This window comes from Borostomias antarcticus, assembly GCF_949987555.1.
Source record: "Borostomias antarcticus genome assembly, chromosome: 11".
Lineage (NCBI taxonomy): Eukaryota > Metazoa > Chordata > Actinopteri > Stomiiformes > Stomiidae > Borostomias > Borostomias antarcticus.
Window position 1 is genome coordinate 11,119,811 of NC_140244.1, and position 144,179 is coordinate 11,263,989.

Below are 144,179 nucleotides of genomic sequence, written 5' to 3' on the forward strand. Positions count from 1 at the left end.
TATGAAACATCTGAAGATGTAAGATTTTTTTTTCGTCTAATGGTTGTCTAGATTTAACATCGTCTAGGGGTTGAAGGACCTTTGGGGTTGATCTTTCCTGGACAGGGCCTATATATCCACCGATCATCTGAGCCCCTCCAGCAGCGCCTCCTCAGAGAGAAACGGGTTTGTGGTCGTCGTGGGCTTGACTCTCACCTTGATGATGAGGAGCAGCTCGTCGCGGTCTATGCAGCCACTGCCGTCCACGTCGTACAGTTTGAAGTACCAGCGCAGCTTCTGCTTCACGTCCCCCTTCAAAACCAGGCTGAGCGCCGCCACATACTCCATGAAGTCGATGTAGCCGTCCTGCAGAGCACATGCACACACACACACACACACACACACATACACACGCGCACACACACACACACACACACACACACACACACACACACACACACACACGGTGAGTGTGTGAATGTGTGCACACACACAGTACTAACGTAGCAGCATTTTCACAGTATTTAACAATGACAGCACCTTCAAACTGTGGCGCTGAGGCCGAAGCGGAGGCTGTGCCGTGCGGCTGCCCGCCCCCCCAGCACGGCTGAGAGACACGCTCCGTTACTGTACAGGAGACCACATACTGCTGTGAACTGTCTCAAGTTGGAGTCTGTTTGGAGGTCTCTCCACATAGAACCCAAATATGAAAAACATGCAGTAGAACAGATGCTCTTCAGTCTGGTCCCTGACCAGCACCTGGACTGAGCACTTGGACTTGGTCCCCGGGCGCCATGAATGATGGCTGCCCACTGCTCCTGGCTGCCCCTGTAGGAGGACAGCTTGGATGGGAGAATTGCAGAGAACAAATTTAATTGGCGACCGATTCAGCACGCGTGTGTATGTGTGTGTGTGTGTTCTCTGTCGCCTCGCATTGCCTGTGTGTAACTGTATGACAATAATAAACTACAATGACAATAATAAACTTTTTTTTAATTTTTTACTAAGGACATATTTCATGTCTCAAAACGATAGGAATAAGAGAGCAACCTCTTGTCCAATGTGAACGACATGGACACTGTCGTCCCCCCTCTATCACCCCCAGTCAGCTCATTCATCCTCTGTTGTTCCCTCTCTCCTCCAGACCTGACCGGTCAGCGCTCCTGACCCAGAGGTCTCCTCAGGCCTACAAGGGGAGGATCATCAGTCATCCATGATGACCCATCTTCAGGACACCCATCAATAGAAGGATTACCATAGAACAGATATTCTCTATGTATAGAGATTAACATCAGATATTCTCTATGTATAGAGATTAAGATAGAGCAGATATTCTCTATGTATAGAGATTAAGATAGAGCAAATATTCTCTATGTATAGAGATTAAGATAGAGCAGATATTCTCTATGTATAGAGATTAAGATAAGAAGATATTCTCTATGTATAGAGATTAAGATAGAGCAGATATTCTCTATGGATAAAGCTGACGGGACACAGTGCCCGAGGCGTGAGGCCATGGACTACCCAGACTAAGTCATGTCGCCTGGTCATTTTTCCTTTCAAGGTGTTTTTCCATGTTAATCTGTAGGGCAACCTGCCTGTGGCCCAGGTTCCTGCTTCAGTCGGGTGTTCCTCTCCCTGATGGCACCTGATATTTTTACACCTGCAGGTGAAGTCATCAGGTTTCTAGGCCAGTTTGGTAACAGATGTGGATGCTGTAAAGCCCTCCAACAACGGCTAATCAACATGGACGATGCTTTTTTGATGTTGAATATTAGATTAGATTTTAATCTTCATTTTCAATCACAAAGCACTATGGTGTGTTTGTGTAACTGAGTGAAACGTGGAGTAGCTGGTGAAACTCAGAGGACCTCAAAGGAGCGCTGACAGTTCCTCCAAGATGGACGTCCCTATTGGCGTAACTGTCAGTGCTTCCGCCTACCAAGCGGGAGACCCGGGTCTAATCCCACCCTGGGCGTACTGAAACATGGGTTACATCTGGGTATTTTGCTTGTAAAGCAAGCCAACCTTTCAGGCCTATTCGGTCATAAGAACGTCATCTCACAGACACAAACCATAAATGCAAATTTATAACTATTGAAATATAACGTAATATACTGAACACTGCCTTGATGCGGAGCTTTATCTCGAAGATATTATAGGGATTCCCCACCTATCTCATCCGAGTTGATGGTTTTAAGTTAATCCAATTACAGTTGCAACCACTTCTGTCGCTAAGCGGGATGACCCCGGTCCCTGGAGCGTAGCCCACCTGCGCGTCTGAGTGACGCTGGGCGCTTATGTCAGGCTTAAATGGCAGATGCGCAAAGACACAGAGCTTCAAAATCGTTGTGCCAAATGCTGTGGATCTGAGCATGAAATGTTCATAACATTGACAGACAGACATAACTAATACACAATAAAGGTATGAAAGTATGAAAATGAAATGATTAGCCTGTAATTATGAGATCATTTGGACTATACACCTTTAATACTGATTTTCATAATAACAATACTAATAAATAATGCTCCTGTAAATAATACTAATAGTAATAAATAAAAAATACGTTCAAATAGAAGTCTCTAAACGTGTTTACACACACACACACACACACACACACACACACACACACACACACACACACACACACAAGATAAAAATATGGTTCGCTTACGTCATTCATGTCAAACGTGGCAAACATAGTCTGAACGTAGGCATCTGAAGCTCCCGATAGGTTTTTCAAGCCGAAGAACTTCTTGAATTCGTAATATGTGAGAAGTCCAGATGGGCACTCCGTCATAAATTTCCTGTACCACTGGTGACTTTCGCACGCGGTCAGCTCCTCGACAGAAACGTTGCTATTCCCCATATTCGTCTACTCCGTCCCAAAAACTAATCTATCAAAAAAAAAAAAATCACAATAATACGTTGTTGACAAAACAAATGCCACACTGCACAACCTCACCGTGTGAACGGACGTGGACGTGCGTTCATTGTGCTCCAACGAAGATGAATGAGAGGAGCGCACACTAATGAACGCCAATCAGAAGTCAATGAGCCGATGACGTTCGTTAATCCACTTAGTCACACATGGATTTTTATTTTAGGAACCTTTAGTTCAAATGAGGATCAAGGTAGGCTACAGTGGACGTAGCACGTAGATGGACTAGAGGTGGAAGGAGATGCGAGGTTGATGTTAAAGTTGTTTGAAAATTGAAGTTGGCCTATTGACTGATTCATTTGTTAACAAACATTAAATCTAAGGTCTTCAGACACTGCCTAACGAGACTCAATCTGTGGGCCTAGCTAAACATCACCATGATCAGAGGCTCAATGTTGGAAAAAACACCATTGTTATAACTATTCAATAAAATAGTTTCTTGTCTTTGAAATTGAGAGTTTAACATGTTTTTTGAATGATTTTTCACGGTTCCCACCCACATCCATTGTATGACCAAATGGTGGTAGAGCAATTACCAGACTTTCTCAAAAGTGCTAGTTTTGTCAACTTTTTGATCTGAACCATTGTATATGATCATAAGTAACCTTAAAACAGGGCTAAACATGATTTTTCCCTTTACTACTCCTTTAACCCTAAATGGCCTCTGCGTTTATGGGAACTATAGCCTTTACCAGTTCATAAGATCTTGTTGGGTTATAGCGTCACTGTTATTTATTGAGAGACAGCGGCTGGCCGGAGCCTATAGCAGCTCCTCCACATGACCGGGTTGCTGGCGGGGATGCCGATATGGCGGCGCTTGTGGTCGGTCTCCCAGGAGAAGCGATAGCTGCAGGTGGGCTTCACCAGCGTGTAGAAGGGCGCCAGGGAGTTGGAGCCCACCTTCAGCCGGGGCAGCAGCTCGGTAGAGGGGGAGGGGGCGCCGCCAGCTGCGGGTCCGCTGTTGGCGGTGGGGTTCCCGGGGCGGGCGATGGGGGGCAGCGGGGCCCTCCCATGCTGGAGACGCCGCCAGGAGAACAACAGGAGCTCCACCTGCTTGTCCACCACTCTGTTTCTGCTGGCGTTGACTGGAACCAGGGTCCTCAGCGGGTTGTTCAGCACCTAGAGAACCAGACGCCCAGCTCAGACAGACAGGCCTCGCTTGGACTAGTGCTGTCGTGAGCTGGACATATACTGCTCTGTGTGGTCTGTCCCTGGTATTATTTTCAATACATTTTGCACCAGTTACATGCATTGCACCAGTTACATGCATGTACGGCAAGGGTATTCTGATACATATAATAATAGTTTTATATTATAATGAAATATTCAACAATACCTGACCCAGTCAACCACAATAAAAATGTGTTGCTGAAGATAGCCTCTATATTTTTAGAATTTAAATCAGCTTGTCGATGTGTTGCCAGGTCACAGCTCAGAGAACACCACAACACATGGTTTTGTTCAAAGTTGCGGTTCGGTGATTTCTAAATGGCATTTCTCCTGCTGTGCGTGTTCCTCATAAATGACCTGGCCCTAAGCCCCTCACGCTGACCCTACAGCTTACCCTGGTTTCCCTGTAAGTAGGGCAGCTGTTGTGTTTACCTGAGACCCTCTTAAGGCTCCTCTATCTGCTCTGAGCTCCATGGCGGAGGGAGGCTGGGCTGCAGGGTGACTGGACCTGAGCAGAGACAGTGGTGGTCAAGGGCTCAACTCCCCTCTCTCTCTGAGTCTGCTCCCTGGTGGTCCTCCTCCCCTCTCTCTCTGAGTCTGCTCCCTGGTGGTCCTCCTCCCCTCTCTCTCTGAGTCTGCTCCCTGGTGGTCCTCCTCCCCTCTCTCTCTGAGTCTGCTCCCTGGTGGTCCTCCTCCCCTCTCTCTCTGAGTCTGCTCCCTTATGGTCCTCCTCCCCTCTCTCTCTGAGTCTGCTCCCTGGTGGTCCTCCTGGGTAGTGAGCCTTCCCAGGCGCTGCTACAGGCTTTTGTTGTCGGATGTTGGTTCTGTGACATCACAAGGTGGTGGTAACATGGTGGCATCATGACCCAGGACCCTTGGCACAGATCTTCCTCTGTGCCTTTGATGATTGGTTGTCCTGTGACATCATAATGCAGTGTGGTGATATTACATCATAGTGTAACTCCAAGCCATAGCAGAGATCTGACTCCATGCTATGAATGTCATCATCAAGAATTGGATTTAAAGTATTTTTGAGTAGGCCCAAGATGACTGTGCCTTGGTCAGGATCAGTATGATTTGTAACCATCAGTTGTGCTGCTGTCAAACACTGATAGAGATCTGTAGTGTTTTAGGAACTACATTAACAGGTTCTGTAGCGTCACAACATCAAGCCCAAACTGAGATTTTATCCATCACAACTATTGAACTTCACCAAGAAACACATAATTCAAAAATATTGGAATAATATACTGCACTTATTGTAGCCTACTTGTAAGTCACTTTCGAAAAAAGCACCTGCTAAATGACTAATCTAATGTAGAGTCATGTAATGGGCTATCACAGTCCAGGTGAGAGCGATATCATAAAAGCCACCAATCACCCATGTTTCAGTTTTGTTTTGTTGATTTATTTCTCAAGATGTCATCTACTGTTCTAAAGAAGTATGTTCAGAAAGACTGAAGAAGCTTTTGACACACATTACTGCAGCTGATCCAGTTTCATAACTTCCTGTTTAGAGGATAGTTAGCAGAGTTTACAGAGGCGTTACCTGGGAAAACCCAGCTATGTGGAGCACATTCTCAATATGTCCCCAAGTTACTGTAGTCTGACGTGGCGACTTGCAGCTGTGAGATATGTAGAGAATGCACTAGCTGAGGGCATACTGTACTATTAAACACGGTATGCCGTCACTGAAGGACTTACAGTACAGAACCGGATGGACCAGTCCACAGCCTTGACTCCCAGACAACCATGAAATGTTCCAGCAGCCCGTCTCAGACTCACCCCTAACGATGCTGTCCCACATGACGCAGTTCATCCAAGTGACACGGATCTGACAATATTTCTGTTACTTGTATTTGAAATATTTGACAGGGCTGAAAAAATTCAAATGTAATTTATAACAAGATACAGTACTTTAGAGTGTTGTAATTTTGTATTCAAACATATACAAAATACTTTCTCCATGATTCATAACAATAGATGTTTCTAAATCCACTATGAAGGTTTTAGAGGTGGATTTAACAGTATGTTCATGTTTTTAACTAGCGTATTGCCATATAGCCAAATCACCAAGTCACATGTGTAAACTGTATTACTGTTGCATCTCTGTGTTTCTGTTATATATGGTATATTTCCATCTGTAACTCTGTGTTTGGATTGCATTGCTGCCTATCTTGGCCAGGTCTCTCTTGAAAAAGAGATTTTTAATCTCAATGGGACTTTTCCTGGTTAAATAAAGGCAAAAATAAATAAATAATAATAATCATGTAAATACATCTTTAAATTAAGATCAATATTAGACATTCACACACAGTGATCTTGTACGTACGATATGGTACGGTACGGTACAGTATGGTATGGTATGGTATGGTATGGTAGACTACTCACAGTATTTCCATTATCAATTCATCTTCTGTGGTGTTCAGACTGTCCATCAAGGTAAACATTGTATATGAACTGCAATAACTATATAAAATGTATCATACTTTTTAGAATGTACATGTTGAACACCATAGATAAAGGCTAACCCTGGACACAAACTCTTTGAACCACTCCCCTCCAGCAGAAGGCTGCGGTCCATCAGGACAGTACTGTACTTCAGACAGTACTTTAACTCACGGTACAGAAACAGTTTCTTCTCGACTGTAGCTGGCCTCATCAACAAGGCCCGGAGCCCTCACTGACACTGTCTATTTTGTACCTTACTGTAGATTGCACCATATACTGTAGTATTGTATTTACCACTTGTAATTTACTGTTTCTTATCTTATCTTATCTTATCTTATAGTTTAGACTTGATTGTCCCCAAGGGGGGAATTGTTTTCCACAGCACTGGACAAACATTACATACAACCGCACACAGTGATACCATACAATAACAACACCATACAATGACAACACCATACAATGACAACACCATACAGTACAATAACAACACGATACAATAACAACACCATACAATGACAACACCATACAATGACAACACCATACAGTACAATAACAACACGATACAATAACAACACCATACAATGACAACACCATACAATAACAACACAATAACAACACCATACAATGACAACACCATACAATAACAACACAATAACAACACCATACAATGACAACACCATACATGACAACACCATACAATGACAACACCATACAATAACAACACAATAACAACACCATACAATGACAACACCATACAATAACAACACAATAACAACACCATACAATAAGAACACCATACAATGACAACACCATACAATAACACCATACGATAACAACACCATACAATAACAACACCATACAATAACAACACCATACAATAACAACACCATACAATAACAACACCATACAATGACAACACCATACAATGACAACACCATAAAATAACCACACCATACAATGACAACACAATACAATGACAACACCACAGTGATCCTGTACGTACGATATGGTAGACTACTCACAGTATTTCAATTATCAATTAATCTTCTGTGGTGTTCAGACTGTCCATCAATGTAAACATTGTATATGAACTGCAATAAGATAGCAAATGTCCGGTTTCACTCCCTCCCTCCCTCCCTCCGTCAGGTTGTTGACCTGCAGTTCTATGTTGCTTCCACAAGAGGCAGTGTTTTTTTGTGCATGGCTATAAGCCAGCGCACCTAGAATAGCGTTTGTCCGGTTATCACTCCCTCCCTCCGGTCAATGTTGACCTGCATTTCTCTGTTGGCTCCACAAGAGGCAGTAGTCCTAGCACACCAAAATAAAGAAGGACACCAAAATCAACCTGCCAATCTCCACTACACAAGTAGAGTAGCGGTGAAAGCATTGGACTCCCACCCAGAAGACGGGGGTTCAAGACCTGGTAGGGATGACTTTATGGGACTATACCCCAAACCTCCACATGTTCATCCTTTCACTCCAACCTTTACCCCTTGCCTTATATGTCAGATCCTGTCGCAACCCTTATTCTAACCCCAATCCACACTAGGGACTGGAAGAAGGACACCAAAACCAACTTGCCAATCTCCGCTGCACAAGTAGAGTAGTGGTGAGAGCATTGGACTCCCACCCGGGAGACGGGGGTTCAAGGGTGGGGGTGGGGATGACTTTATTGGACTATACCCCAAACCTCCACACGTTCATCCTTTCACTCCAATCTTTTTATCCCTTACCTTTGTGCAGAAACAGAAGTTGAACCAATTTCAGCAAAATAGCTAACGTTACAGAAATCATCAGTGTAACTGCTTTAGCCACTGACCGCTACCATTAATGTCAGAGCAGAGTGGTTATCAGTGATCGTCCAGAGCAGAGTGGTTATCAGTGATCGTCCAGAGCAGAGTGGTTATCAGTGATCGGTCAGAGCAGAGTGGTTATCAGTGATCGGTCAGAGCAGAGTGGTTATCAGTGATCGTCCAGAGCAGAGTGGTTATCAGTGATCGGTCAGAGCAGAGTGGTTATCAGTGATCGGTCAGAGCAGAGTGGTTATCAGTGATCGGTCAGTAGCATAAAAAATAAGTAAAAAGAAAGCTCTAGGTTGGAGCTGTCGTTAAGTAAAATAACTATTGGTGAGTATGGAATTGGTTTAGATAGTATAGTAGACAACAATCCACAAATCCTCTTCCAAAAAACTGCCACCTCTGGGCATTCCCATACCATATGAAAAAAGGTGCCTAAAGAGTACTGGTTACATAAACTGCAATTAGGTGACGGTAAGACTTTCATTTTGTGTAGCATGCGAGGGGTGTAGTATGTTCGATGAATAAAGTTGAAGTGGATTACTTGATGATTAGGATTCCTAGAGGAAAGCGATAGATGAAGCCAAATCAGTTGCCAATTTAGATTGTTACCATTGGTTTACAGTTCCCCCTTCCATACTCTATCAAGGGAGAGAGGTTTAGAAGCCTTCGCTAAGATTCCATACATGACAGAAACTAGGCCACTAGGTTGTTTCTTATCTTATCTTATAGTTTAGACTTGATTGTCCCCAAGGCGGAAATTATTTTCCACAGCACTGTTGGACAAACATTACGTACAACAGCACACAATAACACCATACAATAACAACACCATACAATGACAACACCATACAGTGACAACACCATATAATGACAATACATACATTGACAACACCATACAATAACAACACCATACAATGACAATACATACAATGACAACACCATACTCCACAATAATAACACCATACAATGACAGCACCATACAATAATAAAACCATACAATGACAACACCCTACAATGACAGGTACTGTACACACTCAGGCCTGTTCTGTGGCCTGTTGTTTAGGGCAGCAATGGCTGCAGGGATCAGGCTTCTCCCAAAGCGAGTCCTTCAGCGCCTCAGTGTTCTGCCCCTGTGCCCAGAGGGCTGTAGGGTGAGGTGGTAATGTGTGGGTGTGTTATGTCCTGTTCTATGCAGTTGAGATGCGTTCCATAACTTTTTTTTATCCACCTCAGCGAGTTTGGGTGTGGGGAGGCCAATTATCCTGGCAGCGGTGTTGGTGATGCGTGTGAGCCCGGTTGGTAACAGCATGTGTAGAAGGCAGGTGGAGCAGTACAGTAGGATAGGCTGGATAATGCTCTGGTACTATAGTGGGAGATGGGGGGCAAGAGTCCATTGAGCCTGCAGATGACTGACAGTCTTTGCTGGCTCCTTTTTTTGGGTGTCATTTGTGTGCTGGTCAAAGCTGAGTCTGTTGTCCACTGTTACTCCAGGGTATTTGAACCTGTGAACCACTTCAGCTGTTTGGTGATTGATGAGAATGGGTGCTGAGATGAGGGGGACCAGTTATTATTTCCTTTGTCTTGCTGACACTGAGGTGAAGATAGTTATCCTCACGCCACTGGGAGAGGTGTGCAACCGTGTTGTGATCGTCCAGAGCAGAGTGGTTATCAGTGATCGTCCAGAGCAGAGTGGTTATCAGTGATCGGTCAGAGCAGAGTGGTTATCAGTGATCGGTCAGAGCAGAGTGGTTATCAGTGATCGTCCAGAGCAGAGTGGTTATCAGTGATCGTCCAGAGCAGAGTGGTTATCAGTGATCGTCCAGAGCAGAGTGGTTATCAGTGATCGGTCAGAGCAGAGTGGTTATCAGTGAGTAGGATGTGCACCATCATTCTCCCCAAAAAGTTTCCTTGAACTTAATTTGTTGTTATGCACCAACAGACCTAAGCAAATGTGAAAACTTTCTGATTTTGATTCTGATGAAAAACAATCGATTTTCGGCTGAAGAAGTGATTAAGCCAGTTAGCAAGACATATTGTATTGTTAGGGCCCGAGCACTGGCGGTGCGAGGCCCTATTGAAACTCGAAGGATTATTAGGGCCCGAGCACTGGCGGTGCGAGGCCCTATTGAAACTCGAATGATTATTATTAGGGCCCGAGCACTGGCGGTGCGAGGCCCTATTGAAACTCGAAGGATTATTATTCTCCTTCTCCTTCTTCTCCTCCTTCTTCTCCCCAAACAAATGCCTTTTTGGCGGCCTAAACATCGATGAAAACGGATGAAACTTTGCAGATACATCAGTCCCGGTGAAAATCGGATATTTCATTGGTGACGGAAATGGGTGTGGCATAACGGCTCAAGAGCGCCCCCTGGAAAGTTTAAAATGACGAGCCCCACCTTTAAGTTTGATGTAGGCAAACGAAATTCGGTGGGCATATGTATTTCATCGAGCCACACTAAAATGTCTCTTGGAGCTGTACCCAACATGCAACAGGAAGTCCGCCATTTTGCTCTTAATGTGCCATTTTGTCCTTGTTTTGACCATTTCCATGCCTCGTACTTCGACGAACTCCTCCTACAGATTTCATCTGATCAACTTCATATCGGGTCAGCTTCATCTTAAGACCTTTGTGATCAAAAGTTATCAAAAAAATTGAGTTTTCACCAAACACCCTTGCCGTGGCGCCCCGCCAAAGTTTGACATTTCGCCATAAAACACGAAGTCCTCATAACTCCTCCATACATTATCTAATTTGTCCGATATATCTCACCCTTCATGACGGTTCTGTCCTGAACACATCTATGTGTCAGTATTGCATCATACTTATAGCGCCACCTATTGGTGAAACAGGAAGTCCTCATAACTCCTCCATACATTATCTAACTTGTCCGATATATCTCACGCTTCATGACGGTTCTGTCCTGAACACATCTATGTGTCAGTATTGCATCATACTTATAGCGCCACCTATTGGTGAAACAGGAAATCCCCATAACTCCTACATACATTATCCAATTCGTCCGATATATCTCACGCTTCATGAAGGTTCTGTCCTGAACACATCTATGTGTCAGTATTGCATCATACTTATAGCGCCACCTATTGGTGAAACAGGAAGTCCTCATAACTCCTCCATACATTATCCAATTTGTCCGATATATCTCACGCTTCATGACGGTTCTGTCCTGAACACATCTTTGTGTCAGTATTGCATCATACTTATTGCGCCACCTATTGGTGAAACAGGAAGTCTTCATAACTCCTACATACATTATCCAATTTGTCCGATATATCTCACGCTTCATGACGGTTCTGTCCTGAACACATCTATGTGTCAGTATTGCGTCATACTTATAGCGCCACCTATTGGTGAAACAGGAAGTCCTCATAACTCCTGCATACATTATCCAATTTGTCCGATATATCTCACGCTTCATGACGGTTCTGTCCTGAACACATCTATGTGTCAGTATTGCGTCATACTTATAGCGCCACCTATTGGTGAAACAGGAAGTCCTCATAATTCCTCCATACATTATCCAATTTGTCCGATATATCTCACGCTTCATGACGGTTCTGTCCTGAACACATCTTTGTGTCAGTATTGCATCATACTTATAGCGCCACCTATTGGTGAAACAGGAAGTCCTCATAACTCCTCCATACATTATCCAATTTGTCCGATTTATCTCACGCTTCATGACGGTTCTGTCCTGAACACATCTATGTGTCAGTATTGCATCATACTTATAGCGCCACCTATTGGTGAAACAGGAAGTCCTCATAACTCCTACATACATTATCCAATTTGTCCGATATATCTCACGCTTCATGACGGTTCTGTCCTGAACACATCTTTGTGTCAGTATTGCATCATACCTATAGCGCCACCTATTGGTGAAACAGGAAGTCCTCATAACTCCTACATACATTATCCAATTTGTCCGATATATATCTCACGCTTCATGACGGTTCTGTCCTGAACACATCTTTGTGTCAGTATTGCATCATACTTATAGCGCCACCTATTGGTGAAACAGGAAGTCCTCATAACTCCTACATACATTATCCAATTTGTCCGATATATCTCACGCTTCATGACGGTTCTGTCCTGAACACATCTATGTGTCAGTATTGCATCATACTTATAGCACCACCTATTGGTGAAACAGGAAGTCCTCATAACTCCTACATACATTATCCAATTTGTCCGATATATCTCACGCTTCATGACGATTCTGTCCTGAACACATCTTTGTGTCAGTATTGCATCATACCTATAGCGCCACCTATTGGTGAAACAGGAAGTCCTCATAACTCCTGCATACATCATCCGATTTGCACCAAATTGCTGACGCTTCATGAAGGTCGCCTTCTGAACACATCTTTGTGTCAGTATTGCATCATACTTATAGCGCCACCTATTGGTGAAACAGGAAGTCCTCATAACTCCTACATACATTATCCAATTTGTCCGATATATCTCACGCTTCATGACGGTTCTGTCCTGAACACATCTATGTGTCAGTATTGCATCATACTTATAGCGCCACCTATTGGTGAAACAGGAAGTCCTCATAACTCCTACATACATTATCCAATTTGTCCGATATATCTCACGCTTCATGACGGTTCTGTCCTGAACACATCTATGTGTCAGTATTGCATCATACTCATAGCGCCACCTATTGGTGAAACAGGAAGTCCTCAAAACTCCTCCATACATTATCCGATTTGTCCGATATTTCTCACGCTTCATGACGGTTCTGTCCTGAACACATCTATGTGTCAGTATTGCGTCATACTTATAGCGCCACCTATTGGTGAAACAGTACGTCCTCATAACTCCTACATACATTATCCGATTTGCACCAAATTGCTGATGCTTCATGAAGGTCGCATTCTGAACACATCTATGCTTCGGTATTGAGTCACACTTACAGCGCCACCTACTGGTGAAACAGGAAGTACTCATAACTCCTACATATGTTATCCGATTTACACCAAATTGCTCATGCTTGATGAAGGTCGTGTCCTAAACACATCTGTAGGTCAGTATTAAGTCATACTTATAGCGCCGCCTACAGGTCAAGCAGAAAGTCATCATAACTCCTACATACATTATCCGATTTACTCAACATGTCTCACGCTTTATCAAGGTACCGTCCTGAACACATCTATGCTTCGGTATTGAGTCACGCCTAGAGCGCCACCTACTGGTGACAGGAAGTTTCTCTCAGCACAGGACACCGAAATAGCACACCCTTTAACGGCGCCGCACCCCGACACGCGTGGGGTGCGAGGGCCCGCTCACTGCTGCTCGTTTTATTTATTTTTTATACGGTTCTGGCTAGATACAGTATAATTTTACTTCCTGTTCTTCCCTCCTGAATGGTTCAAACTGAAAATGGTTCATATCTCTCACCAGATCTATAAGAGAAGATATATACTTTAATGATATCCCTAGGGGGAAATTTGACGTTTCAGCAGTAGCATAAAAAATAAGTAAAAAGAAAGCTCTAGGTTGGAGCTGTCGTTAAGTAAAATAACTATTGGTGAGTATGGAATTGGTTTAGATAGTATAGTAGACAACAATCCACAAATCCTCTTCCAAAAAACTGCCACCTCTGGGCATTCCCATACCATATGAAAAAAGGTGCCTAAAGAGTACTGGTTACATAAACTGCAATTAGGTGACGGTAAGACTTTCATTTTGTGTAGCATGCGAGGGGTGTAGTATGTTCGATGAATAAAGTTGAAGTGGATTACTTGATGATTAGGATTCCTAGAGGAGAGCGATAGATGAAGCCAAATCAGTTGCCAATTTAGATTGTTACCATTGGATGACAGTTCCCCCTTCCATACTCTATCAAGGGAGAGAGGTTTAGAAGCCTTCGCTAAGATTCCATACATGACAGAAACTAGGCCACTAGGTGTCCTATTCCCTATATAGGGTTCACCATGAAGTGAACTACCTAGGGAACGGAGAAAATGTAGGGTACATGCTAGGGGTGTGCCGGGAGCCCACTATTTGTATTTGACTAATTATTCGGATTCGGAAGTGGGCGGGGCTTAAACCGGAAGTCGGTTCAAAACGGTTTAAACTGAGGGGAAATGTCATTTCTTTAGCCTAATATTAATTGGCATTGCAATTGCTGTGCTTTCAACGCATCAGAATTTCTGTTTATATATATTATTATCATTAATTATGAAGTATAATTCCTCCTCATTATCATCCTGTATGTTTTTATTTTAACAAACTATGAAGTGTCAGAACCCCACCACCACCCTTAACTGGGGGACATTCTACATTTAGTTAGAAACTGAAAAACATTTTTTCTAAATCAAAATATAAGTCCTCATAGCAACTTTGCTAGAACAGCTATAGTAGCTCTTATTTCTCCTGTGTCATAATATCAAATATATTATCTGCAACCATGTGACACAGGCAGCGTGGTGTAGCCTACTAGTAATGGTTTTCACAAACCCAGCAATAAACATGTATTACTATAAATATAATTGAAATGAATTATACAATTAAATGTAGCCTAGGCTAATAAGCCGAGGAAAATATAGGCCTAATTGTAGGCCTATAGCCTACTCAAGTTTCAACAGTGCTTAAACAATGGGTAAGTAGGGTATTGTAGTGAAATTATTCTTATTAATCTTTTTTCTTTTAAAAAAAAATCTGTTTAAATAGTTTATTATTCTTATATCAGAGATGTGGACTTTGATTATAGCCTATCTTAGGCCTACTAGACTACTCTGTTGTGCTGATAACTGAACGGCATGGATAAAACATTTGATCAGTTGTGTTTCAGTTATATATATATATACTTTAAGAATAATTTCATATTTCAAAATAGCCAGATATTATATAGGTTAGTGAGAGGCTGAGCATGCGTAGCTGAAATAGCTTGCTTTAGCTAGATGTACTACACTGAGCTAACAAGCTAGCTACCGGTCCTCCTCTGCTCAAACAAACGCTACAGTTAACATAGGCTACTGCAGCAGGTAGGCTACGACAAGAAAACAAAATCCAATAACTGTCTCAATAAACCAGTTAACTAGGGACAGAAGCCTTCGGTGCTGCTTACGTTCGTTGCCTGCCTGGCTCCTCAGCGCGCTCCAAACTTTCTCTCCCTCTCCGCGTTGTCTAGACAGACAGCAGGTGCGAGACTGCAAGAATGTGCGCGTATCGCTCGCTCATACAGTATTTGACTGTTCTCAACCCTCCCGAATATTTTTTACAATATTCGTACGTATTTACTATTCGGGAAAAAGCTACTATTTGTGCTCATCCGAATACCGTATTCGTATTCGGGCACACCCCTAGTACATGCACTGTTCCCTGGAAATCAAGGTGAATTGTGGGTAATAAATATTGGACTATATAGGGAACAAATATTCCGTGGAGAATTCGGACACAAAAAACAAAATGGCTGACGCCCTATATAGTGCACTATATAGTGAATAGGGAGCGATTCCGAAACACAGCCTCAGAAAACCAGGCCCCCAGGATTCAAAATCTAAAGTGAAGCCCTATTGAACCACGCCATCTTTGAAAAAAACGTGTCACTGATACCTTTGACATGCGCAGTCAAAGGTACTGTATCAATGACGCGTTCTTGTAGTCCACGAACAGATTGCGTTCATGGCTCTCCCTGCTCTGAGTTAGCGATGAAAAGCGGCTTGCTTATTAATCTACTTTCGTCCAATATATCCGTTGGAAAACATATTTTTTTATCCAGGCATCTTAGTTTTAACAGTATAATTGTGACTAAACATGTTTTGTTTGTTAATAGGTGATATTCATTCTGTTTCGAGCTCGGCGGGTTAGCCGCGAACTTCATGCCGTAATGAGAGATCCCGTCTCTGGGTGGACAGCTGTTCAACTCGCCTGGGACCAGGTCCCCTGGAGCTATTTCGCCTGGCTGCCCATCTCGTTGTTGTGAACAGAATGAATACCACCTACTAGCAAACAAAACATATGATCTGAACCATTGTATATGATCATAAGTAACCTTAAAACAGGGCTAAACATGCATTTCCCTTTACTACTCCTTTAAGGTTACTTATGTTCACTTACAATGGTTCAGATCAAACGTTGACAAAACTAGCACTTTTGAGAAAGTCTGATAATTGCTCTACCACCGTTTTGGTCATACAATGGATGTGGGTGGTAGGGCTGGGTATCAGTACTCAATACCTTGTAGTACTGGATCGAAACAAACTGATACCAAGTACTGTAGCATCGAAATGTCTTCAGTCAAACCAATACTTAATTCGATCCTTTTTGTATTGAGATCTAGGAAAAAAAGACGTTGTAATATGGTCCAATCACCACAAGCGTTCTTCAATTTAATGTGATGCGTGATTGGCCCATTACAGCAGACAGCTACAATCCATCTGGTGAAATCGACTGCAACTGCGAGTTGTTGACACAGTTTAGCATGCTGAGGTAATGCCACCAGAACGCTCAAAGGTATGGTTATACTACAGGCCTATGGCGTATGGTCAAAATAAATGCATAAAAACGCAGATTTCCCCCATTACCTAGCTAGCTAGCATTAGCAACCCTACTGTAATGCATTGCTTAGTGCATTGGTTACTTAGTGGTAGTTTTAACTTCTGTAGCAGCAAAATGTGTTTAGGCTAACGTTATTAACTAATGTTATGCTTAATCTTAAGACCCCCTAGGCCTACTACCACCTAAGGCTGCACAATTAATCGTGAATTAATCGAAATCGCGATTATGACCTCTACGATTAACTAATTGCAAAAGGCCACAATTAATGTGATTAATAATTTTGCTTTGAATTTAGTGTGCTAGGACTACACGGACGAATCACAGGCGCTTATGCTGTCTGACCAATCACATGCGTTCCCGCTTGTTGTTGATTTATGATAATTATTTATTTTTATATAGGGAGGACCATGTTCAAAAGCAATAAATTAATTTTGGAGAGTCTACATGTCTCCAATTGTATTTTTTCTAAATGTTAATCGCGGTTATTACTTTGAAATATTAATCGCAATTATTAATCGCAATTACCATTTTGAAGCAAATAATCGCAATTATTATATTTTGTCATAATTGTGCAGCCCTACTACCACCACAACTGCTACTGCTGATGTTGCCACCCCCAGCAGCAGCCTTGACACACCATTCACATTAGCTGCAAGGTCACGGATGACTAAAAAATATGTAGTCACTGACAGTAGTTATATTGTAATAAATGCAGTTTGATACTCTTTTAAACACTTTCAAAATGTATTCTTGTAAAAATTATTTGAATGTGGGAGGATGGATGGCATTTTACACAACTGAATGCTTCCATTCACATGCTGGTTATGGAATGGAAAAAATGCAAAAAAGAAATTCATAGTATCCATTGAAGTATTCAATTGGTATCGATATCAGTTTAAGGGTACTGATATTGGTACTGGTATCGTAATTTTTGAAATGATACCCAGCCCTAGTGGGTGGGCACCTTGAAAAATCTTTAAAAAACATGTTAAACTCTCGATTTCAAAGACAAGAAGCTCACGAGGGGGTAATTGGTGTCCGTTGGTGTTCTGACATTAAATTCGCAGCAAAGTATGAATCCTGTAGGGTTTTATTGATCATCATCATCTTCATCCGCTTATCCAGGGTCGGGTCGCGGAGGCAGCAGCTCCAGCAGGGGGCCCCAGACATCCCTTTCCCTAGCAGCATCAACCAGCTCTGCCTGGGGAATCTTTAGCCGCTCACAGGCCAGTGCGGAGATGTAGTCCCGCCACCTAGTCCTGGGTCTACCCCGCGGCCTCCTCCCAGCCGGACACGCCTGGAACACCTCCCTAGGGAGGCGCCCAGGAGGCATCCTCACTAGATGCCCGAACCACCTCAACTGGCTCCTTTCGACGCAAAGGAGCAGCGGCTCTACTCCGAGTCTCTCCCGGATGACTGAACTTCTCACCCGATCTCTCAGGAAGACCCCAGCCACCCTCCGGAGAAAACTCATTTCGGCCGCTTGTATCCGTGATCTCGTTCTTTCGGTCATGACCCATCCTTCATGACCATAGGTCAGGGTGGGGACGAAGATAGACCGGTAGATCGAGAGCTTTGCCTTTTGGCTCAGCTCTCTTTTCGTCACAACAGTGCGGTAAAGCGACTGCAGAACCGCACCAGCTGCTCCGATTCTCCGGCCAAACTCCCTCTCCATGGTTCCCTCACTCGTGAACAAGACCCCCAGATACTTGAACTCCTTCACTTGGGGTAAGGACTCATTTCCTACTCGGAGCGGACAGGCCACCGGTTTCCTGCTGAGAACCATGGCCTCAGATTTAGAAGTGCTTATTCTCATCCCAGCCGCTTCACACTCAGTTGCGAACCTATCCAGACAGTGCTGGAGGTCGCAGGCAGCTGATGCCATCAGGACCACATCATCTGCAAAAAGCAGTGACGTGATCCCCAGCTCACCGAACTGCAAACCCACCTCCCCCCGGCTACGCCTCGATATCCTGTCCATGAAAATCACAAACAGGATTGGTGACAAAGCGCAGCCCTGGCGGAGGCCAACACCCACCGGAAAGGAAGACGACTTACTGCCGAGGACCCGGACACAGCTCTCGCTCTGGGTGTACAGGGATTGGATGGCCCTAAGTAGGGACCCCCTCACCCCATACTCCCGCATAACCCTCCACAAGACCTCTCGAGGGACCCGGTCGTAAGCCTTCTCCAAGTCCACAAAACACATGTAGACAGGTTGGGCAAACTCCCAAGCCCCCTCCAAGATCCTTGCGAGAGTGAAGAGCTGGTCGGTAGTTCCACGACCAGGACGAAATCCGCATTGTTCCTCTTCGATCTGAGGTTCGACTATCGGCCGGACCCTCCTTTCCAGCACCTTGGAGTAAACTTTCCCTGGGAGGCTGAGTAATGTGATGCCTCTATAATTCGCACACACCCTCTGGTCCCCTTTTTTGAATATTGGGACCACCACCCCAGTCTGCCACTCCTTCGGCACTGACCCAGACTTCCACGCAATGTTACAGAGGCGTGTCAACCAAGACAGCCCCTCTACACCCAGCGCCTTCAGCATTTCTGGACGGATCTCATCAGTCCCTGGGGCTCTGCCACTGTGGAGTTGTTTGACTACCTCAGTGACCTCCTCCAAGGACATTGACGACCCCCCATCATCTTCCGGCTCTGCCTCGATCGTAGAGGGTGGATTAGTCGGGTTCAGGAGTTCCTCAAAGTGCTCCTTCCAACGCTCAACAACCTCCTCAGTTGAGGTCAGCAGTGTCCCCTCCTTGCTGTATACAGCTTGGATGGTCCCCCGCTTTCCCTTCCTGAGGTGTCTGATGGTCTTCCAGAAACACTTTGGTGCCGACCGAAAGTCCTTCTCCATGGTTTCTCCGAACTCCTCCCACACCCGCTGCTTTGCCTTGGTCACGGCCGAAGCCGCAGCCCTCCGGGCCAGTCGATACCCTGCAACTGTTTCTGGGGTCTCCCGGGCTAACATAACCCGGAAGGCCTCCTTCTTCAGTCGGACGGCTTCCCTCACCACCGCTGTCCACCACGGTGTCCGAGGGTTACCGCCCCTTGAGGTACCTATGGCCCTCAGGCCACAGCTCCCAGCCGCAGCTTCAGCAATGGAGGCTTTGAACACCGACCACTCATGCTCGATGTCCCCAACCTCCACAGGGATGCCTGAGAAGCTCCGCCGGAGGTGGCAATTGAAATCTCTCTCTCTCTTCCTCCAGACGTTCCCAGTTCACCCTCACTACACGCTTGGGTTTTCCAGGTCTGTCCAGAAGTTTCCCCCGCCATCGAAACCAGCTCACCACCAGATGGTGATCAGTGGACAGCTCTGCCCCTCTCTTTACCCGAGTGTCCAAAACGCATGGCCTCAGATCAGATGATACGATAACGAAATCGATCATCGACCTTCGGCCTAAGGTGTTCTGATGCCAGGTGTACTTGTGGGCATCCTTGTGTTCGAACATGGTGTTTGTTATGGACAAACCGTGACTAGCACAGAAGTCCAACAACAAAACACCACTCAGGTTCAGATCGTGGTGGCCATGCCTCCCAATCACGCCCCTCCAAGTTTCTCCATCATTGCCTACGTGTGCATTGAAGTCCCCCAGTAGGACACTGGAGTCCCCTGCAGGAGCCCCCAAAAGGACTCCACTCAGGGTCTGCAGGAAGGCTGAGTACTCTGAACTGCTGTTCGGTGCATAAGCACAAACCACAGTCAGAGTCCCCCCCCCCCACAGTCCTAAGGCGCAGGGAGGCGACCCTCTCGTCCACTGGGGTGAACTCCAGCACAGAGGCGCTCAGCTGGGGGCTAGCTAGTATAGCCACACCTGCCTTACGCCTCATACCGTGAGCAACTCCGGAGAAGAACAGGGTCCAACCCCTATCCAGGAGTTTGGTTCCGGCGCCGGTGCTGTGCGTGGAGGTTAGCCCCACCAGGTGTAATTGGTATCGCTCCACCTCCCTCACAAGCTCCGGCTCCTTCCCCCCCAGCGAGGTCACGTTCCATGTCCCCAGAGCCAGCCGTTGCCGCCCGGGTCCGGTCCGTCGGTGCCCCCCGCCTTCACCGCCACCTAGTTGGCAGCGCACCCGACCCCGACAATTCCTCCCGCGGGTGGTGGGTCCACGGGACGATGGAGGAGGAGATGGTGCTTCCACGTTGCTTATTCGGGCTGGGCCCGGCCGGGCTCCGTGGTAAGCCCGGCCACCAGGCGCTCGCATGCGGGCCCTCCGTCTGGGCCTGGCTCCAGACGAGGGCCCCGGGCTTCCTCCGGGCCGGGTCTCTCTTCCTTTTTGGTGTTCTGTCATCAGGGTTTTTTCCTGTAACCCCAGGTAGGGGGGCTAGGGGGTACTACCACTTGCCCAAGGTGGACCCCCAGACTAGTGGAGGGAAGGAGGCGTCTTACTTCTCCATTCTAGTTTTGCAACTAGCCACTGCCGCAGGGTTTTATTGATCATTTTAGGAAATCCATTGACTTGTATTGACGCGACCGTTGGAGATATGTAGATCAATCCGCAGAGGGGATTCAGGAAGCCAAACTACTTACGGTAGCTATTGTTATTGTTTATGTTGCTAGGTTACCTAGTTTGCGGAATTTTACACACGTATGTGCTGCGACTAAATAGTTATATGCTAAATATTTAAAAAAGCCTTTCCAGATGAACTAGAATCTTACTTTATGGCGAATTATATGTCAGAACGCCAACTAACACCTCGGTGAGTTTCTTGTCTTTGAAATTGAGAGTTTAACATGTTTTTTGAATGATTTTTCAAGGTGCCCACCCACATCCATTGCATGACCAAAACGGTGGCAATTATCAGACTTTCTCAAAAGTGCTAGTTTTGTCAATGTTTTGATCTGAACCATTGTATATGATCATAATTAACCTTAAAACAGGGCTAAACATGCATTTTCCCTTTACTACTCCTTTAAGAGAAACAAGCCAGCCCCATCCAAAGCCAGGCTGGACCTGGCCTGGTATTTTGATACATTTATTTTAGGGGTATTTTGTAACACATTTTGATGTATCTTTGTCCATCTCTGAACGTATCTGTCTGCCTGCCTGCCTGTCTGCCCATTTCTGAGATACAGGGTACCTCTATAAAGCAGCCATAAGCAAATAGCATTTTCTATTATTTACAGTCTGTTTGTGTTTCAATGAGCCAAATGCCCTACAGTATATATTTTTTGAGTTTTTAAATGGAGTCCTATTAAAACAGTGATGTCAGCTGCTACCTGCCCCATGCCAATCCCTTCAAGTCAGGGCGGTTAGTGTGGGTCAAGTCACTGACCCTGTCTTGACCTGCGCTTTAGTCATGTGTGTGTTATATGTGCACGTACAGTCGACCCACGGAGTGAGAGGATTCGTAATCCGCTTAGTCCATCCTCTCATCTCATTTTTGCATTAGCCTGCTTACAGTAGGTCACATGTCGCCTCCTTACGTTATGCCATTGAGGCAGATACACAAACAAGTGTCACTATACAGACATCGATCTCCCTCCTACTGAACCAACGACAGGAGACGAATAATAAACATTAAAACAAGAATACCACGTTACACCCCCTCTCTCACACACTCATTGATCTTCTCGGCCATGACCATGTTTGCAGATCAAATTAGGCTTTAGGGTCAGTTGGAGCAGACCTGATCACCATACAAACGCATCGCTCAGGCAGGTCACTAAAGCAGGCCTTTAACAGGCCCACAGGAGCTGGACAGCGGATGTGAAAGTTACTTCAACACTGTGACTCAGGAGGAGGAATGACAGGACGGTTCAAGACTCATGTGATTAATGTTGGAATGTCGCGGTCATACTATACAATACAATGGGTATGAAGGAGTGTGCGTTTCTTGGCAGGCGTGTTTGGAAGTGAATGTGCTTCTCTGCTTCACCTGTCGGCGCACAAAAGAGGGAGGCACAGTAAAAAAGGAGTAGGCGGGGGCAGGTGCCATTTTCTCTTCCTCGAAGTTTACACCAATTCAGTGACAATCTGCGATAGCTAAGGGCTGTACAGGTAGCTCACCTGTTGCGTGTGGCAGAAGCCGAATGAGGTTGATATTTATTTAACCCTATCCCTGGCTAGTGAGAAATGTCAGATTAACAACATGTGTTAACTCAACTAGCCTATATTCTTCTGGAGTTTAACCCCTGTAGGACATAAACATGAAAAAGGGATCGTTGAATTTCTTGGGTCGAAAGAACCAATCTCTCTTCGACACCAAAATAAAAATCAACCAGCAGGAGATCGGTGAGTGTTACCGTTTTACAGTCAGATTAAATTAATGTTCTTTCTTTCCAAATTTCCAGTTTTTCTCGCGACCGACCTTTGCACTTGAAGATACTGTAGAGGCAACTGAAGCTATTTAAGCAAAATGAGGGTAGGCCTAAATAGCCTTGTAATCCCTTGCAATTCAATTTAAGGCAAGAGATGGCATGTATAAATAGTACTAGGTCTATATATACGCACTAGTGTGTATAATTGTAACAATAAGCATGTAGGCTAATCCACCTATGATAATGATGATGGTTCGCCTGCTACGTGCTAACAGGCTATAGACGGCTCTGCCAAATTGCCTGCGGTAAATGACAGATTATAAATACAGAAGGACCTCTGTCTTTGACTCTGACAGTGTGTGACATTAATATAAGGTTATAGGAAAGTTGTTGGAATGACAAGATTTATGATGATTTTCCATGTCATGTTATTACAATGGCATTATTCTATGACATTATTAGAGTATTTGTCGCCTCCTTTATTTGATCATGTCTGCAGGTCTAGTCCTGTTGTCCCCTTGTTTCAGCTTCAGAGGAGACAGATGTTTTATAAACAATATAGGTCACAAACACATATTTTGCATAAAGGTCACTCAACTTGGCTTTTGATGAGTCCAGACAAGAAGGAGGATGTGTTAACAAGATGATGGCATTTGTGTATTCAAATCAGCCAGCTGTGCTCAGTAGGGAAATGTCTTTGTGAAATAACCCCAGATTTGTCACCAGTGCATGGTTGTATAATACATTATAGTTGATTTAATACATGTTGCTGAATAAGTTTAAACCCGTTTAAAGTACATTTTTACTGGCAACAAACAACATTTATCCAAAGTTGCTGTTGTTGGCACCTTGGGGTCCTCTGTAGAATTCCTGGAGGTCTTTGAGCTTGACAGCATAAAGCACATAACCCAATACCCAAGCCCTACAGACTAACTATATCAACGTTTCACTCAGTATAACCCAAGCCCTACAGACTAACCATATACATTTTTCACTCAGTCAAGTCAGGTAAACAGTACACAATAGAAACAGACAATACCTGATTGAAAAGCAATACATACATTTAACAGTTTAAAATCAAAAATATTTTAAATATATTAAGTAAAACTACCAGATAAAAGCTAGATTTTAAAAGTATGTCTTAAAATCTCCACAGTTTCAGCCATTCTTAAGTTCTCCAAGTATTCCAGAGGCTAGGGGCATAAAAACAGAAAGCTGCCTCTCCACGTCTCTTGGTCCTGGGTTTGAGAGGACCTCAGGGTGTGCATTTTAAGTTCTCACATTCGTCGGTTATGTGACAGTCACTCGATATTGTTGTTGACTGACCAGGCTGAAGGGCAAAGGAAACTTAGTTCTTTACAAACACTGGCCTAGCAGGTTGAGTTCACTCCTACTCTATTCCATGTTTTCCCTGAAAGCATTTTAGCTTACTGTATGTGCACTGTGTACTGTACTGTACGTCTATAAGCTGGTGATTCAGCCTACAGGACAGTTACAGTTAGGCCTGAAAAGAGTAGTTTGTGGTAGTATTAGTCAGTAGTAGTGAAACGGGCTTCATCTGTCATCATGTCTGTGTTTGGCAGTGTCATTGCTATAACAACCCACCAATAGGAAGTCACGTCTAGAATGACACGTTGATAGTTACGACAAACTGCAAACCCTCTGACAGGTCTGACAGGCCACTGACCCACTGCTCACATTTCACCAAGAGGCTTGAGAGAGGATATTCTATCTGGCTGCAGTAAAACAAAAATGAAGTGAGAAGGGACAGTTGGATCACCATAATTGCCAGATGCTACATGCTGTCAGTCACACTGACACGTTTCACAGACGAGATGGAAACACCACACAGAACTAGCCTACCGCACAATTACCTTAAACACAGTTGGTGGAACATAAGCTCTAGACTGATGAGAATGAACTCTTTAGCAGCCAACAGTCCTTTTTGCTAGCGACAAAAGAATACCATGTGAGAGAGAGAGAGTAAGCACACACTGTTTAGAGTTACATAATAGTCGATGAGGGAGACTGGAAAGCAACGCATGACAACATATCTCTTCACCTCTGACAGCATGTAATAACACAGCTTTGTACTGTCACTAGACTGAAAACTCATTACTGAAATATGCTGATGGACTGTTTGAATGGAGTGGTGGCCTGTTAGTTGTAATTTCATGTTAGGCATTGTATGTTAGACATTTATGTTAGACATTTATGTTAGACATTTATGTTAGACATGTATGCGCGTCGTAGTGTGCTACCTGGACACAAGTCAGGGCCTGATCACCCCCAGCCGGGTCGCACGGGAGAGGGTGTCTGATGATAAGACCTGAAACACCCCATGACCCCGGTTCCATCACTGACCACGTGTCCAGGTTGCACCACAAGGTGTATCAAAAAACCACTTTGAACATATTTGATCCAGGTTGGTCCCAGTGTTAGAGGCTGCGGTGGCGATGCCTTAGGCCTGTACTGCAGACTAACGGGTTGTTGTGTTTATTTGTTTACTTTTCAGATGACAAGCCGCTGGAGCTGATGCTGGATGCGTCTGCCATCCCAGAGTCGGGCACCGCCAAGGTGCGGGCCAGGCCCACCGTCAAGCACTTTGCGGTAAGACCCGGTCCGGTCCGGTCCGCGTGAACAACGCTTGGGAGCATGAACACAATGAGGCTGTGAAAAGTGACGAGAGAAGAGTTTTGTTTTTTTTGTCATTAAAGTTTTTTATTCAAACATATTCAACAGACAGTAATATTATTTTCAGAGAGAAGAGTTTTAGTGAAATGTAAACTTTCCACCTGCAGTTGGAGCAGCGTGCTGATTCTCCCTAACATCATCTTTAGAATGCTCATTTTGAGTTTTTGTTTTTAGGGCTGTATCAAGTACTTACAGGCCATGACATGCTTAGCAGTCTATTAACGTAAAATAACATGATAACATACATAGATCAATAACTCGCACGCTCTTTTCGCTTGCATCACAGCTAGCTAGCTGCCCTGAGCATTCTTTTCCAACCGGCTTTTTAAAGTTCCTGTAAGAAAAGACGTCTTGCCTGAAGAGGGGCGGCGTTCCTGTAATCATTGATCTCTGTGTGACTGCGACACTCATCCATCACTCCCAGCCCATCAGCTTGACAACATCACTTTCTAACCTGCCGAGCACTTGAACGGCCTGTTCATATGCAGAGCAGAAGGGCTGTCCTAACCCTGTCATCACGCGCAGGCTAGACAGACCACCTAACTCATGGGAACCACAACAGTTTTATTGTTTTATTGTTTCAGGGCGGCTGTGGCTCAGGAGGTAGAGTGAGTCGTAGGGTAGGCGGTTCGAATCCCGGCTCCTCCTGTCCACATGTTGGAAGTGTCCTTGGGCAAGACTCTGAACCCCAAATTGCTCCCATTGAGCAGGCTGACACCTTGCATAGCAGCTGCCGCCACTGGTGGGTGAATGAGAGGCCATTGTGAAGCGCTTTGGATAAAAGCACTACAGTATGTTAGTGCAGTCCATTTACCATTTAGCATCTTAGCCAACAACTTCCCCATTGACTCCTTGCTTCCAAGCAGTTTGCTCATGTTGACCCAATGAAATGTTACTGAATGTCCAGGGCTTCCGTGACGTTGTGAAATAATAAATACTTCAGAATGTATTATTAATAAGTCTAAGAACAGGGAGTGTCGTATGTGTCGACTGCTCCTCTGGCATGTGTGACACACCCAGCAGCACAGGGCTGGGAATGCTGTGATTCACAGTCACAGAAAAAGTTAGGACACAAGACAGGAATCAAACTGGATGAGAACATAAGACGGGCCCCACCCTGATGGCCTGTTGTGAAATGTCTCTGCTGTTAATGATCACGGGATGTAGCGGGATGACATCACAGGCAGGTGTTCTGGTTCCGTTCCCTGTTTTTGTGCACGGCTGTAAGCCAGCGCACCATAGATAGCATTTGTCGGGTTGTCACTCCCTCCCTCTTTCCCTCCGTCCCGTTGTTGACCTGCATTTCTATGTTGCCACCATAAGAGGCAGCACACCAAAATAAATACACTATTTCCATTGACATTGTGCACTTTCAAGTTCCTCGGTAGTGTAGTGGATAAAGCGCCCGACTCCCATGCGGAAGATCATGGGTTCGATAACCAGTTGAGCATGAGCCTGTTTGATTCCTAACTTTAGCCACGACCTTTCTTCCTCTCCTCTCTGCCTCCTTTTTTCAGACGGATGGGAGAGATCCCATGGGAACAAAACGTTTATTTTTTATTTTTAAGGAAATGTACAGTCTGTTTTGCAGATGAATTAACTGTGTCGAACTGATTGCAGAAACTGGGTGACCAATTAAGTGACCAATTACAAGTCCTATTGATATACTAGACTTGCTAGACTACGCTTACTGTTATGTTTCTCTGTGTATGCAACTCTGTGTTTTGTTTTCTGCTCCTCCTGTTCTTGGTACCACTCCCAGATTCCTGAGTGGATCCAGTTATAATTAATATAATTCAAAGCATTTTAATAAATATGAGCATTGTGATTTGTCATTTGTGTTTGTCACTGGATGTTATAGAAGTTATGTAAAAATGTGGTTACCTGGTGGTGCTATGTCAGTTATTGAATTCATGTGCAGTAATTGAACATACTGAATGAAATACTCCTGTTTTGAAATGATACAGTATAGGTGTCTCAGTAATTACCCATTATATATGAGGTATACTTTGCATGTATTTACCAGGTAAATGTTTAGAGTAAGTTAATTTAGCATTATAAATTCTTAAGCCTAGGGCCAATGGGCCTAGGATATAGACAATAAACTACCGGTGGAATGGTGGTGGAGCAATAGCGGGAGCATTTCCGATTACTAGCGGACCGCTGTCCCTGACGCTAATCCGCCAGAGGTCCGCTTGCCATTCAATGTGCAAATGGCCAGGAACCCGCCAGAGGTCTGCCAGCTCGTCCATCGGGGACCTGCTGTAGGTCCGCTAGCTTTGTGTTATCTGGGTTTATCCCTTACCTTTGTCCAGAAACAGAAGTTGAACCAGTTGCAGCAAAATAGCTAACGTTACAGGAATCATCAGTGTAACTGCTTTAGCCACTGATGTTATGGAAGCTGCTGCTAGTTGTTGTGAGCTCATGAGCTAACTGGCTATCTCGCTCTTATTGTGCTGGATTAGCATTGGAAGCATTGGAACTGATGTGTCCAGGAGACAAGACGTATCTTAATTTATCAGACATTATTTTATGTCATTTCAATTCACAGCTACAGTATTTCAGTGGCATGACTAGCTTCTGTCCTACCAGTCCTGAACAGAAACAAGCCAGCCACGCACATAAGCCAGTCTGGACCTGGCCTGGTTGAAATAGAGGTTAATTTCGGTTTTAGAGAAAGGGGCGCTCTTGTTTCTGTTTCTCTTCACAGGCCTCAGAGAGGGCTGCCTGGGATTCTGGGTATTGTGTGTACAGTACCTTGTGACTGTTCTATGAAGGAAAAACCAAACAAGTACCTGTACTTGGTGACTTTAACCTTCAGTAACACAAGCAAACAGTATTTGATTAGAGTTTAATGGCGACAGAAAGAGGTATGATTTTCACCTTCATTTGCTCTGGCAGCATTGGGCCCTCAGGAAGTCTACTGAAGGGTTTCTGAAATGGAAAATATGTGATTTGATTACCTGGGATATGTGATTGTTCAGGCTGCCAGCCTAGTGTTGCGTCAACAACTGTGTTGTTTATATAACCAGGCTCAGACTGTGTGTGTGTCTGTGTTTGTGTGTGTGTGTTTGTGTGTGTGTGTGCGAGCGAGAGGCTGTGTGTGTGTGTGTGTGTGTGTGTGTGTGTGTGTGTGCTAGAGGCTGGCTGTGTGTGTGTATGTGTGTGTGTGCTAGACGCTGTGTATGTGTGTATGTGTATATGTGTGTGTGAGAGAGAGATGGCAGGGCTCTTTCTCTGAGGGAGTGGTGCCCGCTTGCTGACGTGAGGAGCGTTGAGCGGTGCTGCCTGCTGGGATCAGACCAGCCTGATGGGCTCTAAATAGGATCAGTCAAGGCTGTAGTTAAGAATTATGCAAAGATGAGCTTTACGTCTCCAGTTCCCAGTCCTGTAGTTCTCATTGAGTCCAGACAATGTTTTGACTAGAAAGGAATTTTGACAAGGAAAAGGCTTTTCCATATGTTGGCCTTCATCTTGTTGTAAATGAACATCACTTGAATTATTTGGGGGCTGTTTTAAGTTCATTAGCAGTTTTTTTGTCAGTGGTGTCATCACACACAACAAACGTGCTAACCTTTTTCAAGGCGCATCACAGGCACAAAACAGGTTTGTTCACTCTAACATATAAGCCGTTGAAGACAGATGACTTGGCTCTCAGCAGGCAGAGTGGAGGCTAGACCTGGTCCAGGGTGATATCCTACGGATAACGCCCTGTTACTCTCAATGTAATTTGCCTATGAAAGCGCTTCATCGGCCCGGTCGTCCGAGTCTACAGACAAAACCGTTTCGTTACTCACCAAAGTAAACACATCGTTGGAAAGATGAAAGCCTTTTCTCCTAAGTCGCTACAGTTTGTAGTCCCCCACCTTTTAAATAAAAGGCAAATTTGTACACTTAAATGTTTTATATCCACAGCGCATCGACTGTCTTCTTCTACCGGCGAATCGGCGCTCTCTGCTTTGTTTAGCCTACTCACTGCTGCTGCCCATGTCGGGGATGATGCATTACATCTTAAAGTCTCTCAACACCATTTAAGATGGCAAATCTGTCTGGATATTCTCTATAGAGATCTGTTTGTGCCAGATCAGAAAACGATCTTGCCAACCAGCGATGGCTGTTGGAATTTGAAATGCAAATAACTACACTGGGCGGGTTTATGTCAGCAAGGAGTGGTTGAAGTTAGCGTGTGACTGACAGTGATGGACAGATGGTTCTTCCAATCACCTGGCAAGTATTTTTGAAAGTGCCTGCCCTTTTCCAAACAGTTTCCAATGGAGAGTTCCCAGACAGTTATGTGAAGCAAACCATTTGGCGTGTCAAGTTAGCAAATCAGAGCTAAGGGTTAAAATGTTCTGAGTCTGTTTTTGTCTTTATTTCCCACAGGCGTCTTCCGACATTGTGCAAGGGTTTGCTGTCCCAACACCCACGGTGCCTCCCCTCCCCTCTCTGAATGGACCAAGGTTCAACGGCGCAGGTGAGGGTCACCTCCCTAACCACCTCAAACATGCATCTTGTGTTTACCATCCATCGCTAAGCTAAGTTCAATAACTCACATGCCTAAGGGCCTGAACGTTTGTGTTGGTTTCAGACAGACAAGTTGACTGATCAAAGATCAGCACAAACAATAAATGTGTGCTTCGAATTAAGGGATTAAAATCCACGCAGGACCGGTAAATGTTTGACCAAAGATATTGCACAATAACACGTAATCCGAGCATCTGTAATCAATAGCAAGAATGTTTGCAGAATGGGAGGGAACACATTTTTTCAAGGTTTCCAAAGACTTTAAAAGTTTCGTTACAAATGTGATTAACCATGACCGAAAGTTAAATAATTATGGACGTTATATCTCATCTTTTGTAACATAATTTTATAGCAATGATTAATGCAGGTGTTTCTGTCTCTCTCCATCTCTCTCTCTCTCTTTTCCTCTATAGTTAATGGAGACCGGTTGTCCAATGGATCAGCTATGTCTGTATCAGACCTAGTGGAGGGGGAGATCCTAATACCTCCTCCCCCCTCCGTGGCGCCCCCGCCCCCCCCCGCCATTCATCCCCCCACCGCCCGACTTCCTGGGGGACCTGGATGTTCCTGACCTGGCGGCCCTTCAGCCTCCCTCCATGGCCCCACCTAAACCTCCCTCCCTGGCTCTCTCTGACCAGGAGGCCCTGGCCTTCCTCAGACCCCCACCAATGGCTCCTCCTAAGCCCCCGTCCACTTCCTCCAGTGCCTCCACGTGTTCTATACCCATCTCTACTCCCCCTCCAGTCTTCGCCCCCGATGTTTCAGAGTGCCCCCAGTTCATCCCACCACACCCCCCCCAGAAGACCCAGAAGACACCCCCTCCGAAGCCCACCAGGCTGTCCTCTATCTCCATCCTGGACGGACCCCCGCTGGGCCCTGCCCCAGCCCCCCTTCCCCAAACCAGCACCCCCTCTAGCTTCAATCCCCAGAACACCGCCAAGCTCTACAGCGTCCCCAAGTCCTCTATCCTGGGTGCCAAGGTGGACCGGGAGAAGAGGCCCCACCAGATCCTATTCCTGGAGGACTCCAGTTCAGGCGACTCGGTCGTCGTTCCTCTCCAAGTCGATGGGAACGCCAAGCCGGCTTTCAGGAACAGCTCTGGCCCCGAGATAGAGAAAGACCTCCAAGACTTACAAAGGAACCTACAGGCTAGCCTTCCCGTCCGACCACCCACGTCCCAGACCAAGGAGGAGACTGTTCTGATAGCAGCACAGCAGGAAGTAAACCGACCTACCCCAACTCCTCCACAAGGTTCCCCCAACCTTCAGAGGGCATCTCCTGTCGCCCCAACGGCTGACCAGATCAAGCTGGAAGAATCTCCAGGTCGAACTCTTAAGTACAGTCCCTTACTTGACCGCAAACTACGCCATCTAAAGGCTGGCGAGGTCACTGTGGCGAGGGAGGGTGTTGCGGCCTCCCCGCTGGCTCTTCTTATGGCGGCTAAGGAGAGAGAGAAGCACAGGTCGTCTCTTTCCTGGGAGAACAGCACTAGGAGTGAGCAGGAGTCCACTGCCAGCATCCTGCCCAGCGAGTCCAGCCCCAACTCCTTCACCGTCATCCCCAGGTCCAGCTCATCCTCCTCTCTGCAGGAGAGACCCAAGGAGAGACCCCAGGAGAGACCGAGGTCTGTGGTTCCCATCGAGCCTGTGGTGAGGCTCCAGACTCCAGAACCTGCCCGGGCCGTGGAGAAGACGCTCCCTGCGATGCCAGTCCTGCAATCCTCCGGGCAGGGTCCGGAGCGAGGCGACTGTGTCCGCGATGAAGAGAACGGGGAGGACCTGTGTATGCCCTTACTCCCTCCCCCTCCGGAATTCGCCAACTTTGACGACGAGGTCGTGGAATCTCCACCCAGCTCGCCTGCACCGGACCCTCCCTCGAAGACGGCCCCGCCTCCCCCAACCCCGCCCCCAGCCGCCTCCCCTGTCCCTCCTGCCTCCCCTGTCCCTCCCGCCAAAACTCCCATACCCCCGCCAACCAAACCCAAGCCCCCCAGCCCTCCCAAGCTCCCACCGCCTGTCATGGACGTCAGACCCAAGCTGCCGGTCCAGACCAGGCCCAGGCCGTCCCCGCCTGCCCCGTCCTCGCTGTCGGCCAGCCAGGCCACCCTGCTCAGCATCCTGCAGAAGAAGATGCTGGAGATGGACGGCAGGATGAGCGTGCCACGGAGGGAGCCTGAGGCCGCCGGCTCCGACGACTGGGGGTCCCCCCTGTCTGACGAGGAGACCGTGGTCCCTGCAATTCCCAGAGCCGCTGCCCCAGCGCTCACCCTCAAGACCAAGAGTTCAGCTCCGCCCACTCAGACACAAGGCCTGGACATGCGAGAACTGGAGAACAAGATCGCAAAAAAAGCTCTTGATTCGTCATCAAAGGTTGCCGCCAGGTAAGACCGGAAAAATCACAGATTTGTTGTCTGGTTGAACTCACCGTTTTGTTTACAGAGTGGTATAATGGCGTTATTAAGATACAAATACACAGGTCTATTACAAATACACAGGTCTATTTCAAATACACAGGTCTATTTCAAATACACAGGTCTATTTCAAATACACAGGTCTATTACAAATACACAGGTCTATTTCAAATACACAGGTCTATTTCAAATACACAGGCCTATTTCAAATACACAGGTCTATTTCAAATACACAGGTCTATTTCAAATACACAGGTCTATTTCAAATACACAGGTGTATTTCAAATTCACAGGTCTATTTCAAATACACAGGTCTATTTCAAGGATATTTAGTTGTCAAGGATATTTCGCTAGTGTGCCAGGATAACTGGGCAATGAATCTAGATTTCAGTCTTGAGCAACATTTGAGCTAGACAACGCTGATTTTTCTTAATGTTTCCTGTTTTTTTTCTTTTGTTTTACAGCGATGGACAACAGTCAAAACCGCCACATGGCATGACTTTTATTGTGCGACCTGGAACCAAACAACCAATCACACTAGTCAGCAAAGGAGAATCTTCATGAAGATTCTACAAACTGATCTCTGCATGCTAATCCTTTGTGGATATACAATATATATGCTATGTGTAGTCACCATAATGAAGTGCAATCGGGAGAAAGCACTATAACCAATGAACCAAATGCACTTTTGAAGAGGATTCACCAAACCACTGGAGAGATTGAGCTATTAAAAGGATTCTGAGCATGTTGCTTAATCTTGGTTCAGCATTGGGTCAAAAATATATGTTGCCTCTTGTCCAAGTGCCAAATTCTACAAAGTGGGTGGTCAATACTTGGGTTGCTGCTTGCAATATCCTTGGCTGGTGCTGCTTTATCAGTGTATAATTACACATTGCCTTGCTTGAACGACAGGTTCTCAGATTCAATGTCACTAACGAGGCATATGTTTGTGGTTTTTATAAAGAGAGGTGTTAGCCTGGCTTTTCTAACCAAGGCTGTCTCCCGAAAGATGAAAGTTTGGTAAGCGTATGCATATAATCAGAAATGTTTTATGAATCTATTGAAGAGTTGCTTTATACAGTATAGAGTAACATAACTATGTAAGCAAGTAGTAAAATGACTCACGACAAATGAGCAGAATGGTTTCTTAATTTTAAAACATTCTATGTTACCTTGAATTGTGTACTCAAGCCAGAAAATGTTTTGTAAGAGAAGCAAACTAAAGGTCAGCGAATCAAACCCTAGTCACATGACTGGAGGGGGAGAATTTGATCCCAACCGGTTTTTACAATCTTTCTCATATTTATTGTTCTTTGCTACAGTATATCAACAATTCACCTACAAAAGTAAATATATATTTGTTTCTTTAATTACAATTATTAATATATTAATATATCCACATGCAAGGTCATAAGACTTAGTAGTAGTACCAGCCTTTTATTGTGTATATTTAGTGCAGCAAGCATTTGTGTACTTGTAATCTGTAATATGACATCAGGTAATAAAAGTCAAATCTTGAGTTGATTTGCACCGACTGTTGTCCAATGTTCCAGTGAAGATGCCAACAACAACCAGTGTAATAATGTGGCCACAGTACAGACGCCATCTTTATTGAAGGATGGAGAAACAGATTACAGGTGAAGTTGCACTCCTCAGACTTTCAGACAACACCAGGTGTGTACACAGAATACAATCGTCAAAGAGAAGTTAAAACCCTCAAATGCATGTGAGAGTTGAAAACACCAAACCAAGCAGAGCAGTGGGAGGGGCAGGGAAAATGCCGAATGGAAGTTAGGACTCAACCAAGTGTCATGTTTACATTCTTTGTCAAAAGACAGACATTTTATAATGTTGCGGTCTCAAGGATTATAAATGTCTGACTTCACACACATCTATGGTGGTTACGTGGCTGGGTATACTAGAGTACACTTATTTAAATCCACTGTGTTATTATATCTGAATCCATGGATAAGCCATAGTACCAATTTATCTGCAGTTGTCTAGTCCTGTCCACCACGTAATCCTGTTACAGTGGGTCCAGCGCCAGTAGTTCATTCACACTTGTGCCAGACCGTTACACCATGTGACCTGGCTGGGGCTCCGGCTGGGCTGTCCTCTGGGGTTACAGGTACGGGGGGTTTCAGAGGCACTGTGCACTCGTCTTTGCATACTTATCAATCTTCAATGTTTTGCCAAATCTTGGTCCCAAAGTGCTACAAACGGTAACTCTTTATTTAGGGACATTTTCATTCAGTCGGTTGTAATTCTGGAGCGTTTGGTAGGGTGCCCCCTCTTTTAGGGTGGTAGGGTGCCCCCTCTTTTAACCACAAACAAAACTAGCAGCACACGCAACAAGTGAAGTGTAGGTCTGTGTGTGTGTAGCAGGGGCGGGGTCTGTGTGTGTGTGTGTGTAGCAGGGGTGGCGTCAGTCAGTTCCGGTGACTTTTCATCTCAAATGGTGACAGCAAAAATAGATTTTAGGACTAGCCTTCGTTGCGAGTCAATTCCCACAGAGCCTTTGAACCGGATGAGCCTGAGAAGGTGCCAGGTGCTCCACACTGTCCAGCAGCTCACGGGACGCTGCTCCACACTGTTCAAAGACATTGTCCTTCTGTCAGTATTGCTGATTTGGCACCGTTGGAAATGTGAATAATAGCTATATTTCAGATATTTCTTCTGTTTTTGTGTGTGTGTGTGCGTGTGTGTGTGTGTGTGTGGGGGGGGGGGTGTTGTAGTGTCCGCTGCATTAAGGCCATAGGATAAATTGAGACCTAGACGGGTGAAAACTGCCCCTCCAAATGAATGGCCAGTAGGGTCCAGGGCACAGAACAGCTAGGGAACAGCTATCATAACAGGAGCCCCCTCACCTCAAAAACAAAAACAACTGGTGAAAATCTCTATTCTTCAAGCGGTTAACTGTCCCCCAGCCCTACCCCTGGCCGGTGGGCCTACGGTTGGGGTGCGGAGGCCCCGTTGGCTGGTGCGACCGCTCCCACAGTGTGGTGGAGAACCTGGTGGTCCCAGCCCACGGTGGTGAGAGAGTCAGAGCCCCCGGGGAGCCAGCATACACCCCGGACAAAGTCCTGGTGTCTCCTGTCCCTGAAGCTGGGAGGAGGAGGGGTGGAGACTGGTGAGTGACTTTGCTGTGTCATCATGTTAGCATGGGCATTATTAAACTTTTTGTTATGGTTTCACAACGTCAAGTCAGTGGTACTTACATTTCTCTGTGCTCAGAATTCATCACGGCCAGAGAGCAGTCGTCGCTGATGGAGGCCAGCATGGGGACACTGAGGGACAAGGAAAGAGGTTGCATTGTTGGTTGAGTCTGACAGAGAAAACATTCATGTGTTGAGGCCAGGAAAAGCATAGGTAGGTAGGTAGGTAGGAATAGGTAGGTAGGTGGGAATAGGTAGGTAGGAAGGTGGGTAGGTAGGTAGGCGGGTAGGTCAAGATGGAGGTTGGTAGGGAGGTAGGTAGGTAGAAGGGTAGGTAAAGAGGGAGGTAGGTAGGTGGGCGGGCGGGTAGGTAGGCGGGTAGGTGGGAAGGAAGGCAGAGATAGTACTGTATAGATCTCAGAGGGTAATTACGGTAAGGTTTGGGGTAATTACAGTAATAGGTTGACTGCATTTTGAGACTGTGTGACTGTAGTTCCAGTTGTGTGTGTGTGTGTGTGTGTGTGTGAGGCGGTGTGTACCTGTGTGAGGAGAAGGCTAGCCCAGAGACTCTGTGGCTGTGTGTGTGTGTGAGGCAGTGTGTACCTATGTGAGAAGGCTAGCCCAGAGACCGTGTGTGTGTGTGTGTGTGTGTGTGTGTGTGTGTGTGTGTGTGGTGTGTACCTGTGTGAGGAGAAGGCGAGCCCTGAGACCCTTCGGCTGTGGAGGCTGTGTGTCTGGCCACGCTCTGTTCCCTGGACGTCTCTCACCGTCACTCTCCCCAGCTCATCGCCTGGAGTCCAACACAGAACAACACTGAACACCATCCCAAGGATAGTACTGAAATCAAATCAGACAACATTGGCAGTGGCCCCACCATGGGAAACGTGGTGCATTCCACCGTAGATCCTTACCGTAGACGATGGTGTTTCTTTGGTGAGGGTGCCAGGTCACCGACGTAGGGCAACAGCTGGGCGACTCCACGTCTGAGGAAAAATCAAATGGGTTCTGGGTTAAAGGGAATCCCAGTTCGGTGTAGGCGTGCTGCGGTGCAGACTGGTCCGCCCGTGCTCACCGATCCTAGAGGCTGGTTTGGAGGGTTTCCTGCGGTCCCACAGCAGCAGGCGGCCATCCTGTCAGGAGCAGAAGGGGGACACGTCGGTGAGGGGCGGTCAAGGGCCTTGACACATCTCATACAGCTTGAAATGCTAATTCCGTGTATATAACATTGTGGTACTCAGTCTTATGTATGTGCTGTGCTTTTAAAGTCATTTCATAACGCTGATTCATGCAATTTATTACAACATTGGTCCATCATGGTTCTCACCTCGCCACAGGAGAGGAACAGGGAGTCTTCTGCTGGGCTACAGGACACACAGATGACTGGCATGGAATGGGCTGGGGGAGGAGCAGAGAGGCTGCACTTTATTAGACAGGCTGTCAGTGCGGCTGATAAACGCCTAAATGTTGCAATTTAAAGTTAATGTATTAATTGTGGTGGTGGTCAAAGGCTCTACACGCCCTCAGATGATCCTAGAGTTACGTTCGGCTGACTCACCGCTGTATGTGCTGACCACCACCTCCTGACTGAGGTCCCAGACTTTGATCCTGTAGACAAGAGCAGAGGAGAGCCACTGAAGAAAACAAGCCAGCTGTAAACAGCAAACAATCAAACAAACAAGCCAGATGTAAACAGCAAACAATGTACCCCACCCATAATGCATGTTCCTTTGTGGTAATGAAGGAGTGGAAACATTGTATTTATATCTTCAGGAATATATGAAATGTTGTTCATTTTATGTGCATAGTATTTAACTCCAGGAGCTTTACATACTCTGTGTGAAAAGTAGAAGGGCCCTTGAGCAGTTTTGAACAAACAAACAAATTAAAGTAGACTACATGGGTTAATCCACAGTAATATCCCTTTTCCACCTGATGAACAATGTCGTATCAATGGTCTGTACATGGCTGAATTAGTGTACTGTACATGAAATCTGTGTGTGTGCGTGCATGCGTGTGTGCGCGTGTTGCTGGGGGTCTTACCTGCAGTCCATGCTGCCGCTGACTGCGTGACTGGCCGTGGCGGTGGAGCTGATGCTGGTGACGATGTGGTCGTGTTCATGTTTGCTGAACCGGTTCACCAGCAGGTGCTCGTCCTCCGCCAAGTCCCACAGCTCCACCGCGCCTGCACCGAGAAGATGTATAAACCCATACTGACCCATACCCTAATCCACACTGCACAATCACAACAATTGGTGAAGACACTAGCCCTTTAACCCAAACAGTGCCTAATTGTGTTGAAGATAGGTGTGTGTATGTGTGTGTGTATGTATGCATGTATGTATGTATGTATGTATGTATGTATGCATGCATGTATGTATTAGGGCTGCACAATTAATCGTGAATTAATCGAAATCGCGATTATGACCTCTGCGATTAACTAATCGCAAAAGACCGCAATTAATATGATTAATATTTTTTCTTTGAATTGAGTGTGGTAGGACTACACGGACGAATCACAGGCGCTTATGCTGTCCGACCAATCACATGCGTTCCCGCTGAGTGCGCTGTGCGCAGAAATTTCACTGAGAAGACAGATAGCAGTAGGTCAAGACAAGTGTCACAAGAGTACCCGCAGCCGTGAGTAGTGAAAAAATGAGCGAAAACGAGGTCAGTGAGTTAGTAGCAAGAAAGGGAACAACGTCCGTGATTTGGGAGCATTTTGGTTATTATATATTAATAGTATATTAAATATGAATCGTAATTATTAATCGCAATTACCATTTTGAAGCAAATAATCTCAATAATTATTTTTTGTCATAATCGTGCAGCCCTAGTATGTATGCATGTATGTATGTATGAATGTATGTATACAGCCTGGATGTATGCATGTATATATGTGTACTCCTAGACATATCTATTTATACAGACTGGATGTATATACTGTACAGTACATGTTTTTATTGTATTCTATACCTCACAAGCTGTACAGGGTTGGATATTATAGTTCCTGTGCTTCCTCTTTTTTTATGCTTCCTCTTTTTCCAACCTTGCTGTAATTCTTTTCCACTGCTGAAACTCCAAATTTCCCCATAGGGGAATCATTAAAGTATCTATCTATATATTTGTCTGACTATCAGTGCAACCCAAGACAATAGGTTACAACTGCACTTAAAAGAGAATACCTCAGTAGATAGAGGTAGACCTTATTATTGATTACCAGAGTCAGACGCAACAAGGACGGCCCTCTCAGACAGCCACTTGGCCTCTGTAACCCCAGCCTCTGTTTGGACGCCAGCCTTGCAGAAACCTTCATTGGGAGACTGCTTTGGGTCACTGTACACCCAAATGGACCCCAGCCAGCATCTGCCGGTGAGACTGGAGGCCCCGAGTAACAGTGTGCCATCTGGGGGAGGAAAAGCAGACAAGTGTCATTTAACTGTATGTAAATCCTAGCTAGCCATTCTTCCGAGCTACATCAGCAGACAGACGGGGGGACGGCGCCTGTGCGCGCCCTGCTGGTGACTTGATTGCAGGCAGCGGTTTGACACCAGTGCAGATTATTATCCATCGACCCTAACAAATCACAAAGCTCTAAACCTGGTCCATGAATTTGCTTATTCATGCGTTTCAAATGTAGTCCTAGACCAGCTATATTGGGGACCAACACAGGTGTTTCAATTTATCTGATTGGCTCTACTTCATAGAATTCTATGCAGTAGAACTAATTCATTCATTTGAAACACCTGTGTTGGTCCCCAACATGGCAGGTCTAGGACTACATTTGAAATCCACGAATTCATATTAGGGCCAAGGTATAGCTAGCTAGCTAGCTAGCTAAGAGTCATGTAACTTACAGACAGCGTTAGCTAGCTACACGTGTATAGAAGCTAGCCCGTTAGCTGTTGCGCTTCTTTACCTGCCCTATAGTGCGCAGAGTCCAAATGTTTCTCCATACACGCAGGTGCATTGGGGGGTATATTCCATCGGTTTTCTTTAATCATGTTGGTATTCACTGTACTTTTCATCCAGACGTTGCCAAGGTCCTCTTGATTCTTCACGGCAGGTAGCACTAGCTAGCTAACGTTAGCTTACTACTTGAGTCTCTGCGATGCGGAATCTTTCTCCTTTCAAAAGGCAAGACAGCTAGCCAGCAAACTGAGCGAAGAAGCACTCTACCACTATATATAGAAGACTTGCAGAGACACGGCGTGGTAAGCGCTAGCCTGCTAATGCTGAACGGGATCAATGAATGGACCGCGGGGAGCAGAGATATCAAACAACGGCATGTGTGAAGCCAAACTTCCGCTTCCAGGTTTCACGCGCTTTGCACCGCTAGTTTGCACTTGTTCTTTTTTGAGCGCACTACCGTTGGTGTCGGTTGGTGTTGCATCTGCCTGTAATCTACTGAATCTGAACTGAAATGTGTCATTACAAATATAAAATGCCTTGATTGTATTCATGAATTCTCAAGAAACTGTAACAGAATCGATCTATGTACTGACTGGATTAAGGAATATTGCATCAAATATACCAACGTTATTTTGGTTATTATTTTCTTTAGTTTTTTTCTTTTGCTTTTGCGTATTTTCTCAAGGCAAATGAGCCTACTGTTATTTATTCCTGTAAGTATTTGATAAAGCAATACAGACAATATGTTTGCGTGATCAATACAGAAGAGCAAAGGGGTTAAGTGGCAAATATGTTTGAACTAAAGCTTATTACAATGCAAAACAGTACAGCGCTGGCCTGCAATTATGATGGTGCAAGTTAGCAGCAATCAGGCTGTGATGTTGCGCAGACATTTTTCAAAATACAAGTCCCCAACAGTCAGCTCTACCTGACACAGACCTTGATTAAATACCACTAAATATCTCAAACATATATATAATAACACATTTTAAAGGTGTAGTGTGCTATTTTGGACATTTAGCCCTATGTTGTCTGTCTACCATGAACAATACCATAATTTCACTGTATTTCTCAGAATGCGCTCCTGTGAAATGTATCGCAATCCAATATTTTTAGGTGTTTGGTATGACTTGCACATAGTCCTCCGTGGGAGCACACATGTTTGGCATGGCTTGGACATAAGCATTCAACATGTAATAATATTCCGATTGCAATACATTTCACATGAGATGATACTGAGACTGTTAAGATTACACCCTGCATTTCCCATCTCAGACAAGCACATTTATCATTTGTCCAATGCATTTACGGGTGCCAAACTGAATTACATTGTAGCTCAATGAGAACCTGCAGAAAAACTCCAGCTAGCTCAATACTGGAACAATCAGTACAATTATGGTCTCTATTTCAGATTCATGGACAGACCACAAATAGGGCTTTATTAAATAAAACTCGCACTTCCTCGTCGCAAATTCGGATATGTTTCTCAGCCCCCAGTTGCCGGCTGACGTCAATATCATATCATCAACATATCATTCGCTATAGCTCGAATGCACACAGGTCGGAGGTAGGTATTTTGCCACTTGCGACTTGCCATCTCCGACCACAAACGAATGCACCTGCATATGAGTGGTCCCACGAAGGTACCACACCACAGCGCGAGACTTTTACTGCGACGTTCTAAACTTAAACCGTTATGGAAGTCACACTGCCCCGAATTGTCGCTAGTTTGACAGTTTTTCTGAGATCAACCAGCTATCTCGAATGGTTCAGTAATATATCATCAAATTAATTTTAAGCGATACAAGGTAAGCACTTGGTCAAGGAAAACAGATACATATTCCCCAAAGGTGGCGTGTAGTTCTTAATATATTTTCAAGGCTGTCTTTGTTCACCCATCAGATTTTTCAGGATGATGCTGGGGCTAACGCTAGCACCGCTAACACTAGCTCGAATTACTACTAGCTACAGTAGCCCTCTAGCTAGTTAGCTAGCTACTTATTATTAGCCTGCTAGTGCTAGCAGCTGTGATGCTGAGCCTGAGGCGATGAAGCGATAGTCAAGCCCACAGCTAGGCTGCGACTCCCCATGTAACTTAGGCCGCACTGGATGCCTTTTCACATTGATTTGAATTGTGATGATGATGATGAATATGAGAATGTTTATTAAAAAATAAGAAATAATAAAATGCATCCAATATTTCAGACTAGTTATTAATATCTCAGTTTGCTAATCATTATAGGTGGTGCCAGGTGCATGGCAGCTCAGCTGTTAGACCAGAACACTACACATCACCAGACATTCACACCTGTCAACCATCAACCTGTACCATGAATCATCACATATAAACACATGTTAGTCTCAAGACCATTGGATTCCCACAGCCCTATAAAATAATGTACTTTAAAAGAATGTCACAGAGAGAGGCCAACTTGTCACTTTTGGCAAATTTCAATGAACGTTCGCCTAATTTTACAGGTGTCTCACTCATGGCCTCTAAAAGGAGACGGACTACGTCCCCCTGCAGTAGTGTTAGTGGGGGGGACTTTGACGATGTCCAGCCTTCATCCTTGGTGACTTCAGTGGGTCGAAAGAGGAGAAGAACATCCAACATTCCTACGGTGGATCCTGTAAGTTCCCTCATGTGTAATTTACTGATTTGCATCCTCACATAATATGTTGTGTGGTATCCTGATCTACTAGGGGGGTTTCCCTACAGATTGCCGTGTGCCATGAGCTGTACAACACGGTCAGGGACTACAAAGATGACCAGGGAAGGATGTTGTGTGAGCTGTTCATACGAGCGCCCAAAAGAAGGTAAAGAATAAAAAATTAAAAAAACGTATATTGTATTTCCTTCCTTAAATGAAAAAAACATGCTTTTTTAAAACTGCAATTATTATTGTAAGTTGCTTTGGATAAAAGCATCTGCTAAATGACTAATGTAATCAAACTAAAACTTACCAATGTCTGTCGTCAGGAACCAACCGGATTACTACCATGTGGTGTCGCAGCCCATCGACATGATGAAGATCCAACAGAAGCTGAAGATGGAAGAATATGACGACGTGGAGCAGCTCACAGCTGACTTCCAGCTCCTCTTCAGCAATGCAAAGGCATATTACAAGGTAAACATAGAAACTATCCAGGTTTAAAGATCTTCTGGTTAGAGTGTACGCCCTGAGATTGGGAGGATGGGGGTTAGATCCTCGGCCGAGTCATACCAAAGACTTTAAAAAATGGCACCTGCTTGGCACTCAGCATCAAGGGTTGGATGGTAAGTCCCTGTGACATACTAGCGCCATGTCCAGGGGGTATACTTATACATCAAGCTGCCTCATGGTAAGGAATCAGGAGATAGACTCCTGCCCTATGGGCCACTAGGCTCCAGAATCATTGGTTCTCAAGGCTGCTTACTTGGACTAAAACAAAGTGGATGCTGTGTTCCCTACCTGCAGCTGGAGTCTCCTGAGTACCGAGCGGCCTGTCAGCTGTGGGACCTCTACCTGCGCACCAAGAACGAGTTTGTCCAGCGAGGAGATTATGATGAAGATGATGAGGATGGTGACGAGGGCAACGATCACCCGGGAGGTTCCAATGAGGATGAGGTGACCACTGTGCCTGTGATAGAGGATGATGTGACCACTGTGCCTGTGATACACACGATAGGACTTTTCAAAAAACTACTGTATAATATGGCGCTCTCCCTTCTAACGTCACTAAATCATTTCAGACGTGCATACTGTAGTTGCATACCTACACACTGGTACACTACATATGCCACTGCACATAGTACATAGGTTTGCACTGCACACACATATCACAATGGCACACGTGTTGTATAGGCTATATAAAAACTTGCACACACATTAACACTGTACACATACTGTATATACACTCATCGCACTCCATTTTGTATATTATATTTTGTATTCGTATTTTGCACTGCTCATTTGCACTGACCTGTCTTCACTCTCCCGTCTTGTCCCTGCACCCTGTCTAATGTCTCCATCAGTGTTATGCACCGAAAACCAAAGCAAATTCCTAACAAAACTTATTGTGATTCTGTAGAAACAGCACAAAACAGCAAAGGAATCCCTTCTGTCTATTCAGCCTGTTGATTAGATGCTCTGTATATGACTGTTCAGTGTAGCGTATGTGTTTGATGTTCAGAATGCGCCCACGTGCCTGAGAGAGGTCCTGGAGCAGCTCCTTGATGCGGTGGTGACCTACACGGAGCCCACGGGACGTCTAATCAGTGAGCTGTTCCAGAAACTGCCCTCCAAAGTGGTACGGTCCATCCCTTTTCCATTTTACACACTGTATGTTTGCAGTTAACATGTTAGAGTTACTTCTAGGTTTTAATGTGTCTCATTTCTTCTCAGCAATACCCAGACTATTACGCCATCATAAAGGATCCAATAGACCTGAAAATCATTGCCCACAGGATTCAGGTATGCTGCTGCATGAAGGGACCAGTATCAACAGAGTATACTGATGAGGAGCCTGACATGGTCAAACTGATGTCATGAAAGCTGACAGGGTGTTTAACTAATTACAGAACTAATCCCTTGTTCCTCAGATGGGCCATTACAGAAGTGTCAGCGCCATGGCAAAAGACATAGATCTCTTGACGAAAAATGCCAAAACCTACAATGAGCCTGGGTCACAGGTTTTCAAGGTAAGCCGTGAGACAGCATTTATGATGGCAGCAGCATCTGACTGAATGGTTGCTGGTTCAAGACTGAGCCAGGCCACTTCACAGTCATTGCCTACCGTTGTGCCCTTGAGCAAGGCACTTAACCCGAACACTAGCTTAAAACATTGTTTTTAGATAAAAGTGTCTGCTAGATTGTAAATAGTAATAATATAGTGAAAGTCATTAGTAATATTTAATTCTGCATGGATGTAGTTAAAGTAATACATTGCAATATTTGGACCTTTACAAACATGTCTCGTGCTAATTCTCCAATTAGATTTACTAAAAGTAAGCTGAATCGTCCAAACAGTCTACTCAGAAAGATAATACATTGACATTTATTACCTTTTAAAACTCGCGCCCCCGGGACGCAGCATTCAGTCGAAGTGCGCATGCGCAACGTTGTGCTTAAACAACACAGTAGTAGCTAACTATTCCGGCATCTATGGATATCATGCGTTTTTTAGCTCAACGATATAATGGCGGGGGTGAGAAAACCGAAGCGGATAATATCACGGAGGAAGCCAGAAAAAGAAAAAGACAATCTGATAACGTTACGACAGTACAACAGTGCACTTACTCGCAGAACCTGTAGGGTCGCAGTTCCGAGAAAACCGGAGAAAGCTCTATGTATTGCTTTAATATGATGTAGCTAATATACCCTTTTTAAATTCAGGATGCCAACAATATCAAGAAGATGTTTACGCAGAGGAGGACAGAGATGGAGCACGCTGAACCTATCAAATCCAGCATTCGCATCAGGTACCCTTTATCAGGAGCATTAACATACAGGACATAGAAAACACAGGTAAAGCATCATGCTTTTTTTTGTAATCACTCTAAAGTGTGCTTGTGTGTGGGCATGTGTGTGTCTGTGTATGTGCGTGTGTTTGTGTGTGTGTGTGTGTGTGTCAGAAACAGACGATCTGCCCAGGGGGATCGCCTGTCTGCTATAACCATGGCTCTCCAGTACGAAAGTGATGAGGATGGCATTCTCTCTGGTAGGTCTCTTTGCTCATTCTTGGTCAATCTGTTTTTACATAGAAAACTAGCCAAAGTTTTCTACAGGTGCTGTTCTTCGTAAAGTACCTTGTAAACCAGACTGCACTCGGGTCAGGTGCCAACTAGCGCCTTAGTGACCGCCCACTTTTGTTTTTGCTTCGCTTCACGAAGTGAATTTCGCTACATTCACTTCACTGAGGTTTCAGAAAATTCTTAAATAAAGAGTTGTAAACCTGGAACCAAGCTGGACCGTATGGGTGTGAAATCCACTGAATGTGTTTGTCGAGTGCATGCTTCTGAGGACAAAACTGCAGTCAAAAACCGACTTTTCCAAAATGTGCGCAAGAAATAATGAAATTGAGAGTGAAATCATGCAATGTAGAGAGGTAGTTGTAGCTGTTCGGGTGGTCGTCGGAAATACTGTATTAATAACTCCTATACACATAACTAAAAAGAAATACTGTATTAATAACTCCTATACACATAACTAAAAAGAAATACTGTATTAATAACTCCTATACACATAATGAAAAAGAAATACTGTATTAATAACTCCTATACACATAATGAAAAAGAAATACTGTATTAATAACTCCTATACACATCATGAAAAAGAAATACTGTATTAATAACTCCTATACACATCATGAAAAAGAAATACTGTATTAATAACTCCTATACACATAATGAAAAAGAAATACTGTATTAATAACTCCTATACACATCATGAAAAAGAAATACTGTATTAATAACTCCTATACACATCATGAAAAAGAAATACTGTATTAATAACTCCTATACACATAATGAAAAAAAAACAGAATTCGTGGATCCGCCCTGTAATTCAGATCTGCTCCAAAATCTAATCAGGTCCAGCCACCTTGGGCGAAATATACAGTATGTACCAAGTATTAACGTAACCAAGTATTAACGGGTCATTTGTTTTCGAGCTATGGTGCAAAAACAACATGCCCATCCAGCCACTTATTCACCCACATACTGTACATACATACGGACACACACACACAGACAGCAGTGAATACTCTACCGCCTCGCGGGCAGTACAAGTAAATAGGGATGATAACAGTAATAGTGTTTCTTTATTCATAATAAATTAATGGTATGTTTGTCTGTCAGAACTGACTCCTGTCTGTCTGTCTGTCTGTCTGTCTGTCTGTCTGTCTGTCTGTCTGTCCCCTGTCTGTCTGTCTGTCAGAACTGACTCTTGTCTGTCTGTCGGTCTATCTGTCAGAACTGACTCCTGTCTGTCTGTCTGTCTGTCTGTCTGTCTGTCTGTCTGTCTGTCTGTCTGTCTGTCTGTCTGTCTGTCAGAACTGACTGTTGTCTGTCTGTCTGTCAGAACTGACTCCTGTCTGATTGTTGTCTCTCTGTCTGTCTCTCTCCGTCCGCCGGTGGCGTCTCTCAGGGTCTGTCCACTACGATGAGGGCGAGTCAGAGGCGGAGAGCCAACACTCCAGCATGGACATGACTAACCCCATCTTCCAGCTGTTTGAGGCCGTGCGGGGGGCCAGGAACAGCCAGGGCCAGCTCATATCCGAGCCCTTCCTCCAGCTGCCCTCCAGGAAGGATTACCCCGACTACTACCAGCAGATCAGCCATCCTATCTGCCTGCTCCATATCAGGTATGGACAGAGACAGGTCAGGTATGATTGCAGACTATTGTTTTTGTAACAAAACAAAGTGATTTCTCTATTTTACTTAAGGTGATTGTGATCTTTGGTATCTGGTATGAAGAAGAAAGATTGTTTTAGAGGTGGCCTTTTGGTCTGTTAGGTCACAGAGTTGAAGTGTCGTTACCGTCACACTACGGTAGAGTAACCGCCTCCACCCCCTCCTGTCCCTTCACTCCCCACAGGAACAAGATGAAGAGCATCGAGTACGAGAGCGTGGAGCACCTGGATGCCGACCTCACGCTGATGTTTGAGAACGCCAAACGCTACAACGTCCCTCACTCCTCCATCTACAAGCGTGCGCTCAAACTGCAGCACATCCAGCAGGTCAGTCAGCTACCGTCTGTTTCAATCAATGCCAAGCTCAGGTTTATGTGAGCAGGGGGAGAAAGCTGATCGATATTGGTGTGTGTGTGTGTGTGTGTGTGTCGGCTTACCTCCTCCTAGCTGAAGAGAAAGGAGCTGTTAAGGAGAGATGATGATGATGGTGACAGCATGCTCTCCTCCTGTATGTCTGACACTGGCAGCACTAAGAGGAAGAGGTACTGTACCGGCACTCTCTCAACGTTTCAGCAACGTCTGTGTGAGTGAAAAACATGGCTTCTGTGAATCAACCTCACATTTTACCCCATGTCACTGGCAGCCACAAGAAGAACAACAAAAAGAACCGCATGAAGACCCTGTACGCGTCGGTGATCGAGGCCCGGGAGATGGGCACCGGCAGGAGGCTGTGTGACCTCTTCATGGTCAAGCCCTCCAAGAAGGACTACCCAAACTACTACAAGATCATCCTGGAGCCCATGGACCTGAGGACCATCGACCACAACATCCGCTCAGACAAGTACCTGACCGAGGACGCCATGGTGGAGGACATGAGGCTCATGTTCCGCAACGCGCGCCACTACAATGAGGAGGGCTCGCAGGTGAGCAGCCAATCAGGTCAGAGGAACAATTATGTGGGCAGTGGATGATACTTGATTGGTTGCCGAGCAGAGAGCCAGTGATTTTATTTTCCTTTGAGTGATTGAGATACGTTTATTCATTTAGCTGATGGTAATGTAATTGTGTGCCGTTCTGGTTGTCTGACAGGTGTACAACGACGCGGACATCCTGGAGAAGATCATGAAGGACAAGCGCAGAGATCTGGGGCCACTGCCGGATGACGACGACGTTGTCTCACCTAAGCTCAAAATAAGTACGCTGCTGTTTGCTTGGTCTCGCAATTCCAGACTTTCGAGATCTCTGCCTCCGAAAGTCTGGACATTCGATATCTCCGTCGAAAACCTTCGCTAGAACAGTGCCGAAAACCGACGCTACCAATCAGAACCACTCCAATAGGGTGAAAGACCCGCCATACCAGAAATTATGTCCTCCAAACAAACTGGAGAGGAGAATCAAAACATTCACTGCCCCATCAGGAAGGGCCGCCCCGCCCTAAAGTCGTTGGATTGGTTCTGCAAAAAAGGCTTTTTCAATCTCTCAAATTATTTCCACCCACTTTAAGTGAAGAAATCTGGACGAATGTCTTCAGTTCACTTGAGCGCAGCGTTTAGAGACCAACTTGTGCGTCTACAGTTTGCTTGAGTTTATCTGATGCAGTAATGTACATAGCCTAGCATAGATACTATTGATTCAAAGTAATCTCAAACCATTTTTTCTCATAGGACTTTTGTAGGGGGGAGGTAAGCCCCAAAACTACTCATCTCACTCCCAGTCAGAAAATGTCTGCTAGCCGCAATGCTAATTTTCCACTCATTTTCCACTCCATTGACTTATGCTAAAAATGTTAGCGATCTAAAAGTCCGCCATTTTTTGCTTTTTGGGGCTTACAGGAAGGGCGGGGGGTCCCGTTGGCAATGATAGGGGAAACACTGCAAACACAAATGCATTATTCTATAACGTCTTGCAGGGAAGAGCAGCCTGACCTTGAAGAAGTCCAAGTACCTGACCCCCCTGCAGCAGAAGCTGAATGAGCTCTACGAGGCCGTGAAGAACTTCACCGACAAGCGCGGCCGCCGCCTCAGCACCATCTTTCTGCGGCTGCCGTCGCGCGCCGAGCTGCCCGACTACTACGTGGCCATAAAGAAGCCCGTGGACATGGAGAAGGTCAAGAGCCACATGCTGGCCAACAAGTACCAGGACGTGGACGCGCTGGTGGAGGACCTGGTCCTGATGTTCAACAACGCCTGCACCTACAACGAGCCTGAGTCACTGATCTACCGCGACGCCCTGGTGCTGCACCGCGTGCTGCTGGAGACGCGGCGCGACCTGGAGGGCGGCGAGGACGCCCACGTGCCCGACGTGGCCCGCCTCATTCAGGAGCTTGTCCGCAGCCTCTTCGTCTCCGTGCTCGGCCACCAGGACGACGAGGGCCGCTGCTACAGCGACTCGCTGGCTGAGATCCCCGCCCTGGACCCCGCCGGCCCCGACAAGCCCGCGCTCAACTTTGAGATCATCAGGGCCAACGTGGACCGGGCGCGCTACAAGAGACTGGATGTCTTCCAGGATCACATGTTCGAGGTTCTGGAGAAGGCCAGACGCATGCACAGGTTGGTGTAGCGCAGTCAGATGCCACGTTGTGTCTGATTTGATCTATTGATTTTATTTGAAAGAAGGTTAAAATTAGGGGTGGGTCCAATTTATCGATTCATCATTCATGACGGTCAAAGTCGATTTTGGTCAAATTAAAACATTTAAAACAAATTAAATTAATTAACAAATTAAAACACGTCCTTTAATAAAAAAAAAAAACTTGAACTGAACTAATGTCGTCCGTTCTCTAGCACTAAATTGATTGGAATAAATTACAGCGTCAAAATCAATGGCTGTGGTCTTTACTTTTTACAATTCAAATAAACACTTCTTTTAAAACGTTGGAATCAAATCTTTCGATGGTTGGTGAAAAAACGATTAATTGTTCATACCACCCACTGATTAATCGACTATGAAAATGTGAGTTGTGCACATTCGTAGTTAAAAAACATAAAGAGCTGTTCCCCAATTGGGCAACAATACATCCATTAAAATCATTCTGACAAGGATTAAAAACACAATAAAGTATAGCGACTTATTTCCATTGAGGTCCTCTTCTGGCAAGCAAGATGTGCAACGCGTACAAAGTTGGGCACAAAACAGCAAAGACATTTGTGCAGGAACCCTGATTGATTTAGTTCTTGGTTGAATACCAACCATGCTATGATAGACCTCATGCATAGACCGACATTAAAACCGTTTAAGTGTCATATGGATATCGGTGAGATAAGATGACCTTAAAGGGACACACCAACTTTTGGGGCAGTTACAGTAGCTTATTTGCAATCGTCCCCAGAGTTAGATAAGAAGATACATACCCTTCTCTTCTCTGTGAATGCAGTAGGAAGCATTGAGACCTGTTAGAGCCGTTAGCCTAGCTAAGCTCAATCACTGGAAGTGGATTCGAAACATTAGCCTAGGCTAACGGCTCTAACGGGTCACAATGCTTCCTACTGCACGCACAGAAAAAAGAATGGTTGTATCTTCTTACTGTATCTAACTCTGGGGAATATGGCCAATTTCCCCCAAAGTTAGCGTGTTCCTTGAATGTCGTCTGTCGTACGCTACAGGACAGACTCTGAGATCTTTGAAGACGCCGTGGAGCTGCAGCAGTTCTTCATCCGCATCCGGGACGAGCTGTGCAAGAATGGCGAGATCCTGCTGTCCCCTGCCCTCAGCTACACCCAGAAGCACCTGCACGGAGACGTGGAGAAGGAGAAGAAGGAGAAGCTGCCCAAGGAGATAGAGGAGGACAAGGTGAAGAGGGAGGAGGAGACAAAAGGTACCGGATCTGAGGAACACAAGGGTTGGGCTGCTACAGTATCTGTTCATAACTGATAGGCAACCCTATAGAAAGGCTAATGAGAAATTCATCATAGTTGTAAAAACCCTATAATGAATAAGAAAATAAACGTGGTCAATCACTTAGCGTTGATGATGATCGAGTCTTGATGGATGAGTCTTGATGAATGAGTCTTGATGGATGAGTCTCGATGGATGAATCTGAACCCCCACAGAGGCTGAGAAGAGTGAGGACTCTGCTGGGGGTGCGTGGCCGTCAGGCCTGCAGCGCACCTACAGCCAGGACTGCAGCTTCAAGGACAGCATGTACCACGTGGCAGACTACGTCTATGTGGAGCCCGCCGAGCCCAACCTGCAGCCGCACATCGTCTGCATAGAGCGCCTGTGGCAGGATGACGCAGGTTAGCTCCAACCTGGCTAGCATAACTACTATCAGCCTTAAAGGACAATGCTCGTTTTTGACAACCTGGACCTTATTTACGACATATTATAAGACGTTTGACTCACCGAGATCACTTTGGTGTAGTTCGGAGGCATGTAGAAGAAATGTAAAATCCAGCGCGAGCCAGTATATCCATGTAATGGCGGTGGTGGGGGCACCGAGAATGCAGTTTCTAAAAATCTATTTTCTATGTAAGCACAACTAGCGATTCATAAAGACAGATTGATGAAAACAACCGTTTTGCGGCAGAAAATAGATTTTTAGAAACTGCATTCTCGGGGCCCCCACCACCGCCATTACATGGATATACTGGCTCGCGCTGGATTTTACATTTCTTCTACATGCCTCCGAACTACACCAAAGTGATCTCGGTGAGTCAAACGTCTTATAATATGTCGTAAATAAGGTCCAGGTTGTCAAAAACGAGCATTGTCCTTTAACCAGCTGGATATTATACTATTAAATGCTGTGTTGGCTAGCTCTAGAACTCTATGAGCCTCAGCTAGCTTGCTATGATGCTATCCATACATGCTACATACAGTTTGTAACTCTATGCGCCTCATGTGACTACTGTACCTATGATGCTGTTGCTAGCCTGGCTCAAGAGCTGTTTGTGCTTTAGCCAAATTGTTATGATGCATTGACGATAATAAATAATTAATGTTGTTGACCATACTGTGTGGTCTTTTGTTTCACAGGTGAGAAATGGTTGTACGGTTGCTGGTTCTACAGGCCAAATGAAACGTTCCATCTTGCTACACGCAAGTTCCTGGAGAAGGAGGTCTTCAAGAGTGACTACTTCAACAAAGTTCCCGTCAACAAGATTCTGGGCAAATGTGTGGTGATGTTTGTGAAGGTGATGATCATAGGTCATTTGCCCTAGGCCTCTTTGAAAGATGCTCTCTCCCCTGGTTGAACCGTGGCCTAATGCTAAATGTTTTGGTGGACTTTCAGGAGTACTTCAAACTCCATCCGGAGGGCTTCAGGGCAGAAGATGTGTACGTGTGCGAGTCCCGCTACTCGGCCAAGGCCAAGGCTTTCAAGAAGATCAAGATGTGGACGATGCCCTTGAGCTCCGTCAGGTTTGTCCCTCGCGACGTGCCGTTGCCTGTCGTCCGAGTGGCCTCAATGTTTGCTCCAAAGCACGAGGACGAGAAGCCTCCAGAGACGTCAGTGGAAGGCAAAACTGCAGACACTATAGTGGACAAGGTAAGCACCCCTTGGAGTTCCTTTGAGGTGACTAGATTAGGGGTGGTGAAAAAATCGATTCATATAAGAATCACAATTCTGTTCTCGACTCGATACATTTATCTTCAGATTTTATCCTGTTTTCAAATAATGTTGTGCTTGGGATGTATTTCAGTGTTTACCATTACGGGACCCCCTGTATTCAATGGGTTACTGTATATAATGGGTTACTGCAGTCAAATAGTGGAAATGTTATTGAAAATTCTATAAAAATCAAATCAGTGATAATCTGTTCTTGTCTCCAAGAATCGCAATCGAATCGTGAGATCACTACCGATTCCCACCCCTATAGCTAGATACTGATGAATTTAACTAAATCGTTGCACTTAAAGCAATACATTGCGATATTTGGACCTTTACAAACATGTCTGATGCTAATTCTCCAATTAGATTTACTAAAAGTAAGCTGAATCGTCCAAACAGTCTACTCAGAAAGATAATACATTGACAATTAATCCCTTTTAAAACTCACGCCCCCGGGACACAGCATTCAGTCGAAGTGCGCATGCGCAACGTTGTGCTTTAACAACACAGTAGTAGCTAACTATTCCGGCGTCTTTGGATATCATGCGTTTTTTAGCTCAATGATATCATGGCGGAGGTGAGAAAACCGAAGCGAAACATCACGGAGGAAGCCAGAAAAAGAAAAAGACAATCCGATAGTTACAACAGTACACCAGTGCACTTACTCGCAGAGCCTGTGGGGGCGCAGTTCCGAGAAAACCAGAGAAAACGCTATGTATTGCTTTAAGGTGCAGCCTGTGTTTAACTGTTTGTGTGTGTGCCTGAAGGACAGGGAGGATGTGCCGATGGAAATGACCAACGGGGAGCCGGGCTGCCAGTACTATGAGCAGCTATGTTACAATGACTCCTGGCTGAAAGTGGGCGACTGTGTCTACATTCGCTCACATGGACTTGTGCGCCACCGAGTGGGCAGGTAGTGTCACTACACGCGTGCCTCTATTATAATGTGTGCAATTGCAGACTGGTGCGTGGACCTCAACAGTTGTTGCTGTTGGACAGGATTGAGAAGATGTGGGTGAAAGATGGGGCAGCCTACTTCTTCGGGCCCATCTTCATCCACCCAGAGGAGACGGAACACGAGCCCACAAAGATGTTTTATAAGAAGGAAGTGTTCCTGAGCAGCTTGGAAGAGGCGTGCCCCATGACCTGTATCATAGGTATTTCATTGGCTGTGGCATGGTGTATCTTCTCTGTTTTTTGATCCAAAGACAATCCCCATGCTCTGTCTGTCAACCCACCTTCCAGGGAAGTGTGCTGTGTCCTCCTTCAAGGAGTACCTGTCCTGCCGTCCGACGGAAGTGCCTGAGGAGGACGTGCTTCTATGCGAGAGCCGCTATATTGAGAGTGAGAAGCAAATGAAGAAATTCAAGGGCCTCAAGCGCTTCTCACTGTCGGGGAAGGTGGTGGAGGATGAGATTTACTACTTCAGGTGAGAGGAAGTGGAACACTCCACCCTTCACATTACTGAGCCAGGTGATTCAGGTCAAAGGTCATCACCAAGGGAAGTCTGAAAACCAACGCTAAACAGTACAGCTGGTTTGAGTGACTGTGGGTCCATGCACACTTCCTTTAGTTTAAACGCCACTTTGGTTACTCAGAAAAGAGAATGATTGAGTCTAGGGATGCAATCAATTAATGGAAAATCGATTAATCGATCGTTAAGGATTTACTCAATAATGGGATTTTACTCGATATAGGATTGTGTACCGTAAATCCTCCAATAGTGGCCGGGGCCTTTATTTACTGAGCTGCAGAGAGCCCCAGGCCTTTATTGGAGGTAGGCCTATATTAGAGGCAGGCCTTTATTTCTTAAAATTAAACTCTCATGGACATAATCCCTTAATTTCAGAACTTTTATTGCAAAATCGTTGCACAAACCAAAAAATATGCCCTGTGTCATCCAACAAAACAAATCAAAGAGGCCTACCGGTATGTAAACAGAAAGTGAAAGTTTAGTGGAAGTGGTTAAGTTAACGCACACTCTGAGGCGACAACGCCACAAAAACTGTAAATGTATATAACCAGACAACGTTTGGTGATAACAATTTAGCTTTCTTTGTAGCTCAAAGTGTCCTCTAAACAATTCCGGTTTTCAAATCTAGCGGCAATGGGTCGGTTTTAAACTGGGTTGCTAATTTGGACAATAGCGCTGCAATTTGGAATCCTGGAGGGGGGCTGCGTTAACTCCCATTCCACCATCTCCTATGGACAGTAACGTTGGTACAGTGATATGGAATTCTAATACAATGACGAGGCATCGCAATATTTTCAGGACGACACTTCACAGAATGCATAGTGATGATTTGTGGTCGTTTTTATATAACTAAATGTGCACATAACAAGCAGAAACTAGGGCTGCGAGCAGCATTGAGCGCAGCATTGAGGCTGTGCTATTTCGGTGTCCAGTACTGAGAAAAACTTCCGGTCACCAGTAGGTGGCGCTCTAAGCGTGACTCAATACCGATGCATAGATGTGTTCAGGGCGGTACCTTGATGAAGCGTGAGAAATGTTGAGTAAATCAGACAATGTATGTAGGAGTTATGATGACTTCCTGCTTGACCTGTAGGCAGCGCTATAACTATGACTCAATACTAACCACAGATGTGTTCAGGACGCGACCTTCATCAACCCTGACCAATTTGGAGTAAATCGGATAATGTATGTAGGAGTTATGAGGACTTCCTGTTTCACCAATAGGTGGCGCTATAAATATGACGCAATACTGACACAGATGTGTTCAGGACAGAACCTTCATGAAGCGTGAGATATATCGTACAAATTGGATAATGTATGGAGGAGTTATGAGGACTTCGTGTTTTATGGCGAAATGTCAAACTTTGGCGGGGCGCCACGGCAAGGGTGTTTGGTGAAAACTCAATTTTTTTGTTAACTTTTGATCACAAAGGTCTTATATGAAGTTGATCGGATGAAATCTGTAGGAGGAGTTCGTTAAAGTACGAGGCATGGAAATGGTAAAAACAAGGACAAAATGGCACATTAAGAGCAAAATGGCTGACTTCCTGTTGGATGTTGGGTAAAGGTCCAAGAGACATTTTAGTGTGTCTCGATGAACTACATATGCCCACCGAATTTCGTTCGCCTACATCAAACTGAAAGGTGGGGCTCGCCATTTTAAATTTTCCACGGGGCGCTCTTGAGACGTTTTGCCACGCCCATTTCCGTCACCCATGAATTATCAAATTTTTCACCGGGACTGACGTATCTGCAAAGTTTCATCCATTTTCATCGATGTTTAGGCCGCCAAAAAGGCATTTGTTTGGGGAGAAGAAGGAGAAGGTATAATAATAATAATAATCCTTACAATTTCAATAGGGCCTCGCACCCCAGTGCTCGGGCCCTAATAATCCTTACAATTTCAATAGGGCCTTGCACCGCCAGTGCTCGGGCCCTAAGTATGAAGGTAGATTCTCTATGATATATAATTGTAGGAGAGGCGGTTACTTTTCCGTTGCAGTTGAAAATGTCGCTAGCAGAAGCCCAGAAATAAGTCTTGTCACTGTGTTTGGACGTTAGGACCACCACTCCCGAGTGTGGGCGTTAAAACCACCTTATACTTCTAGCTCCAAGCTAACTTTCTTCCGCCCACCACCAGCTAACCGTGCTCTTTTCTTGTCAGCTCAGCGCAGTTCATCCTTCTGCTTTCTCGATGCAGACGCTCAGCCAGAACCAGGAGCTGAAGCTGCTGCCGTGCGTAATGTCTCAGCCATGGCTCTTCTTTTGGGCGAGCAGTACGCAGCTGCTCCTGCTATTGGCAACATGGACATGGAGGTTGAGAACTTTGTATGCGACATGCCTCCACAACTGGATACAAATCCGGAAGACTGGTGGAACGTTAACGCCATGAGATTCCCCAGATTGGCACAGTTAGCATCAGTGCCATCGGAGAGGGTATTTTCTAACGCTGGACTGCTTGTTACCAAGCTCCGCTCCCGACCATGGATGTTTTAATAGAACTCACACCCGAACACGTCGACATGCTGATCTTCCTTAACAAGAACAAGTAGGCCGCTAAATGTCAGATACAGATTTCGTTAGAATAACAGAATAATTAGTTCTGTTACAATTTTTACTTATCCAAGTTCATTTTGGAGGAATGTCAAGTTAATCTTTTATTTTCATTTTAATAACCTAATTCCTAATGTTGAGAAAGGAATAAAACTGATTGAGGAATGTTGATGAGAAAATAATAAAACGGATTGAGGAACAAAAACGATTTTTATTATTAGTATTATTATTATTATAAATTTTTTATTAAATTAATCGATTAACTGATCGTTAACATTACCAATTATAGATAAAGAAAAATGCCTAAAATTGACATCCCTAATTGAGTCATCGCCCAAAACATGCTGCTTTTGCCAATTGAACACAATGGCGGGGCGTAAACTGTTGCAGCACCCACGTGTACTCTCCCTCCCCACCTGTGAACAGGAAGCTGATCGTGCCCCAGAAGGAGCCGTCCCCTCTGCTGGACAGGAAAATCGAGGAGCTGGAGGCCAAGTTCGCCGACATGACGGACGAGGAGCTGGAGGACCTGGGGGAGGATGATGGGGAGCAGGGGGACACCTCCCTGCCCCACCCCCAGACCCCCATGTCCAGCGACATGGACATCATGCCCTACACACCTCCGCAGGTGAGCGCTCCAGAGTCAATACACCTGATGAATGGGAGGTGCTGAATGTGGCTAGCCTGTTGAAGTCTGTGGGGAATTAAAGGAGTAGTTGGTTATTTACAATCATATGCAACGGTCCATATAACATTTTTGACAGACTTGGCACTCTTGAGATATTAATGCTCATTGTTCATGTCACAGCTAAGAACACAATGGTTCTCTATGGGCTTACATTATATATGCTCAGAGAGAACGATGGTTACGTATTGTAACCCTAGTTCTATGAGCGGAGCGGAGCCCCACAGCCAGCTACAATTGACTGAAGAAAAAAACCCATACACCTGTCCAACCACCGGACCTGTGTCCAACCAGGTCCTGTGCACCACTGTATAAGCAGGCTTCACCTGCACATCTGCTCCTAACCGAATCTTTCAGCGAGCATACTGCGCGTTCAGCTAAGTCTGCCCCCTGTGGGGCTCCGCTCCACTCATAGAACTAGGCTTACAATACATAACCATCGTTCTATTTCGTGGAGCTCCGCCCCACAGGGCTAGCTCCTATTGGCATAAGCGGAGCTACATGACCGCACCATACACTCTTGCTGGACCCAGTAACAAAACTGGCCAGCCAGGACACAAGCCAGTGCTCCAAGGTGAGCCAAAAGTTGGCCCAACCCAAGCACTGGCCCCTTCCCACCACACTTGGTTTATCACAGCCAAGGGCAAGGAGAGGTACGTGAAGGGAGAGAGGGACCGGAAGCGGTTACACCATAACATAGGGCTGCACGATTATGACAAAAAATAATAATTGCGATTATTTGCTTCAAAATGGTAATTGCGATTAATAATTGAGATTCATATTTAATATATAATATTAATTTATAATAACCAAAATGCTCCCAAATCACGGACGTTGATCCCTTTCTTGCTACTAACTCACTGATTTTTTCACTACTCACGGCTGCGGGTACTCTTGTGACACTGGTCTTGACCTACAGTACTGCTATCTGTCTTCTCAGTGAAATTGCTGTGCACAGTGCACTCAGTGGGAACGCATGTGATTGGTCAGACAGCATAAGCGCCTGTGATTTGTCCGTGTAGTGCTAGCACACTCAATTCAAAGAAAAAATATTAATCACATTAATTGCGACCTTTTGCGCTTAGTTAATCGCGGAGGTCATAATCACGATTTCGATTAATTCACGATTAATTGTGCAGGCCTACCGTAACATAGCTCATCCTAGCCTCTCCCAGGGACAGGAGCGGACCGTCACTCACCAGACGGTTCCGCCCTGGAACATCATGTCTAATGCTAGCTCCTGCTGGCAGCTGTGCCCAGCACAGACAACGCCACAGAGACAGATGGCATGGATAAAAGATAACGGACAAAAGGAGATGGTGACGACCAAGTCGCCGCCGCGATTATGTCTTCTACAGATATACCATTGAACAGGGCAAGAGTGTGCATAAACAGCCCCAGACAGAGGGCGACCCGCAGTCATAAGACTTGGAGATGCCCTCACAAATCCACTGGGAGAGGAGAGACGCTGTTTAGACAACGGTGAACCCACCTTCCCCGGGCCATGACAAACCAACAACTGGGGGGTAGTTCGGACCGCAGCTGTGCGCTGAACATAACAAGCCAGCGCACGCACAGGACACAAGTGTAAATGAGCCTCTTCCTCGCTAGCATGAGGCAGAGGATATAACGCTCTCGGCTCCAAATCCTGTGCACTGAATGTACCCCGGACCACCTTCCGAACGAAAGATGGATCAGTGCGCAAAACAGCTTTGCTCCCATCCCCCGTGATGAGAGAAACTGTCAGTGCTCACAAATCACTGACCCGCTTGCCTGATGTCAATGCAAGGAGCAGCGCGGTCTTGATAGAGAGCCACCTGAGGGAGACCTGCTCCATTGTTTCAAACAGCGCCTCACATAGTGCGTTCAGAACCAAGAGCAAATCCCAAGGTGACACTGTAGCTTTACGCACTGGGCGAAGACGGCGCACGCTAGTCAGAAAAGGATTAATCAGGGGTTGCCCCTGCGGAAATAGTGCATTCATACACTTTGATATGCTGCTAAACCGTCTCCATGATCCATCAGGTGGATCGGCCACCCCAAAACCGGAAGCACGCAAATCGAGCCCTCCGCCTGGGACAGCGCATTCCGCCACTGAGGGATGAACAACGGTTCCACAGACGTCATGGCCATCACCTTCGCATAGCATCTCACCCAGTGTCGGTCTGGCATTATCAGTATCACTGATAGACCCTCTGATCTTACCCTGGTTAACAATGGTAGGATTAGCCCCACTGGCGGGAAGGCATACAGCAGCGTCTTCGGTCAGGGGGGCATACAGCAGCGTCTTCGGCCAGGGGGCTTGCGTGAACGGGTCCACCTCAGCGGAGGCTGGTCCTGCTGATTCAGGGACAACCAGAGGGGACACTTCGCTTTCTCTCTCGAAGCAAAGAGATCCACCTCCGCCCTGCCGAACCGAGCCACAATCCGAGGATGAAGGTGTTGTGATTAATTTCTGATCAAGTATCTATATCCTGATCATCATATTATAATCATGTCACTGAATGGTTAAAATGTACTCTGGACAAAAAAGTGCTGATGTGGCAAGAGGGAAATGCTGGGAAAACAGTAGGAAAGCCAGGTGCACATCTTCATGTGTACAGAAATGTTCAAACATTAACACACACTGCATACCAGCTTTCAGATGATACCCTTAAACACATCAATTGACTGCCAAAGTGTCAAGGTCTCTCTTGTACGCCAGTTACAATGGGACCCGTGGGACTAGTTAGCCCAGGCAAAAAGTACATACTGGCATTTTCACGCTTATTAAAAAATACTGGAAAAATCCGGTTGAACCATGGTGTCCGAGGTATTAGAATCGAGCCAACTTAGGGGTGTGTTTTAAAAATAATGGATAGCCATAAAACGTATATAAGGAGCTGTGTAAGACATCAGAAGTGTGTCTTCTTAAGATCTCACCCGTTTGTTGCTATATTCTGCAGAATTAAGCAATAAAGCCTGTTGTATCGGACTCTGCGTGTTTCCAGTGCCTCTTTGTTTGGACTTATTTTGACTGCTGATCAAGAACTTCGACTATTCATCATCCAAAGATTAGTATAAAGACCCAACATAGGCTCCACTCGCCCGGATGAGGCCCGCCTTGAGACATCAAGTCCGCCCCGACATTCAGAGACTGGAGATTGACATGAGTCCATCGCCACAGCTTCACCGCCAATCGGTGAATTGCCGGTGACCGAACTCCCCCTTACTGGTTGATGTAAGACTGACTGTGGTCCGGTTGTCCGACCGTACCAGCACATCGCGCCCCCTTACCAGGTGGGCGAAGTGGCGCAACACCAGTGGAGAAGGTCCTGGGGCCAGCGCATATTCAAACGGGAGTCTGGTATATTCGTATGCCACTCCCTGGAAGACAAAACTCAAATACATCCGATGTGGGGGAATTATCGCCACGTGGAAGTAAGCATCTTTCAGGTCTATGCTGGTGCAAAAATTACCGAAAAGGAATGCTTCCAGCATTTGCCGCACCGTAAGCATGGTAATCTTCAATTTTTCCACCGCCTTGTTGAAAAGGTGGAGGTACAAAATTGGTTTCAGGCCTCCCGTCTTCTTTGGCACTAGGAAGTAGCGGGAATAATATCCCTCGTTCCTCGGCTCCAACCGGACTACAGTCACCGCTCCCTTCAATAAAAGCTCCGCAATCAGACAGCTGACAGAGCTGCGGCTTGATTGGGACGCGGTATCACCGTCTCCACAACGCCCGTGAAAGGCGGAGGGTGGCAGCGAAACTGAATGGAAGGAAACTGAATCGAGGAGGCACTTCTCCTGCCAGACTGTTAAGAAGTTCGAGAGAGGCTGTGCAGGAGATCGTGGCATCAGATTGAGGAACCTGCCGTAATTCAACTTGGCCCTGACCGCCACCGGACAGCGGAGAAACTCTGGTGTCCTGGTCCAAGGCGGGCCGTCCTCGAAAGGGACCCATAGGAAGTTCCATGTTCCGATTCAGAATGAGGGTGAATGGCATTCCCGCTTAGAAGCACTTCATTCATAGAATGAGGAAGTGAGTTAACAGTGTCCGCATTACAGCCAACCCGTCGGCGATTTGCCCATTCAGACAAAGCGGCGGAGTCTCTTAATACAGGAAATCTTGTCACCACATTTGCATATCCAGCCTTTATCTGCTCAGCGCTTGACGCTGCTAGTGAAGGCAGAAAGCAATGAGACCCAGACAGTTCACAACCGCTATGCTCAACGGCAGCGCGCGAGCTAGCCGGCGCATGTGTGTGATAAGAGGTTTTCTCATGACTCTCTTCTGCTGACTATAGTCCTGTCTATCTTGATCTTGTTCGTAAGCTATTCCCAGCTCTGGGACACATATGGTCAAGAATCCTAGGAATAGAGAGCAGACCAGATGCAAACGGTAAAGGCCAACTAAGGCACTAATGCACACAATGGATAAGGGCGTAAGACTGAACTATGTATAGAATCACCCACACCATGACTATAAAGCTAGCACAAACTCAATGCTATTTTGTCTGATCACACTGAGTACACTGTACTGTCTGTGATTGACCCGAGATCTTGTATGCTGTTGTACGCAATAAATCTGATTGAGTCTGATCTATGATTCTGTTCCGGCGTAGTCCTTCTCCTCGGCCATTGAATCTTCAATGCCAAATCTCCATCATTTATCAGCGTGCTGTGAGTAACCAAGCGTGAGCTAATTGACTCATGCACATCGTGAGACAGAGAATGAATGCCGCCGTACACAACAGACCTACTGTTTGATGAAGGCTGAGCATTAGTGACAAAAACACCTTTCTCACACTGTCTGTCCCCGTTGACAAGCGGGAATGTTTTAGCTGCCGTAGAAGCAGAAAAGCATGTCACCTCCCGAGGACCCAACAACCCCAAAAGAATATTCAGTGCTCATCTGGCGTCTGTCACGTCTGCTGGGACAGCAGGGGAAGAACCGGCTCACACTGCGGCTCGAACCGGACACATCAACGTTTTCAGACGAGACCGAAGCTCTGAGCGGCCCGGTCATGTTCACAAAACGCTATGGCTGCGTGTGAGCTAGCCGAAGCATGCGTGCTATGAGAGACAGCGAATGCGATGCTTTCATTCTTGACAATTCTGGGAAACTTGCCATCCCATTCACATATCTAGCTGAGACTGCGACTCCCGCCTTCCTCCAGCGATGCATGAGAACCAGACAGAGTATGATCAAAGACATTAGTCGGCTCATGCATTTTATGAGAGTGCGAACACCACTATACACAACAGTTCTACTGTTAATGAGGACTGAGCATCAGTGTTAGACAAGACATCGTAGCTGGTTGTTTGGGCTTGTTACGAGACTTGTAACAGCAGCACCAAACAAACCAGATTCGCTTAGCGGAGGGTCGAGGAGGACATTCTTGTTCTCTTCATGCAGACCGGTTAGCAACAACCTAGAGGCAGCCCTATCACAGCCACAACCTCTGGGAGGGGAACGACGAGATGATGTGCAGCTTCTTCCAGTAGCCTCGGGGGATCGCGGTCAAAAGACCCGGGCCCGGGTTCACTGGATGACGAGCTACTAGCATCCTGGGCTTCTGAGGGTGAGTCGTCGTCAGCCTCAGAAAACTCCTTCTCTTGCCTCAACATCAGACAGAGGGAGGAACAGCATCGGTGCAGGCTACTGATGCAGACCACAGACATCTTCAACCCCGTCTGAGTCGCGCTCCACGGGTAGGGTACATCTTCGTTCCCCAGCGGCGGCGGCAGGCAGTCGAAGAACTGCGCCCGGTGAAGCCTCTCCAGAGGCTCATGTTGAACACAGGCCTGGCTGTCAAGAGACAGCACCAGCCACGCCCTGGCGTGCTGCGGCCCCATGCAGCGGAGCAGAGTGGATATCCCACGTGGTTATAGAGAGTGCCGCAACTGCAGAATCTTTCCAGCAGACTGGGTAGTGCTGGCTGGGGATCCCCAAAGGACGCCACCGGCTCCACCAGTGAGTCGCTGCAAAGTCATCTTCTTTCGTCTTATCACTTGCAGTCTTCTAATGAGCTGAAAGTTTCAAGAAGCAGATGTGCAGGTGAAGCCCGCTTATACAGTGGTGCACCGAACCTGGTTGGGCACAGGTGCGTGTATGTTTTTTTTTCTTGAGTCAATTGTAGCTGGCTAGGTTTCACAAGCCAATAGGAGCTAGCCCTGTGGGGCGGAGCTCCACGAAATAGAACCCTCAGCTAACTATATAATGGTTCTCTATGAGCTTTATATGCTAGGTACATATATGATCATAAATAACCTTATAACAGACCATAGGATGCTAAATACCAAACTACTCCTTTAAGTGTTTTGCGTCTTAGTAGACTACCTAATGTATTGCAGTTATCCCCCTCAAAATCCTACACTGCCATATGAAGAAACCTTGAGAGCGATGCCTAGACTGTTTGTGTAGAGCTCATCAATTGTGGGTCCGTTGTTGTGACAGTCATTCTGTGGTTATAGTCCACCCCCAAGTCCATGAAGGGCTTGTCCAAGAAGGAGGGCTCCAAGAGGAAGATAAACATGAGCGGCTACATCCTATTCAGCAGCGAGATGCGGGCGGTGATCAAGGCCCGGCACCCTGACTTCTCCTTTGGGGAGCTTAGCCGCCTGGTGGGGACGGAGTGGAGGAACCTGGAGGCCACCAAGAAGGCGGAGTACGAGGGTGAGCAGCTGAAAAGGATTTTGAGTGAACCATCCCTTTAAGAATGCACAGTGTACTGTACAGGAACTGGTACTGACAATCTCAGGCTTCATATAATACTGTATATATCCATCTTTATACAACGGAGAGTTTGGATACTTGATTCTGATTGGCGAGCAGCCGTTGTAAAATACTCTGTAACCCACGGCTGCGACCACATAACAATTAGTATTAATGCGCTGTCAATCTCATTGACGAGGCCATTGATAAGATCTAGCGGTAGGCTACTATGCTTTGCATAGCAACCACTCGCAGCAACCTCGCCTTTTTATTAATTACACCCGTGTTTACCTACTGTAGGTATCCTATTATAAAAACGCACTCATCAGTCCGACTCCAAAACTTCCACACCCCTACCAACAAAAAGGAGTGCTCTAGAGAACTGTTTTAATAACTGCATCATAGCTGGAAATGTTCAAATAAACGTGAACCACCCGAATTATGCCTATATAGGCTTATGTGAACAAAGCCTAGCTATCGCGTCAGGCCTAACAACGCCCCGTAGCTGTTGTAAAATCCTGTGTAACCCACTGCCTCTTGTGGTCAATTGCTTAAATCTATCTATCTACAGATGTGGGAACATAAGAATGTAACTTGACCGGCGGTATTCTAACAGGCGCTTTACGTCATTCCGCACCACCGCTCGCCTGCCCATAGGGGCGCAGTAATACCATTCATTGACCCATTGCTGTAGCTCATCTCGCACATTAGATGAGCCTACCGTTCTCAAACTCCTTGTTCTCTGTCTGGTTGTAATTTAATTATTACGAACAAAGCCTATCTATTTATAGTTTCTATCTCTGTAACTGTCGCCGGGTCTATATCTGTTAACTGTCGGGACAAGTAGAAGTTAAATACATTAGGCTAACTGAGTGTTCTCATATGGAACATGGCATCAGGACGAGTAAGATGGCTAACGGAGCTGACCAGAGATGTGTTTGAAATGGTTCTGTTTCTCGGGCAGGAACGGAGACGAACTCGCATTAGCAGCAAAGCAGCTAGAGGAATGATCTTAACATTAGCTAACTGCTTTAGCTACTGCTACCGTCTTCTTCACTTCTCCTTCGGTAAAACATGACACCGTTGTGTTGTGGTATTGTGGAGGGCTTAGGCAGAAGCAGGAAGAGAAACCACTTTTGCCCCATATAAGTAAAATAATGGTCTCATAAGCATTTTCGATTGTAAAATTGTGTTCACTTGTTTTAGTTTGCAAACATATGCAATTTTCATAGCATTCCCAGCTTTGTATGTAGTTTTAATGTGAAAGATACATCTTGAATGCAGTCAAGACAAATTATATTGTGTATGTTTTTTTCATTTATAATTTAACAATAGGGGGTGCAACAGAACACAATTTTAGGGAAAGTCATTGACAGGCGGACTTCAATGTTTTATTAAAATATAGTTATGTGCAAATGAAAACCCACAATCGTCCTATGGACCTTACCCCGATTTTGGAAATCAGATAAAGGCGTTCACAAGACCATTTCAATAATCGCATTATTACAATTATCGGTTGATGTCTCACTGTCAAACCTGCCGCTATGCACAAGATAGTTAATGTCCGGATATGATTGGCAATGAGTGATCTTTACTCATGGCGACTATTTCAATTTTGTATGGATCCACACCTCCGATCAAGCTTATTTTGTCTTTGTATCGTGCTGAAGCCATATAGCCTACTGCGCTCAGACTTGGCTACATTAGCTGGTGCCCTGTATTCAAATTTACTTCCGGGGTTTACGAGTAGCCTACCAGTTGAATGCGTTCCAGAAACAAAACGCAAAACCCTCACGTTCACCACATCTTTACTAACAAATATATTTACAATACTGTTATTTTGCGCATTTGACTTAACAGACACCACGTCTTGACCCGACGTCAGTTGCCGAGATAGATAGGCTACTGTAGGCCTAGATATATTATAGGTGTTCGTAATAATTAAATTACATCGAGATGGAGAAAACATGTGTTTGAGAACAAGGTAATAATAACAATTAAACGTTATTTGTATAGCCCCTTTCATACAGATAAATTCAGCTCAAAGTGCTTTACAACAGAGCATTTAAATTAAAGAATGTGAAATTTAATGATGCTTCATTCGTAGACTATAGGAGAAAAACACTGAGCCCAGCCTGCTAAATCTACTCAAAGACGCCACCTGGCGGTGGTGCATCACTAAAACGAAATAACACCCGTCTGAAATCCCACGAGATTTCCAACGGGATTTCCCTGCCAAATACCGCGACGTGAAATGCTGCAGCAAGTTACATTTCTAACTTCCCACATCTGTATCTATCTATCTATCTATCTATCTATCTATCTATCTTTCTTTCTTTCTTTCTTTCTTTCTTTTTCCATTGGAGAGTAATAAAAAAAAAGAAGCAAAATCCCAAAAGGAAGCGTTCAGTCGTTAAGCGTGTGACGGTATCTGTATATGTGTGTGCGTGCGTGCGTGTGTGTATATGTGCGCTTGCATGTGTGTGTGCGTGTGTGTGTTCCAGAGCGCGCAGCCAAAGTGGCGGAGCAGCAGGAGCGAGAGCGTGCGGCCCAGCAGCTGGCGTCCCCCAGAGCAGGTACCCCAGTAGGGGCGCTGATGGGCGTGGTGCCCCCCCCAACCACCATGGGGATGCTTAGCCCGAGCATGACGCCTGCGTCAGGTAACCCCTCGCAGAGGAGGACGCTGGAACAAGAGGCCCAACTGCTAGAACAACCTTTGACCTTTTTGATTTGCTGGTCATGGTTCCCCCGGCATCGAGCTGTTGTCAGTCCTTCCTGCATGTCATGTCATTCCTCTTCTATGCTCCCGCACTGCTTTTCTAATCACTTTGACTGTCGTCTCACCAGCTACCGAAGTAGTGATTTGTGAACATGTGCCCTATCACAAATTAGAAGTACGTTGTTGTATGTCTTTGTGTTTCACTCTGGAATCAAGATGATGTAGTCTACATGTTGTATCTGTGCTTGTGGCGTTCAGACGGTAGACTTGATGTTAATCCGTTCTGTCTTAACTAGTGCATGACTCTCCCTTTAACTGTAGCCGCATGTCTCAACTGATGCATGTACCTGTTGTGTCACTGCCCTCCACCTCCTCTCTGGATAAGGCATGCCGGGTGCGTACAGCGCCCCCCCTATGATGCCCCCGCAGTGCCTGGTTTGTATGATGGGCATGCCGCCGCATCACATGGGGGTACCCGTCTTACCCCGCCATCTGCTGCCCCCCTGCGTGCCCGGGTGCCCTGGCATGCCATACCCCCTGGGTAAGCCCACCGTCACCCCCCAGGCTGCCACGCCTGTCCACCCCCCCGCAGTTGCTTCCTTTCTGCCACTCTTAACTTGCTGGAGGGGCTACCTGTACCATAGGCTGAAAGGTCCCTCGCACACTTAGGTCAAGCTCAGTTTTACATGATATCTTCACTTCACTGATCTATCGTGTCAATGGGAATGAAATGTGTCTGCTAAGCAAAACTAAATAGAACTACTTAGTGTTCTGACAAGCATGACATCGGTGTGTAAAGGGGTAGGTTCTCTCAGCTCTCTCTGCAGTCAACACACACAATTGACCCTCATCTAAATCTGAATTCACTGATTGGTCCAGGTGCAGTATGTTTATTATTACACTATCCAATGAGATGGGTGTCTGCCCATGGTGGAGCTAGGAACACCTCAGTTTGACTGGCTATGGTAAATGTTCCTCCCACAGGGGTCAATGGTGGTGCTCCGGGAACAGGCAATCCTTATGGAGGCCAGGTAATCTCCCTTACATATAGCGAACACTACTGACTAAAGATACTAATTGTGTTACATATTACAAATACATGGGTAAAGATTAGAGACGTGCTGAGACTACTTGTTATTGTATGAATGATACACGTGACAGTGAGTTTTGAGTATCGCTGAACACCGAGCGTCCTTCCTCTCCAGATTGGTATGGTTGGCGGAGGGCAGCAGGCCCCGCCCCCCTACCCTGGGCAGGGGCAGATCGGCCAGCCTGCTGTCCAGCAGCCCTCCACACCCATGTTTGTGTCCCCGCCCCCCAAGCCCCAGCGCCTGCTTCACTCAGAGGCCTACCTGAAATACATCGAGGGGCTCAAAGCAGAGTCCTCCACCATCAGCAAGTGGGACCAGACCCTCTCCGGTGAGGCCTTGTCAATTAAAGTTATTACCTCGCATGCCGTAATACATAAGTTACCTCACACATCGTAGAACATAACAGTTACCTCACACACTGTAGAACATAAGTTACCTCATATACCGTAGAACATTAGCAGTTCATTCACTTACCTCAGACACCGTAGAACATCTAGCAGTTCAATGAATATGTGCATCATTTCAAAAATCAAAGTATCATTTTCCCCCAGTGTGAATTAAATTTCAGAGGTGGAGACTTGCAGTAGTGTGCATTTGTGTATGAATGTATTTGTGTGTGTGTGTGTGTTGTGTGTGTATGTATGTGTTTGAGTAGCTCGGAAAAAAGATGTCCGCCTGACCAAAGAGCAGGAGAGCAGGCTGCCGTCCCATTGGCTGAAGAGCAAGGGCGCTCACAACACTATGGCGGATGCACTGTGGCGACTCCGTGACCTGATGCTGCGTGACACTTTGAATGTTCGCCAGACCTACAACCTGTAGCTAGATATTCTGCACCTGAGCCTCCACCTTTACACTGTCAGACAGGAAAGGGTCAAAGCTCGCTAAAAAAAAGTGTTATTGAATGTTGTTCTCATGTTGACATGAAAAAGACCGTTTTTGTTTGAAGCTTGCTTACTCTGTCCAAGCTGTTTTGTATTTGCGTTTTAATTGTATTGTTCCAAGTGCATTAATGTATTGATATTTGATATCATCAGTATGGTCTTTTTGTATTGACTGTCTCTCAAATGTTATAACAAATGGTTTAATAAAAATTCTGAAAACTGAATTTGATATCAAAAATTCTGAAAAATGATGAAGTGACTGAGAAGAGATGAGTGAATATTTCATCTTGTTTTATTAATAGCATGGATCTTTTAGTATCAACTTGACAAACTGTAATTTTTAATGTTCAAGTTCTCTGCACGGGTGCACCCATGCACCCGCTACAGAATGAATCTCGGTTTATTCGAGGAAAATTTGCACACATGACACTAGTTTACACCTCCATGAGACTTGTCAGTATGTGGGGCGTGTCTTGCTTGACTCGGTTGACATCTTAGGCGCATGCGCTTTGCCCATACCGCGCAGTGTCTGGAGGTTTTTGAAAGCTAGCTGCTAGCAGGAGGAGGATCTGGTCCTGGAACGCTTACCTATACGCCGGCTAAAGATTTTAGAAACTCAAAGCTTGAGCAGGTGAGAAACCATAATGTTACAACTGAAGACCGTATCTCAGAGTAAATTCAAACTGAGACAATATTGAAGCGAAGTGGATTAACTGCTTACTTTGACATAGAGGTATGTTTACTAGCTAGCTAAACTAGCGGAGTTGGTGAAAGCCAGATAGAATGCAGCTCATGTGTCATGAGCATGGTTTGCCAACTAGCTTGCTGACGGTAGCTAGCTAGCTAAACTCCTTGTCTGAAAACCAGTCTATATTACTGGAGCTTGGAACAATCCGTGCGTGTTGACAAAGTAAAATTATGAGGTATCTCCATATATTTTGAATACATTAAAATCAGAAACATGAAACTGCTTGAATCCAGCTAAGTTAGCTAGCTAGCATGTTGTCCTAGTCAATTGCTAGCTAGCACTAGGCTAGCTATTAGACTAGTGTTTTTAGCTAGGCTTGCTACTTAGCTAAGCCAGCTAGCCGGCTAGCTACCGTTAGGCTAACTTTCTGTAACGTTAAGCTATGCTATGTGCTTGGAACGCGCAGGTTGAGGTTATTTGCGATATTTGATCAAAGCAATGCAAAGAGATACGCTTATACAAGCGTACTTGCTATCCAACAGCTAGCTAGCTTACATCCAAAGATATTCTGCCAAAATGTTATGCTAAGCTAGCTAGCAAAGGTACCTGGCTAGTAAATTAATTGAGCTTATGTAGCAAGCTAGCTACATTTGAATGAATATCATCATGCTAACGTTAGCTATCTCTGGCAGTCTGTCGGTTAGTCACGCCTCAACAGTTTTAATGGACAAGTTCTGATGTAGTCAAAACACTGGAATGGCTGCTTGGAGCCAAGTAACTTTAGCTGTTTTATTTGAGGTCAATGTCATTGCTGATGACGGCTTCATTTGTTTTCCCAGGACACCATGGAGCTGAATGATGCAAATTTTCAAACTCTCACAGAGTTTCTACGAAAAACTCTGGACCCAGACCCAGCAGTGAGGCGACCAGGTGTGTAATGACCTGCCTCGAGATAAACACTCTCAGACATGTGGTTAGATCTTCTATTATCCTGCAATGCTGGTATCCTATTTCAGAGCAAATTGTCTCATGATCTGCTGCATCATTTCCCATTTTTCCTCACCATCAGCTGAAAAGTTTCTGGAGTCTGTTGAGGGGAATCAGAACTACCCGATCTTGCTGCTCACCTTGCTGGAGAAGTCCCAGGACAATGTGATCCGGGTCTGTGCTGCAGTCACGTTCAAGAATTTCATCAAGAGGAACTGGCGCATAGTGAGTTGTCTGACAGGGTTGATGTTGACTAGGTGTTATGAATCAAGTTGCGATGTCCCTGTTGTCTCTCCTCAGCCCTCTTTGTAGAACTATTACGACTACTAATTTCATCTTTTTATAATTTCTTTCCCAAGGTTGAAGATGAACCAAACAAAATCTCGGACCCAGATCGAACCACCGTCAAGGCCAACATTGTAAATTTGATGTTGAGTAGCCCCGAACAGATTCAGAAACAGGTCTGTACCTGACACGCCCATTTACTGTATATACAGTATAACCAGTGGGCTGGTATTGTTGTAGTTTTACTTCCAAGCATCGACTCGTTTTAAAAGCAAGTCATTTCTCATCATTGTACACAAACTATGAGGAACAGTGGTTAATTCTATGTGTGTGTGTTGCTTGGCGTTATGTGAGGAATGATGTTAATTCTCTGTGTGTGTGTGTGTGTGTGTGTGTGTGTGTGTGTGTGTGTTGGCGTTGTGTGAGGAATGGTGTTAATTCTGTGTGTGTGTTGGCGTTGTGTGAGGAACTGTGTTAATTCTGTGTGTGTGTGTGTAGGCATTTTGTGAGGAACGGTAGTTTATTCTAGCGATGGGACATACGACGTTCCTCAATGTGAAGCCCACTGTACCGAAACAATGTGCCGGAGCTTGTGATGAAAAACGATGACCACGTGATTGAGGACGTCTGAAGCTTGGTGCTGCTTTAAATGTAATTGATGTACCGGAAAAGCATTGAAAGTTTTGGCGCAACCTCTGACAGCGTGGCACATCTGTTTGGAAGCGATTCTTCAATGATGGAGGCACCAAGTGTGCATATTCACATAACATTATCTATTTATTGCAGCACTTTCAATCAGTGAACACGGTTCTCACAAGATCACAATGAACATACGTAGTGTGCAGTAGTCTACTAGGCTACAGTTGCAATGGCTGCTATGATTTCTGCAAACCACCAGGTGTCACTGTGCTCTCCGTTTTCAATGCATCGGAGCTTGGGCTCTTTTCCCGACTCTCTCTCTCTCTCTCTCTCTCTCTCTCTCTCTGTGTGTGTGTGTGCGTGCGCGTGTGTAGGCACTGTGTGAGGAACGGTAGGTTATTCTCTGTGTGTGTAGGCATTGTGTGAGGAACGGTAGTTTATTCTCTGTGTGTGTAGGCATTGTGTGAGGAACGGTAGTTTATTCTCTGTGTGTGTGTAGGCATTGTGTGAGGAACGGTAGTTTATTCTCTGTGTGTGTGTTGGCGTTGTGTGAGGAGCAGTGGTTGATTCTCTGTGTTGCTTGGCGCCGTGTGTACAGTTGAGCGACGCCATCAGCATCATCGGCAGAGAGGACTTCCCCCAGAAGTGGCCGGACCTGCTGACGGAGATGGTGACACGCTTCCAGAGCGGCGACTTCCACATCATCAATGGCGTTCTGCGCACCGCGCACTCGCTCTTCAAGAGGTGAGCCACACAGCGGGATCACGACATGGCACCCATGTGAAAGTTATGGGCGGGTTTTTAAGAAGTGGGTCTGGTCCAGATCTGGGTTGGCCGTGTAAGCACTTCACACTCTGTTGTCGTGTTCTCTCAGGTATCGACATGAGTTCAAGTCCAACGAGCTGTGGCTGGAGATCAAACTGGTGCTGGACACCTTCGCTCTGCCTCTGACTGAACTCTTCAAGGCAAGTGCTGCTTTGGTGCCTCAGCGATTGTTTACGGTCATCATACACCGTATGATATTTTGGTTAACACCTGTTAGACAGTTGTACTCAGGTTCTTTGGTCAAGTAATGGCAAATGCCACATTGCCAATGCCACATACCATCACACCAAAAGCCTATGACAATCCTTTGATTCTGGGTTTTGTAATAAGTTTGTTATGGCCTCTAAGAGTTTTCTTTGATACATTTTCCTTTCCCGTTTTTCGAACAGCTAATCAGTTACTGTCTCGGTGTCACCCAAGGAACAACCAATCAGTGGACTGAGTGTCACCCACTGAATTATATTTTTCATTAGTCAAGTCACCTTTATTTGTAAAGCACATTTACAACAGCTGCGGCTGTTCCAATGTGCCTCACAGGTAAAAACATAGAGCAAAAAATACACGTACAGAACATAAAAAGTAGTACAAGTAAGTACAAGGGCTCAGATACAAAATAACAGTGCAGCAAATTACAAAATAAAGTAAAAAGAGACTAAAATAGCAACAGTTGGATTACCAGGAGGCAGGCTCAACCCTATTCAAAGGCCAGGGAGAAAAGATGGGTCTTTAGCAGGGACTTAAATGCCTCCAGGCTTTGGGCTGACCTAATATCAAGGGGGAGGCAATTCCAGAGTGTAGGGGCTGCTATGGCAAAGGCTCTGTCCCCTCTGGTATTGAGCCTAGACCTGGGTATCTCATTAGGCAAAGCTACTCTGTAAAGGCTGATATACAATACTTAATTCAAAACATAAGTAAAAGTAAAATTACCAACTGATATACAGTGTACTCAAACTGAAGTACAACATTTGTTACTTCCACCTTCGCCAATGCCATATGTTGTTTTTGCCTATAGGCCACCATTGAGCTCTGTCAGACCCACGCTACAGACATCAACGCTCTGAAGATCCTGTTCTCCTCCCTCACGCTCATCTCCAAGCTCTTCTATAGCCTCAACTTCCAGGTGGGTTTCCTCAGGCACAGATCCTGCTCTCTGTCAGCAGAGTTTATTTCATATTAAAATGTAGGTTGAATGACAGACTTGAATAGCTGTCTTCCTCATACTCAGGACCTTCCAGAGTTCTTTGAGGACAACATGGAGACCTGGATGTCCAATTTCCATAACCTATTGACCTTGGACAACAAGCTTCTACAGACAGATGTGAGTGGACAGATGGATGTGACTAATGGGAATTTAAATGAAATGTTCAAGCAAGGCGTCGGTGCCATGGTGACCAGCTGATCGCTGATCTGTCTGTCTGTCTGTCTGTCTGTCTGTCCTCTGGTGACCATCCAGTAACTGACCTGTCTGTCTGTCCTCTGGTGACCATCCAGTCGCTGACCTGTCTGTCTGTCTGGTCTGTCCTCCAGGACGAGGAGGAGGCCGGTCTCCTGGAGCTGCTCAAGTCTCAGATCTGTGACAACGCCGCTCTGTATGCCCAGAAGTACGACGAGGAGTTCCAGCCGTACCTGCCGCGTTTCGTCACGGCCATCTGGAACCTCCTAGTGTCCACCGGGCAGGAAGTCAAATACGACCTGGTGAGACCAGCGTCTAGGTTTTTAAATTCCTGGTGAGATTGGTATCATCCTCTATCATCCCCCGCTGTTTCACACACACATCTTCTTTCCTGTTCCTCCCAGCTTGTCAGCAATGCCATCCAGTTCCTGGCGTCGGTGTGTGAGAGACCGCACTACAAGCATCTATTTGAGGACCAGAACACACTCACCAGCATCTGTGAAAAGGTCATTGTGCCCAACATGGAGTTCAGAAGTGAGTCATGTTATATAGGGAATTTATATATGTTATATAGGGGGGGGGCAAGGTTACTTAATCACAACCTTTCTGGGTGGTGCTGAGCTAGCTTTTTTTTTATTTTTATAACACTGCCCTTGCCGAGTAGTGTCGGGGGATTGAATCTGATTGGCGCCGCTGGAATTGAGAGGCTTCTCAAAAACCTACATCAATCAATCAATCAAAGTTTTATTTGTATAGCGTATTTCATACCCAGAGGCAACACAATGCGCTACGTTGAACCAGACTTCTGATACTCGTGGTTTTGTCCCTCCTCTCCAGGTGCGGATGAGGAAGCCTTCGAGGACAACTCAGAGGAGTACATCCGCAGGGACCTGGAGGGTTCAGGTAACGTCCTCTTTTGGACCTCCCCTGATCAATCAGTCACCTTCTAAACCATGTTAAAGGAATGTGGAAGCAGGGCGGCAGGTAGCCTAGCGGATAAGCGCTTCACCAACAGGTCGCCTGGTTCAGATCCCCACACTGGATAGGTGAAAAATCCCTCAGTGTGCCCTTGAGCAAGGCACTCAACCCTATTTGCTCCTGTAAGTCACTCTAGATAAGAACGTCTGTGAAATTACTAAAATTAATATTAAAACTGTAGATTTCATTTCAAACCTTTATACTCGTGAAGCACTGAGGTTTCCCTAATTTACAATGATGACGTGTTTACAGAGACACAAATATCAACTAAACAAATGCAATATACAATAATAATAATAATGAAAAACAGTTACAGGTGCAAGTACATACTGTAGATCTAGAGCCATGGTTTTAAACTCCGTGACTGAATGAAGTACCTGACACAGTCGTGCGTGATATGCATGCGCTCACACCTCCTCCTCCATCACAGACATCGACACGCGGCGCCGGGCGGCCTGTGACCTGGTGCGCGGCCTGTGCAAGTTCTTCCAGGGCCCGGTGACTGCCATCTTCTCCGGCTACGTCAGCTCCATGCTGGGGGAGTACGCCAAGAACCCCGGGTTCAACTGGAAGCACAAAGACGCCGCCATCTACCTGGTCACATCTCTGGCCTCCAAGGCCCAGACTCAGAAGGTAGGAGGAGGATTTGGGGTTCTGGATATTTTCTGTAAACTCGAGGTATACACACAGGTATGATAGTTCTGAACAAAGTGTTTATTCTGTTTATCCCGTGTGTCTTTTTCAGCATGGAATAACACAAGCTAACGAGTTGGTGAATCTCAACGAGTTCTTCGTCAATCACATTCTCACAGACCTGAAATCCCCAAACGGTAAGAGACCACGCCTCATCAGTTAACAGACGGTTGATTTTTTTTTTTTACAAATGTGGACGGCTTCCATTTTGTTTTGATCTGGAACTTTGTGGGTTTTTTTCTATCCCAGTCAACGAGTTCCCAGTGCTGAAGGCTGACGCCATCAAGTACGTCATGATCTTCAGGAGTCAGGTACCAACTACCACCGGGCATCTATGGACTACCCTAGGAAGCCCTTGTACAGCACTATGGGGCGAACAGCCTCTCTCTCTCTCCATCTCTATCTTTCTATCTCTCTCTCTCTCTCTCTCTCATAATAATACATTGGATTTCTCTCTCTCTCATAATAATAAATTGGATTTATTTATCTATCTCATTTGCCAAGACAGATCTCAAAGTGCTTTACAGATAAAAAACAAATGGCACAAATATAAGCTATTAAGATGACTAATCTAGGTTAAAACAAAATGGATAATGAGATAAAATAACATAATAGAATGTTAGAATCTCTCTCTCTCTCCACATCCTCCAGCTTCCCAAGGAGCAGCTGCTGCAGGCGGTGCCCCTGCTGGTGGCCCACCTGCAGGCGGAGAGCACGGTGGAGCACACCTACGCCGCCCACGCCCTGGAGAGGCTCTTCACCATGCGGGGGGGCAACAACTCCACACTGTCAGTCACATCCACTTGTGGTTTTTATAGCTATGCATAGTTTATATTATTTTACCTACTGATTATACCTTACTGCTGTAGCACAACAGTTTCCCCTTGGGGAAGTACCTATCTATCTATGTCTGTCAGCCCAACCTGACATCTCATCTCACACAGAATCCTCAGTACTGTTAACAGAAAGGTCTACTTAGATCAGGCCTAGGCCTGGATAAACGTCTACACATTATAGTAATCATCTAAAGTAGTTCCTTGGACCACTCTTCTCCTGTTTTGCAGTATCACTCCTGCGGAAATGGCTCCCTTCACAGAACAGCTGCTCAACCATCTGTTCAAAGCTCTGGCCATGCCGGGCTCCTCAGAGAACGAGTACATCATGAAAGGTAGCCGCGTGTTTCGCTGGAGTGGAAGCCATCCTTGTTGAACCAAAATGTGACCCCTCCTCAAATCAGGAGCTAGTGGGTTGTGTGTTTGTCTGATTGCTGACTCTCTGTTCGTCTCTGTCCTGTCCAGCTATCATGCGGAGCTTCTCCCTCCTGCAGGACTCCATCGTTCCCTACATCCCCACTCTGATTGGCCAGCTCACTCATAAGCTCCTCCTGGTCAGCAAGGTAGGCCACGCCCCCGTTCCCCAGATTTTCTGTCTTATTATACGATTTTAAGTGGAAATCTAAATCTCAAGGATCTCAAGATTTCATTGTCTTTGGCGCCACCTTTTGCAATAAGCAGTAATTGCAGGAGTTGCAGTGACTTGCAGGAGTTTTTTTTCCTCATTTTGAAACCGACCAATCATATCACCTGCGGGCTACTAATGAATACTTCATACCACAGACAACCAATTCCCAAAACTTGGAAATGCTGCAAATGTTTCCAGGCTTTCATGAATGGGGAACAGGTTGAATCATTACTATGTTACCCAGGGTTTCCCTTAGCCGGTAATAACTGGTTTTTGTCCGGAAAAATACGTTGAAGTCCGATGTATTAAAATCTTTCCGGTCATAATGTCCGGACAAAATAATTCCCCCTAATTGTATTAGGCCTACAATAGGCTAAAATTAAATTTCCATATATTATGATTCCTTTTGAATATAAAAAAACCGTTAATGTGTAGGCTATTGGCTAGTAGGCCTATGTGATGAAAAAAACAGCCGTAAGATAAACCTGCCTATAGGCTAGCGGGCCACCATAGATAAACCTGCCTATAGGCTAGCGGGCCACCATAGATAAACCTGCCTATAGGCTAGCGGGCCACCATAGATAAACCTGCCTATAGGCTAGCGGGCCACCATAGCAAGCGAGAGGGATCCTGATCGAGGTACGGAGCTTGAGGCGAAAATGGAAAGGCCTATTAATATCGAATGGAAATTAGCCTATGCACGTTGTAAGTTCTTACAATTTATTTAAGTAGGCTATACATATAGGCCTAGCCTATGAATTCCAATCAGCGCAACCGTAGGCCTTAAATTAAAATGTTATGAGAAGCCTACATGTTGCCCAACCTCTTGCACTTTTAAATAAAAATGTTATATATCATCTCCCGCAAGGTCGGGGATTGTGCACATTAACCGGGAAATGCTTACAATTTCCCAATTGTCGTTTTGTATGCTCAGCTCCTGTAATAAACAGCTTTTGATTGTCAATCAAATCCCGTGTTGGAGAGACTCATTTTTGGAATACATCTGAAGTGAATTGACACTGACACTGTGGTATAGTGGGAGATTGGTTGCAGTCTTTTATTGAAAATTAAAACACAATGCAGAGCTTAAAGCAGATCATAAAAGACAACGAAAGTCAACAGTGGGAACCTCCAAAGGAAGTCAGTGGCTGAAAACCCAGTACAGTGTTGGGGAGCTGTGTACCTCACTTTGAAATATTCAATATATGGATTTGTATAAAATATGAAAAAGGGGTGGTAGTGCGCTAATCAACTCATCACTTATTACAACAGGTAGTGCTACCATAACATTTGCTATTGCATAGCAGACCTTTTTTCTTACAAAGGCACCTGTTAGTGGTACAGCGCATGCCAGTAGTGCAGTTGCACCGCAGAAACCCTTGGCCATGTCCATCTGACAGTACTGCTGCTGTCTGGCGTGATGACACTTCCTTGTCTATGGGGACCTCTGCAATACTGAGGAATGACTCAATGCAAGGTTCAAACTGGTTCCGTGCATACAGTTGCTTGAGGACTCCATTCTTGGTCCCCAGTCTGTAACATCCATCCTCAGTTACCTGTGACAATACAGACAGCACAACCCTTAAACACAGTAAAGCATCTAGGCCTAGGTTTTTTTTCTCCCACTGTTTCAATTTCTTATCTGTGTGCAATCATACTTCTCGGACCGAGTGGCAATTTTCCTACTCTAAAGTGTGGGCTAGGCTACCCAAAGAGTGATGTCAAATACACTTGACTGAGTAAAACTAGCTACGACTGGTCACGGCACTAAACTAGTTATCACATAACTAAGCAAAATATAGCCTATTCATTACACTAGATGAGCATCTCCTTGACCTGATTGGTTACCTCAAGCACAACAGCCAGGACGTTGCGGGGATCTGTCTTCCCACGGTCCACCTCTGGAACTGGGACTCGGATACACTGGCCAACCTCTGCCGCTTTGAAGTGCTTGGCAGAGAGCTCCTTCATCCTTTGGGCTTGGTCTTCCTGCTTCCTCTTTGCTGCTCTCTTTTGCTCCTGTCGATTCTGAGCATTCTGGCTGTGAGGGCACGTCACAGGTGCCCCATAACCTTCCTCTTCACCCATGGCAATGCAGCAGGGTTGGATAGCATGACAGATCTTGCCACAGACTGCACACTTGTGCACTCCAGAGGTTGGCTGCTGGCAGTACACACATGTCAAACAGGAACCATCAGCTTGCTCCCTGACCTCCACATCGGACACAGTTTGGTCTGACTGGCCACATGGCTCGGTCAGCTCTTCCTCTGTGGTCACACCTGAGGAGAATATCAACACTGTGCCTGTAAACTTTCTGTTTCTCCAAACATCGTGGAGGCATGTCTTTCTCTCATTCATGTCATGCAAATAATTAGGTGTTTCCCGAGACTAGTAAATCAGGATAGATCAGAGATAGTATGGTTAGGTCATATAGATCAGAGATGGTATGGTTAGGTCATATAGATCAGAGATGGTATGGTTAGGTCATATAGATCAGATATGGTATGGTTAGGTCATATAGATCAGAGATGGTATGGTTAGGTCATATAGATCAGAGATAGTATGGTTAGGTCATATAGATCAGAGATAGTATGGTTAGGTCATATAGATCAGAGATAGTATGGTTAGGCTAGGATAGATCAGAGATAGTATGGTTAGGCCAGGATAGATCAGAGATGGTATGGTTAGGTCATATAGATCAGAGATGGTATGGTTAGGTCATATAGATTAGAGATAGTATGGTTAGGTCAAGATAGATCAGAGATGGTATGGTAAGGCCAGGATAGATCAGAGATAGTATGGTTAGGTCATATAGATCAGAGATAGTATGGTTAGGCCAGGAAAGATCAGAGATGGTATGGTTAGGCCAGGATAGATCAGAGATAGTATGGTTAGGCCAGGATAGATCAGAGATGGTATGGTTAGGCCAGGATAGATCAGAGATGGTATGGTTAGGTCATATAGATCAGAGATAGTATGGTTAGGTCAAGATAGATCAGAGATGGTATGGTAAGGCCAGGATAGATCAGAGATAGTATGGTTAGGTCATATAGATCAGAGATAGTATGGTTAGGCCAGGAAAGATCAGAGATGGTATGGTTAGGCCAGGATAGATCAGAGATAGTATGGTTAGGCCAGGATAGATCAGAGATGGTATGGTTAGGCCAGGATAGATCAGAGATGGTATGGTTAGGTCATATAGATCAGAGATAGTATGGTTAGGTCATATAGATCAGAGATAGTATGGTTAGGTGAAGATGGATCAGAGATGGTATGGTTAGGTCAAGATAGATCAGAGATAGTATGGTTAGGTCAAGATAGATCAGAGATAGTATGGTTAGGTCATATAGATCAGAGATGGTATGGTTAGGCCAGGATAGATCAGAGATAGTATGGTTAGGTCATATAGATCAGAGATGGTATGGTTAGGTCATATAGATCAGAGATGGTATGGTTAGGTCATATAGATCAGAGATGGTATGGTTAGGTCATATAGATCAGAGATGGTATGGTTGTATGAGAGAATATGGTTAGGTAGTTGAATCATGTTGGATATATAGAATGTATTTAAGGTCATGCAGCCTGTTGAACAGGGCCCTTTGACTGCTTTGGCAACAGTAGATTTGTGTTATGTGTGTAAAACTCTCTTTCCAGAAAGGTATTGATGTTTACTTTGTTTATGATTTAAAACCGTCAATTACCCACCTTGGTCAGACTGACCACATGGCTCTGCCAGCTGTTCCTCTGGCTCTGCCAGCTGTTCCTCTGGCTCTGTGGTCATACCTGAGTGGAAAATCAGGTTAATATTTTGTTCTTATGAAAATTGAATATCAGATCTTGATGTTTACTTTATGATTTAAAATATAATCGATTGCACACCTTGGTTAGCGTGATGACCACACGCCTCGATCAGCTGTTCCTCTGTGGTGACATTAGAGATGGTCTCTTTGGATAGGCCTAGCTGCAGTCCATCTAGTCCGACTGTCATTGGCCTGCCATACATGGCCTCATATGGACTCCGCCCTATGCCTGAGTGGAAGCGTCTGTTCTTCGCATACTGGACAAACCACAGTCCATCAGCCCACTGGGTGGTCTGGTTGTCTCTCTGCCACATCATTAGAATGTCCTGGATGTTACGATTTGCACGTTCGACTGATCCCTGAGACTGGGAATGTCGGGGCTTACCATGCACAAGTTTACACTCCGGCCACATTGAAACCAACTTATCTATTATCTTGTTAGCAAATTCTCTGCCGTTGTCAGATTGTAAAATGTGTGGTGCCCCTTTGTCACTAAATATGTGCAACAAATGATAGGACACCTCTTCAGCGGTTTTTGTTTTCAGAGGGCGGAGACAAACGAATTTGGTGAGGTGATCTTGATATACCATTATAAAACGGTATTCCCTATCTGCTTTGCTTTGCATGTCAATGAGGTCTACCTGGCAGCGTGAGTTTATGTGGTTCGAGATGATCGGCTTGACGACAACACTTTTTCTCACTTTTGAGTGTTTGAGCTGACAGTCCTCACAAAGGTTCAGGAAAAGTGTGATGTTCTCCAGGGTCACATTGCAGTAAGACTGTCGCAGCTCCTTGTCCAGTATATTACGTCCTCCATGTCCTGTTTTTATGTGGGCCTCAGCGATCACATCAAACAAGTCCTCTTTCGCCACAAGTAAAGTGTCCAACCCTCTTTTGGCGATTTTCCTCCCACTATTGTTGTCAATAAGAGTATATCTTTTCACCCTCTTGTATTCCTGCGAGGATCGAGGTTTCTCACCTTCACGATTGACTCTGACAAGTGTAGCTAATATCTCACCGTACGTCTTGCGGTCGATGGTCACGGTGTTGGCATGTTTCTCATTAAGAGCAGCATCTAGCTTCTCGTTAAAGAGGTCTCTCTTACTCCTACTGTTACTCATGTTTCGAGTCAACCCCCACGTTAGCTAGCCGAAAGAGAGCCGAAAAATCTCTCACACTGGTATGCGCCAATAACGTTAGCCCAACTGCTGTGGGTGCCTCCACATAAGCCCTCTCTCACCACCCGGCTGCGCAGAAGTTTTGCATACGGTTGGACTTTGCTAGATTTGCCGCAAGGTCGGGAATTGCAAGCATGTCCCGGTTAATGCGCACATTCCCCGACCTCGCGGGGAATGTAGGAGAAACATGTGAGTTTCTCACATCTCCCGGGTAATGTGCACAGATGTGAGAAATTGGTTAGTATCTCTCACATCTCCCGCAAGGTCGGGGATTGTGCACATTAACCGGGGAAGCTCACATTCCCCGTTTTCTCCCATTCACCGTGACATAGTCATGCATTGTGGCATTTCTTTATTTAGCCCAGCCCGCTTATCAGTTGTTTCTCAACAGTTATGTCCTCCTCATCCTCATAGCCTACTGCGATGTCCGTGGTTATAGGCTAATGACGCTGTTTTATTTATAAAAAGGGTAGGCTAAAACTGGAAAGAGAAATTAGTAAACACATTACTGTCGCGAATCCCAAACCAATTAGCCTACATCCTCAAATCCGATTCATGCAATTGAAATAAACATTCATGTTCTAGCCTACAGTCGCAATTCAAAGGTGACTATTTTTGTGGCTGTGCAATTACATATAGGCCTAGCGCATGGAATCATGACAGCCTATCACACATTTAATCATACGGATGCGAAATAAGACAATAAATGGCATATATAAGCTACACAACGGCCAATCACCGCGACAAGCACCTATAATAGGCCTTTAATATTATATTATAATATAATGACCGGAATTTCTCCAGTTTGTCCGGAAAAGTCTAATCTTCCCGGACACATTGACCGGTTCGGATTTTCTCTAACGGAAACCCTGATGTTACCTTAGTCGGCGATAGATGGCAGCCAAACTGATTTATTTATATGAAAATCCTTGAGATTGCTACTCTGTTTCCATTGTACAGCACCTTTCAAAATGTGCTTTATAAATAAAGTCTACTTTCTTACTTGCTCGTTTTCACATGACCACGGAGAATTTGACTGTGTGAAGTGGAGCGGCTGTGCTGACTAGCGTCACGTCTCCTCTCTCTCTCTCTCTCTCTCTCTCTCTCTCTCTCTCTCTCTCTCTCTCTCAGAACCCCAGTAAGCCGCACTTTAACCACTACCTGTTTGAGTCTCTGTGCCTGGCGGTCAGGATCACCTGCAAGGCCAACCCCGCCACCGTCAGCAGCTTCGAGGAGGCGCTGTTCCCCGTCTTCACCCAGATCCTCCAGAACGACGTGCAGGGTGTGTATAGAGAGTACAGTAGTCTACCCAGGCATATCAGCAGCAGAGTACAGTAGCCTACACACATCAGCAGCAGAGTACAGTAGCCTAGACGCATATCGAACAGCAGACTGCATTTAACAAGACTCTGGCAACCCAGCTACCTCACACCTGAGAACCATGATCCACAATCCTGATGAGTCTGTTGTCCTCACTGTTCCCTCTCTGCTTTAACGTCAGAGGTTGTTTGACAATGAAAAGATCTTTAAGAATAAAATAAATTGTATTATTATTATTTAAAGCAATACATAGCGTTTTCTCAGAACTGCGCCCCCACAGGCTCTGCGAGTAAGTGCACTGGCGTTTCTCACCTCCGCCATGATATCATTGAGCTAAAAAACGCATGATATCCATAGATGCCGGAATAGTTAGCTACTACTGTGTTGTTTAAGATCAACGTTGCGCATGCACACTTCGACTGAATGCTGCGTCCCGCGGGCGCGATTTTTAAAAGGTAATAAATGTCAATGTATTATCTTTCTGAGTAGACTGTTTGGACGATTCAGCTTACTTTAAGTAAATCTAATTGGAGAATTAGCACCAGACATGTTTGTAAAGGTCCAGATATGGCGATGTACTGCTTTAACTTGAAATGTCTGAACAAACCCCTCCAGAGCTCACGGCCCGTCTGTCTCTGCTCCCCCCAGAGTTCGTGCCCTACGTGTTCCAGGTGATGTCGCTGCTCCTGGAGATCCACTCCAGCTCCATCCCCAGCTCCTACATGGCCCTGTTCCCCCACCTGCTGCAGCCCGTGCTCTGGGAGCGCACCGGGAACATCCCCCCGCTGGTGCGCCTCCTGCAGGCCTACCTGGAGAAGGGCGGCGCCACCATCGCCACCGCCGCGCCAGACAAGATCGTGAGTTGCGGTGAAGGCGTTGTTCAAGTGCTGTTGCATTGTGGGAGTTCCTTCCACAGTCTTATTCTCCTCTGTGGCCTGTCCGCTATCTGGGCTTTATTGTGAAAGTTTGAATGTGAACTTTTGAACTAAGGTTCAAAGTTTGAGTGAAAGTTTGAATGTGAATGTTTGAATGTTTAGTGCAGTTTGAATGATGTTTATATATCACACATTGCTGGTATCTCCTCCTACAGCCTGGTCTGCTAGGCGTGTTCCAGAAGCTCATTGCCTCCAAGGCCAACGACCACCAAGGCTTCTACCTCCTCAACAGCATCATCGAGCACATGCCAACGTGAGGAAACCCCTGCTTCCTACATAATGTCAACTGGTTTGATTTTGAAGGATGGATTTTGATTGCGTTTGAAAATTGTATCCTGACTGGTTGTCTCTCCATGTGGTCTGGGCTCAGGGAGTCCATCACTCAGTACAGGAAGCAGATCTTCATCCTGCTCTTCCAGAGGCTGCAGAGCTCCAAGACCACCAAGTTCATCAAGAGTGAGTTACCGCATTACCCTGTTCTCTCTCACTCCCTATCTCTCTCTCTCACTCCCTCTCTCTCCTACTCTCTTTCTCTCTCTCCCTCTCTCTACATCATAGCCCATTACAGGTGCATCGCAAAAAAATAAAATATTGTGAAAAAGTTCATTATTTTCCATCATTTAATTCAAAAAGTGAAACTTTCATGTATTCTAGATCCGTTACACAAAGTGAAATATTTCAAGCCTTTTTTGTTTTAATTTTCATGATTGTACAGTATGTTCATTTATACACTCAATACTTGGTCGCGGCTCCTTTGGCACAAATTACTGCATCAACGGGGAGCATGGCATCGAGGTAGGGATGTAATAATAACCGGTATAATGATAAACCGTGATAAAATTTGAGTAAATGTATCACGATAAAATGATCACTAAAACCATATTCACTATTACCATGCTTTGAAAAACTCTACTGTAAATACTGTCCAGCATCAACCAAAGCTTAGCAACAGTCTCCAATATGCATTATTTTAATGTTTATGCACACAAAAAGTGCATAGTGCTGCTATTTGAAAACTATTTGTGGTTTTCAATATAAAAAGTTTTCAAAGTTTTAATTTTCAGCATATTTTATCAGTACCGTGATGATACTGGTGATGACGAGACCGTGATCATTTTGGTCACTATAATCGTGATGTGAAATTTTCATACCGTTACATCTCTACATGGAGGCAATCAGCCTTGTAATATTTCACTTCATGTGTAATTAATCTATAATATATGAAAGTTTCATTTTTTGAATTAAATTGCGTAAAATAATGAACAATATTCTAATTTTTGGAGATACATCTGTACAGGCTTATACTGCCTGGTCCAGTTTGGCTGCTGTCTGCCGTCAAACCCAGGTTAACGGTGCTGAGTTGGTCCCGCTGGTCAGGTAGTGACCGTCTGCTCTGGTCAGGTAGTGACCGTCTGCTCTGTCCATCCCACAGGTTTCCTGGTCTTCATCAATCTCTACTGTGTGAAATACGGAGCCATCGCTCTGCAGGAGATCTTTGACAGCATCCAGCCAAAGTGAGTTTTCCCCGTTAGCGGACGGCTCTGACTGCTCACGGTCTACTCTGAGTTCTCCATCACTGATTCCATTACTGTCACTAGCACTGATACAGATAAGATGACCTTTTTTTTGCTTTACGCACGCACGCGCACACACACACACACACACGTGTCACACATGCTTTTTGACTTGGAGAGGCTACACCCTGTTTTCCCCTGCCTTCCACCTTGTAAAATGCATAAGTCAGTATCCGACTAATGACATTGAAAAGCACTGGAGATATGAGAACCTCCAACCTGGTCTGCTCACTGTGGACATAAAACCTCTAATCAAACTTTATTTATATAGCACATTTCATACACAGAGGCAACACAATGTGCTTCAGAGAAAAGAGGGGGAATGCATATATACTAAACCCTGACCCTCCCCAGAGGGAAGGAAAAAAAACAGTTCAGCCATTTGAGCCAATATGGGAGCGCCTGTAAATGAGCCGCTGGTCGTCATAGGCTTGAGCGCTGGTCTCCTGTCCTCTGTGGTTCTGCCAGGATGTTCGGCATGGTCCTGGAGAAGATTGTCATTCCCGAGGTGCAGAAGGTCTCTGGCCCTGTGGAGAAGAAGATCTGTGCTGTTGGCATCACCAAGGTCCTGACCGAGTGTCCCGCCATGATGGACACGGAGTACACCAAGCTCTGGTGAGGAAGTGAGCTGGAGTGTGTGTGCGCGCGCACACACACACACACCTACCTACGGTTCTGTTCTGATGTGTCTGTGCGATTTCTATTCAAGATGAGCGAAGGGGTTACCCTCCACTGTAGAGACCAGTTGATATCAACTGCTAATTGTTTGTGACGTGGTTGTTCTCCAGGACCCCGCTTCTCCAGGCCCTGATTGGTCTGTTCGAGCTACCAGAGGACGACAGCATCCCTGACGATGAGCACTTCATCGACATCGAGGACACGCCCGGCTACCAGACGGCCTTCTCCCAGCTGGCCTTCGCCGGCAAGAAGGAGCACGACCCCATCGGGGAGGCTGTGGGAAACCCCAAGATCCTGCTGGCCCAGTCCCTCCACAAGCTGTCCACCGCCTGCCCTGGACGGGTAGGCCTGGGGGGGAGTGGCCTGGGGGGAGCGATTCAAACAGGGCTTTAACCAGGCAGGAGTAGCCAGGAATAAAGGTCTATATAAGCTTGCCTCTCATTAGAAAGGGGAGGTTTAGCTTTTACGCTCGCACTGCATGCGCGCGCGCACACACACACACGCACCCCCCCCCCCCCCCCCCGTATGTATAAACATCACACACATCTACACTCTGTACACTTACTGTATATACACTCATCACATTACATTTAGTATATTGTATTGGTATTGTCTCGTCTTTGCGCTGTCCCGTTCAGACCCTGCACCCTGTCTAATGTCGACTCCGTCAGTGTTGACAGTAGCAAATTCCTAGTCTGTTAGAATAAACGGATTCTGCCTCTGCCTCTCTGATGTGTTCAGGTTCCCTCCATGCTGAGCACCAATCTGAACGCTGAAGCGCTCCAGTTCCTCCAAGGCTACCTGCAGGCTGCCACCGTGCAGCTGGTCTAGCCACGCCCACTGAGACTAGGATGCTCTGCACCAGGAGTGGGCACCGGGACTGACTCCACCAACCAACGAACGCAAGACTGACCAACCTCTGCTCGAGATGGATGCCTGGACCAGGACGCTTGAATGGTCATCCAGGACTTCTTGGGATTTTTAAGGGTTTTTAAATGGACTGTTGAAGAAAAAAGTGGACATGAAGGTGACCTTACAGACCACATCAGTGAACGACTTTTTTCTCCATGATTGGGTGGTTTCTTTTTCTGTCTTCTATAATTGGCTTGCTGTGTGGTTATGGCAAGTTGCTCAAGGCTGGCTTCATGTATACAATCATGCCTTCGATAGCACTAACATAGCTGCTTGTCATGACACCATCCAAGTTTTGCAGTGACAATATTTTGGAACATAGACCGCCTGTTTACCAACCATGACCAACGTAGTGCAGCACTTGAGCTTAGCTTGCTGAGGCGTGGAGCTCGAGGACGACCTCTGCAGCAGATTCAGAAGGGGAGTGTTTCTGATTGTTCTTTGTCCTTGTTTTTCACAAGTCCTTTTTTGTGTTCACAGTTGTGGAGGACTGTAGTTGTTACCCCAAAACATAACGCTTAATATTGTTTTCTGTTGCATGTACTCGTAGCATTGTCTTTTTTTTGTCTGTTCTTAGTTTCTGCACTGTCTATAGATGTGAATAAAGAGAGGCACTTGTATTAAAATAAAATAAAAAGCTGTTTGTTTTTGTTAGCTGCATTAGCGGCAGGTAGCCCATTGGTGACAGGATCTGACTAGTGACCTATCGTAATGCCCTGGAGCCCTTAGCCCCAACACAGCTCAATATATTGTAATAAGTCACAATGAGTCGAAAATTGAGTATGTTTGAATTAGTCTTCATATCGAGTATGAACTTGATCTTAAGTTAATAATAGTTAAACTTCGACATTTGTTTATTTACATTGTTGGAGTCATTTGCAGAGTTAATTGTTCTGACATGTACGCTGATCTAAACCCTAATGATTGTCCTTTTTGGAAAAGGTAGAGCCTAAATAGTCTGTGAAGCACAATCATGCAGCACAAGAAATGACACTTTCTCTCCCTTCTGATAACTCTGCTGCGGAAAGATTCTCACAACTAAGCCTTCGGTGAGCAGAATTAGTCCATTGGATCATTTCAGACCAGAGTAAGACATTTGGACAAGAGGGGTCCTAGGGGGATTTACAGTAACATGGTTGTTGGTGGACAGAAGGGGGTCCTAGAGGGAGTTAACATGGCCGTTGGCAGACAGAAGGGGGTCCTAGAAGGAGTTAACATGGCCGTTGGTGGACAGAAGGGGGTCCTAGAGGGAGTTAACATGGCCGTTGGCAGACAGAAGGGGGTCCTAGAGGGAGTTAATATGGCCGTTGGCAGACAGAAGGGGGTCCTAGAGGGAGTTAACATGGCCTAGAGGGAGTTAACATGGCCGTTGGCAGACAGAAGGGGGTCCTAGAGGGAGTTAACATGGCCGTTGGCGGACAGAAGGGGGTCCTAGAGGGAGTTAACATGGCCGTTGGCGGACAGAAGGGGGTCCTAGAGGGAGTTAACATGGCCGTTGGCAGACAGAAGGGTGTCCTAGAGGGAGTTAACATGGCCGTTGGCAGACAGAAGGGGGTCCTAGAGGGAGTTAACATGGCCGTTGGCAGACAGAAGGGTGTCCTAGAGGGAGTTAACATGGCCGTTGGCGGACAGAAGGGGGTCCTGGGGGGAGTTAACATGGCCGTTGGCGGACAGAAGGGGGTCCTGGGGGGAGTTAACATGGCTGTTGGCGAACAGAAGGGGGTCCTGGGGGGAGTTAACATGGCCGTTGGCGGACAGAAGGGTGTCCTAGAGGGAGTTAACATGGCCGTTGGCGGACAGAAGGGGGTCCTGGGGGGAGTTAACATGGCCGTTGGCAGACAGAAGGGTGTCCTAGAGGGAGTTAACATGGCCGTTGGCGGACAGAAGGGGGTCCTGGGGGGAGTTAACATGGCTGTTGGCGGACAGAAGGGGGTCCTGGGGGGAGTTAACATGGCCGTTGGCGGCCTTCTGCTCTGCGTTCTTGATGAAAGGCAGCATGCACTTGTCGCCGCCCATGAAGCGATACGTGGCCACGTTGGCGTCCCACGGCAGAAGTCTGCAAACAGACAACAGAGACAACAGACAACAAAGAGGACACTTAAGCGCAATGGAAGAGATGAGAGGAGCAAAGGGCTTGAACCCATGGTGTTACTGTGTTACTTTCAGAATTACTGGATCTTGGCGCTGTATTCGACACGATTGACCACAACATATTACTAGACTGACTGAAAAACTGGCTGGGAATTTCTGGCACAGTGCTAGACTGGTTTGAATCCTACTTGAAGGACAGGGACTACTTTGTGTCTAAAGGTAATTACAAATCTGAGCGGACAAAAATGACCTGTGGAGTTCCCCAAGGCTCCATTCTGGGGCCTCTTCTGTTCAACATTTACATGCTCCCACTAGCTCAAATTATGGAAAAATAAATAAAAATAGCTATGCAGACGACACACAAATTTACACTACCAGGGGACTAGAAATAATCCCATGCAAGCGCTAAGTGCATTGAACAAATCAACGGTTGGATCTGCCAGAACTTTCTTCAACTAAACAAAGATAAAACGGTAAAAGTAATTGTTTTTGGAGCCAAAGAAGAACGATTAAAAGTCGCGCTCAGCTTCTATCAGTAATGCAAAAAAAAAGTCATGGACTCAGACATGAATTTCAAGTCACATTAAGACAATTACAAAGTCAGCCTACTATCACCTGTGTGATCACTCGGCCAGATCTGGAAAAACTTGTCCATGCGTTTATCTTCAGTAGACTCTGTAACGGTTTACAGGTCTCTCTAAAAAATCGATCAGACAGCTGCAGCTGATTCAGAACGCTGCTGCTCGAGTCCTCACTAAGACTAAGAAAGTGGAGCACATCACTCCAGTTCTGAGGTCTTTACACTGGCTTCCTGTCTGTCAAATAATTGACTTTGAAATACTGCTGTTGGTTTATAAAGCACTGAATGGTTTAGGGCCAAAATATATTTCTGATCTGCTGCTACATTATGAACCATCCAGACCTCTCAGGTCATCTGGCACAGGTCTGCTTTCTGTCCCCAGAGTTAAAACAAAATATTGAGAAGCCGCGTTCAGTTTTTATGCTCATATCTGTAACAACAAACTTCCAGAGAACTGTAGGTCTGCTGCAACTCTCTTTTAAATCAAGACGGAAAACATCTTTTTGCCGCTGCTTTTTATTGTATCAAATAATTATTCATTCATACACTGCACTGTAACTTTTATTCTTCTATTTTATTGTTCCTGCATTTTGTTTTAAATGTCCTTTTATAATATGTTTTTGTGTGCATTTCACTTTACATGACATTTATAAAATGTTTCTTGCACTTTGTCTTGATGCTTTTAATGTCTCATGTAAAAGCACTTTGAATTGCCTTGTTGCTGAAATGTGCTACAAATACACTCCGGTTGCCTTGCCTTACTGGACCACTGGAGGACGCAGACCTGGGAGAACGGGCCGTGCTGTTGGTGTGTAGCTGGGTTGAAAAATTCCGTGAATATTCACAAACCTCCCATAGGAATTTATGTGAATTAATGTGAATAAACTGCAAAACAGAATTTATTCCCGTTAATTCCCATACATTTCCAGTTTATTCACATGAATTCCTATAAATTCCCATCTGGAATTTTGGGAAGTTTGTGAATATTCCCAGAATATTTACAAACCTAAGAGATTGTGTGAAGGACACTATGTTTACGCCCGTGTGATGAAGGGGATGTACATGAGGCGCGGGATGCAGATCATCTGCTGTTCTCCCAGGATGGCGTTCATGGACTGCTGAACGGTGTAGAGAGGGTCCAGAGGAGAGATCAGACCCCGCAGCTCTTTCCTGGAGAGAGGGGAGACAAATAGATACCAGTAACGGCAGTTTGGGTTCAGCAGCATGGATACTAGAATGACACAGCCAGTAGCAGTAGTAGTAGTGTCTCACCTGATCTCACAGCCAGCGAACATGCCCGTGTCTACGATGTACGGGCAGACCAGGGTGGTCTTCACGCCCCCCAGACCCTCCTCCGCCTGCAGCTCGTGGGTCAGTGACTCATGGAACCCAACAGCCCCAAATTTACTGGCACAGTAGTCCTGGAAGAGGTGGAGAAAAAAAAAAAACAGTAATCCCCCTCCCCTTTCATGGCAAATTTGAACATCTGGGTATACCACTGTGATTACAGGAACATTACCAAACACACTTTGTATGTCCTGAAAGGGACTGATTCAGCTGCTGTGGTCTGGGTCTGATCTCATCTGTTCTGGTCTGATCTGGGTCTGGTCTGGTCTGATCTAGTCTGGTCTGATCTGTTCTGGGTCTGGTCTGATCTAGTCTGATCTGGTCTGGTCTGATCTAGTCTGATCTGGTCTGGGTCTGGTCTGATCTAGTCTGATCTGGGTCTGTTCTGGTCTGGTCTGATCTAGTCTGATCTGGGTCTGATCTGGTCTGGGTCTGGTCTGATCTAGTCTGATCTGGTCTGATCTGTTCTGGGTCTGGTCTGATCTAGTCTGATCTGTTCTGGGTCTGGTCTGATCTAGTCTGATCTGGTCTCGGTCTGGTCTGATCTAGTCTGATCTGGTCTGATCTGTTCTGGGTCTGGTCTGATCTAGTCTGATCTGGTCTGGGTCTGATCTCATCTGGTCTGGTCTGATCTCATCTGGGTCTGATCTGGTTTGGTCTGGGTCTGGTCTGATCTGATCTGTTCTGGGTCTGGTCTGATCTGTTCTGGGTCTGGTCTGATCTGTTCTGGGTCTGGTCTAATCTAGTCTGATCTGGGTCTGTTCTGGTCTGGTCTGATCTAGTCTGATCTGGGTCTGTTCTGGTCTGGTCTGATCTAGTCTGATCTGGGTCTGATCTGGTCTGGGTCTGGTCTGATCTAGTCTGGTCTGATCTAGTCTGATCTGGGTCTGATCTGGTCTGATCTAGTCTGGTCTGATCTAGTCTGATCTGATCTGGTCTCACCTCCACACAGGCAGTACTGAACAGGCCGAGGGTGCTGGCGATGGTCACGATATGGCCGTGGTTCTTAGCTTTCATCTGAGGCAGAAAGGCCTTGGTCATCTGTTAGATGGGGGAGGCGCGCACACAGACACGCATGCATGCACACACACGCACAGACACACACACGATCAGTCATTAGTAAAGTATTTAGGACCTCCAATTGACCAAATCCATGCCGTCTGGCTGGAAACCCCTCAGATCTTTAGCTAACTAAAGCATGGATTACTTTGTGCTATAAGTGAGATTCTTTATAGGTCAGGGAGCCACACAAGTGTACTGTAAGAGGATGAAGCCTGCAGCCATGTTGTGCTATTAGGGAGCTTATGAATACATTCTTCTTTGAGCGTGGGACGGTGTGACTGAGAACACAGTAAGAGGATCACGTCAAGAGAAATCTCGATGTTGCTCTCTTCATTTGTTTTCTTTTAAAAAACTGGAAATGCGAGGAACCTGCTGTAAAGTATCTTACTGCCTTGATTCTTTTTCTTTTCGGATCTTTTGTTTTGCTGCTCCACTTAATATGTGACATGCTCCATTTCACATGTACGGTTCTTTGTCAAGATCAAACAGATTGAACCAATTGACCTTACGACCTGCACCTGTGTGATCTGTCTCGAGTTCACTAACTTTAGTGCCCTCCATAGACTACTTTTATAGCTTTTATCTATATTTATCTATGGAAAGGTAGCCTACCTTCCCACCCATTAGATAAACGAGTAGGCTTTAGAAAATATGTAGCCCACACAAGCTTCTCTTAAAAAAAATAATACAAAGACGTGGGCCCCTATAAACTGTTAAAAATATTAATGTTTTTTTATGTTTGTGCAAGGAATCTCACCCTAAAGTTATATCGGTGTTCCTGCAACAAGTAATGCAAGTAATGCCCCCTGAGGTCTTGTGCCCGGTAGGCCCGTTCGGTAATATGTCTTTGACGTCACAAAACACAAAGAATGAATGTCCTCCGGTAACGGTTCCTTCTCTTCACGCATCAGTGCGCAAACCCAGGCCGGCCATGCGCAGTGCCCAACGCGAGCCAGCTCTTACGCCATTCATTGTATGATTATTCAAAATGTAATTTGTATATAAGAAGAATTAGTAGAATAAGTCGTCTACTTTATTACTCCCCTTAATTAGCAGTTGGCTGCCGCGGTACAGTCCCTGGGGACCAACTCCAGTGCCTTGGTCAGGGGCACTGACAGTGACGAAGAGTATAATATATAAACGAAAATGTGATTATTGATCACTACACGGTCGTATTTGGGCATCTATAGAAACCTCACCCAGAAGAGCGCGTGGCAGTTGACCAGCAGCGTCCTCTCCAGCAGGTCGTCCGGACAGTCCAGCAGGCGCCGCCCCGCCACCACCCCGGCGTTGTTCACCAGCATGGTGACGTCCCCGACCTCTCGCCTCACCTGCTCCGCCGTCTCGTAGATGGTCTGACGGCGCGACAGGTCCACCGTGTAGGTGTGCACCCTCACACCCAGTTCACGGGCGAGCTCGGCGGTGTGCTCGTTGGCGGCAGCGTTGCAGTCCCAGAGGACCAGGCGCGCTCCTTCTTTGGCGAACTCCAGCGCGCCCCCGGCCCCGGTAATCAAGCACAGCTCGCCTTCAATGCACTTCAACCGCGGCCGCAGGAAAGTCTGGACCACGGCACTGAGGATGGAGTACGTCAGATCTACCAGCATCAGCAGTAGGTCCACTAGTACAGTCATGATGCTTTTCTATAGACCCCCGGGTTGCTAATCGGCCTTGTGCGTCGGATGTGGACTGGAGGACCAAGCGAGCAGACCGCCACGCTTTCGCCGTCTTTGTAGTTGCTTTCCCATGCGACATGGGATTGAATGGACATTTTATGTAACTTCAGTGCGCGGGATTAGAGATGACTGCCAGTGGCCACCAATAGAAAAGCTTTTGTCTATAAACCCGTGCGCTTTCATAATCCATAAACAGACACGTAGTTCAAGAAGGAGGGATTAGGCAAACGTCACACAGAGCCACAAATCTCAGGACAATTGTCTCAAATGATGCTAGTTGTAATTTTTTATTTTTGCTTTTCCGTAGGCTAACCCTTGTGGCCTACACCCTTCCCCTTCAAACAGCCATAAATCTATAAGATCCTAATTGACATCTCACGTTCTTAACCCCAAATCAAAAACTCAAATAATTTGCGACAATGCATTGGGAACTTGGGGTACAACCATTTGACTGAATGTCATTTTTTTTTTTTTTTTTTTTTAATAATCCCGTGCTTGTAAATACAGCAGTTTTGGCTGGCTTTACTGCTCAATCCTGGGTGTAGTAGAGATTTACTGAGCAAATTGAGAGTTAAACACAAAAAATAAGGTAGATTACTAGAACCTACATGCTATTGAAGAGATACTGCTCGTTCGGTGTCTCAACTGACACCTCACATTTATACTTTGTTCATTGCTGTGCAGAATAAAATAGACCCATATGCATTATACATGCTTAGATACAATATTTATTTCAAGCCATTAGGCTACGTCATACATTCAGAATGTAGACCTGCCCCTTGTCGACAGTCATTTCGTAATGTCACTACTTTTATCATAGCCCAAACTTTTCACCACCACCATCAGATATACAACATCCAGGACAATCCACCTTACAGAACAAGGCTGAAGAGCGAGTTAATCCTTCTGGAGTCTGAAAACACAGAAAAAGATATCATTTTGAATTAGTTGGAACCAGGAGGAACAAGTCAGCTAAATGGATAAATCGGTCTGCGTCTCAGACTTAATTGGCTTTGAAATCAAGAGGCAGTCAACAGAGTCGATCTGCTGGGGAAAAAAGTCTAGTCATCATCGACACCATGAGCAGATCTGTGGGGCGGTCTCCTATTGGTGTAGAGTGTAGAGAACTGGTTGGCCAATCAGTGAATATGCATACCTCTCATATCGCCAGGTCGTAGAGTTCAGGTCTGACTCGCTCATCTATGCTGCAGAAAAAAAGAGATGTGATGAGATTCCTGTAGGTGAGATCATACCAGCCCGCCATCTACAGACAAGGGCGGACTGGCCATCGGGAATTTTCCCGGTGGCCTGCCCCGCCAACTGGCCTGCCCCCCGCCCCCCAGCCAACAAATCGCGCAGCACCCCCCCCGTCAACAAAACGAAACTGAAGGTGTTCAGTCTCACCGCGTCGGCTCTGCTCGTGGCCTGACTGGGGATACATTTCCCGGCAGGAAATATTCACCCCGTCCGGCCCTGTCTAGAAGATTTTCACGGTCGGCCATGTTGGAGATTTAAATTTAAGATTTAGATTTAAGATAACTAGATAGATCAACTAACTAGATAGATCAATATCAACTAACTAGATAGATCAATAGACATAAGACCCATCTAGCTAGTGATCTACATTCAGTAGCCTCCAACCTGCAACATGGCCGACTGATGACGGGCCAAGAAAACCCTCTAAAGAAATGACTTGATTCTTTGGTAAATACCTCAGCGTCCTTGAAAAGCTGATCCACTGGGATCAGCAACTTCCGGACACCTGGAAGAAAGTCTAGATTAGATTGTTTCCAAGGATACCACACTATACGTCATTTGACAGCTGGTGGATCAGATACATTTGGCTTAGAAAAGATCAAGCAGTCAACATTATCGATCTGCTGGGGAAAAAAGATAGTCATCATTTAACACCGTGTAGCCAAGTTCAGACCCTGCAGTGAAGCGCTACGGTCCTTACCTGCAAAGTCTTCGAGTGGTCCACTGTCTCTGTCTTCACTGATCAGCCCATCTAAAGACACCACAAAAGCAGCATAGTCCAAATAAATATAATAATTCATGTCCAAATAAATATAATCATTCATTTTAAAAGGATCAGCCAACAAGCCTACTGAGCATAATTGCGTAACATTTGAATTTGTAGCCAATTCACTCACTTTCACTTCACATGATCTTCAAATACCAACAGCCTCAGTCTGGATCAAAGCCCTTAAGGACAAATGAAAATGAACATGTTTATGGTTGTATAAATGTAGCCTTTAGGCTACTATGGCCATTTAACTGGTGGTTCAGACAATTTGGCTTAAATTGCAAGGCAGTCACCATAGTCGATCTGATGGGGAAAAAAGTTAAGTCATCATAACCACCAACTGACGTAGCCTACCCCAACTGACGTACCCCTACAAAGTCCAGCTCAATTGAAACTGGCGAACTCACCCCCATGCTTGGTGCAACACGTGGCTCGGTGCTGGGGTTGCGGTTTCTGGCCATTCTCTGCATGCGTGGTTGTTAATATGTAGCCACGCAACAGCCACAACTCTGAAAAACAGCATCTCTACATTATACCATGAACTAAATAAAATAACGAGTATTGGGTAGCCTACTTGGCATATAAGATAAAGAATGTTATCTTAGCTAAAGTCAGCTAACTCAATTGAACTGATCCACGTGGGGAGACGCTTCGCTTCACTCCTATTTAAGTAGGTGTAGGATTTACATTCAATATGTTCTACGAGATAGGCTATCATGCTAAATTGAGACAATTTGACATTTTGTATTTCGGTTACAAAGTATAAAACCTACCGTCCTCTTCGCTGTCCTTAAGCAATAGAAAGACTGGCGAGTTCTTCTCAGTCTTTAAAGGCGCAGTGGAGCGAATACGCAGGCGCAGCAAAAGCTTGCATTGTGGGAATTGCTGTTTTCAGTACAGTAATTCATTTTTTACATATTGTTACATTGTCATGTAGCCCAAAAACTGGCGTTCTTATTTAATATGCAATAAAACGAAAAGATCTCATAGCAGAATGATTTTATAATAAGCCACATGCAGTTGAACGCAATCCACCTGTGGCCCCTCCCCCTCCCAACTTCACTCTATCCAAATCTCCCGTTGAATCTGGTTTATAGGCTACTTTAGCTATACCTCCCCTTGTGGAGAACGAGGGTGTGGTCCACAGGGAATTCATCATCACTTTAAATGCACGATGACCTTTAGTTTTTTTTTTTTTTTTACTTAAGCCTATAGCTAGCTTGTTTTGTGCAATACTTTTCTGTGTTCACTTTATTTTGAAAGATTTATACTTTTATTTTGACAAGGAGGCAAATATTTTGAGGACTTTCTTTCTGTATGATGGTTAAAGGAGTAGTAAAGGGAAAATGCATGTTTAGCCCTGTTTTAAGGTTACTTATGATCATATACAATAGTTCAGATCAAAACGTTGACAAAACTAGCACTTTTGAGAAAGTCTGATAATTGCTCTACCACCATTTAGGTCATACAATGGATGTGGGTGGGCACCGTGAAAAATATTTTCTGTGAATCTACATTACCCACACTTGTTTATGTGTCCATTTTCGACAAATGTCGTTTCTTGTATTACATTTTTAGATTATTATTTTGTGGTCGGGTCATTCAGAACTTCCTTGGAATGACTAAACGATTTACTGCAGTAGCCTACGCTGCCGACAAGATGAAGAATAATTTAAATATGACCGTTATATATTGTCAAAAGTAACGTTACTAGTAAGACCTATGTAATTACCTGGTCGGTGGCCATCGTTCCATCTTCAAAACACCTGGCTAGGTTAACTAGTTAAGGTTTACGACAGTGAGTGGGGAGGCTCATGGGAAATGTGGTCTTTTTGGGCAGAAAACACTTCCGCTTCCCAAAACCCCTCATAGGGCCTTTAATTGTTTAAGTAACTTTTTTTATATCCTTTCCAAATAAAGCAAGAGCTTTGTTGTTAATTCACTTGTCCATCTCTATGTGTGTACGTGCATGCGTTTAGTTTGGTGGTTGCGCTGGGAGTGTTTTGGGGGGCCACCCCAAAAAATCTTGCTTAGGGCCACCAGAATCTTAGGGCCAGCCCTGCCTGAAACAAAATGTATTTTCCTTTATATGCATATATTGCCAAATTCTCTTTTCATTAGAAGCATCTTCCACATGACACAGACCCCTGGGCTAGACCCTTCACGCATACACATGCTCTCAATAGCTGATTTATACTGTATGCAGGTTATTTCATACAAATTAAGAGAAAATATTCTTAAGATACTTTGGACACCCAAAGCACAGTATTTACACGAGCAGCATTAATCTACTAAGAAAACTGAAATATAGGATTTAAGGACTGTGTAAGCAGAGTTTGGCATGCATACACAAATCACAGTACAGCTCACATACTACCCAGTACAGCTCACATACTACCCAGTACAGCTCACATACTACCCAGTACAGCTCACATACTACCCAGTACAGCTCACATACTACCCAGTACAGCTCACATACTACACAGTACAGCTCACATACTACCCAGTACAGCTCACATACTACACAGTACAGCTCACATACTACCCAGTACAGCTCACATACTACCCAGTACAGCTCACATACTACCCAGTACAGAGCCGACCACACATGGCCTGTTGTGTAACCCATGTGCATGATCCAGTAGATATGAGATGATTAGGCTAATTAAAGTAAAAGCTTCTCTGGAGCAGGTGTGGATCGTATGTCTACATCCTGTGTTCCATATGAGGTCCATATGTTCAGTGTGTTGATATCCTAAAATTAGTCTTTTCTATACAAATGAACAGCTGGTGCTAGATCTGAGTTAGCCATGCTGTCCACCTAATACAGCAAGCTGCATTTTTCTCTTTATGGTGTGTGAATAGCCATAATCACAGAGTGACCAATCTAGAGCCATTATACAGTATACCAGGCCTACATACAGTAGTCTGAGCTCTCCTATTGAATACATGTCTGTTCCTATAACTCATAATAATGATATGTTTACCCTCAGTCTCAAGAATGATGTGGTTAAATAGCATTACTTCAGTCAATTGCTTAAGGCGATATTCTTCAGAACGGGGCGCCAATCTTTTGCAGTTAGGTGCATGGTAAGTGCACAGAGCTGTGAGTGAAGGTTCTCATTTGCAAATGTTGTAAGGCGTTCTCTCTCCACATAACTCTGCCATCCACCGGGTGTTAGAGGGTATATAAGATGGAGGAACATGCCGTAGGTCTGCTCAGTTTATGGGGAGTTGTTGGCAAGGTGACTGTTAAAACCAGCTTGCTTCCAGGGACATATTTGAGATCAATCTCTATTCCCATTTTATTAATCTTTAGAAGAAGAAGAATGCTGGTTTCAAGTGCTAAGAATAAGTTCAGTTAATGGTTTGCTGAAGAAGGTTTTGCTTTAATAAAAGTCTGGCATTGGATGGAAAGGGCTGCAACTTTGCCGCCATCAGACCCAGCATTGTCCTGGATGCCTGGTTATGGATTCCAGACACTGAGTTATTGTCCGGTAAGATGATTAATCTTTATAAAGAGGTTTTTGTTAAAAGTTTTTGTTAATTTTCACCCAAAGAAAGCTAATTGAAACAAAGACATGGCTGTCTATCATTGTCACTGTTAAGACTCGAGGGACTGGAGTGTCTGCTATTTTCTGTAAAACGGTGGTGCATGAAGTATAAAATGACCCAGTCTTTCCTGTAAAAGCCCATAAGAGCCCATACCTTGTCTCAAGTATTCATATGCATTCGACCCAGTGGCACCCCTGATTGTTGCAGATGAACACTTTTGAAGTCTTGATTCTAGTGGATTAATTATTCTAGGTGGAAAAACACTTTTTAATTTTTTTGATCAAACTTTTGTGTGTATTGGTTGTATTTTAAAACATAATTTACAATTTACACTTTTGTTCTTTTCTACCACTCCCCCCCCCTTACACAACACAGAGGCCATCCTAAAGAAGCAGAACAACGCCTGCGCTTTCTGAGGTGTCTGCAGAGATGGGGCATGAGCACTCAAACACTTGTGAACTTCTACCGCAGCATCATTGAGAGTATCCTGACTGGAGGCATCACAGCCTGGTACAGCAACACCACCGCCCACGACGGGCCATCCAGAGGGTGAAGACAGTGCAGAAGATCATGGGTGTGGAGCTCCCAGCCATCGAGGATCTCTACAACCAACGGTGCCGCAGGAAGGCCATCTCCATCCCAAAAGACACCAACCACCCCAGATACCACCTGTTCACACCATCTCGCCAGAGAGACAGAAGATGGCTGAACATCAGGACCCCGAAGGAGAGCTTCCATAACAGCTTCTTTCCTGACGTGGTCCGCAAGCTCAGCAGCCAACAGCTGCAGTAGACTGACACTGAAGACACCCCTGGTCAGCCCCCCCCCCCCACCACGACCCATTGTCTCCCCCCACCCACCACCCCCCTGCCTGGACAGTCTCTGCACTACTGTACACTTGAACACTTGAACCAACACCTGACAATGCTCTCACAGTTGAACACTATGCACAACTGTATACTTGAACATTATTTAATTGCACTGCCTACATCATGGACACAGACACAGTCATCCATGATCGGATGGGATAAGTAAATAAGGATGATACTGATAGATTGCTAGACTACGGATAGTAAATTGCCAGTTTGGGAACCTTTAATGTCTGAGTACTTAGGACTGGAATGAGGAACTGATTAGCACTGATAGATACTGTAAGGACAAGCGATTAAAGAATTCCAGCCTGTATCCGTACTTGTTACACATGGCAAATAAACTTTCTATTCTTCTATTATATTCCTCTTCCATTTCTCACCCTTTCTTTAGAAACCTGGTATACCAACAAGGACCCCGTCACCCCTGGGGCCTCATTTATCAAAGAGCGTGTAAATTCAGGTGTAAAAGAGGGCGTACGACGAAAACGCGGAAAATGCGAAATGTCGCGTACGACGAGAATATTTACACGCTTTTCGAATCTATCAAAAATGTCGTACACGCTGCTGCGCCAATTCCTCCACGAAAAATCCGACGGTGTCGTAGAAGAGAGCGGACGAGCACGCGCCCCGTGTTCCGCCCTCGCCACGCCCAAATCCAACCATATATGGTCAAAACTATGACAGCGCACAACGTGGATACCCCGGAAGGAACCGACATAATATAGCGTGGAGCATAGGAAAGACAAATACGTTTATGGAAAAACGCGGAAAGAAGAGAAACTTTTCGGAGACGGAGGTGCATGTGCTTGTTGGTGAGGTCCACGCGAGGAAAGAAAATCATCTTCGGAAGGTAAGCTATTTGTACGAGCCTACATTTGTCTGATTGCTCCTACAGTTTAGGTAGCCTACTGTACGTTTCGTGCATCCTGTATGTGGCGTAGGCTACACGGACATTCTGTATTATGTGGCTGTGAGGAAAGCAAACATTCCACACATTCTGTGGTAGGCTATGATTGATCTAGGACCAAAAACAGGGAACGATAACACAGATGATCACTTCATAATGTTAGACCACATTAAACATTTTCCCCTCTGGGAAATTAAGACTCTCATCTAAATCACCCGGTAAATCACACTTAAGCATTTATTTGGCTGCCAACAGAAAAACATATCAATTGAATATGGCTACACAATGAAATGTTTAATGCATAATCAAGTTAACAGACAAACTCAAAGAAAATGACTGAAATTGTTTCTCCAGACTCTGACGTGGGGTGGGACTCAGAGGAGGGGGAGTCTGCAGTGGTCCTTGACCTGACGGTCGTGCCCCCGCCGGTTGCAGCCTCTACATCCAGCGCCACGACCTCCAGTGCCTCCACCTCCAGCGCACCGGCCTCCAACTCCAGTGCCATCTCCATCTCCATCTCCAGCGCCTCCGTCTCCACCGCCCACGCCTCCACCTCCGGCTGCCAGCGTCCCTGCCTCAAGGGTCCCTGAGGGCTGGGCTTCCTCTCAGACGCTGTGCTGGAGGCTCATGACCCTATAGGCCCAGAGGGACATGGCAGAATGGATTGGGGCAGTTGTGGGGCAGTTGTGCAGCAGTTGGTGGAGGTCACCACACTACACCACCAGAGCCAACAGGACATCCTCACTGCACTTCATTCCCTCACACATGCTGTCACGGACCTCACACTGTCACTCACTACCACACTCACGGACCTCACACAGTCACTCACTACCACACTCAAGGACCTCACACAGTCACTCACTACCACACTCACGGACCTCACACATTCACTCACTACCACACTCACGGACCTCACACATTCACTCACAAACGCACTCACACAGTCACCCACCAACAGACAATAAAATGGTAGAAATGTGAACCTTACTTGTTTGTGTCTTCATAGCTGGCGCATGACCTCAGTGCGGGCCCTTTGGCCCCGCTGGTAAACCTCATGACGGGGAGGGGGCTGAGGGCTTGGGTCCTCATTTTGTGGTGGGGTCTTGACTGGTTCTCATTCTTATCAGCTTTGAATATACATCTTGGCAAACATAACAGAATGATGTACAAGGAGGGGACAGATACCTAGTGAAAGTACTATTGGTTGCTAGTAAAAAGACAATAATGAGGGCTTGGTATAAGGTGGAACGCCCAACCAAGGAGCAGTGGTGGGTGTTGTGGAGGAGATTTATGAGATTTATTTATGCATTGAGGATGCAGGAAGGAAAGTTTGAAGGGAGATGGGAAAAATGGATGGATTATAGAAGGAAGTGTGATGATACCACTAATATTAAAATTGTCATATTTGAGTAAGAAAAAAAAGCTGCATGGATGGAAGTACCCATAAGCTGTTATTGTAAGTTTTTATGTTTTATTGTATTGTCGTTGTATGGATGGAAAATGCTAATAAAGATTAAAGTAAAAAAGACAAAGAATATGTATCTTGGCTATGCACACACCAACAAGCCAGCCGTCACGCGCAGCGCCTGCCTCCAGTCTAGCCCCTACCCTGCTGTGCGCCAGGATGAATGAGTCATGCGTGGAGCCAGGCCACCGTGCCACTACACTTGTGATGAGCATGTCACATATGATTTGGGTATTTATAGTGTGCACATTTTAGCGATTCACATAGACGTATTCATTCACTGATGGTGCCCTTATGTGGGTGCAGTCGCCATCGCCGTCACCTCTTTGGAGTTCTATCTCGGCCAGTAGGCCGAGTAGCGCCGGATTCATTTAGGCTCGCATTACGCACAGGAGGACTGTCATTTATATGCTTACCAAACAGCAAACAGGTCCACATGACCACATATTACTGACAATCTAATTGGTCAATTATTGCCGTTTGATGGAGTGCCTGCATTAGGTGTGTGACATATAGCGCGGAAAGGTTTGGGACAGCGCATAGGTTCAGTTTGGGGAACAAATCCATATCGGACCATGAATGAGCCGGTTAGAGGACACGTCTAATCTTGCATTGCGATATATGTTTGTGCTGAATTGGGCTATTAGCCTACGTGATTGTGCGTTCATGAACTGTCGCTCTTATTCTCTCCGTCAAACATAGTAATTCACCGACGCACCACCTGCGTCGCCAGTTCCCCCTGTGTTCAAAAAGGGCGTAGAACACCGTGTAAATCGGTAGGACAAGTTGAGAGGTGTCCTACAAAAGCGCGGAGAAAGGCGACTAAATTTTTGCCCTTTCGGCTTGATAAATCGCAATGTGGGGGGGGGGAAATGGCGTACGCCTGAAATCGCGAAAAAGACCGTGTAAAATATGGCGTACCTCAATGATAAATGAGGCCCCTGGGCTTTCAGATGCCTCTCAACAGAAGCTCCCACAACCATGTTGACATTCTCTCTCTCTCTCTCTCTCTCCCTCATGTGCTCCATTTATGAAAGCCAACCCCAATCCAACCCCAGTCATTGTGAATCTTAAGTTTCAGTGATTTTGATTGGAGTTTTATCTCATCTGCTCTTGAGGCATTGATCCTCGTTGAAAACAGCAGCAAGCATTTGATTCTAAAAATAAGTAAGTTTATAACATAAGCCCAGGCACCATACAAGTGAAATGTCACCTAACCCATCTGCAATGATGTTTTCACTTTTATAACAAACATCTAGTCTAGGAGTCTTGGTTAAACACATACCTTATTTTCTGCATTTTTTTGCGAATCCCATTCATTTTTCCCATATAGTCTACTTGCCAGCAATGTGAACCCAAAATATAGAGTACCTCAACGTTTTAAGTTAGAAATGTACAGTATGGGTCCCCAGCACTTAAAACTTAAAAACTGACAGAACTATCCACTTCTTATGGGCGGTGTGTTTCTTTCATGTTTTATTCCTTTCCTTGCATTAATCTTCTGTATGTCACAAGCTCTTTATGGTGACACTGAACAATGAGAGCTGCTCTATTTGTTGTTGTGAGGATTTATTAGGCAATCGATACAACAAACTCAAGATAGTGTTGACTAAAATGTTGTCCAAAGGCCCCAATACTAGGGTAGTCACATACACATCTTGGCAACTAATTTTGGCCAGACGAAGGGTTGAAATCAAGATACGAACACAGCTGGGATTCCACCACACTTCCAACCACATCAACAAACCTAATAAATTTCCATCCAGATGCTCAATGCATGATATTCTTTCATATGACTAATGTGATGGATAGAAAGCCAGAACATTGTAATCTTCTTGTCGTGCTCCGTCTTATACTGGTTCCGGTCTCAGTGAGTGACCTCACACAGCTAGTAGTGCTTGGGACTAAGGGTGACACACTTTTTCCTAGCTAGTTTTCCAAACAAAAATAATGTCATTCACCCCCAGCCCCCTCCCCTTTCCCCTTACCTGTTCAAAACAAAGCTAGAGGTCGTATCGCTACAGTCTTATACCGGTTCCACATGAGACTCAACGAGGGACTGCACACAGCTGGTAGGGCTTGGGACTGAGTGTGGAACCCAACCGATAGTCCAGGCAGGGCGTGACCCCAGGTGAAGAGGTGAAGATGAACCTCTGAAGGAGGGAGGTGAAGAAGAGGAATAGCTCCATCCTGGCCAGCTGTTCCCCAAGACATACGCTCTTACCTACAGTAGAGACAAAGCAACAGAACACATACTCTCTTACCTAAATGGTAAATGGAAAGCACTTATATAGCGCTTTTATCCAAAGTGCTTTACAATGGTCTCTCATTCATCCATTCACACATACATTCACACACACATTCACACACACATTCACACATCAATGGCGGCAGCTTCCTTGCTCTACCTCCTGAGCTACAGTCACCCCCTACAGTAGAGGCAAAGCAACAGAACACATACTCTCTTACCTACAAAAACTTACACAAATGTAGATTTTTTTGTATTGTGTTGTATTTATTGTAGCTGTTTTCGTCCCTTTATTGAAAAATGTTTTATCACTGTTTTTATGTTAAGTGTCCTTGAGTGCCTGTCAAATCATAGCCTACTTATTTGGACTTGAAGGATGGGGGGGGGGGGACATAACTGTTTATGGAGAAACAATTGATAGGCATACCAGCCTATATAAACCAGGCCAGGTCCAGCCTGGCTGATGTGCGTGGTTGGCTTGTTTCTGTTCAGGACTGGTAGGACGGAAGCTAGTCATGCCACAGCTGTGAATTGAAATGATTCACAGCTACCCACCTGCCCCCACTGGTGAAGACAGTGTTTCTCTAGCCCTCTAAGGGGCTGATTTGTGGGGTCCGTGGTGTGGACAGTGGCGTGGTGGCAAGACTCCGCCCCCTCGCGTCCTATTGGGTCGGGGGCTGTGGACCCCTCTCTGGGCTACCCACCTGCCCCCACCGGTGAAGACAAGTGTGTCTCTAGCCCTCTCAGGGGCTGAGTTGTGGGGTGCATGGCGTGGTGGCGAGACCCCACCCCCTTGGGTCAGAGCCAGTTGGGGACAGTGTAGCCTGCTGAGCAGTAGTCACAACTAGACCACCAAGGATCTGGAAAATGTGCGGGGTTATAGTGTTTTTGTTTTAATGTTCTGGGACCACTGCCTCTTGTGGTAGTGTCATAGAAATTGTAGTTTTCACCACCTCACCACCTCCCTCAACCTTTCACACAGCTGTGCTAATACAGGATGACCTCTCCAGGAGGTCGAGAGACCTAGACGTTGTCTGCTCCAGAATAACCATCCTTTGTCCCATTGTCCCTGAAAGAATTACTGCCTTTTCTCATGTCACGTGTCTGTATTCTCGACCACTGTTGATGACGCCTGCCATTTAATATGACGTGTACAATGGGTTAGCCAATCACATCCTGGAAGCGCCATACCTGTGTATTGCTTGAATATAAGGCCGCGCAAGACCAGACTGAGGCACTTCACTTGGATGAACCACTCACGTGCGTTGTCCGGAAGTCCTTGCGCTCGTATGTTTTCTCAATAAACCAGACTTAACCTGTTTGAGCGAATCCTTTTTGACTAGATCAGTTAAAAATCTTCTACAGTAGCAACATAGAACTGCAGGTCAACAACACGACTGAGGGAGGGAAGGAGGGAGGGAGGGAGTGACAACCGGACATTTGCTATCCTTGGTGCATTGGCTTACAGCCACTCACAAAAATACCACAATGCATGTAGTCTAGATTAATAACATTATGGTTAGGCTATATACGTAATGGTAACCTGCCCTCTCGCTCGCTACAGTGGTCCGCTAGGCAGGCTACATTACAGCTGTTTCGTTCATTGCATATAGCCCTGTAGCCTACAGATAAAAAATGTATATTATTTTTTATATATAGAAGGAATCATAATATGTGGAAATGTAATTTTCGCATGCTTTTAATACAATTCAAATTGTGCTTAGATGGAATTTTTTTCACTGGACATTATGACTGGAGAGATTTAAATATGTCGGACTTCAACAGATTTTCCCGGACAAAAACCGGTCTCCTATGGAAGGAGGTGTGACGCTGTGTTAACGAAGCGGCATACATACATGGGGATAGTACGGTGGCCCTGAAGTGTCACAACACATAAAAAAAAAGTGACAACGCATGAAAAGAAGTGACAACGCATTAAAAAAAGTGACAACGCATCAAAAAGGTGACAACGCAACACAAATCAGCCACAATACAACACAAACCGGCCACAACACAACACAAATCGGCCACAACACAACACAAACCGGCCACAATACAACACAAATCGGCCACAACACCACACAAATCTGCCACAACACAACACAAACCAGCCACAACACAACACAAACCGGCCACAACACAACACAAATCGGCCACAACACAACACAAACCAGCCACAACACAAATCGGCCACAACACAACACAAACCTTAGAGTCAGTCGCCGACAGTGTAGCCCTCTCTGGGCCACCCTCCGCACCCACTAGTGAAGACCGTGTGTCTCTAGCCCACTCTGAGGCCGAGTTTGGGGGTCGTGGCGTGGATAGTGGCGTGCTGACCAGACTCCGCCCCCTCGGGTCAGAGCCAGTCAGGAACAGTATAGTTATCTCTGGGCCACCCTCCTGCACCCACTGGGGAAGACCGTGTGTCTCTAGCCCACTCTGAGGCCGAGTTGTGGGGTTTGTGGCGTGGATAGTGGCGTGATGGCAAGACGTTTGTGTTGATGGCCGGTTTGTGTTGTGTTGTGGCCGGTTTGTGTTGTGTTGTGGCTGGTTTGTGTTGTGTTGTGGCCGATTTGTGTTGTGTTGTGGCCGGTTTGTGTTGTGGCCGATTTGTGTTGTGTTGTGGCCGATTTGTGTTGCGTTGTCACCTTTTTGATGCGTTGTCACTTTTTTTTGATGCGTTGTCACTTTTTTTGATGTGTTGTCACTTTTTTTTTTATGCGTTGCCACTTTTTTTTTGATGCGTTGTCACTTTTTTTGATGCGTTGTCACTTTTTTTTTGATGCGTTGTCACTTTTTTTGATGCGTTGTCACTTTTTTTTAATGTGTTGCCACTTTTTTTTGATGCGTTGTCACTTTTTTTGATGCGTTGTCACTTTTTTTGATTGTTGTCACTTTTTTTTTATGTGTTGTGTTGTGACGATTCAGGGCCACCGTAGGATAGCATGCACTGGGCTATTGAAGGATACACTGTGCTGAATATATCTTTACAGTAGTTTCAAATATATCTTTACAGTAGTTTCAAATATATCTTTACAGTAGTTTCAAAGGTGGCGCTGGTTAGGTGCTCAGTCCCGGTTTTACAGAATCAACCAATTCCCCTTGTCGTTTGTGTTTGTGTATTGTCTGTAAATGTCTATTTTGTCTTTTGTTGGTATTGTAAATATGGTTGTATTAGTTGTTGTTTGTATACTATCTGTAAAAAAAAAAATCAACAACAACAAAAAAACAGTAGTTTCAAAGTCAGGTGATGTGCATCACTAAGATCAAACTGTACTGGGAAACCCTCCGCACCCACTAGTGAAGACCGTGTGTATCTAGCCCACTCTGAGGCCGAGTTGTGGGGTCGTGGCGTGGATAGTGGCATGCTGGCCAGACTCCGCCCCCTCGGGTCAGAGCCAGTCAGGAACAGTGTAGTTCTCTCTGGGCCAACCTCCTGCACCCACTGGGAAAGACCGTGTGTCTCTAGCCCACTCTGAGGCCGAGTTGTGGGGTTTGTGGCGTGGATAGTGGTGTGATGGCGAGACTCCGCCCCCTCAGGTCAGAGCCAGTCAGGAACAGTGTAGCTTTCTCTGGGCCACTCTCCTCCACCCACCGGGGAAGACCGTGTGTCTCTAGCCTACTCAGGGGCCGAGTTGTGGGGTTTGTGGCGTGGATTGTGGCGTGATGGTGAGACTCCGCCCCCTCGGGTCAGAGCCAGTCAGGAACAGTGTAGCTTTCTCTGGGCCACCCTCCTCCACCCACCGGGGAAGACCGTGTGTCTCTAGCCCACTCAGGGGCCGAATTGTGGGGTTTGTGGCGTGGATAGTGGCGTGATGGCGAGACTCCGCCCCCTCGGGTCAGAGCCAGTCAGGAACAGTGTAGCTTTCTCTGGGCCACCCTCCTCCACCCACCGGGGAAGACCGTGTGTCTCTAGCCCACTCAGGGGCCGAGTTGTGGGGTTTGTGGCGTGGATAGTGGCGTGATGGCGAGACTCCACCCCCCCAGTTGTGGCTCACTTCCGTTGTGTTGTGACTCACTTTCGTTGGGTTGTGGCCGGTTTGTGTTGTGTTGTGGCCGGTTTGTGTTGTGTTGTGGCCGATTTGTGTTGTGTTGTGGCCGATTTGTGTTGCGTTGTCACCTTTTTGATGCGTTGCCACTTTATTTGATCGTTGTCACTTTTTTTTAATGTGTTGTGACACTTCAGGGCCACCATAGGATAGGCCACTGGGCTATTGAGGGATACACTGTGCTGAATATATCTTTACAGTAGTATCAAATATATCTTTACAGTAGTTTCAAATATATCTTTACAGTAGTTTCAAATATATCTTTACAGTAGTTTCAAAGGTGATGCTGGTTAGGTGCTCAGTCCCGGTTTTACAGAATCAACCAATTCCCCTTGTCGTTTGTGTTTGTGTATTGTCTATAAATGTCTATTTTGTCTTTTGTTGGTATTGTAAATATGGTTGTATTAGTTGTTGTTTGTATACTATCTGTAAAAAATAAAAGCAACAACAACAAAAAAACAGTAGTTTCAAAGTCAGGTGATGTGCATCACTAAGATCAAACTGTGCTGGGAAAGCATTTTGATGGACCTGCAGAGAATGGGAGGAAGGTGCGTCTCCTCCTGAATTTGCCGTCCTTGTCCAGAAAGTGTCCCGGGTTAAACGCGTGTGGAGTCTCCCACTCAGTCTTATCAAACAGGACGGAGTGGAGAGTGTCTGACACCAAGGTGCCCTGGGAGAACATCATAGACAGATGCTGAAAATGCACTGAATATTTTGATCATGAAGCCACAATGATCAAATATCCCTTGACTGTGATGACTGACCTTTGGGATGGTGTATCCTCCTAGCTGGGTGTCCTTAGTGGCCATGCGCGCTATGTTGAGCAGTAAGATATTTCCCATCCTCTGGATCTCATGGATAACTGCATGCTGTTCCTGTCTGCCACGCAGGGCTGGCGTGACCAGACAACCACTGTGTCTATCTCTGCCTGGACCTTTTCTATGTAGGGATGCAGACTGTTATACAAACAAGCAATACAAAAACAGCCAAAAATGTGGTTTTAATGTGAAACACTCACATACAGTACACACACACACACACACACAATCACATATCTTGTATCTCTGGATACTTGATCATATACAGAAGTCCCCAGTACAGCGTAGTGGAGGTCATCTCTGTCCCAGCCACAAAGAGATCCATGGTGCAGACAACCAAGTTCTCCATGTTGAACCCAGACTCTGTGTCATCTTTGAACTTGGAGAAAAGGAAAATAAAGACAAAAAACGTAATATTGAAGCAAACAATCCAAGAAGATTACACAACAAGTCTATGAGAATTATGGCCGACCTTCTCCATCTCATTCAGGAAACAGTCAATGAAATATCTGGGAGAAGACGGGTCGTAATCTTCATTGTGCTCATCAATTTTGGCCCTTATGAAGGACATTACCGTTTTCCAGTGGGAGAAGATCTTTCTGTGTGGACCAGGAACCCGTCTCATGATCCAGGGAAACAGACTGTACAGCTTTAAACAACACCAGAGAATTGTCAACCATGTTACTGTATAATAACTTTGATTAAATGCACTTTAGATGAGATATTTAAATGCACTTTAGATGAGATATTTAAAAGTATATAATAATACATTCAGGTAGAAGTGAAATAGTCTCACCAGACCCCATATAGATCCTTCCATATAAACAGCTTCATTGATGATCTTCGGGAGGGTTTGGAACTGCTGGTCGCTGTACTCAAAACGGTCCCCAAAAACAAGGCAGCAAATCACATTTGAGACTTGTTGTTCATAAGGAACTGGGGGTTAAAAGGTTCCCCTGCAAACCAAAAGCCAGATTAATTTTGTCACAGAAAATCGAGCCACACAAAAATAGTAGGCAATTGTTTAAAAAAAAAAAGATAAAAAAGGGCTAAACTCTAAATGTGATATGTTTATAACTATACTGTAACTAACATCTTAGATAATTTTGGCAACTAAACGTGATATTCAATATTGAGATGACATGAAAAAGTAATGAAAATGGGGATATTTAGTATGAACATTCTTTGCCTTACACAGATAACGCTTATGTAACCACCCATCATCCCAGATACCTTTTTCACTCATGATGGCTTCATTCAAAGACTGGCACTCAGTCTGGATGGAGGGCTCCAGGCTCTTATTGCCCAATCCAAAGTTTTTCAGTGTGGAAAGAGCAAACCTTCTCTGCTGCTTCCACAGAATCCCAATAGAGAACACCACCCCTGAGAATGATACCACTGAGTGATGTCTTTATACCAAAGCAGGCAAAATATAATTATACATAATAATACTTAACAACAACAACAATAATAATAATAAGAAGAAGAAGAAGAACACGAAGAAGAAAATGTAAAGCCATAGTTACCTTTGTTTTCAGTTATATCATCAAATAAAGGTAAGGATCTCCGGTCTGCAAAGATCTCACCATGTTGAATTAAGGCCTCTTTCACCAACTTGTGTCCATTCACTATAACCCACCTTTGCCCAATTCGAAGACTGAAAATCTTTCCATATTTTTCAGCAAACTAGAAGAACAGTGATAAAGATCCTGGGATTCAGCATACATTTGTCACTAATAAGGATATGCGATTGTCTAATACGGATATGCGATAACTGACCTTCTCTTATACCCAGCGGTGTAGTAGAGGGTAAATCCAAATAAGCTCAGTTTACCCACCTCTTTAAAATGAGGCTGAGAGTTTACTCACCTTATTTTCTCACTGTATTAATCATTGAGGAGAAACAAGGTGGGTAAACTGCACTGGACAGAGTCCACCCACCTCTATATTCACCACTACACCCCTGCCTACCTATACACTAGCCTACCTCATCAAACTGAAGATGGATGTTAGAAGAATCAGGGCATCACCAATGCCCCCTGGAAAATTTAAAATGGCGAGCCCTACCTTTCAGTTTGATGTAGGCGAACGAAATTCGGTGGGCATATGTAGTTCATCTAGACACACTAAAATGTCTCTTGGAGCTATACCCAACATCCAACAGGAAGTCAGCCATTTTGCTCTTAATGTGCCATTTTTTCCTTGTTTTTACCATTTCCATGCCTCGTACTTTAACAAACTTCTCCTACAGATTTAATCTGATCAACTTCATATTCGGTCAGCTTCATCTTAAGACCTTAAAACAGGAAGTCCTCATAACTCCTACATACATTATCCGATTTGCACCTAATTGCTCACACTTCATGAATGTCGCATCCTGAACACATCTATGCATCGGTATTGAGTCAAACATATAGCGCCACCTACTGGTGAAACCACAAATGCCTTTTTGGCGGCCTAAACGTCCATGAAAACGTTTGAAACTTGGCAGATACGTCAGTCCCGGTAAAAAAAAGAAGTTATTTCATGGGTGCCGGAAATGGGTGTGGCAAAACGGCTCCAGAGCGCCCCCTGGAAAGTTTTAAATGGCGAGCCTCACCTTCCAGTTTTTCGTAGGCAAACGAAAGTTGATAGACATAGCTAATTTATCCACACACACAAAAAAGTATCTTGGAGCCATACCGTAAGTCCAACAGGAAGTCTGACATTTTGCTCGTTTTTGACATTTCCATCCCTCATACTTTAACAAACTCCTCCTACAGATTTCATCCGATCGGCTTCACACTCGGTCTGCTTCATCTGAAGACCTTTTTGATTAAAAGTTATTAAAAATAAAGTATGTTTACTAAACACCCTTGCCGTGGCGCTGCAGCGAATTTTGACGTTTCGCCATAAAACCGGAAGTCCTCATAACTCCTCCAGTCATTATCCAATTTGTCTGATATTTCTCACGCTTCATGAAGGTTCTGTCGTGAACCCATCTATGTGTGAGTATTGTGTCATACTTATAGCGCCACCTATTGGTGAAACAGGAAGTCCTCAAAACTCCTACATACATTATTCGATTTACACAACATTTCTCACGCTTCATCAAGGTACCGTCCTGAACACATCTATGCGTCGGTATTGAGTAGAGCGCCACCTACTGGTGACAGGAAGTTTCTCTCAGTAGCCTACTGGACACCGAAATAGCACACTCACTGCTGCTAGCAGCCCTAGTTGAATAGTTGATATTAACTAGGCTATAGTATCTTTTAAGATAGGCCTACTAAATAGCTCAAATTCGTAAATCACCTGTTTGATTTGTTTAATGTGAACACATTGTCACAGTATAGGCCTATTCCTATAGTTTGTTTCAAAAGCCTCCGGATCTGCCGATTACACTAGAACGCAGCTCCGAATATCTAGCGCAGAAACGTGGCTCCGGTCGTATCCAAAGGCCTCCGGGTTCGAGGATCGTTTTGGCTGGGATAACTGTTCAAGGGTCCTTCTGTTGCCTAGAAACCTCCCTTCAGGGCCAACAGTTGGTCAGGGCATGATTTGCGCGCGCGTGCTTCGCAGGCTGCCAGGACCCACCAGACGCCACTGATTGGCATCACTCACCACTCAGTTAGCCTACCGTCGTTTTCGAGAAAATGCGCCGCCCTACTCTTAACCAATCAGATTGCGAGGTCAGAACTATAAAGTGAACTAGGTGATGTGGATGAGCTGGAAGAGGTTGTGACTGTGTAGGCTACTGGGATATGTCATTATGGATGAACTAGCATGGCCCTCACAGTGTCGTCTGTATGTCTGAGAGGCTGCATGTGGGAGTGTGATGGTCTCACCTGGACATTATAAGAATTATATAACATGACTTCCTGGAGGCTGGTAACCTATTTTTAAATGACCGAGCTACAGCCAGTGTGGAAGTTATGTCATGAGATTATGACGAGCCTTTAGATATAGTGAACTTCCTGATTTAATAGTGATGGAGGTTACAGCACTAGAGGGCGGTGTTACATAACAAACGAATCTGATCCTGTCCTCATAACCATTTTCAATCATTATATTACAATGGCATTGGCCTATATCTCTCTTTCTATCTGACATATAACAGACGTTTGTGCTTAAAATGTGTGATTAATTCACTGACACTGAAACTACAGAAAACACCCTCAAGTCATCAGTATTGCATTTATTTAATTTATTTACTTTTTCAGTCAATAAAGGGAGAACAGTGCATCAAAAAGAACATAAACATTTCATTTTTAACTTTTAACAAGATACAGTATGTACAAGCGTCCTGCCTGTCACAGCTTAGTGCTACATGCATCAAACAACAGAACAACACAGAGACAGCCTAGAAAGTCAACTGGTACAAAGTATGAAACTTTACAAAACAAACACCCCTCAGAGATTTACAAAGGATAGTATAGAGAGAGAAAGAAATGAGTTCCCTGAATACGAGGACGGGAGGATTCTCTCAGACTGGCAGACCTGGTTGCATTTGGCTGCTTCTGTTTGTGGGACATTTGATGATGAAAATGCATCAGATATCTTGTGTTTGTTGAGCACGATCTTTAAACCGCGTGTAAGACTGCTGTCTGTTTTAAACCGTGTGTAAAACTGCTGTCTGTTATTGTGTCTGGACACAGCCTGACCTGTCTCTTAAAGTCCAATAAAGTGCTTTAAGTAAAAGAAGAAAGAAAGAAAGGAAGAAAGAAAGAAAGAAGCCATAAATGTGCAGCATTAAGAGTCATATCAAACGGAGTAAGATATAATTAGTATGTATGAGGCGTAATTATGTGTATGAGGCAGCCGGAATATCTATATTTCACTAACTTCACTAACCCTAACCCTAACTTCAAACCCACATGGATGTGAAAAGGACTTTACCTTACAAAACCCACTCTTACTCAGCGCATGGTGTACTGTACAGATCCGTCTAAACAGAAGTGTACTACTATACTACTACTATACTACAGCCCACCACCATATCAACCAAGTCAAGGGACTTATAGCCATCAATCCTGCCACACCTACTGTACAGCCGTTGATGTAGAGTTCCTTGTGAACAGAATACATCTCTCAACTTCCTTTTCCAACTTAATCAGATAAAAGTTTGTTCACTAGAATTCTATGACACCAACTGCCAAAGATGCAGGTGTAACTGAGCCTTTCTTGGCGACCTCATCTCCTTCCTTGCCCAGACGGCTTTCATCCAAGGAAAAACTGCCAAAACCCCAACCACGCTTTTCTCACATTGTCATTCCACACACAAAAAAAGCTGAAGTTAGAGGACAATCAGTTCAATAGGCTGTGAATGTGAACCTTCACGAACACCCCCCCCAGACCCCCCCCCCCCCCCCCCCATCCGCTGACCGGGCCAGGTGAGGAGACACCTCCCCCCGCTGACCGGGCCAGGGGAGGAGACACCCCCCCCCCCGCGCTGACCGGGCCAGGGGAGGACACCCCCCCACAACATGACACCAGTCACCTGGGAACATGGCTCTCACTTCTGCAGGTGTCTCTTAAACAGCAGCAGGTTATGCTCCGTTTGGCTTTTGGATCTGGTGTGTGATTTGGGTCTATGCCTCATATATGTGTGTGTTTTACAGAGAGAGAGAGACAGAGACAGAGACAGAGAGAGAGAGAGATTGTGTTACATTGTGTTAGACTTGATGTAATGTGATGTAATGTTGCGTAATGTAATTAGTTACTGTCTCGATGATGAAATGAAAATCTGGTGACACAAAAAGAGAGCGTGAGAGCTCCTGCGTGAGGGTTCAGAAGTCCTCTCAGCGGGACACTTCATCAAACTGCCATCACCATGGAAACTGTGTTGTCTATTGCAGTCCGAGTCTTAGTACTTGTGTGTGTGTGTGTGTGTGTGTGTGTGTGTGTGTGTGCGTGAGTGTAATTGTATATCAGTCTGGAACTTGGCGACCCAGTTTTCCGTCTTTATTGGCAGCACAGCTTGTTTATCTTGCCATGTGGGCTTCTTTATACAGAGACTACAGGAGCAGAGGTGAGCTCGGCAGAAGGAACAAAGTTGTCACAGGCGAAGACAGAGAAAAATTTCCACCTCCCTTTAGTGTAGAATGACAACGGCATCATACAATATTCAGGTACTGATGTTTTCCTTTTAAAGTTTGCCGTTATGGTATATACTGAGTAGACTTCTGCGCTGCATATTCTGTCCAGAGACTCAAATGAAATGTATCTGTTTTATTATATGAAGTGAACCAGGTAATGTAGCTGTTCAGCTGGAAGAGGTTCTGACTCCGCTGCTTCCAGTTGATAGGGCGTAATGTAGGCCTACTGGGACATTAAATGGGAAGTGGTAAATGGACTGCACTTATATAGTGCTTTTATCCAAAGCGCTTTACAATGAAGGCCTCTCATTCACCCATACACACTAATGGCGGCAGCTGCCATGCAAGGTGCTGGCCTGTTCATTGGGAGCAATTTGGGTTTCAGTGTCTTGCCCACTTCGACAGGAGGAGCCGGGATTCCAACCGTCGACCCTACGATCACTGGACAACCGGCTCTACTTCCTGAGCTATACAGCCGCCCACCACATTATAGATCAACTACAGTAGCATGCCCCACACACACTGTACAGAGTACAGCCTGTTTATCTGTGTCAACGTTTATCTGAGGCAAAGTGAAGTGGCTGTGTGCACATCCAACCTGTACTTTAGGACACATGCAGGATAAAAAATTAATGTAAAAGGATATCTGCGGAGGAGGCCGCGGGGTAGACCCAGGACCAGGGGGGGCGGGACTACATCTCCGCACTGGCCTGTGAGCGGCTAAAGATTCCCCAGGCAGAGCTGGTTGATGCTGCTAGGGAAAGGGATGTCTGTGGCCCCCTGCTGGAACTGCTGCCTCCGCGACCCGACCCCGGATAAGCGGATGACGATGGATGGATATCGGCACACTGGATTATAGCTCCCAACACATTATTTACAGTAAGCAACGTTTCTTCAGGCAAAATTATATTGCTTAAATAAAGTGTTGGGAGCTATAATCCAGTGTGCAGATATCCTTTTCCATTTAAAGTTTGTCTGAGGGACTGCATGAGTGGGACTCCTACGGCTTCATGTGGAGATTATATAACATTTACCACCACCACTTCCTGGAGACTGACAACAGGTAAAATAGTTTTATATGAGCCCTCTCCAGCCAGTGGGGGAAGTCATTTTGTGAGATTATGATCAAGTCAAAGAAAATGTTCCACATTCTGCTCTCCATCTTCCTGGATGTCTGTGTGGTTTGTGTTGAGGTTTGGTCTGGTGGGGGAAACGTGGCTCCCTGATGGATTTATTGATGATTTTTGAAGCTGCGGTTTAAAAGAAATGGATGAATTGATGAAGCGATGTAGTAGGTCCGTGTTATGATGTACTGGCTATGACAGGTTGGATATCTGTGGACTGTTTCTGTTCAGCTTATCCACCTCTGTATGATCATAACCAACATCATCTGCCAATAGAAAGACACACTCTTTGGCTCCTTACATAGCACAGGCTAGAGGAGAAACATACACAGACTTAGAGACAGCAGCAAACAATAACAATTCATTCTCTCGCTAGAATCTCTTGTAAATACGGCCCTTTAAAATAAAGCTATGTATTGAAATGCAGAACTATGAGATTAGGCTAATTTATCAATCTAATATTCCATTCTTTACAAAATATCTTAAAAATATAAATATACATTTGTTTTGTTTACCTTGCACAATGTGTGTGTTTTTTTTTGTCATATTCTTCTCTTTCTAGTAATTATGCACAGAATTCACCCTCATACAAATCTGGAACTTGAAATATCAGTGTGGCTCACAGTCCTGCTGAAAGAACATTGTTCATGCCCACTGAGAACCACAGGAGGCATGACTGCCCGCAAATATCTAATATATCTAGTCATATAAATGAATGAGACAGTTTTCTCCATATTCAAAATCATTTTGAAATATTGTCTATCTGGCAAGAACACACAAACACACTGAAAACAAACAAACAAAAGTAAGTCAACAAACAAAACGATATTTCTCACATTAAGGGGCTCTCCTAAACCAGGAACAGGGCATGATTGGAACCAGGAAATAAACAGCGTGTCACAGTGGCTATGGGTCTGTCCCAATTCAAGGGTTGCATCCTACCTAGGCCGGATTTGAAGGCTGCTACGTCACAGCGGGGCGACAAGTGCTGTCCCAATTCATTCAGCCTACTCGAGTCTTCCGAATGCAGCCCACAAATGCAGCCTACATTTGACGAATTTGAAGGATACAACTGATGGATCCTTCGCGGCCTGCCTTCGCGGCCTCCCTCCCAGAATGCGTTTCGGTCCGGATTAATTCCTGTACCAGCCCCCATTGCTCGGATTTTAAAAAGTTTTAAACCGCTTTGATGTTAATATTATTACGTTTTAATAAAATTTCATGCCTGATAGTATCACCATAGAATCCCAATATGTGGAAACTTTATCCAAATTACGCCTGTATCTACGAGTTTACATAGACAATTTAGATTTGAGATTTTCTGTGGTGTATTTTCTGTGGTGTTTCCATAATCTGCTGTTACCTCAGGACAGGTCACGCTACCGGCGTTCTTGGCACGCGCTTGGGGCTGCCTAGGCAACAAAATGACGAGTTGGGAATCCTCCGTAAGCTAGACCGTCCCATTTCACAAAACGTTTACATCCAGCCTACCTGGCCTGAAGGACGCGACCTACGTAGAGCGCTGAGCTGCGACCCTGGTAGGATGAACCCTTGAACTGGGACAGACCCTATGTGTCTCCTGTGATGATGATGATGATGATGATGGTGTCTCCTGTAATGTCTACTCACACTATAGTGGAACACAGATGATTTATGACATATGCTATTACAAGACAAGCATCACAAAACAAAATGGAAGAAATTAAACTTGTCTCTATTTTTTTTAAGAAAAAAGTAAAATCTTTAGAGAAATACTTCAAATTCAAAGAAGAACATGTACATTACCATACACTTGTGATGTTCATCTAACTATTATAGTATTATACATACACACACACACACACACACACACACAAACACACACATGTGCACGCACACACACACACACACACACACACACATACAAACACACATGTGCACGCACGCACACACACACACACACACACACACACACACACACACACACACACACACACACACACACACACACACATACAAACATACACATGGCAACACACACACACACACACATACACAATCACAGCCCTACAACCACAAACAAAACACATGGACAACTTAAACATAGGTGCATATACTGTAACTAAGGCCAGTTTTTGAGGAAAAAAAACACGCTAGGAAGTAAATTCAGTTCTAAATTTCAGCAAAACCCAAAGTTGAGTCAGTAAATCCTAAGTCTATACTGTGTGACCGATTCTGTAGAGAAGTACAAGTATGGGTCCCCTTTGGACACAGCGATACACACCTTAATGGAGCCAGCAGTCAATGCCCACGTAGTCGAGTTCCCTCAATACCCACGTAGTTTGCTGACCTTCAGACAGTCCGCACCCGATGATTGTATGTCATATCCGTTCTGTTCATCTCAGTCAGTCAGTTGCTGTAAATATTGTCAGTGCTCATTATTCAGACAGTATGAGAAAGAAAGTGCATCACCTGGAGGTGATTTCAGGCTCTCTGATGTTTTACTCCTTCTACCCCCCCACCCTCCCCTCCCCCAATACCTTTCAGCCCGCCCCCCCTCCTCCCCCCTCTCCTCCCCCTCAGTTGTCATTGTGGTTGTTGAAGCGGCTCCTTTCCCCCTGAGGCCTCCTCAGTTCCTGGATCACGTGATTCTGCTGCCCACCCCCTAGCCGCCCCTCTGTGGTGAGCAGGCTGTTCCCCAGCCGGCTCTGCGGGTGGACCACGCCCGCCTTGGGGCTGTTGCTTCCCAGCAGCCTCTGGGCAGAGGGGTTGGCGGCGGCCGAGCCGTCATGGTGGTGCTCCTCCTCGTCCGTGTCGGCGTCGATGAATTTGCTGATGGTGGCATCGTGGAACGTGAAGACGGCGGGGACTAAGGCGTCGGGCGACTTGCTAGGGGTCCAGCTACTGGCCGTGGTGTAGACCGACACATCCGGGCTCTGCAGCGACAGGGCGGAGCTATCGGAGAGGGCGGCGGCGCCCCCGGGCCCCGCGGTGGTGGAAGGGGACGGACCTCCGCCTCCCACCACGCCGGCCTCTTTGAAATTGACCTTGAGGGAGCGGCTCTTGAGCGGGTGGCTGAAGCAGCGTCCCCGGGGGCTGTCCGAGAACGGCGCCTGCTTGGTGGCCCGCCCCCCCGCGGCAGTCCCTCCTCCTCCTCCTCCCCCCAGGGGCTCGTGCTCCAGGGTGGTCTCCAGGCTGGGGTAGGCGCTGACCCGGCCCAGCCCGCTGCTGACAGGGCTGTGCGAGTAGCGGGAGAAGCTCTCGGGAAAGTCCGTGGCGCAGCTGATGAAGCTGTCGATGCTGGACATGCTCCTCATGTCCATCACCCTCTCGGCGCCGGTGCCGTTGTAGGCGGGCTCGGAGGGAATGCTCCCCATCTCCATCTCATCTCCCCGCCCCGCCGCCGCCCTCGACGCCGCGGGGGGCCCCTTGTCCTTGCTGTTCAGGTTGGGCTGGGACTGGGCCTTCGCCATCTTGTTGTACATCTCCTCCAGCTTCTGGACGTCGAGGTGATGCGGGCCGGCCGGGCCAGGCAGGTCTGGGGAACGCGGCTCCTGTAGGGACTTGGTGTCGGAGCCGCCCTCCGAGGCCGTACTCTTGTGGGGTGCGTCCTTGTGGTGGCTCAGGGACAGGTGGTTGTCGTGGACCTTCTCACTCTGCTCCCTGCTAACGCCCCGCCCCCCTCCCACCAGCACGTCCGTCAGCTCCGAGCTGCGCCCGAAGACCTCCTTCAGGTTCATGGAGATGATGCTGCCGTTCCTCTTGGCTCGCTCCAGGGCCTCGCGCCTCTTGATGGCCTTCTCCTGCCTCTTCTGCTCCTTGTAGAACTCTGAGAAGTTGTTGACGATGATGGGGATGGGCAGGGCGATGACCAGCACTCCAGCTATGCAGCAGAGCCCGCCCACTATCTTCCCCAGCAGGGTCTTTGGATAAATGTCTCCGTAGCCCACCGTGGTCATGGTGATGGTGGCCCACCAGAAGGAGGCGGGGATGCTCTTGAACTTGGTGTCGTCCTCGTCTTTTTCGGCGAAGAACACCAGGCTGGAGAAGATCATGATGCCCATGGCCAGGAAGAGGATGAGCAGGCCCAGCTCGTTGTAGCTCCTCTTCAGTGTGAAGCCCAGCGACTGGAGCCCCGTGGAGTGACGCGCCAGCTTCAGGATCCTGAGAATGCGCATGATGCGGAAGATCTGGACCACGCGCCGCACGTTCTGGAACTGGAGGACGCTCTTGTTGGACTCGGTCAGGAAGATGGTGACGTAGTAGGGCAGGATGGCCAGCAGGTCGATGACGTTCAGAGGGCCCTTGAAGAACTTCCACTTGCTGGGCGAGGAGAGGAAGCGGAGGAGGTACTCCATGGTGAACCAGGCGATGCACACCGCCTCCACGTGGGCCAGCTGGGGGTTGTCGGTCACCTGGCCGAACTCGTCGGTGTCCTGCAGCTCCGGGAGGGTGTTCAGGGACAAGGCGATGGTGGACAGGATGATGAAGAGGATGGAGATGACGGCCAGGATCTGTGGGGAGATGAAGAATTAAAACAGATAAACTGTAGGTGAGACCTGAACAAGCCTGACGAACGATCACCACAGATCAAAGATCATTAAATAGAGAAGTGATGCACACAGAGGGCTTCCTGACTGAGTGACTTTTATCAAAGTGTCTTTGAATATCTTGAGTATAGTTGGGGAAAATCAGTCTGGTCTCACCCGGCAGACGTCAGAATTCAACGTTTGTCCATCGCCTCCAAACGTCATTTCTAGACGGCATCATACAGTTATAAACGTCGGCAGACAACGTGGGTATGCCTACGTTTTTGATTGGTTGTTGTCAGAGTTTTGTGGTTGGTTGTTTACATTGGAACACGTGATGGAAGAGGGGTATAAATTTGCGAGCGCTTTTGAGGGTGGGTTGAGTGGGTCAAACAACTGGTGACACCGAGTGCAAAACTAGCTGGCGAAACTAGCAAACAACAACGTTTTACAAGCAACTAGCAAACAAGACTACTAGCTAGCCAACTAGCTCACATTCTTACTGTCATTATTATTAGCTAGCATTAGCTAATGTTCTTATAGCTAGTGTTCTAACGTGGACACAGGGATCAGGCAAATTTACGAAACTGGACCCAGGAGTGGAGCTACTTGGACAGAGCTTAGTGGGTGCGCTCCGGATATCGCAATACCCCTGCGTGGGCACGCACGCCTGGAGGCCTGGCTATGCAGTCATGAAAAGGCTAAGAAATCTTTTCAGGTCAGAACAAGTTCCAAGAGAAAAAAAGGTAAAAGATAAACATTTTCAGAGTTGTTTAAGTTACATAACATTATACAACAGCTAGTTCCAACAGCGCATTGTGATTGGCCAAGAGACATTCGGAGCCGTGCCAATAACCACGATATACCAACAGGTAAATCTCTCTGCTTTGATACAGGAAAAAACAACTTCTAAGCTTAACGTTCTACACCAGCAATTTCAATTCTGCAAGTTACTGGTTCTAAGTTACTAAGTTCAGCCCATATAGATGACAAAAATGTACCCACTGTTGTAGAAGTGTAACGTCCTACCCTGCTGTGTTTGAGGCCGTGTAGAAGTGTAACGTTCTACCCCTGCTGTGTTTCTGGGCGTGTACAACACAGCACAGCAGGAGGGTATGAAAGCCAGACATGGATGGGCTGTGATACACCACATTTCATCTAAAAACACCACTCACTCCTCTCTGTCTCTCACCTCCCTCCCTCTCTCCCTCTCTCTCTCTTCTGTCTCCTTCCCTCCCTCCCTGCATCTCTCTCCCTCTGTCTCTCCCTCTGTTTCTCTCTCCCTGTCTCTCCCTCCCTTCTGTCTCTTTCCTTCCATCAGACCTCCATACACAGCATGTCCTACTTACTTACAAAAGAACATCGCGCATGCTGACAGACAAGACAAACAGACAGAAAGACGCACACACACACGCACACATACACACACACACACACACGCACACACACACTGTCCCATCTGCAGGTCCTGAGCTGTTAGGCCGTTAATGATGACTTGCAGAGTACATAAGGTGTTGTGGATAAACAGGGCCTCTTGGTGGGCCGTGTGTGTGTGTGTGTGTGTGTGTGTGTGTGTGGTTGTGTGTGTGTTTGTCTGTGTGTGTGTTAGGTGTATGCGCCCCCTATCACTCCTCTCCAAGGCTGGGCCAAGGTCTCGGGTCAGTGTTGACAACAACAAGGTCTCAGTGGAGGTCGAGTCCCAGCCGGAGCTGAGGATGATCATCCTCCCTGGGACCATAAGCTCTTAAACTACTATTGAGACACACACACACACACACACCGACACGCACGCATGCACGCACACACACACGCACACACACACGCACGCACGCACGCACTATGGGGTGTGATTAGTGCCAGCACACCATACTGAAACGCTTGACTTGCGCCTACTTAAGAAGACGCGATGACATCAAACGTCTAAACGCACGTGTATAATTTCCATTGACAAACAATGGAGAGACAGACGTCTCATAGCTGTAACGTACCTGTAACGCAGACGCTGTGCACATGTTGTTTACATGTATTGCGCATCGTGTGCGTGACGGCAACACTACAGGTTAGATGCGCCTCACATATGCGACACCAACACTACACATGACAGTTTGGTAAGATCATAGATGTACGTACGTACGTACGTCTTGTAATGTGTGCAGAAATTGCATAGCGACGTGTCAAACGTGCCAGTGCCTTGCTTGCGCAGCAGACGTGTTAGCGGCCGCACGTGTAAGGTCAGTTGCCTTTAAATCATAGCTGGTTCTAATCTCGTCCTTGCCAATTGGTAATGCATTCTCAATAAATGGAATTCACACATGTTAAGCAACTTGTTTTTAATAAAGCCTAATATCTGAATGACTCTTTCTTCGCAATTTAAAACAAATGTTCAGATACATGTGTTTCTTGTCAATAGAGGGCGCTGCAGCACCGTCAGCACCAGTTCGTGCGCGCTTGAAAATGTAGCGATAGTGGAGATAAAACGACACATATCTAGGAAAAGTTATGCAAGGAGGGTCCTGTAATTTGATTGAGTGCAAATAAATATTCTTAATTTTTATTCAATATGGACAAATGAGCCCCGCTCGCAGCTTCTAGTGCCCGCTGACTTAACACGAGCGTGCAAACGTTACATGCATGTGCGCAAAAGTGGCACGGCACTTTTTACACGTCACCCTCTGAGAATGCGAGCGACTCGTAACGCGTGCGTATATGCACGCCTATTAATCAGCTCGCCAAAGTACCTTTATACACGCAATGCAGGCGACGAAAGCACTGAGTGTTTGTTACGCTGGCACGAATCACACCCCATACACGCACAGGCACGCACACACACACACACACACACACACACAGACACACGCACACACACACACACACACACACACACACACACACACACACACACACACACACACACACACACAGCACATGGTCTACAGCCCCAGCTGGCCTGGGACTGATGCTCCGTTTATATTCTGTGTATTACATGAGTCATTTACACTGTTGCCCTGTATATATACTGTATATTAAATTAGTCATTTAGCAGAGGCTTGTATCCATGTGCCTTCAATGTAAATGGTAAGTGGTAAATAGACTGCACTCATAAAGTGCTTTTATCCAAAGCGCTTTACAATGGCCTCTCATTCATCTATTCAAACACACATACCAATGGCGGCAGCTGCCATGCAAGATGCTACCCTGCTCATTGGGAGCAATTTGTGGTTCAGTGTCATGCCCAGGGACACTTCGACATGTGGACAGGAGGAGCCGGGATTCGAACCGCCGACCCTGTGGTCATTGGACGACCCGCTCTACCTCCTGAGCCACAGCCGCTCAAAGTAGTCAAGTGTACTGCAACTTACCAGGGGCCTCATTTATAAAGCTCACATACGCACAAAATAATGCGTACGCCACTCCTGAGCAAACTTAGGGATTTATAAAAAACAAACTTGACTGGAGAATGGCGGAGAATGTGTTCACCTCCAAGCACACTCTGACCCATGCGTACGCACATTTCTGGCAAAATGAGAAACTGCGATCCTAATGGCAGGAAGGTGAAACCCGAGAAACGCTTTGAAATTGACAGCATTTTGAACAATAAATATAGGCCTATCCGATATTACAAAATAACACCTCAAATATGTTGCACAGTCCAACCGGGAACCATAATCAACTGGATCTGTCATCGCTAAACAATTGATTCATTTATTTATTCTCATAAATTATTCCTTTATTTATTTAATCTCATAAATTAAGTCTCCAACGTAACTTCAGGCGAGGCACGGACGTCACGGCCAGGGTAGTTGGCAGAGGTTAATCAGTCACGCATGACGCCAGCACCAGCTGACTGTCAGCTGTCATAGCATTGTTTCAGCTCACTAGAGTGCATGTATTTAAGCCGTCAAAACATGTCATTGTTCGCGCTTGCCATTACTGCTGGTTGTGCATTGCATGCTCGCCCCACCTCCTCCCCTGCTCCTCCTGCGTATGTCGATGTCATCTCTGTTGTCGTCGTTGCTCTCTGTCCGGGGTTATGCTTGTCAGGTATTCCACTATGCGTCGGCTAGTGGAAGCCAGAGTAGACACTAGCTGGTCTCTGTGGCTCTCCGTGGTGACCGTGGGCCAAAACGTCTCCGAATGGCCATCCAGCGGTCCCTCCGGTCACCATGGAGGCAGAGACACTAGACTGTATCTCCCTCGGAACCCACGAAGCGTCGGCCCGTGGGGTCCAGGGACTATAATGTACAGGAGTCCCCCTGTGGCTCTCTTTGACGGTCTTAGTGGGCTGAGTTACCTCCGAGCGTCTTCCCGATCGCGGCCCACTCTGATCGTCATGGAGGCAGGGGGCTAGATGCCGTTCCCCCTTTCTGGCTCTCTGGGCCAAGCGGCCCAGAGGGGGGGAACACCTAGATTGCCTCCCCCTGCTTATGCGCTTTCCACGTCGGTGGAAGGCAGGGGGCCCCCCGGACAGAGCACACCGCCAAAATTCATATGCTATGTATTATGCCGCATGATAATAAATGTTCAAATTTGACAAAAGTGATCTCGACTGAAAAAATAATGTGGACAGCGTAGGCTATGTGCTCAAAGCAATCACTATAATTCAAATAGGCCTACTGTTGTGAATGACGCCTTCATATTTACACTGCTGTGAATCCCAATTTTGGAAGAACAACAATCACTCTAGTCATAGAGAAGGCTCTCTCAGTGACACTGCCTAGATGCAGCCTAGCCTTCCGCAACAAGAAATGTGTGCACTGTTGCGCATTACATATTTACTCAGGCAATGTGTAGGCTAATATATTATAAGGATAATATGGCCCAGTCCCAATGTCCCCCCTAAATCATCAAGCCCTGAGCCCTCACAGACTTAATTGAAATCACCTGTAAGTGATTGAGTGTGAGAGTCTGCAAGGGCTCGAAATTGCATAAATAGGAATGGGACAGCACTTGCGACAGATCACGTGACCACGACCGAGCGAAAATATGTTTTGCACAATTGTTGGCTTCGGACTCTCCCTGCTACAGGTACGTTACCTTTTGTCCTCACGACGAAGGTGCACAAGGCAGCAACCCCTACCTGATCCTGTATTGCAGGCACTTGCCTTACAGAGTGGAAGAGAGGTAATTGCCAAAAAATCAATATACTCTTTTTTAGGCAGAACAGCATCATCAAGCAAGAATCTAGAGAGATGTTTGATGAATAAACTAGGTGTGATATGTGTACATGTATGTGTATATATATATAATATGCTTGCATCCCTCTGATCGCATGTGTAATGTAACAACTGAAATCCTAAATGTTGTGTTTCTTTGGACATTTAGGCCTACCAGCGCACCCCATACACCAGGCTGAACATGCATGTGCCAGTCCTCAGGCTGTATATGGATGTGGAGCGAGACATGAGGACAGACTTCAGACCATCAAGGCAGTCCTTCAATGGCCTACTACACCTGTTGCAGCAAGAGAGGGATCATGGCTGGGGACATACTTTGGACGTCCTTCTGTTCGTGTTCTGGCTGGCCCATGGGGTGTCTTACCGGGTGACAGCACGGGCCTTTGATGTGTCGAAATCGACCATCTTCAGGGTTGTGCATAGGATCGCCAAGGAGATATGTAGGTGCAAGTCTAAGGTCATCCACTTCCTTAGTCCAGACACCTTGGATGAAGTTGGCCAGGGATTTGGACAGCTGGCACAGCATGAGGCCTTCAATAAGGCTGTGGGGGCCATAGATGGCTGTCACATCCGGATCAAACCACCCAAACACAACCAGGCAGATTATTTTAATTACAAACAGTTCCACTCCATTCAGCTCCAAGCCATCTGTGACTCCACTGGGAGATTCCTGGATGTTTTTGTTGGCTATGGAGGTTTGGTACACGACACACGGGTCCTGCGGAACAGCCCTGTGTACACCAGTTCCCTGTACCTCCCACCTGGTTATTTCCTCTTGGGAGATGGAGGCTACCCCTGTCTGGAGCAGCCAATTGCACTTGTGACCCCTTACAGGCACCCATTACAAGGGAGGGTGCAGGAGCGCTTCAATGGGAAGCATGGCAGGGCCCGTTCCATCATTTAGAGGACGTTCAGGGTCATGAAGGCACGGTGGCGGGCCACATTGTTCAAGGCACTGGAGGTCAGGGTCACCTTCTGTTCGGAGGTTGCCCTGGCCTGTGCGGTCCTCCACAATGTGTGTGTCTCACACACAGAGACATCATGGAGGATCTAGAGCTCCAGCCTGATGAGGCTGGTCCCCCTGATCCCATCGACCTACAGGACATCCAGGAGAGGAGTGGGGCCCACATCAGGGAAAGGCTATGCGCCCACATCTCCGCACCTCCAGGCTCTGTTGAGGCATCATGATTATGCCAGGTGCTGATTTTTGTTTGGACATTTGAAGCTTCATGATTCAACCAGGAGCTCATTCATGTTTGGACATTCGAGGCCTCGTGATTATGCTAGGGGACTTTTTTTGGGGACATCCCCTGCAGTTTGCATTCACCAGCTACCACAACCCTGTTTTCTCCTTAAACCATTTCTGTTCACCTTGTTGAAATAATTTCATTTTGTGGTCATCAAGCTATGAACGTGTTGCTGTATATGTGTTGCTGGCCAGAATGGCTAGTCTTGGGACCTTGGCTACAGGCCTACTAGTTGACTAGGACCATTTTGTATATGTTGTTAGATACATTTATGATTCTAATGGGATTTTCATTGCACTGACAGTTGCATATTGTTTTATTGTCGTATTGTTTCTTGATACTGTGACTGCAGTGCACCAAGTGACCCAAAACAAATTCCTAGTAGGCATAGGCCTACATGGCAATAAACATCTTCCGATTCTGCAATAACTACATTACTGCCTGTTATCCTTGTTTGTGATTGATCCAAAAGTATTGTACTACTCAATTACATTCCAAATCCCCCTCAGGGCAAACATTTCAAATATTCATACTGGGAATCTCCATTCAAAGAACACTGCACTGAGACAGATGAGGAGCAATTCATATTTAATGTTGCTGTCTGAAGCTCACAGGCTCACAATTATCCATGCACACAAATCAAATTAAATCAGGCCAACCCCTACAGTTGATCACCATTAAATAAAAGATGTATCCAAACCCTGGAAATGTGCTTAGTTGTGCTTCTCGGCCAACTGGCTAAAAATGTCAAGGAGCCTGTCCATCTGCTCCTCTTTTTTCTTTTCTCTCTGCTCCTCCCTGTCATCCAGCTCCCTCTGCCTCGTCTCCTGCCTTTCAGTGTAGTCCTTCAGGTACTCCAGAACTTCGTTCTTCCTCTTCCTTGTTCTTCTGGAGGGTTGGGTTGAGGTGGTGGATGACCCTGGAGTGGTGGATGACCGTGGGGTGGTGGACGACCCTGGAGTGGTGGATGACCTTGGGGTGCTGGACGGCCCTGGGGTGCTGGAAGGCCCTGGGGCAGAGGTACTGTCCACCTCATCATCAGGCTCCTCTGCACCGTCCGATGAGGAGTCGACTGCGGTGGCTATTAGGTTTAGGGGCCTGATGGAGTCCCTCTGCCCCAGAGCCTCATGCATGGCCGCGAAGAATGGCCAGTTGGCAGCTGTAACCTGACCACTCTCGGTCCCTGACCCAGTCCTTGGCAATATGAGATCCTGTGTGACGTGTAAAAGAAACAAGGTCAAATGAACACATTCACCTTTTGATGGAACTTTACTGATTATCCATGGGACTGGGGCCCACCACCATCAGTGAACCCACATAGTGAAGGAGCCTACATGTGATCCAGTGGCCCATCCATCAGATAATAACACATAATTGCTTCACCCTATACTTTTTCTTTAGGTTCTCCCATTTCTTTGCTGCTTGTATGGCAGTCAGGATGCCCTCCAATCCCATATCTCTTATGATCACACTGTTGGGCAAAGTAATGTTGGGGGTTCGTTGTGTGGGATGAAATGCAAACTGATATCAGAGCAGGACATTTACCACAGCAGCAGTAGGTGTACTAACTTATATGCCACACAGAACACACACGCCAGTTCATATGTGTTAGCTCTAGCTGTTGTGTTTACAGTCATCCATTGGCTGGCTGATTAATCACAAACTAATATTTCTGGGGTTTACTGTACTTATTTGAAACCTTGAGCAGAGGCATTTCTGTGGCCAGTGAAGAGGGGCTCGTGTGTTGTCCGCAGCTGGATGAACTGGAGGATTTGTTGATCGCTCCCTATTTGTGAAGAAAATTGCGATGCTGTTGGATCGGATCGGATTACAGCATGTTTGGGATTCATCATCATGGCATTATGTGACAAGCAACTACAGCTATGTGTTCCTACTTACATGAGAACATCTTTCTTCTCGTTTGGTTTGGTTTGGTTTCTCCGGCGGTTCTGCCTGCAAGTCCTTCCATCTTGTTTGTTGTCCAACATTGTTGTGGTAACGTGTCTTTTTAGGCGATTTCACATCACGACGCTATGAACTGTGGGTAATTCCCTTGGGCTAAGTCTGCAGAAATGCAGACTTACGGGAAGGGGCCGTAAAGGGCTCAAAATGGCTGCCAGAGAGCCCTCATGCACTTGCCGAGTTGACATTGGGACACCCCTAGGCCCTCGCAGACTTGGCGGGAGCGCGCCCTTAAGTCTGTGAGTCTGCAAGGGTGGACATTGGGACTGGGCCCCTGATTCACTATAAGCTGTGTTACACTGAAATAGGCTGTGTTTGTTGGTGGTGTTTCATTGCCTCATTGTTTGACTTGGGAATTCATATTCATAGGGCGCCCATTATTATAAGATATTTAGGCTATTTAGAAATCGCCATGCATATTTGATAAATGAAATAGGCTAAACTGACCCCGTGTTCGGTGCCTCAGTCGGGCAGATAAGAGTGCTGTTAATTGTCTTAGATGTTATGGATGTTATGTGCTGTTCTGTCTTCATGACATCCAGCATTGTCGGAAATACAGTGTAAGTGCCCTCACCTCTACATGTCATCCCTGTATTGTCTCCTATACCCAGAAATGAAATCAAACAATCACATGCGTGGTTCATATATTGTCAATGACAATAGCACCTGTTCCATATAATCATGTCCGTGGGTGCCCAGTGAGCAACCGACGTATTTTCAACCGGAGGTTTCCCCGTCGCCCTGATTCAACCCGGTGATTTGTCAACCAAATTCAAACTCGTCACAAAATACGGCATAAAATTAATAAATATGTGTAAATAAATACATGATGTAGTAGAGAAGTCATGTGGAACAACATACAAATTAATTATACCAGAGTGATTATAGATTTCAGTATCACGTTTATACTTGGCTGCCATCTAGCTCTATGACGGCAGTACATAAACCAGTTTCAGCCAAGCATGAAATACCTCATTAAAGTGAATAAAACCATGAATATACATACATGATATATTAGAGAATTCAAGTAGGACTACATACAAGGTAATTATACCAGTCCAATAGTGACTTTCAATATCACGTTTATATTTGGTTGTCGTATAGCCCATCTAAATGACGTTTTTATATGAACCCGTTTTATCCAAGCACAAAATACCTCATTAAAATGAATAAAACTATGAAAATACATACATGATATAGCAGAGAAATCAAGTAGGAGTACATACATGGTATAGTCTACCATAGCCCTTTTCAGTCCTGTTGTCGCATGCTCGCTCATGCCAGACAACAGTCCTTTGCCGCTCCATTCACTTCGCCGTCAAAATAAATAGGTGTCGGCCTATTTAGGAGAGGCGCTCGTGTCAGATAAACATGAAACTTCACTTACCTAAGCAAAGGGTCTATTTAAACAAATGCTGGGTTTTGAAGCCTCGGCGCTACGATTAAATAACTTATTTAGACGCATTCTGTCCGAGTGAATTTATTTTTCCGAGGTAGTCTTCTTCTGTGGTGGTGGCGGTCTCTTTGAAGCTTCAAAGCACCGCCACCACCACAGAAGAAGACTACCTCAGGAAAAATAAATTCACTTGATGTATGTGATATATTGTAATGTTTGAAGGAGATTTATGTTCTTTTTCGTAAATAAATTATCCTGATGTCTCTAGCTAAGAGGAAAGGGAAGAGCAGTCATATTAGATACACATTGACTGCATGAGATCATCTTCAGTTGCAGACAAAATATGATTCTACAAATCGACCCTTTGACAGCACTCTCAATCTGTTTAAGAGGGGTGAGGAAACTAACCCTATCGAGGGTACTTTATCTGTCTTACTACATTGCAGAAGCTGTCCTGACACTACATAAGGTGGCCGAGGGAAATGTGAAGGCAGCCATCATGGACCACCTCAAGCAGGCCCCAGGCCGCGTGGGAGGAAGGGGGTTCAGGAAGGCAACTGGCTAATAAAGTGTTTTCTGCTGTGTTCTGGAGCAGCAGTAGTTCAGGAGGTGGAGCAGGTCGTCCAATGACGGGTTGGTGGTTCGAATCCCTGCCCCCCTGTTAGCATGTTGGAAGTGTCCTTATGAACGACACGGCGCATGCCTACATGGTATCTAGCCACCATTGGTGTGTGAATGTAGTGGACGCTGGCGCTGTTTGTTTGCCTCTCTCCACATGTGTGAAGGAGAAGACCATTGTAAAGCACTTTGGGTGCTTGAAAAAATATAAACGTAATTATAGTATGAAATGTAGTTTGCTACAACCTCATGCAGTCTGAACACAAGCTTAAGTCTAGACTTCTATCTTCATGACTACACTTGAGTTCAGGTATCAATTTCAGTTTGTAATATTTGTCTATTTCTCCTCAGATCGGACCAGTGAGGCCCTCCATGACCATATAAGCCCTGCTGAGAAAGCAGGTGTTCTGAGCAATGGCCACGATGGAGGAGGAGGGTGGGGGGGAGTATCACTGACGTGGGGGGAGAGTACTTATTCATCTACTAGTTCTCATTTAGCTTTCAGATAATAGGCCTATTGGAGTACAGATCATTCATGTTCTTGTAGACTGTATTTCCTGTTTGATTTCTACGTAGTTATACTGTTTTTGTTTCACAGTACAACATAAGTTTGTATTTTTACATTGGTGGATCTATTTTCGTATCTTAAGTATCCTCTGAGTAAAAATGTATCTGATGCAGCTGGGATTAGCAGGTGTGTTCTAGAGAACATCTGTGGTAGGATGGGTGTGTGGGTGGAGTGGGAGGGGGGGGTTAATAAAAACATCTAAATTGATGTTAGTGGCTACATTAATTCAGTTGCTAACCGAGAATGGTCACTAGCTAAACAGCTAACATTAGCTAACGTTGGCCAGCTAGCACTAGCAAACTATGTCAAACGGTGTCACAAAAATAGCTAAAATGCATGTGAAAAGCACTTGTTCCATCGGAGAGGATAACATCTGTTGCTCGGCACCGGCTGCTTGCGTTCCGCTGTGATGGTTTGAAATTTGCGCATGCGCAATGTGCGTGTTCAAACTATTCAAGGTACCGTAGGCTACGGCGCTGCATCAAAGTTCACACATCAATATTCTACTTGTGCAAAAATAAATCATTATCTTGTAGCCTATGGACGTCTCCGGTGCATCTTTTTCATATTTGCTGCTCTGATAATTGCTAGCCTACAGGACGTCTGGTGCATATTTTTGGTATTTACATATTTTAATTCATTGTAGGCCTAATAATGCTTTTATGCTTAGTCTAAAATAGGTCTACTGTATATGACAGCCATAAAATAGCTGGGCTATTAGAGCTAAATCACGTCTTTTGCTGTCTGCTAGCAGACATATTGAAATTAGGCTACGTATGTGTGTAGACCACATTTCGCCGACCAACAGTCCAACATGATTTCTCTGCTATATCATGTAGCCTATGTATTTTCATAGTTTTATTCATTTTAATGAGGTATTTCGTGCTTGGCTGAAACCGGTTTATAGGTATACGTCATATAGCTGGGTTCTATCTCAACCAAGTCTGAATGTGATATTGAAAGTCACTAATTCCACTGGTAGACTATACCATGTATGTACTCCTACTTGATTTCTCTGCTATATCATGTATGTATTTTCATAGTTTTATTCATTTTAATGAGGTATTTTGTGCTTGGATAAAACAGGTTCATATAAAAACGTCATTTAGATGGGCTATACGACAACCAAATATAAACGTGATATTGAAAGTCACTATTGGACTGGTATAATTACCTTGTATGTAGTCCTACTTGAATTCTCTACTATATCATGTATGTATCTCATGGTTTTATTCACTTTAATGAGGTATTTCGTGCTTGGCTGAAACCGGTTTATGTGCTGCCCTCATATAGCTGGGTTAGATGGCAGCCAAGTATAAACGTGATATTGAAATCTATAATCACTCTGGTATAATTAATTGTATGTTGTCCCACATGACTTCTCTACTACATCATGTATTTATTTACACATATTTATTAATTGTATGCCGTATTTTGTGACGAGTTTGAATTTGGTTGACAAATCACCTGGTTGAATCAGGGCGACGGGGAAACCTCCGGTTGAAAATACGTCAGTAGCTCACTGGGATGGGGAACCGGCGTGGGACATGCGTGCACACTTTGTTATAAATCGGAAAATCGTTGTGCGTACCTTTTGGAACTTGCGGATATCCGCAACCTTTAGTACGCGAATCCTGAGCAAGGTTTTATAAATGAGGCCCCAGAACTCAAAAGTGCATCTCTTTTTAAACAATCATCTAAGAGCATAACCTAGTGCTAAAGTAAAAGTACATGAACATCTACTGTAAGTACAAAGAATTGTACACTGATAGACAGAGTGACAGAGGGAAGGAGGGAGAGAGGGAGTGAGAGAAAGAGGGAGAGACATGAAAGGGGAGGGCAAAGAAAGGGAGGGAGAGAGGAAAGAGGGAAAAGGAGAGAGAGAAGTGAATGAGCTTCTGCTTGATGTTAAAAGAGAATGAATAAAACGGCAGAGCAGAGTTGATTCTCTGACTCTTCCGGACTCCGGTCAGAATCCTCGGGACCCTGGAGGATCACCAGCCACAACAGACCCACGTTCAAAGTACTTTTTTGCCTACTATAAAATAATAATTTGAGTCAACATGGCACCCTCATCAAAAGACCTTACTCAAACTGCAGTGTAAATCAAAAACACACCTGAATGATTCATCAGATGATGATGATTCATCACACAGACACACAGGCACACAGGCACACACACACACACACACACACACACACACACACACACACACACACACACACACATTTTAATCATCATTAACAATCATTTATTTATGTCCACATAATAAACAATGCATACAGGGACACAAATACTAAAGACACAGATTAGTCTACACTCACAATTAACATGGACAATGTCTTTCACATACAAAACACATCACTCATGGGTAGAAGTAGCAACGTCTCCGCCATATTTGGCGGCTGCCAATAATAGCAGAGACAGAGCAATACTTGCCGAGCCTTTTAGCTTCCTTCTTGGACATCCCAAGTCCACACACACACACACACACACACACACAAACACACACACACACACACACACACACACACACACACAAACACACACACACACACACACACACAGTGTGTTGCTGTTGTCTGTGAAGAAGATCCTCAGTTTGATGTTATAATAAATTACCAATCATGATTTTTTTTTCACCAGTTCCTGAAACGACCAACAACCACAGTGACTCCAGCGGCATCCTGTTGATGTAGAGACCTCCTGTTGACCTTCTCTGGTATAAAGGCTGGTCTAAGGCTGTTGGCCTTCTCTGGTATAAAGACTTGTGAAAGGCTAGGGTACATCTTGCACTGTCCTGTCTTGTCCCTACATCCTGTCTAATGTTGTCTCCATCAATGTTATGCACCATTGACTGAAGAAAATTCCTAGTATGTTGTGACCTACCTGGCAATAAAGGGATTCTGATTCTGATCTCACTATTAAAGACAGTGTAAATAACATATTCTAGAAACTACACTACAAAACACTACATGTGTTTTGTGGACTTGGAGAAGGCTTACGACCGGGTCCCTCGAGAGGTCTTGTGGAGGGTTATACGGGAGTATAGGGTGGGGGGGTCCCTACTTAGGGCCATCCAATCCCTGTACATCCAGAGCGAGAGCTGTGTCCGTGTCCTCGGCAGTAAGTCGTCTTCCTTTCCGGTGGGGGTTGGCCTCCGTCAGGGCTGCGCTTTGTCACTAATCCTGTTTGTGATTTTCATGGACAAGATATCGAGGCGTAGCCGGGAGGAGGTGGGTTTGCAGTTCGGTGAGCTGGGGATCACGTCGCTGCTATTTGCAGATGATGTGGTCCTGATGGCATCATCTGCCTGCGACCTCCAGCACTCTCTGGATAGGTTCGCAAGCGGCTGGGATGAGAATCAGCACCTCTAAATCTGAGGCCATGGTTCTCAGCAGGAAACCGGTGGTCTGTTCGCTCAGAGTAGGAAATTAGTCCTTACCCCAAGTGAAAGAGTTCAAGTATCTGGGGGTCTTGTTCACGAGTGAGGGAACCATGGAGAGGGAGTTTGGCCAGAGAATTGGAGCAGCTGGTGCGGTTCTGCAGTCGCTTAATCGCACTGTTGTGACAAAAAGGGAGCTGAGCCAAAAGGCAAAGCTCTTGGTCTACCGGTCTATCTTTCTCCCCACGGTCACCTATGGTCATGAAGGATGGGTCATGACCGAAAGAACGAGATCACGGATAAAAGTGGCAGAAATTAGTTTTCTCCGGAGGGTGGCTGGGGTCTCCCTGAGAGATCGGGTGAGAAGTTCAGTCATCCGGGAGAGACTTGGAGTAGAGCCGCTGCTCCTTTGTGTCGAAAGGAGCCAGTTGAGGTGGTTCGGGCATTTAGTGAGGATGCCTCCTGGGTGCCTCCCTAGGGAGGTGTTCCAGGCGTGTCCGGCTGGGAGGAGGCCGTGGGGTAGACCCAGGACTAGGTGGCGGGACTACATCTCCGCACTGGCCTGCGAGTGGCTAAAGATTCCCCAGGCAGAGCTGGTTGATGCTGCCAGGGAAAGGGATGTCTGGGGCCCCCTGCTGGAACTGCTGCCTCCGCGACCCGACCCCGGATAAGCGGATGAAGATGGATGGATGGATGGACCCCTGAATGTAGCTGTCAGCCGGAGATTTCTGGAAGAAAAGTGTCTCCCTTCGCATAGACATACATCCCATCGGAAATAAGGGTGACATTCCATGGTTGGTACATTCTGTGGACAACACCAATTGTTGTGGTTAGAGATAGAGACCTGGGCGCCGAACCATCGGCCGGTTATCTCGACTGCAAGGCCATAAGCCGCGGGAGAGACCAGACCAGTCTGATCAGGGAAGGGGGGGGGTGGAACGCCCCTGAACCATAAGAACCGTGCTTGAGCTCAGATGCTTTGATTTGGAGCCAGACAGCCACAGGCAGGCAAGCTGACATTAGACTAAATGCCATCGTCTTTTGTATGCTTACCTCCTGTAATAAACAGCTTTTGATTGTCGCTCAAATCCCGTGTTGGAGAGATTCATTTTTGGGATACATCTGAATGAAGGGACATTGGACTGTGTGGTATTTGTGAGATATTGGGTGCCGTCTTTTATTGAAATCAAAACACAATGCAGAGCTGAATAAGGACATAAGAGTAGCCTGGCCTTCGGGTGGCGCTGCACTGCTGCGACCCGGGCCATGCTGCTGCTGCATTATGATTACTGTGTTCTGTTGCTGACCTTAGTTGTTTTATTGTTTACTGAATGTGTGCAGCACCACTGAGCCCAAGACAAATTTCCCCACGGGGACAATAAAAGTATATCGTATCGTATTGTAAGAATAAAAGACAACGAATGTCAACACTATCATGTTAGAAAACTGCCGCTCGCCTGTTGTTCAGCCACCTCAAGTTCTCCCACACAACCTCCCTTCTCCGCTCTCTACACCGGCTCCTTGTAGCAGCTCACATCCAGTTTAAAACTCTGGTACTAGTCTATAGGGCAATGAAAGGAACAGCTCCCTCCTACCTCCAAGCCATGGTCAAGTCCTCTACCCTCTACAAGCTCTGCTACCTCGGGGCGACTGGTTGCCCCGTCACTCCGTTGCCCCTGCGGTCGATCGACACGGTCACGGCTGTTCTCTGTCCTGACCCCACAGTGGTGAAATTAACTTCCCGCTAATGTCAGGACAGCAGATTCGCTGCCCATCTTTCACCACAGGCTCAAACCTTATCTCTTCAAGAAGTACTACCACTCCTCCCTCTTAATATAAGCACCTATTGTATTTTTAGTTTACTATTCTTCACTTTGCCTTCAGCACTAGATTATGCTCTTAGTCACTTGCTTTAGAAAAGAGATGCACTTGTGAGTTCTGGCAAGTAGTAGTACAATAACTTTTCCTTCGTTAAATGCAATTATTGTGTCGGTTCGGATAAAAGTGTCTGCTAAATGACTGTAATGTAAATGTAATGTTACTAAAGATCAAAACACAATGACAGTCATACACAGAACCGTTCACTCTCCATGCACTGAGAATCGAGGTCAATTATATCACAACATAGCAGCAGTTCAGTGGGGTTTTTCAAAGCAGCAGTTCAGTGGGGTTTTTCAAAGTAGCAGGTCAGTGGGGTTTTGAGGCCTCTGTTTGGTCCGCACATCAGCTTGGAACTGCGGTGGTGGTGAAGGCAGCTCTAAAGCTAGCCTGGGAGGAGAGACCTCTAGCCTGGGAGGAGAGACCTCCAGCCTGGGAGGAGAGACCTCGCTTATTAGATCATGACTAATGTAGCTTAACGCACAGAGACAGGGCTTAGGTGTGCCTAATGAATCGTACTGAGCAGAAGCACTGGAACTAACCCCAGGTGTGTGTGCATGTGTCCTATGTGTGTGTGTGTGTGTGTGTGTGTGTGTGTGCGTCCTAACTAAAGGACAGCAGCTGAAGCATGTCCCAGCCTGAGTCTGTCTCCGGTTATATAGGCCTACCTTTCACTCCAGCCTGGGCAGTGTGCCAGACACAGCCAAGCAGCCAAGACACCGGGAGAGAGAGAGAAACAGATAATACACCGGGACAGAGAGAGAGAGAGAGAGAGAGAGAGAGAGAGAGATGGAGAGAGAGAGGGAGACTGAGGGAGTGTGAGAGAAAGGGAACTCTCTAGATATATAGAGGGAGAAAGAGGGAGAGAGAGACAGAGATAGGGAGATGAGAGTGACTGAGCTGTCCCCTGAGAGAGAGATAGAGAGACAGAGGGAGAGAGAGAGAGAGAGAGAGAGAGAGAGAGAGAGATAGAGACGGAGAGAGAGGGAGAGACAGACAGAGACAGAGAGAGACTCTCAGGGCCGTTTAAGCAGGAGTGATGTGGTTCTCCGAGGCTGTGTGAGGTTGGATGACTGAAGCGTTCAGCCAGGCAGAAAGCTATTAGCTTCCTGGAGGAACTGGGAGCTAGGTGTGCAGGAGGACATGGCAGAGGGGACTAGGCGTGTGTGTGCGTGTGTGTGTAGTGGTAATCTGGATATGTAGTACGCACCAGTAGTAGTAAATGATGGTGGATCTGTTACCCCATAATTAACTCTTAATGAGTGTGGTCATGGGGACTGTTTGTTTGTTTGTTTGTACGCTCTGACACACACACACACACACACACACACACACACACACACACACACACTCCTGTTCTAGTAATGAGTAGCCTCTTCTCATTACTTTGGAGGCAATGTGAATATTTAATATCCTTCTTCTAGAATGTTACCGTCAAGTCATCCTCCTGTCCTTGGCAAGGTGTGTGTGTGTGTGTGTGTGTGTGTGTGTGTGTGCATGTGTGTGTGCATGTGTATGCGTTTATGTGTTTGTGTGTGTTTATGTGTGTTAATGTGAGTGTGTGTGTGTGAGAAAGAGAGAGTGAGTGAGTGAGTGAGTGAGAGAGAGAAAGTAAGAGAGAGAGAGAGAGAGAGAGAGAGAGAGAGAGCTCAGTGGGGCGTGAAAGACTGCAGGGCAAAGACAGAACTAGCCCAGTTTACACTCTTTCTCAAGGTTAGGCCTGCTACTGGAGGAGGGGCAAGGAGAAAGACAAGGAGAGAGGGAGGGATGGAGAGAGGTGGCTAGAGGGATGGAGAGACAGAGAGAGGGAGAAGGATGGAGAGAGGGAGAGACATAGAGAGGGAGAAGGATGGAGAGAGGGAGAGACAGAGAGGGAGAAGGATGGAGAGAGGTGGCTAGAGGGATGGAGAGACAGAGAGAGGGAGAAGGATGGAGAGAGGGAGAGACAGAGAGGGAGAAGGATGGAGAGAGGGAGAGACAGAGAGAGGTGTCCAGAGGGACGGAGAGACAGAGAGAGGTGTCCAGAGGGACGGAGAGACAGAGAGAGGTGTCCAGAGGGACGGAGAGACAGAGAGAGGTGTCCAGAGGCCACCTGCTCTACATCTAGTCTAAGAGCTGCTGGAGATACAGACAGGGGGAGTCACCAGAGAGAGAGAGTGAGAGAGAGAGAAGAGAGAGAGAAGAGAGAGAGTGAGAGAGAGAGAGAGAGAGAGAGAGAAAGAGAGAGTAGACCACCCTACCCACTCTGTGGGCCAGCTGACCGTGATGGGACCGCTAGTCTCCCTGGGGAGCAGCAGACAGGAAGAGGAGACAGACTATAGAACTGTTAACCAGAGAGATGGAGGGAGAGAGAGAAAGAGAGAGAGAGAAGGAGAGAGATAGCGTGAAAGAGAGATAAGGAGAAAGAGATAGTGAGAAGAGAGAGGGAGAGAAGCAGAGATAGTGAAGGATAGAGAGAGAGAAGCAGAGAGAGGGTGAGAGAGAAGGAGAGAGAGAGAAGGAAGGAGATAAACAGAAAGAGAGGGAGCGAGAAAAGAAGAGGGAGAGAGAGAGAAGGAGAGATAGAAGGAAGGAGAGAGATAGGAGAGAGAGGGAGAGAGAGAGGGAGAGAAAGAAGGAGAGAGAGAGAGAGGGAGAGAGAGATAGAAGTGTCAGAGTGATAAAGTGGACAGAGCCGAAGGGAGAAATGTCATGGGATGGATGACGATGTCTGAGAGGAGAGAGAGAGAGTGGAGAGGGAGAGAGAGAGAGAGTGGCGAGGGAGAGAGAGGGAGTGGAGAGGGAGAGAGAGGGAGTGAGGGAAGAGGTGTGATAGATGGAGGTAAAGAGGAGAGTCAGGACAGATGTGGAGAGAAAAAGCAGGAAAGAAACGTAAGGTGACAGAGAAAGGGAGAGAGAGGGAGAGGGGGAGAAGGAGGGAGAGAGAGAGAGAGGTGTGTGGTAGAGTAGATGTGAGGCTGGTCTGCCCCCTGGGTCCGGGGAAGGACAGAGAGAAGGTGAATATAATAAGACAGCTTCGCTGGTGGGGAAACACTCTGAAGTCGGGCTGTTCCTCTCATTTGGGCTTTTCTCCTGGGCCAGGAGAACTGTCTTGTCCGTGCTCTGTGAGATGTGTGTGTGTGCTGTGTGTGTGTGTGTGTGTGTGCGTGTGCGTGTGCGCGCGTGTGTGTGTATGTGTGTGTGTTTGGAGGTATGTGTTTGTGTACTTTGTGAGGTGTTTGTGTGCTCTGTGATGTGTGTGTGAGTGTTTCTGTGCATGGAGAGTGTCTATGTGCTCTGTGGTGTGTGTGTGTGTGTCTGTTTGTGTGTGTGTGTATGTGTGAGTGTTTCTGTGCATGGAGAGTGTGTCTGTGTGCTCTGTGAAGTTTTTGTGTTTCTGTGCCTGGAGGTGTGTGTTTGTGTTGTTCATGCTCTGTGAGGTGTGTGTGTGTGTACTGTATGTTTGTGTGTGTGTGTGTGTGTGTGTGTTTACTGTATGTTTGTGTGTGTGTGTTTGTGTGTGTGTGTGGGTACTTCATCATGGCTACTGTAGCTTCTCTCTCCTTCCCCACCACCTGAGCCGTCTCTCCCTCCTGCTCCAGCTCTCACACTCTGTAGTCAGAGCAGCCTGGAACAGCCTGGAACAGCCTGGGACACACACCGCCTGGAACAGCCTGACACACACACCGCCTGGAACAGCCTGGCACACACACACCCTGGAACAGCCTGGAACAGCCTGGGACACACACCGCCTGGAACAGCCTGACACACACACCGCCTGGAACAGCCTGGGACACACACCGCCTGGAACAGCCTGGCACACACACCGCCTGGAACAGCCTGACACACACACCGCCTGGAACAGCCTGGGACACACACCGCCTGGAACAGCCTGACACACACACCGCCTGGAACAGCCTGGGACACACACCGCCTGGAACAGCCTGGCACACACACAGCCTGGAACAGCCTGGCACACACACAACCTGGAACAGCCTGGCACACACACCGCCTGGAACAGCCTGACACACACACAGCCTGGAACAGCCTGGCACACACACAGCCTGGAACAGCCTGGCACACACACACCCTGGAACAGCCTGGAACAGCCTGGAACAGCCTGGCACAGCCTATCACAGAGGACATTTCTAATCCTGGTCTGTGTGGTGCTGCAGTGCTCTAGTAGCATGTGTTCTGTCCTTGTGTCCTGTCCCTGTGTGCTGTCCCTGTGTGCTGTCCCTGTGTTCTGTCCTTGTGTCCTGTCCCTGTGTTCTGTCCCTGTGTGCTGTCCCTGTGTGCTGTCCCTGTGTGCTGTCCTTGTGTCCTGTCCCTGTGTGCTGTCCCTGTGTGCTGTCCCTGTGTGCTGTCCCTGTGTGCTGTCCCTGTGTGCTGTCCCTGTGTCCTGTCCCTGTATCCTGTCCCTGTGTGCTGTCCCAGTCCACCTCCACCAATCCTGTGGCGTTAGACCGGGGCCGGGGTCAGTCCCTCCTGTTAGACCGGGCCGGGTTCACTAGAAACACATTTTTTTTTTTTTCAAACTTCTGGGCCCAGTATTTCAAAACATTTAATCTGGATCACAATGATGCAGATTTTGTAATCCCTTTTTTGCTCTCCCAGATCAAATTGATCTTGTAGGTTTTGTCCTGGATTTCTATTAGATAGGATCATTCTGATCCAGATACCACAAGGTCAGGATTACAGAATCTAGATTTGCCGTCTTTGGATAGGCCTCCGTTGGTCAAAGTAATACAACATTTCATTGACACAGACAAGTGAAAATGTTGGTTAGTATAATCAGCATATTATTCATATTCATTTAGCTGCATTAGTACACAATACACACAGTAGGCCAGCATTGCATCATTTGTGGCTGGTCATAACCATCTGTCTGGTCTAACTATTCAACCCTACAAAGGCAAAAGACCTTATGTTCATTTTTGGTCGAAAATGTGTACAAATATCTGGAGTCAATTGTGTTGTTTTTTCAAGAATATTGTGGGTTGTCTTGGCGACCTCCAAAAACAGAACCAAGGCAGAAGGCCTTAACCTTTATCAGTTAAGGTTGTTTTTCTTGGCTTCACAGGACTCTGAAACATTAGAGTTGAGTTATGGTACTCTGCCTTTCTTTTGCTGTGCATCATATATTCAATTTATGTTAAGCCTAATTGTGCCATGACTAGATTGCCATCACTAGATTTTATGTAGATATTATCATTATTATCATATATTGATTCAAGAGTCAAGGTGGCTATGGGGATCTGTGAGGAAAGCAACTGAGAGAGCAGAGAAACATCTCTCTAGCTGAGGAGCAGATTAAACTGACTTTACTTCAACAGAGAGAAACAAAACTTCACATTCGCATTTTAGAAGACAGGCTGAAAGATGATGGCATTTAGGTACTTGTACCTACCTATTTTTCTAAGGGCTTGGAGTTTTTTTTTTGTTCATTGAAAATATTTTATTGGTTAATTATTTAATTCAGAATGGATACTGTTTTGGTATGGTTTGGATTAGGCTACTTTAATATGCAATCGTTGACTAAAAGAATGATTAACTATGGGCCATGTATCCTACATGTCTCTACATCCACCTTGAATCCATGCTTGATCCATCCTTCCAGTGGGATCAGGATAATCCAGATTTTTAGCATTAAAACTATCCTAATCTCAACCTTAGAATTTTGAAATACCTTAGAACAGTATTTGATCAGGATTCTGGGTAGGATTGGATTACCAAATCCACATCCCAATTTAGGAGGATCAGGATCACATATCTTGTTTTTAATCCCATCCGGATCATTCTGATCCAGATTGAATGGGACAGTGAGGGACATCGTGGACAATGTCTCCCACTCTCTCATCACCCTCCTCTTCATCACCCTCTCATCACCTTCATCTCTGAACCCTGGTCTCACCTGTCTCTCCTCAGCTCATATCTCTGAGCCCTGGTCTCACCTGTCTCTCCTCAGATCATATCTCTGAGCCCTGGTCTCACCTGTCTCTCCTCAGCTCATATCTCTGAGCCCTGGTCTCACCTGTCTCTCCTCAGCTGACCTCTGAACCCTGGTCTCACCTGTCTCTCCTCAGCTGATCTCTGAACCCTGGTCTCACCTGTCTCTCCTCAGCTGACCTCTGAACCCTGGTCTCACCTGTCTCTCCTCAGCTGACCTCTGAACCCTGGTCTCACCTGTCTCTCCTCAGCTGATCTCTGAACCCTGGTCTCACCTGTCTCTCCTCAGCTGACCTCTGAACCCTGGTCTCACCTGTCTCTCCTCAGCTGATCTCTGAGCCCTGGGCCCTGTACTACGAAACAGGATAACGGGGTTAGCGCTATAACTTCAGGTTCAAGCCT

General features: G+C 45.8%; 7 protein-coding genes, 1 long non-coding RNA gene and 1 pseudogene across 12 annotated transcripts in view; 3 read left to right on the forward strand and 6 right to left on the reverse strand.

The window, feature by feature from the left end:
• LOC311315394 (guanylyl cyclase-activating protein 1-like) overlaps positions 1 to 2,849 on the reverse strand; it is a gene marked incomplete at both ends in the record, with an annotated part of 3,845 nt that extends 996 nt beyond the window's left edge. Inside the window, 2 exons of the mRNA XM_084446064.1 lie at positions 196 to 345; positions 2,655 to 2,849. Coding sequence (XP_084302190.1) covers positions 196 to 345; positions 2,655 to 2,849 — 345 coding nt within the window. The remainder of the gene's footprint in view (positions 1 to 195; positions 346 to 2,654) is intronic.
• A 20,024-nt stretch (positions 2,850 to 22,873) lies between these two features.
• Positions 22,874 to 34,248, forward strand: LOC311314917 (uncharacterized protein). Its single transcript, XM_084445448.1, is given in 6 exon segments — positions 22,874 to 23,114; positions 25,656 to 25,750; positions 30,218 to 30,308; positions 30,772 to 30,880; positions 30,882 to 32,738; positions 33,233 to 34,248. Coding segments are annotated over 6 exon segments (2,337 nt in total). The 5' UTR covers positions 22,874 to 23,029; the 3' UTR covers positions 33,333 to 34,248.
• A 216-nt stretch (positions 34,249 to 34,464) lies between these two features.
• On the reverse strand, positions 34,465 to 40,140 carry wdr77 (WD repeat domain 77). The gene is made up of 10 exons (XM_084445216.1): positions 39,840 to 40,140; positions 39,141 to 39,326; positions 37,964 to 38,105; positions 37,479 to 37,528; positions 37,248 to 37,318; positions 36,996 to 37,053; positions 36,835 to 36,906; positions 36,605 to 36,713; positions 35,987 to 36,055; positions 34,465 to 35,873 (listed from the first exon to the last, which is right to left on the reverse strand). Exons 1-10 carry the CDS (start codon positions 39,946 to 39,948, stop codon positions 35,717 to 35,719), a joined length of 1,023 nt encoding a protein of 340 aa, XP_084301342.1. The 5' UTR covers positions 39,949 to 40,140; the 3' UTR covers positions 34,465 to 35,716.
• A 2,181-nt stretch (positions 40,141 to 42,321) lies between these two features.
• Positions 42,322 to 68,829, forward strand: LOC311314820 (protein polybromo-1-like; the record flags this gene model as incomplete). Of its 3 annotated transcripts, XM_084445324.1 has the most annotated exons (29): positions 42,322 to 42,462; positions 42,552 to 42,649; positions 42,813 to 42,960; positions 43,291 to 43,440; positions 44,006 to 44,122; positions 44,218 to 44,286; positions 44,415 to 44,513; positions 45,208 to 45,293; positions 45,447 to 45,532; positions 46,960 to 47,176; positions 47,410 to 47,551; positions 47,672 to 47,766; positions 47,868 to 48,147; positions 48,314 to 48,419; positions 49,134 to 49,773; positions 50,827 to 51,038; positions 51,274 to 51,459; positions 52,199 to 52,356; positions 52,455 to 52,709; positions 53,540 to 53,685; positions 53,772 to 53,929; positions 54,018 to 54,201; positions 57,226 to 57,427; positions 63,941 to 64,142; positions 66,686 to 66,841; positions 67,286 to 67,441; positions 67,885 to 67,931; positions 68,106 to 68,319; positions 68,647 to 68,829. In XM_084445324.1, 29 exons carry the CDS (start codon positions 42,322 to 42,324, stop codon positions 68,808 to 68,810), a joined length of 4,914 nt encoding a protein of 1,637 aa, XP_084301450.1. In that variant the 3' UTR covers positions 68,811 to 68,829. The 3 variants fall into 3 exon arrangements, with proteins under 3 accessions (XP_084301450.1, XP_084301451.1, XP_084301452.1); XM_084445325.1 differs by lacking the exon at positions 67,286 to 67,441; XM_084445326.1 differs by lacking the exons at positions 67,286 to 67,441; positions 67,885 to 67,931 and having other exon boundaries at positions 66,686 to 66,786.
• A 578-nt stretch (positions 68,830 to 69,407) lies between these two features.
• cse1l (CSE1 chromosome segregation 1-like (yeast)) lies at positions 69,408 to 87,815 on the forward strand. Its single transcript, XM_084446292.1, has 25 exons — positions 69,408 to 69,503; positions 70,400 to 70,490; positions 70,630 to 70,772; positions 70,907 to 71,008; positions 72,070 to 72,215; positions 72,346 to 72,436; positions 73,309 to 73,416; positions 73,522 to 73,614; positions 73,824 to 73,991; positions 74,094 to 74,223; positions 74,527 to 74,592; positions 75,098 to 75,300; positions 75,413 to 75,497; positions 75,610 to 75,671; positions 76,012 to 76,148; positions 76,425 to 76,528; positions 76,659 to 76,756; positions 82,931 to 83,081; positions 83,768 to 83,976; positions 84,210 to 84,307; positions 84,425 to 84,510; positions 85,487 to 85,568; positions 86,097 to 86,243; positions 86,417 to 86,648; positions 87,048 to 87,815. Exons 2-25 carry the CDS (start codon positions 70,406 to 70,408, stop codon positions 87,135 to 87,137), a joined length of 2,916 nt encoding a protein of 971 aa, XP_084302418.1. The 5' UTR covers positions 69,408 to 69,503; positions 70,400 to 70,405; the 3' UTR covers positions 87,138 to 87,815.
• Positions 87,816 to 88,817: 1,002 nt separating this feature from the next.
• On the reverse strand, positions 88,818 to 93,929 carry rdh20 (retinol dehydrogenase 20; the record flags this gene model as incomplete). The annotated part of the gene is made up of 6 exons (XM_084446065.1): positions 88,818 to 88,985; positions 89,085 to 89,274; positions 90,928 to 91,059; positions 91,162 to 91,310; positions 92,179 to 92,277; positions 93,498 to 93,929. 6 exons carry the CDS (start codon positions 93,927 to 93,929, stop codon positions 88,818 to 88,820), a joined length of 1,170 nt encoding a protein of 389 aa, XP_084302191.1.
• A 762-nt stretch (positions 93,930 to 94,691) lies between these two features.
• LOC311315054 lies at positions 94,692 to 96,787 on the reverse strand. Of its 2 annotated transcripts, XR_014630657.1 has the most exons (7): positions 96,771 to 96,787; positions 96,405 to 96,506; positions 96,125 to 96,176; positions 95,929 to 95,979; positions 95,684 to 95,733; positions 95,128 to 95,176; positions 94,692 to 94,884 (listed from the first exon to the last, which is right to left on the reverse strand). It is a non-coding gene; the product is annotated as an uncharacterized lncRNA (long non-coding RNA). The 2 variants fall into 2 exon arrangements; XR_014630658.1 differs by lacking the exon at positions 96,771 to 96,787 and having other exon boundaries at positions 96,405 to 96,695.
• A 7,943-nt stretch (positions 96,788 to 104,730) lies between these two features.
• LOC311315396 (cytochrome P450 2J2-like) lies at positions 104,731 to 112,549 on the reverse strand (annotated as a pseudogene). Its single transcript has 9 exons — positions 112,511 to 112,549; positions 111,438 to 111,597; positions 111,145 to 111,294; positions 110,708 to 110,867; positions 110,384 to 110,560; positions 110,149 to 110,290; positions 109,858 to 110,032; positions 109,622 to 109,763; positions 104,731 to 105,020 (listed from the first exon to the last, which is right to left on the reverse strand). The product of its transcript is annotated as a cytochrome P450 2J2-like (transcript).
• A 7,121-nt stretch (positions 112,550 to 119,670) lies between these two features.
• Positions 119,671 to 144,179, reverse strand: part of LOC311315397 (potassium voltage-gated channel subfamily B member 1-like) — a gene marked incomplete at both ends in the record, with an annotated part of 111,728 nt that continues 87,219 nt past the window's right edge. The window contains one exon of the mRNA XM_084446066.1: positions 119,671 to 121,605. Coding sequence (XP_084302192.1) covers positions 119,671 to 121,605 — 1,935 coding nt within the window. The remainder of the gene's footprint in view (positions 121,606 to 144,179) is intronic.

Bases quoted from the DNA above. Each gene is read 5' to 3' on its own strand.
- wdr77 (XM_084445216.1), bottom strand. From the start codon at position 39,948: ATGAAAAGTACAGTGAATACCAACATGATTAAAGAAAACCGATGGAAT. The intron at 36,907-36,995 runs GTGAGCACGGGC...ATTTTTCCTCAG, and splicing joins CAAACCAGCCTCTAGGATCG to ACGTGGAGTCGCCCAGCTGT. The intron at 36,714-36,834 runs GTAAGGATCTAC...GTTGGACTCCAG, and splicing joins AAGAAACACCATCGTCTACG to GCGATGAGCTGGGGAGAGTG.
- cse1l (XM_084446292.1), top strand. From the start codon at position 70,406: ATGGAGCTGAATGATGCAAATTTTCAAACTCTCACAGAGTTTCTACGA. The intron at 75,301-75,412 runs GTAGGAGGAGGA...TGTCTTTTTCAG, and splicing joins CCAAGGCCCAGACTCAGAAG to CATGGAATAACACAAGCTAA. The intron at 76,757-82,930 runs GTAGGCCACGCC...TCTCTCTCTCAG, and splicing joins AGCTCCTCCTGGTCAGCAAG to AACCCCAGTAAGCCGCACTT.